A 141,269-nucleotide genomic window follows, 5' to 3' on the forward strand; every position below is an offset into this window, starting at 1 on the left:
ACTTTCCTAGCAAAACATAAAGAAATGAGAGTTGACTCAATACTTTTGCACAGTATTGTAGCTCCAGATTTGGATCTAAGACGCAGTTGTTCATTTCAAGAGGAATGAATCTCTAACAGCGGTCCCCAACCTTTTTTGTGCCACGGACTGCTTTATGTCCGACAATATTTTCACGGACCAGCCTTTAAGGTGTCGCAGATAAATACAACAAAATAAAACCAGTACTGGTACCAAAAAACGAAGATTTATTCATAGCACACGGGAAAAGACCCAGGGAAACCGAGCTAACAACAAAAAACATAACGTTAAAAACAGATAAAAACCCTGAGAACCATCAGTTTCACTCTCGAGCCTCCACTCTCGCAGCCCGGTACCAGACGACTAACGGAGCAGTACCGGTCCATGGCCCGGGGGTTGGGGACCGCTGCACTATATGGACAACATGCTACGAATTGTGCAAACCAAGCAGGGCACTTCACAGCAATCAGCATCATTTAAAGTAAAGATTGACCTAATTTCGTTGTTTGTTTAAAATCACTGAACAAAAAAAAAACTCTAGGCGTCAACATATTCCAGAAATTATATTAAAGCGTCCGACTAATCTTAATTTACTGCAACTGTCAAGGGTATCTGAACCCCCCACCCACCCACCCAAAGAAAAAAGAAGACATCTATCTGTGTGATTTGGGTGAACTCGGTTTTAAACAAGCTCCTGGGGAGAGTGAGTCATTGTTGCATTTTAAACAGGCTGTGCCACGGCAGATACAAAGTAGAAAATAAATGCTGAACCTGAAAGCAAGCATGGAAATCCTAGGTGACAATGTGACAAGTAGCATGGGAAGCACAAGAGAATACATTACAGGATTATTAGGGTGTGCAAAATAACAGCAGCTGAGCCCTACCAGGCGACCAAAAAGGAAATACTATACATAATTAACTGCCAGTACTGTGGACACCAATAATTAAACTCAGTGCTGTTTATTAGAAAATTATGCAAGTCAACTGAAACACATTTTATAGTTCACACAGGTAAAATATAAAAGAGAGAGTGAGATATTTAAGATCACAGAGGACGTAGGAAAAATCCCTTTGTACCTCTTTCACATGCACTCGTTATGAGTGGCTGCTGTGTTAACCCAAGACACATAAACAAGGTCAGTGTTTGTCAAAGAGGATAATTGACACCAACAGAGAGTGTACCCAAATATGGAGCAGTGAGCTGTTGTGGGCAACCAGCCACAAGCTCAGCAGCATAATGAAATGGAAAACTGTTGGCAAAAACGCAAGAAATGAGCTGAATTTTTAATTAACTAATAAGGTGAAGTTAGCAAAACAACTCCAGCTCCATCATTTCCTGGAAGAGGATTTTGTCCCCCCCAAAAAAAAAAAAAAAAAAAAAATCATCATCCAATGGTTAAAATTTCAGATCCCAATTTAAGTATAAAATTATGCTCTAAATCTCATTATTAGCAACTACATAAAGAAAACACCTCAGATTAAATAGCAATAAACTATGCATACAACGTCTGTGTAGTCACAGGTTATTTTACATTGGAGAAACTCGCATGTAGTTGACTTTTGCATCGAGGTCAGCCCTCTAACCACGCAAATAAAAAATGCATTAAGCTAAATACGTGAGCGACTCTGCAATGCATTCGCAGAAAGGTTTCAGGAGGTGAATCATTAGAAAAGAACGTCTCTGCATTTAGATGAAAATAAGCCAATAACAGCTCATCTGTTTTATCTAAGCAAAGAATCCACTGTTACTGTTCTGATGTTTACTCTAAGCCAACTGCCTTCACCCTCTGCATTCTCCTTCCGATGCACACTTTAAGTAGTGCCAATGTTCCCCTCTTTTGTATGTATATGAATTTCTGTAATGTGCACTTGCGGCGCCACAAGCATGAACAGAGAGTAGACTTCTGAAATAATTCCGATCCTTGGAAGGAGCTGTGTCTGTGGCCATTTACCTCGGGATAGATTGACTCTGCTGACTGAATTCAGATGAGCCTGACGTCTGCGAGGCCTGAATCTCTCTCACATCTATCCCTTCAGTGGGAGTGGGAAAAACTGGCTCCTTGGCTACCTCCCCAGATTTCTCAAGCAGCTGCATCAGACTGTCAAAGGTGACAACACTGGATTTTTTCTTCTTCTTTTTTCCCAGAGAAACACACGAATAGTCTCAGATGCAAGACTGAGGGCTTAAGGTGCCTCACTGTGTCTACAGTTACCGGGACTGGAAATACGGAGCGCGCTGTGTGATTTCCAGTTACGAGGCACTGAACACCGTGCGTCTAATCAAGCGCGCTGACCTTTTCACCAGCTTCATAAAATATTCATTACTGCTGAAAGTATTCCAGAATGCATACCATACCTGCATTGCTTTTTTATGAGGAATAATCAGGTTCCTCTGTAGAACCATGACAAATGCGACACTGTATATTACCCGATGTGACTCGAGTTTAAATCCACCTCTGACCATCTCTCGCAAGAAAAAAGAAAACAACAAACAGAAGAAACGTAGGTGAGATGACAGCGAGCCGATTCCTCACCTCGTCTTTAAATGCACACGAGCTGTTAGCACTGAATTTCTTTTGTGTTAATCAGAAGTAGCCGACTACTGAGCACTATCCCAGAAGGCTGTATACAGACTATTTGCGAAAACAGCATGAGGACGTATGTCATACTTCATTCACAATATGGGTGTGCCAAGTCCTGCTGCGTCTGTGTGCGCTGACAGCTTGAGTCACGCAGTTTAGGCAAAGACAAAAACATAGCATTGCAGTTGGGGAGAAGCTTGAGCACTTTTGCTGCAACTAAGCGGCAGATGATCAACTAAAGTGTGTAACTCCCGGGAATGGCATGGTTGCTTTAACGTTTAGCCTGAAAGAAACTTTAAAAGATGACCTTTGACAGTACAGAAATAATAAACATGTATTTTCTGCAGTTAAGGCTGAGCTTGTAAAAAAAGAAAGTAAATTGTTGAGGGTGGTTGAAAAAACACTCGTGATACAGCCAGAAGCCGGATAGTTTATCAAACCCTTACAATGCTAAAGACGCTCTGCTGTACTCCAGAGAATGGAGCGCTAATTATGCACTGCCTCTTCCAGTCGGCCAGCGGTGACTTCCAGTCCTCTCTTCTGCAGCGGCCTTCCCACCAGCATGTTGTTCTTTGGTGAGCAGCTTTCAGGCTCCATAGTCATTACTTGAACCGAATACCCATGAGTCTCTGCTGCCCATGACCGATCCAAGTCCACCAAGCCCATACACTGTTTACCTGCAGAAGAAGAAAAAAAAGGATCGAAATATTATTATTATTGTTCTATAATCAGACAGTAAAAAATACTTTTACCTAAAGTGACTAATGTGTAAAAAACAATATTTAAAATCTTTTTATTTATGCTATACTAGATCTTAACGCTGCCCCCTCAGTCCACGCACTGACTGAAACATGTCATTTTATCTCATCTCCCAGATGGATCAGTCACAGAGGAAAACCAGGCTGGCAACCTCCCTGCAACTGGGTGGGAAAAAAGAATCAGTCGTTGCACTGAATCTTTCACATTTGGTGACCAATTGCTGTCTAATTTATAAATGTATAGAGACTGCCTACATGCTGCAATCAATGTGATAAGCACAGCTCATCTGTGACATCTCTTTGCAATACAGGACTCGACTCACCTGGTTGCAGAATGACTGTATTTTGTATTGCTCTAATAAAAGCAAGGTTGCTGAGCACCTGTGACATTTCTGAATTTCCTGTTTCACACCTCTGAGGTTCTGAATGTAAGAGACTAATATGAATTTATGTCTATATAGACTGCAGATTTTCAGGAGTATATCACAGTGCCAATTTGACCCGATTCTAATGCAAACTAATAGTAAGACTGTCTTCGTCTTATTGCCGCCTCTATGCACCGAAAGATGGCAATTGACTGCAAGTGGTGGCAGGTCCGGTTCCTGTCTTAGGAGCAACCTTTTCAAAGGCAGTAAGGTTGTAAGTTCATTGCACACTGCAGCAAGAACTTTGGCAACTTTGTTCCAACTTGCTGCTCCTAACAGGACAGAAACTTTTCTGTGGGCACAGTCAGAGTTTTGTGTGTGAGCGACGACCCCACACAGTTTCACAACAGTTTGTCAAAAGCAACACTTAATCTATTAGTTTGATTTTTTTTCACACAGATGTTCCTCCCTTAATGTTATTTATATGAACATAAACACACACAGAAAAAAATTAAGTACACAAAGTGAAGATTTCCCATTTTAAATGGTAAAAGTCTGCATTTAAACATTAATGGTGGTGGCATGAATCATTTCACCGCTCACACAGACTGGATTCTACTGGACTCTAAACAGACTTTTACACTCCATTTGTGTTATTATGACTGTGTTGCTAATTAGGCAACTACTCACTTAAAATTTAGGCAATAAAAACCACTTGCTTAGAAAAACATAACAGATTGGCTCTTTTACTTTGACACAAGAGTCTCTTTATGTTTTTGAGGAAACATTTGCATAAAGACATTTGATTCCTCCAGGATCAAATGTCTCCATCCAGGAAGCAGGAGGGATCACCAATGTGTCTGATGAGCATAAGGATGAAGTCAATCATATCCCACAGTCACCAGATCTCAACCTGATTAAACATCCATAGATGTGTGACACAGTGTTCTCCATTGCCACCATCCAACCACCACAAGACTTATTAGGGGACCAACAACGTTCAATGCCTCTAACTAGAGAATCAAACATCTTGTACTTCTGGCAACACATAGAGGCTCAACACTATATGAAGGCTGTATGTTGGTTCTTCTTATAACTTATTACAAGTCAGGCAAAAATCAGCAAATCGCCCATCATTAAGGTCTTTATTGCTCTAAAGCTGTACTGCTTTATATACCATTTCTGCATATTTTCAATATTGTGTGTCAGAAGACAGTAATTCATATACATGGATTATCCTGCCCCATCTGTTAGGATTTCCTTAAAGACACAAACTTCAAATGTAATTTAGCAGTGTGTGGAAGCAGGTGGCAGACACACTACATGTGAGCTTTGCGCCACCGTGTTGCCTTGACGGGCGAAGTCTTACCAGCAAGCTCAAGAGACGAGATCACACATAGTTAGAAAATGTTAGTGGGAGAGGTTGAGCCCTGTTAACTGATATAGAGAAGAAACTAGTGTGACAGGTGGTGTCAGGTACATATGAAAAGGCTTCACGCTGACGAGACTTTGGGGAGCCTTCTCGGAAGCTTTGATAAACTGGAGAGCTATCAGGGCGAAGAGAGTCCTCAACATAATGAAACCCTGTAGAGTGAAGCTTCAGCAGGGGCCTGGAGGTTTCTGACAAAACATTTCCCTCTGAATCTGACAACACTGATCTAGCAGCTGTTCGCCGCAGCTGTTTTGTCACTCTGTACAAACCTCTGCTCTAACATGTTTCTCACATCTTGAAAGTCTAGACTTTTTAAGGAACCCGCAGCAGTGCGGCTACCGAACAGTGTAAGTGTACGAAGAAAGTATGTCAAAGGATATTACAACGAAAAGGAACGTGTTGTTGTGCTTGTGTCCATCACACTGGACTTCATCAGTCAGTATCATCCTGGAGGTGTCAGACTGGTTCCAGCTAGTTTACATATTCATTCTGCAGCAGCGCAATGACAAAATAATTTGAACAAAGTAATGTAGAAAAAAATATTCAGGGACATTGGAGCTGTTTCAAAGGCAAAGTGTGGGCCCAGCAAATACTGATGATTTGATTTTAAATTAGTTTTGATAATGATACTTGATGTTGTGTCTCTATGTGCAGCAGTTACCAGATACTGCTAAGAATGTTTAGCCTAAAAAACTAATAAAGGACTGAACATAAATAATAGCTCAGGTCTAAAGAGAAGATTGCAAACAGCACCAATGAGTCTCCTGTCCGGTGGAAGCTGGACAGCAGTCTGGTCTGCGAAGCGACAGATGATCATGTGTTCCTGAAACAAAGACAAAAAACGAGTACAGTTACTGCTCACTTATTGTTACGTGGATGTGGTGCAAGTGATCTGTTCATCACTGCGTTAAGATCAAGTATATCTGAAAATGTCCACACACTGTATAAAAGTTTAACTAATACCATTGTAGCTTATTTGTATCGATTCATCCTTTTTCTGCATCTTTGTAAGCCTGTATGTAAGCCTTGCTTACATACAGGCTTACAATATACTATAAATTACACAATGGAGGTGATTTGTTTGGGATTTCCAAAGCTGGATAATGATCAGAGTAATATAACATTAAAGTATCTTTGTAAATATACAAATGTGCTTTAAGAAAAATCCAATTATTCTCAAACTGGCCGCAGTTAAGAAGCGGTACAAACTTTACGCTTTGTGAAAGATTTCCCTTGGATGAATTTAAAAAATGTCTTCAAATTGAGCACTTATGTTCATTTGTTCAGATGAATTGATAATATTTTGGCAGTCAACGGTTAAGGTTACTGTGACCTCAAAAAGCTTCGACTATAACTCAAACAATCATACACGGCATTTATGATGAAAATGATACATTATTATGTATGTATGTACCACAGGATAACAGTCAGAACTGATGAAATCTAATATGTAAAAGTTCAAAGGTCAAGTCTGCAATCGCAGCTAACCACCCTGACTGGTTTTCAGAACCATATACCGCAGCCGTGAGGCAGTAATTCTAGTTTCTACCTTATGGTTCATGGAACAAGTGATTCATGAGAGCGTTAAGTCAGCTGAAACTTGCCTCCACTTTAATTGGTTCTATTCTTCACTCTGCGGGGTCGGCGCTGAATGCAAGGCCATGGAACAGGTGCTTAAAGCTCGCGTGAGCACCAATATCTCACACCATTAGCCCTTTATTCCAGTGATACACTATTTGTCATTGTGCTGTCATTCTGTTTAACTACTGTAGTTTGGAAAGAACAACTCTGGTTCTGCTGTAAAACGAGCGAACGCAGCTTTTATTTCTGTGACTCTTGTCTGGGACATTGCCTGGGATGTCTGGTGCGGAGGGGGCAAAGAAACAGAAAGCAGTGGGGTTCCCTACCTTGAGCCCAAATAAATAACAAATGCCAAACATGTTTGTTGAAAGGAAAACCAAGGAGGGAGGCCGAGGAGATTTGGAGCTCAGGTTTAAAGTGGAGGATAATATGCCTGCTGGTATAAACAGAATATAGATTTCTCCTGCTGGGTGGCTGCATGCTTAGTGTCTTCCTTATTGTGTGTTTTTTTTCCTCTCACTCAGCTTTTTGGAAAAATCTGAACTCAGTATCACGTAACACTGTAATTGCTCAGTGTCTTCTAAGTATAATACTATGTTTTGTGCCTCTTGGGCCATGTAAAAAAAGAAAATCTGATTCTTGTAGTGCACAAAGAAGTTAAAGGTGGTCCAATGTTGTGACATGTCAACTCCTGAGGTTGCTATGGTTAGGACCTGCAGCTTCTTCTGCACAGATTTTCCCCAGGGGCCCTGACAGGTCCCATATATCATTGCGGGATAGGCCCTCCCGGAGCACAGTGGCGTGTCTGTGCTGAGTGATAAGGGAAGTGACTTGGGAATCTTTGTTTGCGAGACACTGATAAGCGCAGAGATCTCATCAGTTCTTCTAAGTTTCTAATAAAATAAAGATTTTCATCCAGTTTTATGAATGAATTGGAAGAGTTGTTAGATTTTTGTTGCCTTTAGACTAGATGGATAAAAGTCAAACCTTTTAAAGCTGTACACACAGCAAGTGTACATTAATGCATTATATGTAAACGAGCTATGACAAAAACTGAGCCAACTCACACTAAATTTGGCTTGCTCCTAAAGTATGAACCATTCACAAATAATATAGGAAATTATTTGTTAAATTCTACCCTAACCTACTGAGTCGTGTCCTCAAAGACTTTTCCCATATTTAATACTGCAACACCTTAAAATTAGTAATTTGAAAGTTGCTAGTAGTTTCTAGTGTTGCTCCTAAATGTAATCTCAATCATGAATATACAAATAGATTTTATTTAAAAATATTTTTTATTAATGCCACTTCCCAGGAGCAGATGTCCCTGCAAATTCCCTCTAAAGGCTAGACCGTATAATGTTTCTTTTTTCCCCCACAAAGCTTGTAAAGATAGCCAAGAGCTAGATCTCAGACTCTGCAGATCTCGGTTAGCGTGTTACGTTAAGGCTCATGACAGATTTAGAAAGACTACAAACAGTATGGCTGTTTGTAGTCTTATAGTCAGGAGAAAGCCTCTTATCTCTGAAGGAAAACATGGCAGCATGGCTTAGCTTTGCCACAGGACCTTGGCACCTTGCGGTCATTGAGTCAAACACGAACTCCTCTGTTTACCAAAGTATTTCAGAGTCAAACGTGAGGCCATCTGTCCAACAGCTAACGCTTGGCCGAAAATGGGTCAAGTAACAGGACAATGATCCCAAACACAGCAGCAAATGTGCAACAGAATGACTGCAAAAGGAAAGAATCACAAGTTTAGTTCAGATTTGAACTTGATTCAAACTCTGTGATTGATGAAACGATCTTAAGAGAGCTGTGCACTGCAAAACCCAATGAACCAAAGCAACGCTCTAAAGAAGCTACTTAATTTTTCAAATACTGCTTCTTTCATTTTGGGTTTGTTTTTTCTTATATAAATAAAGACACGGTGTAATACGTGCACAGAGTCCTGTGAAAACATTGTTTTTCACATGTATTGACCTTCATGTGACACTTTCCTTGTAAAAAGTTGCTGTAAACCTGTAATCTGTATTAAACACAATAAAGAGAATTAATCATATTTAAAAGCATACCTTAGATGTCAGAGTCTCCTGGAACCTTTTGCTGTAAAAAGAAAACAAAAAGAAGAAAAACAAAGAAAACACAAATAAGTTTGCTGAGAGAAAAAAAATAATGGAAAAGTTCTATACAAACAAGATGAATATGCAACAAAATCAAAGTAAACCAAACAAAAACCATGTGCATAATCTCCAAAGCAGGGAAAGAAGGACTTTCATTACTTTTGTTTTGACATGGGAGTAAAGTTTGTTTGAGATGGTTAAACATGGTTTGGTTTGCTTCATGCTAATTAAAAATCAACATGAAATAGTTCAAGGGTTAGGGGCCAGTGCGGTCACATGGAGAAAAGTTTAGCACAAACTTTCATGGCCTTAATGAAACGGGCAGTTTAGAGCTTCACAGCTCATAAACCCACAGACTGCTTGGAATGTCTTCACCTGCAAAATATCCACGAGTACCTGGAACACGACCTGAGGGCAAAACTCTAAAAGTCGCAAGACGAAGATTGACAGAGTCAGGTGGGCTAGTCCTCCTCACATTTATACCCCGCAGAAACAAAGCTTCTTGTTATCTATCACAGCTGCAAAGTCATTTTTAGTGTCATTCTTTAATATTTTATGAGGACTTGGGAGGGTTGAAATGTCACGGGAAATGTGAAAAATGTAAAATATTTATGTCGTACACTGAAAATCACATAGCAGGAGTCAACCGTTTAATCGTTGATCTACATCAGTGCAAATTCCTTAAACCCCAACAACAGCAACGTCGTGCATATATCTTCATTTGGTTAGTGACGATTAAAAACATATAAAATATTGGACTTTCCACATTGTTATGTGCATATCCCAACTTACATTGGGGAGGAAGTGGAGAACAAAAACAGTCAATTTAAAGACTGACATGTAGAGTCAGTTTTACAAAATGAAGCATCTTTCTTGGCAGGAGAGCGTGGGAAGAGCATGTAATTGTGCTGTTAAACAGTGCGTAAGAGAGCAACCTAAAAACTTTAACGAGTGGTCTAAAATCAAAGTTTACTGCAAAATAATCATGATAGCAATATTTACAAAATAATTAGCAATATCCAACAGATTATTTAAAAGGAGGAACTGTGCTTTCTAAGTACTTATATTTACATCTGATAAAAATCAAAACACTTAGAGTGCTTATTAAGATTTAATGAGTTTTCTTCCCCATAAATCAAGTGTAAAATGTTTTGTAAATATTTTCAAAACCACGCTGATTGTATTTTGCTTGCAGACTTGTTCTACCTTGCCTTATGATCCATTGCTACATTTCCTTTCATATCACTAATGGTGATACCATCTACAAGTATGTGCATCGCATCTCCTGCCTACTCCTGTCTGTGCATCTTTGTGCGTGAGATAAAAGCAAAATGGAAAACCTGCGTATTTACAGTCTTCTGTGGCATTATCAGTTGGCATTCCTGGATACAAGAGGTTATGTTAATGAAAACCTACATGAGAATATGCTGCTCATCTCTCACATGAAAGCTATTTTAAGAAAGAGTGTTATAATGAATTGAGAGACTTGAAGAAGCTTCGTGTGAATCACAGTAAACACAGAGACAACACTCGGTTGGCAGCCTGTGATTCTTGTACGATTCTCTTCAAAATATAAAGTGACACAACAACACACAGGACGAAATGCTATGTTGCTATGGAACACGGCCGTGCCGTCATCAGACAAAACACTGGAATACAATTTTACATGATATATTTTTTTTAAAAAAGAGCGAGAACAGCTTGTCAGACGCCCAATAAAGAACTGCTGCGCCCGCTAAAAGTGGAAACAACAAACTCGTTTCACCACTTCAGTCATAAATACAATGTCAAGCACAAGCAGGGTACAAAAACACAGAAGGAGGAGATGCTAGCAGCTGACGATGTGCAAACTAAATGTTAAAAAAAATGACTCAAGAAGAGCAAACAGTGGATGGAAGTCCTTGATGCAGTTACATGAAGGTACAGGATTAGGCAGGTTTAGGAAACTCAACTTAATAAAATATGTCTCTATTTAAATTTTATCATGTAACAATATTTTGCAGGTTTCAGAAGATTTCAAAGGTTATATTACATTATATTATTATTTCATGGCAAAGCTCAATAGTAATGCACTTATCTTACACTTTAACTTAAAACTTCCAACAAAAACACATTACTATTATGCTGTAATGCTCCGTCTTGTAGCCCCTTATATCAATCGACTGACACAGTGTGTCATCAATGAAAGCAGCTCACTGGAAAAGAAGGACAGCAAATGCCCTTCATTTTGTTTTCGTCAATAAATGCTGCCTGCAAGCTACAATCACCAATAAAACACTGTTCAGTATTTAATTAATATCATCAGAAATATCATTATTGCACATTTCCTTGAAACATCACACATGGTTTTGAGGCTGTATCAAGGAAGCCTTACTCACTATAGAACACTGAAGAGTGCATTAAGGGCAAGAAAGACTTTGCATATAGAGCAGGAGGTAACTGAGCTCCAGCTGAGCACCTGAAAATCTGATATCCTGATAGCTGTATTATAACTCTAGGTCAAGGCATTATTTTTTCTTGTTTGCTTGCCATTTTAGAGTAGCTGCAAACAAATCTGATGATTTATCATGCAACGTTTAGACAAGATTTAAAGCGGATGGACACTGGACAACGAATAAAGCGGAAGAGCAAATGATAGGATCTGTAAACACTCTACACTATAATTTCGCCAACCTGAAGACTTGAACAGACTTGGCCTAACAACAAAACAAATATAATCTCAAGCTTCACTTGCTGGTGACCAGACTTGTTGCTACAACAGCAACTCTGCGTAACAGCCTTGTTTTGCAGCAATCAGTCACCAAAAGTTGTTTTAGTAGCAAACTGCTGCATCTTATGTACCATTAGTGAGCATAGCAACAGAATCAACAGCTTCTCCCTCCACCCTGTTTTCCATCTGTATTTAAACAGCACCGTGTCACGGCTTGCATGATCACCAGACGTTTGGATTAAATGGTTAATTTCCTCGTACGCCACATAATAAAGTCGTCGCTGACATTTCGTCCTAAATTTTCCAGCCAGCCTATCTGTCTGGCACATTCCTTCCAGTGTCTAAATTAAGAACCAAATTCTCAGTTCACATAACAACACAACGTGACTGGCGGACCATCTCGAGAAGGTGATGCGATGCTGCTGCCCCGAATTGGCAAATGGTTAGGAGCAGTCAAAGGAGGCAAACAGAATGTAGTTAAGAGATATAGACTGTGTGTTTGTGAGTGACGACGAGAAGAGAAACTAATGGAGAAAGTGACTCATAAAGACTGAAAGGCGAGGGAACAGGAACGAAGGGAAGCAGCATTTATCTAACAAGAAAACATCATGCTTAGAACGACATTTTTAAAAGCAGTAACCCACAGACGTGACACTCGATCACACACCTCTTGGGGAAGCTGAACTTCACAGCATTCTGGATGAAGCCGTAGCAGCAAGGACTAATAACAAAGGCGGCTCCGGCCTGGATGCAATGCTCCATTACCATATCTGTTGCAACCCCACATGCATGAAGGGCGACCTGCATTAAAACAGAAAAAGAAAGAAAAACACAAAAAAGTGTTACTTTTACCAACAAAATGATCTTGAAACCCTCAGATTTCCACAAGCAAAAACCAAAACTGAGAGCATGCACTCAATTCCATTGATTACTTCATAATGGCCACTGCTATTAAATAAATCTATGCTCTCAAAGGCACAGACGCCGGGAGTAGCAGCAAACAAAATATATCAGTGCTTTTAGAGTGCAGGCACGGATGCATCAGGATTCCTATTGACAGGGTAAACTGTGCGTGGTGATGAACACCTAGCTATGCATTAGTAATGGTGTGGTTATATATTGGATTGCAGAATGGTACTAAGAGACCCAATATCCATCATTCCTGGCCCTGTCCATCTGCAAAAATACATTATGATTTCTCAAGGACAACGAGTTTAATATCCAGAGGTGACATAACTTCCTCTCATATGTACAGTGACAAACCACATGCCATGTTAATGGCCCAAATAAAATCCTTTTTAAACAGCCTGATGTTCCAATAGCTCCTGAACTCTCTGGAATGAACCCCATTCGACTCAAGCAGCGAGCTCCAAAGTCTATTTGTGTTTTCCAAGAAGTTGTCACTTGGCGTCTGTGAGTCTGAATTAACTGCATGTTGCCTTGACAGCAGTGCCACAAAGCAGAAGGTCAGAGCTGATCAGGACAGAATTGAGCCAGAACTGTTAGCACCACCACACACAAAGAGCAGAACATACAGACACTCTGAGCCAAACCTCCAGCCACCCATAAGGTCAGTGAAGGTTTTGAACAGAGGGTATATTTCTTACAGCGGCTTTAAGTTTTTCTAGAAACTGAACTTTTGCGTGTTTGATTAAAAAAAGATTCACGCTCATAAAGCTCTGTATCGATTTAAACATGAACCTATTAAATGAGACTGCGATTTAAAAGAATAACTTCAATTACGTCCATTACCTTGTATCCATTTGACAGCAAATCTCCCATTTTATTCATGCCGTCAGGGAAAAAGCTTTATGCTTTTCTTAACAGCATGTTTTAGACTGATGATTAGGAGGAAGGGTTGCTATCAGAAATTACACGATGTTACACCTCCTCACATCTAAGGCAAAAATAATTACCAAAATAACACTATCACTCATTCCTAGCTTCTTAATGCTGTACATTAGTCATGCTGTAGTAAATCCTAATTACATTTTATAACCTTTAGCCTCCATTTACCGCAAACACAAAGCCAATCAATTAAATAAAAAACACGCAACTGAAAAGACACACATTGTGATATGTCTTCATAGCTAATGCTTATTTACAAGTTCTGATGACACAGTCATCTCTGCTTTATAACTGTGGTATTGACAAAGCACGGACCCAACTTAACATGTTCACATTCTGAGTGCAGCTGATTAGAAATGCATAATGAAAGGTGAAAATGAACACGAGGCCAATTTAAATCTCACAGTCCTACCGAATTACATGCATATCCTGCTGAGCTTTGCCTCAAGACACAGTCTGGAAGAAGAAACCCTAAATTAATGCGCACAAGTAAAACTATGTTCACACTGAGCTATCATTTCTGGAGAGAGAAAGCTCTTTCTGGCTGCATTATTCTCTCAACAATCGCATCACAGAAATAACGAGGTTTCATTATTCACTCTTATTCCAGTAATTGTATCCCTCTCCAGATCTATCTGGGCCTGAGACAGAACAAGTTCCTGCAATATAGCTAATTAATACTTAATCAACATCATACGCATTTGCAAAATTGTGCTGCAAGCCTGTGCAATAGTTTTGGGAACTTTTTTTCAATACGGTGCAGTTTTAAATATTCAGGTTTGTCTGTTTCACTAATTTTATTACATGTGGACAAATGAATGCTTAGATGTGTCGACCGACCTATATTAAGTATGATTGCACCGAACCAAAGAGTTGTTTTCCTCTCAAAGGTGGATGTAATGATGCCTTTTACCTGAGGTGATCAAACTCAATCTTAACTCACTCTTTTGAAAACAACCAAGATTATAAGGAGAGTAGGAAATAGTCCTAAAACACCATTAGTATTAGAGCTGCACCAGATAAAGACACTTGGCACTTAATCAATACCGATTTTTTACATGAAGCTCAAAGTAAGACCAGCTATTGCATTTTTCTACATGCAAACATAGAGGCAAATGAAAGAATCAACTGCAAACAATCAGACTCTTTAGCAGAACCAATAACGGACTTGCATCCAATAAAATTAAAACCTGCTTCAAGCTCCACAACTTTTCATGCCTCTATAGTCTGTAGACTGAAGAACGCCTGATAAGACACGTCATACAGAGGTTGGTTTAAGTTTAACACCGAGGCCATAAAATGAGCAGACACTGACTAACATCAGGGGCACCTCAACTTAATTAGCCTGATTAAGTGAATGTGCCTAAAAATGGGACCATGTATTATACATAGCAGGATTAAAACTGATGTGATATGTGGCTCCAACAGGTAGTAATTGCTTTGTCATACAGGAAGAAGCTTAGCCACGGTAAGAAACTCAAGCGGGGCAGAAAATTACAAGCATAAAAATTGTTCTATACATAAATATATTGTAAATTAATGCATCAGGTGAAATGAATCTGTGCGTGTGTGTGAGGAAAGATTCAGGTTACCCTGCAAAAGACACTCAGATATCGAGCAGATGAATAATCTGTGCTGTTTGTTTCTTGCCAAGTGGAACGAGTCTCAGTGGAGTGAGGATGCTGGAACAAAAGCTACTTCTAATTACAGGAGGTACGTATATTTTTCTATTTGTCTCGGTGGAAGTTAACGTGAGGCTACAAGAACAGCTGGTTTTTCTGACAGCTGTGACCACAGAGCTTTAACACAGAAGAGTAAGACAGATCACTGATCTAGCTCAGACTGCTCAGAGAGCCTAAATAAGGCAGGAAGAAGAAAAGTTTTAACTTGTGTGCTTTTGTTTCGCTTGTTTGAAAAATTCAAACATCCAGTGCACGTCCACAGCTAAGTACCTATTTGCGCTAAATTGATAATTATCGCATCGAGAAATGAAGAGCTCTGCAGATGGAGGTGGGTGTTAAACAGGACTGACAAGGGTTTTGGTGGAGAGTCCTCCTCAGTAATGCTTTTGTTTGTTTTAACCCCATTTAGCATAAAGTTTGACAGCCAGTTAAATATTTCGTTTTACTTAAAACATTTACTGTGTTTAATCTTTAGGCTTAAACACAAGTTGGAGAAACGCAGTGTCCATTAGGAATTCAAAAGGAGATATTGCCAGTCAAGATTCTTGTACAAGAAACATAAATTAAATTGAATTGGCAGAAAACACTTTCCAATGATTATACTTTCCCTTCCAAATACGATTCCTTCGGTGAAACTCAGAGTATAAAGCAAATGAAAAGCATTGTTGGATACAGAAAATGAGAACAAAGAAAGAAAAGCAAGAAATTACCAGTTCTCACCGAAGAGATCTCTAAACTCAAAGTCCTAAATTTCCTGGATGAAACTACCTTTTGGCTTCCTGATAATCAGACAGGGAGCACCGACGTACCCTGTTCTGATTAAAAGCTCCACTTCAGGAAATAAACAGTTATTTTGGTTGCTCTAACAAAAATAACTTCAAGTTGACATTTTCAAGCTCAGTGAAGAGATGAATGACACATTTCTCAATGTGATGCGATAAAAATACAGCGATCAGACACCTTAAAGCGAAGATGTGATTGTGGCAAAGTGGAAAATCACACTTTGTTTATGCAGCGTTAATCCTTCTTATGTTTCAATTTCAGTCCATCAGTAGAGAACTAATACACTCTCTTCCAAAGAAAAGGTCAGGTCGTACCCCTGTCAGTGTACAGTACTGTGCAAAAGTCTTGAGCTACCCCTCATTTCTCTATATTTAGATAGGAAAACAGGAAGTGAGTGCAGTACATGTAAACATACAGTGGGGCAAAAAAGTATTTAGTCAGCCACCGATTGTGCAAGTTCCCCCACTTAAAATGATGACAGAGGTCAGTAATTTGCACCAGAGGTACACTTCAACTGTGAGAGACAGAATGTGAAAAAAAAATCCATGAATTCACATGGTAGGATTTGTAAAGAATTTATTCGTAAATCAGGGTGGAAAATAAGTATTTGGTCACCTCAAACAAGGAAAATCCCTGGCTCTCACAGACCTGTAACGTCTTCTGTAAGAAGCTTTTCTGTCCCCCACTCGTTACCTGTATGAATGGCACCTGTTTGACCTCATCATCTGTATAAAAGACACCTGTCCACAGCCTCAACCAGTCAGACTCCAAACTCCGCCATGGCCAAGACCAAAGAGCTTTCGAAGGACACCAGGAAAAGAATTGTAGACCTGCACCAGACTGGGAAGAGTGAATCTACAATAGGCAAGCAGCTTGGTGTGGAAAAATCAACTGTGGGAGCAATCATCAGAAAATGGAAGACATACAAGACCACTGATAATCTCCCTCGATCTGGGGCTCCACGCAAGATCTCATCCCGTGGGGTCAAAATGATCATGAGAACGGTGAGCAAAGATCCCAGAACCACACGGGGGGACCTGGTGAATGACCTGCAGAGAGCTGGGACCAAAGTAACAAAGGTCACCATCAGTAACACACTACAACGGCAGGGAATCAAATCCCGCAGTGCCAGACGTGTTCCGCTGCTGAAGCCAGTGCATGTCCAGGCCCGTCTGAAGTTTGCCAGAGAGCACATGGATGATACAGCAGAGGATTGGGAGAATGTCATGTGGTCAGATGAAACCAAAGTAGAACTTTTTGGTATAAACTCAACTCGTCGTGTTTGGAGGAAGAAGAATACTGAGTTGCATCCCAAGAACACCATACCTACTGTGAAGCATGGGGGTGGAAACATCATGCTATGGGGCTGTTTTTCTGCCAAGGGGACAGGACGACTGATCCGTGTTAAGGACAGAATGAATGGGGCCAAGTATCGTGAGATTTTGAGCCAAAACCTCCTTCCATCAGTGAGAACTTTGAAGATGAAACGAGGCTGGGTCTTCCAACATGACAATGATCCAAAACACACCGCCCGGGCAACAAAGGAGTGGCTCCGTAAGAAGCATTTGAAAGTCCTGGAGTGGCCTAGCCAGTCTCCAGACCTCAACCCCATAGAAAATCTGTGGCGGGAGTTGAAAGTCCGTGTTGCTCGGCGACAGCCCCAAAACATCACTGCTCTTGAGAAGATCTGCATGGAGGAATGGGCCAAAATACCAGCTACTGTGTGTGCAAACCTGGTAAAGACCTATAGTAAACGTTTGACCTCTGTTATTGCCAACAAAGGTTATGTTACAAAGTATTGAGTTGTATTTTTGTTATTGACCAAATACTTATTTTCCACCCTGATTTACGAATAAATTCTTTACAAATCCTACCATGTGAATTCATGGATTTTTTTTTCACATTCTGTCTCTCACAGTTGAAGTGTACCTCTGGTGCAAATTACTGACCTCTGTCATCATTTTAAGTGGGGGAACTTGCACAATCGGTGGCTGACTAAATACTTTTTTGCCCCACTGTACATGGAAATACAGTAAAATAAGACAAAAAAGAGTGTGCACAATTCATAAAAAGAACGTCAGTATTTGGTATTACCATTTTAATTCTTCAACACAGTCTGAACTGTCTTAGTACGCAGGTTTCTTTTAATTTCTTTAAATAATCTCTAATCGGGAATAGTTCTCCAGGCTGAAGGACATTCAAAGCTCTTCTATGGATGCTGGCTCCCTTTTGTTCCATACCTCAGCCTTTCCTCCCTGTTTCCCTTCCTTGACCTCCACCCTTCCACTGAGACCATTTCTGATGAGTCTTTAGTCAATAGTAAATGAATGAACCTACAGGTCAGATGCATCTTTAAGGTCTTGTATCAGGTCAATGCTGCATTTTTGTTCACCTCATTTTTTAAGGACATTGCTTTTAGATACTGCTCATCTGCTGCAGAGAGTTGTTTTTTGGCCTTCCAGAAAAAATACATTTCTCTGAAAATGATCAGATACAAAGAGTGGACTAAAATGAGTGAACAGCAGCCAGTGTCACCAAAAAAAAAGTTTGAAAGACCTTCAAATATCCTGGGGAGTTATAGCTCAAGACCACTAAAAAAATGACAAAAACGTCAGGCTCAGTGGAAGGAAAACATATTAACGTGAGGACTGGCTCAAAACTTTTGCACAGCACTGTACGCATGCACATTTTGTCAAAAAGCCAGATAACAACAATTGTTTTGATGCTACAGTTCTGTCAGTTATTGCATAATTAAAATGTTTGAATTTTTAATTCAGTCAAAGACAGAATATCCCATTTCCTGATAGTGCAACAAGAGAAGCAGTGGGACAATTATCTGTGCACTGATTATTTATATTTCTATAAGAGAAGAGTTTCTATCCCAAATGTTATTATTGATTCAATTTTCCCCATTTTTAAGATTCTCTTAGAAAGCTAAGCTGTGAGAAAAACAATTAGCTTTAAGAGGTATTTTGAAAAACCCCATTATGATTCATGATACCGTGATTGCAATATTACAGTAATTATAATTTACAATACCATAAAATTGCAGAACAGATAATATAATAATTGCTCTTAATGGGTTTAATTTCATGGCTCTGGTGTAATTTAGTGACTTTTACCATGACAAATAGATTTGACATCACATGCGCTTGCTGCATTTTTGGTGTCTGTTTTTCACACACTGGGAATCTGAAGTGTTAACCACACTGTCTACAGTACTGTACTCTTTGGATCATCATGAAAATAAATTAAATAAATTGTGCAAAAACTATTTTTGTAACTTCCTATGCTCACCCCAATGTGAAAAGGTCCAGCGAAGTAATCCAGATTGGCCTGAATGAAGCCGATATTTTTCAGACCGAGCTCAGCACTGCGACTCTGAGCCCTGACCAAGGACTCTTCTTTGTTCTCTATGAGGATGACCTTAAACAATGACAGAAAAATCCCCACTGTAAGTAGCTGCTTCTTTTTTAAAAAGCCTGAAACAAGCACAGATGCATTTAAACTTATCCGTCTACATATCCTTAACAATATTAAAACACATCACAAATATTAAAAATTCTTAAACAAACCATTTGCTTTGTGAAAAACTAAAGCATTTTCATGGAGATGCATTTAATTATTAGGAATAATAACACATAATAAAAGAGAGGGATGGGAATCGAGAAGCGGGAGGGGGTTCTTGTAAAGTACCCGCTTCCGCTTCTTTCAGTAGTTCAATTCCTTGGAATTGCTATTCTGCTTGTCTCAGAGGCTGGATCAGAGTCTCGCAGATGTTTAGCTAGCCTTTTCATTAAGGCAGGGAAGTGGTCCACTCAGGACCGGGTCTTTCCCTGCTGCATGTGCTGGTCGACTTCTTCTGGAATTTCTGGAAAGCTTTGCACATTACTCGTCAGGCCCATATGGGCTCCAAAGGCTCAGTAGCCCCCAGTGCACACATCCAGCCCAGCGGTTTCCCAGCTGGGCAGCTGCCTGAGGGGTTAGCTGGTTGATCTTGTGTCTTTTGACGTGTCTTCCTCCCCTCCCCCCCAACCGGTCATGGTGGATGGCTGCTCCTCCCTGAGCCTGGTCCTGCTGGAGTTTTTCCTTCACACTGTCATAAAGTGCTTGCTCATAAGGCGTTGTCTGATTGTTCGGGTTTTCTCTACTACTGTAGGATCTTTACCTTACAATATAAAGTGCCTTGAGGCAACTGTTGTTATGATTTGGCACTATATCATTAAAAATATCATTAAATTGAAATTAATATTAACAGGAGAGTAAAATGACTGAGGCGAAATTAAATGAATGTCATCAAGCAGCGACTCGAGTGTGTCCTGTATTTCGATAGGATCATTTGCTGCATGTGATAAAATTAGCACCATGAAAACTGCACGTTGTTGTTGTTTTAATTATAATCCTAACGAGATCCTAATGAGAATCGATAACAGAGAATCGATAAGGAGTCAAATTGATAAGTGAAATTTATAATGGAATCGATTCCCATCCCTAACATTTTTAAAAACGCCTGCCAAAAGTCACCACATTCCACGCATGAACTCTACTTAACACGCAGCTAACAAACAGAGACACACACACACACACACACACACAACATCTCCATACATGTTACCTGGCAGTCTGGAAGTGTGTGAGCAAGAACAATCCCTACGTGGCCCTGAGAAAGAGCACAAAGAATAAAAATATGAAAACGCATGAAAAGAAAACAGCACACATCAAAAAGGGCATCGACAGAGTTATGATTAGTGTCTCCCTTTCCAGCCCTGACCCATGCTGCGCGACTGCTCCGAGCCTGCATTTTCATTAGCACAATTACCAGTCTGCTTGTGCGCACAGGCCAGCAACAAAAGGCGTTTAAAAAGGGAAGAAAAACGCGAGGGAGTGAGGGCTGGTTCCTTTCAGCTGGTCCCTAATGGAGCATCTATCGAATGCAGCCGTGGTCAGGTATAGTGATAAATATGCATGCTGAGCCGGACTGATGGATGAATACTCGTACCGTTCCGCTGCAGAAATCCACGATGGTGTATCCTGGCCTGGCGAGCTCTGTAACCATGGCAACCAAGTTATTCAGCTGTTGCATCTTCCTGACTGCACGGATATTTGACATTTTCCCTGCAAAAAACCAAAACACTCATTTCATTTGAGCATAAAGTGGGAAAAAATAGACTTTAACAGCAAATTCATCCAAACCCCCTCAAAAAACAATTAAGGGATTTTTTTGTTTTTACACTCCCGGAGACGACAGCTATCAAACATGAATTACATTTTGTGAGGATTACAAAAGCCTTCTTTATAGCTTAGTTCATCTGAGTCAACATTAGACGTTTACAATAAACACAAGACTTTCGAATAAAGCACATTTTTCATTATTGTAATACCGTCTTTCTTTCTGCTGTCAGGGAACAAACAGGCTTTTCCCGCAACTGCTCAAATTATGATTTACAGGCAGCTATTTCAGGTAATGGTTATAGCACACAGATGAAAAGGCCTCCACTCTCTCATCAGCATGCTTCTGGCCAACAGGGACCGCGAACAATCTTTCAACATCATAAAAAGCGGACCTTCCAGCCAAATTCAAATGTCCCCTCGTTGGTGGCAGAGTTTTCTGCTGCTGTGCGAGCAGTATGTACCTCATTAACTCAAAGCGCACTGCAGCCTCCTGCATCTTCCGTTTTCCAGCACGTCACGTCGGCAGTGAGCCGTTGACACGCTGTGAGGATACCATCTCTGGTCCATAAATCTAGAGTGATGAGTGTTTCATTTACCCCTGAGTCACACCCTCATAATCAGACGACTGGTATAGCAAAATAAAAATACTCCTATACTCATATCTAGCTCACGTTGCTTCATATACAATAACAGGAGAGGAGAAAAAATTCATTCTGCCACAAATGGGAAATTTCACAAAGGAACCATTCAGCCTCTCGCACTGGCTGTTACTGAGCTGATCACAGTTATAGGGAGAGCACAATACATTAAGTGAATACAGAGAAACATCGGCAGGATACTGAGAAGACTGCTCTTCGTTTGGATGGGTAATTTACACAGCTACAGATATTTCTATATATGCACAGCTCAACTCCAAAAAGGCCTTAAAATAGAAGGTTTCTGAAGGCTGTGAACAGAACTAGATTTTAATTTTAAATTAACATGCAAAGCATGATAAGATTTGACGGTGCAGGAATGGATGTCTGGGACGTCACTAGGTATGCCAGGGATGCAAAAATGCAGTGCAGATTAGCTGTGTGTAATGTTTGATGTGAAAGATGCAGGACACAGGAGCTTTAAAACATCACTAGCTTATCTTTACTGATAAAGCTGATAAGACAAGCTTGGCCCATTTTGACAGACCTTTCCATTAATCCGACAGCCCGTGTGCTTCAAGTCTGAAGACGCACTTCACTTAGCACTTCACTTTCCCACAAAAGTCTTGATGGAAATCTCACCAGGTCAGACCGAGTACTGGTTTCAACATGATACGAGTGTGACTGCATACAGTCACGTTAACTCTCAGGCTCTCACCAGTTTACGACTGCGCATGCCTCTTGTGCATGTTTGTGAGGTGCTCAGCTCACTAGAGAATCCCCTTAACAGCAATAACATGAACACATTGGCATTTTATCTTATCGACTCCGTTTCTAATTCGCGATAAGATTAAGGCATTAACCTATGATGCCTCTCTCACTACCTCTCTGAGCCTGTGAGGGACGTGCAAGGTGGCGTTTAGCACAGACACAGACAGACTTTTACCATGACCATGGCACGCCAAAGGTTTGGTTACAAAAACAACAACAACAACAACAATATTTCAATATATTGGACAATTTCTTTTACAGACACACAAAATATGCTATATGTAGTTAAAGGCTTGTTTACAGTATGCCTGACTCTGCTTGCACTGGTTGTTACTTTCCAAACATGTGTTTCCAGCAGGGATGCTGCAGAGTGGTGGCCAAACTATAAACTATGCAACAAAAACACCCATAACACGTCGACTCAAGGAGTTTATTGAACTCCTCTATATATACCAAAGTATTCTAGAGTCAAATGTGAGGACTGGCAGTCCTGAAATGCATCAATAATCCCACTCACAGCGGCAAATGGCTGAAAAAGAAAACAATCAATGTCAAAAGTCAAAGTTTAGACCCCAATCTGACTGAAATGCTGTGGTGGGACCTTAAGAGAGCTGCACATAAACAAATGCCCACAAATCTCAATGTGCTGAAGCAACACTTTTAGACTCTCACACTCTGTGAGTCTGATAAAGTCTAAAAACCATTACTTCAAGTTATTCCTGCTAAAGATGGTTCTACAAGCCACTAAATCAAGGGGTCTACTTAAATTTTTACACACTGCTTCTGCTTTTTTTGCTTTGGTTTGTGTTTTATAAATAATCACAATATATCTCGGGGTGTATTTACCACATTTTAAGGCAATTTTTTTATTATATCCTTATATGTAACCCTGTAGAATAGAATAAACAGTGTATTTTTCATTTGACCTTTCATCTACATATACATTTATTAATACATACATTCTAATTTAATCAAACATCTGATGTTTAATGACAACAAAAGGTTTCAGATTCTGATTTAAAGCTCTACCTCTGCTCTGTAACAACCATCTTATATTGAATACAGAGGCTTATTTATCAAACAGGAGGGTTGAGGTTGGGCCCTCTGCTTGAATGAATAGTTTCACAAGTACATCACGACATCATTCCTTAGCTAGGGTTGCTAGCTAAGGAATAATAACATAAAGGGTAGTGAATACAACCACTGTGCCCGAATGAAGCTTGGTCAAATAAAATATAGCAATTGTGACACAGAAGCCTCAAAGGTTTTATCCAAGCCCTAACTTACAAAAGAAAACCAATCACAAACCATGTAATTCACACAAAGCTCACTCTGAGAAGGACCCATCTACAGAGATTTTTTTTCTTCTCCACTTTCCCCCCCCTCATGCATCCCAACTAGATGTTCTATCCCTCAGTCACTTTACTTATAAAGTGAAACCAGCTGGAGCAATCACAAGTATGACAGAAACTGCCTGCAACTACCACCTAGCTCAGCCCAAATGATCCACTAGCAAGCAGAGCTGTTTGACAGGTACACATTAACTCAACTCTCCTCTATCATTACTAACCCAACATTTCAGCCATTAGTTAGGCACTGTCCTTTACAGCATTATGCCAAGTAATTAGAAAACCATGCATAAATTATCTTTTATGGGTAGACGACTGACAGCAAGGACGGAATCTATTCACCTGAAGCCATATTACTGGAAATTAGAGTTTAAAAAAAGGAAGCTTGGCGAAAACGCTGAGACATGGATTCATTCATCCTTGGCTTGTTGTAGACAAACAATTGTCACATTTACAGATATTCATTAAGAATGTCATGTTTTCTTAAAACAAGAAGAAAAACACATCACTGATTGTGCATAACTTTACGGCCTGATATTGTGTTGGTCTCCCTTTTGCTGCCAAAACAGTCCTGACCCATTGAGGCATGGACTCCACTAGACCGCTGAAGGCGTGCTGTAGTATCTGGCACAAAGATTTCAGACACAGCTTCCTTAAGTTCCCATGGATCAGACTTTTTGGTCCAGCGCATCCCACAGATGCTCAATTGGACTGAGATCTGGGGAAAAAGTCAACACCTCAAACTTGTCAAACCATTCCTGAAACAAGAGGCCACAGCCTTCAAGGAATACTGGTCCCATGAAAGGGTGTACATGGTCCGCAACAATGCTGAGGTAGGTCCGTGTTAAAGTATCATCCACATGGATGGTAGGACCTAAGGTTTCCCAGCAGTACATTGCAAGCATCAAAACGGCCTCCGCTGGTTTGCCTTCTTCCTATAGTTCATTATGGTACGGTCTTCCCTTGGTAAGCAATGCACACACACTCGGCCATCAACGTGAAATAAAAGAAAACATGATTCATTTGACCAGGCCACCTCCTTCCATTGCTCTGTGGTTCAGTTCTGATGCTCGCCTACTCATTGTTGGTGCGACAAAGTGTGATGCGCTGTGTATTTTGACACTTTTCTATCAGAACCAGCATGAACCTTTTTGGCAGTTTGAGCTATGGCAGCTCGTCTTGACCACACAGGCCAGCGTTTGCTTTACTAACAGATGTCAAGGTGAAGTCATAAACAGTGTCATAATGCCTGATTGATGTCTAAAATCAGTATAATCTGGCAAAACATAAATGCAAGTTTAATTGATGGATTTATAATCACGCTGCTATCCATACTTACACATTGTATATATGCTTAAATACAATGTAAGACCAAAACAATAATTTTGGATTTTCTGCTTTACCTGCCTACATGGGAGAAAATATTTATTCATTGGTTATACTACACAACCACAATCCCAGTCTCCGGTTGAGAAACGTAATTACTTCTTTGTTCCGGATTATGTTTCCTTGACCTCTCAGTATATTCTGCTGACATGTTCCTTTGGTTGAAATCTGATGGGGTTCAGGTGTTTTCTTTTGTGTTTAACCTCCTTCCGCAGGCAAATGTGAGCTGAAAGCAAGCACACTGATGTTGGCGGAGGTTATGAACAGGTGCACGGACGCCATCCCACCCAGATAACTCCAGGCACAAAGCCAGAGATGACAAACCCAGTAAGAGGCTTGGTATCACAGAAACAAGTTTTCTGTTTTCGTAGGAGGCTGACTCTGCTTTGACATCTCCCAAAGCTCAGAGAGGAGAAAACATGTTGTGGCAGCATCACTGAAGGGAGACACAGGATCCATTAATGTGTGTGTCCTCTGCTGCTAAAAGGTGCCTAGCACTTCTGCTGCTGGCACTGAGCCCCGATCTACCGCCTTTTTCCCCTGATGCTGCAGAACTGCCTTCCTTATCAGGGAGGTCCATCACACAGATTAGAATGTAAACACATTTCTGTGGCACACGGGACCTCTGTATTCTGCAGGATCCAACTACCGTCTCTAAGAGGACATGCTGGTTTAAAAAGCAAATATAAGAAGGGGCTGGTTTGAGATTTAAAGTTGAGATTATTTAATGTTTGACTTCAATATTTTACATTTTTGGATTCCATGTTTGTTTGGAGAAATTGCTAACTCTATTTACTGCCAGAGTGGCAAAAATGTAGGAGAATGTTCTCTTTGGAAAACAAAAAAAATTCTCCAACTCTTTTTTATTTTCCAGAGTCTGATTTGCATTTTAATTTAGGACAGCACATTTGTGTGCCCAGAAATACCCATGCATGCTATCAACTGTTAAAAGTACCACCTTTTACATCGAGATCCGGCTCCATTTAATCCCTAACAGCATTAGGATAGAAAGTTTCCATATGTTCATGTAACGTGCACATGCCAGAGTAACTCAGCCTCAGACGTGTACCAAAACCTACAGGAGCTATCTGCTGGATGATGCTATTGGTTCTGCTGCTATAGAGGAAATGAATTTCCGAGAGTGGAGCATGTCTGCAACCGTGTTTTCCACTGAAATGTCCCTGACAGAGTAATCCATTTACAACCACGAAATATGAAGTCACAGGATGTTATGTGAAAAGATGGCGAGCCAGAAAAGTGACAACTTCCAGAGAAACTCATTATGCGAATCACATATGGACAGCTTTCCATGGCATGCAAGCATATGGCTAAAAAGAACCATAAAGAATAGAATACAGTATTTTGTATGTCTTTAATATTGTGGCAGTGAATGTACATTTAGATATTGTTGCAATAAATATAAATATTTACCTAAGCATACTAAATTATGTAAATATAAATCTCTGTGTGGGTTCAGTGTTTTCCATTTTTAAATAGTCTTTATCTGACAGAGGTGCTGCAAAGTGCACGGGCAATTTTAGAGTCATTATCTCCATTTAGGGTTATGTACAATAATGCTTTGACAATATGATTTGGGGCAGCTGTATGTAATAATAGGATGAGATTATTTTTAAAATATATAGGAACAAATGTTATAATATTGACTGTAAATGGTGTTTAATGGTCTGAGACGAGTAATTTATGTGTCAGTATACATATAAAGTAAATAAAACACTGGTTTACTCTTTGACATGGTAACTATGGAAGGAAACTTAAATACTGCATTCAGTTAAAATATATGTTGTATATTTTTCATACCATACAGTCTACTGGAAGGAAACAAACACAGACAAGTACAGACAAACAAAGGAGAGACTTTATGGTCACCAGGTTGAAAAGAGAAATGCACATATTGATTTTGAAATAAGAATGGCTGGAGTATGAAGAGGGAACTGTTGCATTCAACTGAATACATCTTTGCATAACTATAAATCGAATAATGAAGTCATATCCAAGTACCGATATAGTTATATATCTGTTGATATAAGCACAGGGAGACCTAATGTGCTCAAGTGTTTCGGAAAATGAAATGGCAACAGTGTGGATCATCTTCACAACCCGACTTCAGCAGTTCTTCTGAACGCGCTGTGAACGCCTGGATCCGGTTTAAGTAGCCATGAGTACGGCAGAGTGTCAATTGATAAGTTTGATTGCGGAAGTTGTGCAAAGAAACAATAGCAATGTTTTCTTGCCTTGGCAGCTGCTCACAACAGTGTGTGTGTGTGTGTGTGTGTGTGTGTGTGTGTGTGTGTGTGTGTGTGTGTGTGTGTCATAAAAACAAGTGAACAGATCTTGTGGGAGTTGGAAGTGCCAAAAAAAAAAAACTAATATGAAACCTTAACCTGTAAACACCAAGTCCTGCAGCTCAGCCTGTCATAACAGTTGAATAAAATATTCAATTATTTCACTGTCTAGGCCAAAAATGCTCTATAAATAATAATAACAATAAAAAGGTCTGTGCACCTCATACCAGTGAAAGACTGGCTGATGTAACCACAGCTCCTGTTTCATTGCTGGGTGACAGAAAACAAGCTATATTGCAGGCACGATATGGGACTAGAAGAGTGTGACTTGCACACATAGATCCAAATAAAGAGTGCTTCTGACCACTTAATAAATGAACTGCCTGGAGCTCAGTCACTAAAGTAAAAATGGATTAGAAAGACTCTGACAAATGCCTGCCAGGATATGAAAGGCATAAAAACACACGGGGTAAGAAAAACATGTCCTGTATGTACTTGTACTGTATGACTTTATGATCATAGTAATTAAAATTCAATGTCTACTTTAAATGGCCATGCCACTGCAACTAATGAAAATACGCCAAATATTTTGTTCATGTAAGGCATTTGTCACTTAGCTAATTAAAACTCTAATTTCACAAAGCTAATTACACATTTGCTATTTGCCTGTCAGCAAACACCCTCCCTTTAAAAGGGAAATATTTCATCATGGTGTAATGTCTTAACAACGCCGAGGCACCAGGCAGGTCTCCCTTAAAGCACAAGCTAAGTCTTTGTTAACTTGTTCTTTTTTCGTGCAGTTTGCTGACACGTGCACTTGTAGCTGCCGTTCATTGCGATCTATAATTATGACATCAGAAGGAGACTGGTGAGGAAGGTGGAAAACCTTTGCACAAATACGGCTTCTCTCTCCAGTGTTAGATTTGCATCCCTAATATTAATTTTTGTGGAGTTAAAGGGACATTCAATATATGTTTATTCTGTCAGGAACCCAATGTTTCTGTATATGGCACGTAGAATTGTTAGCTTGTCAACTTCTTTTCCCTAATTCAAAAGCTGAACATATTGTTGGCATTTATAAGTTTACGCACTGGTGCATTTGGCCATATGTTCATCATTATGGAAATCTGCAAGCTAATGAATGAGGAAATGAGCTCTGGCATGTCTTTGCAGCGAGTTGAATGTTGGTTATTAATGACAGGCAAGAAATCCAAATTCAGCCAACAGTGTAATTATCACGCCATATATTCACACGTATCCTTTAGAAGGGCAAGGAGACTGGAGCCTATAATGGGAAGGTAAAGGTGGAGGTGGACAGGTTTGCCAGTCATTGTGTAAATAATATGGGGGAAATCCTGAAAGCTTTAGCAACACATGCCAAGAGGTTTGAAGCTATGAGGAGAAACGCTGAGCAGTAAAGATATAAAATCTTACTGACGATCACGACACTGAAAGCTTCAATTGTTGTCAAGCTGTCAGAGAAAAAATATCCTGGCATCACTCAAAGATTTTTCAGCGCATCTGTGTAAGACTGTAGTGACAAGAAAAACAAAAGGTAATCAAAATAAACAGGAGGAAAAAACGTCTCATTGTGCATCCTTAAGCAGTGCTGGAATGTCTATCAAAACACGACCTAGCTGTACGCGTAGCTGTAGGCGAGAGGTTGGGAAAATTATGGAACTCCTTTTGTCCCTCCAACAGGTCGTGACACATTCCCAGTCTGTGTGCAATGCATTGCTTCAATATGAGCGTTCAACCAGAGATAACAAACGTGTTTCCTGAAATACACCAGTTATCATCTGAAATTATGTTGGAACCATTTATTAATAAATAAGATAAGATAAGATAACCTTTATTAGTCCCACACGTGGGAAATTTGTTTTGTCACAGCAGGAAGTGGACAGTGCAAAAGTTATGAAGCAAAAATTAGAATACAATAAAAATAAATACAGTACACAACTGTACAGAATAGAATAAAATAAAATACTATATACAGTAGAATAAAATAGAATAAAATATACAATAAGATAAAAATAGAATACAAATGCTATATACAACTGAGTAAAAATACAACGATGCCAGAAAAGATTATTGGAAATTGAAATTAGAACTGAAAAATTAGTAATTGGCAAAAATGTATCAATTCCAATCTATTGTTTTCCTTTTTCCTTAGCAATAAAAAAATCACTGTCTCTGTAGACACAATTTAGATCTAATGTCGGATTTCCAATAGAGTGTTTATGTAAGACTCATTAAAAATGCAGAGCATAAAAACACTGCTCAAACCCATTTTAACTCAGACACCTGTCATTATCAAATTACAAACTCACCTGGCAACACCTGTTTTGTGATGTCTTGTTCTATGATATCAACACAAGTGAGGTTATATTCAGGAATATTCAAGGACCAAAAGAGAAACGTAAACGATCTTAAAAAATGGCCATCGGGCATGTGAACTCTGCAGTCCTGTAAATAACTAAGTAAATCCTTGCTGCTTCCATACAAGTTAAAAGGGTAACAGCCGAAAAGTGTCTTCTCTCCACAATGAACTCGGCAGCACAGCTTAAGCTTACAAAGTTGCATCTTAACAATCCACGAGACTTCTAGACAGATGAGACCAAGTGGGACTGTTTGGCCATAATGCACAGCACTACATGAAGCACAAATCAAACACAGCACCAGAGCACAAACACTTCATACCACCAGTCATGTGTCTAGACTTTGCTTTGCTACAGTTACTTCCACATCAAGACTTTTTTAATTACACATACTGTTCTTTTTATGCCATAACTGGGATAAAAACTGACCTAAGTCTGCTTTATAAATGAGCTGCCTGTAAAATTAGGTGATCTGATCTCCTCCCATGAGACTCAGAGTAACCCGTACTACTGCAGCCGGTATCATCCATTTGTTATAGTGGTGCTATCCACCCTCCGTAACCAATGCTGTGTGTTAAATAATGTTATGACATTTTCCTGGTGTTTTTTGACTTTTTGTATCCCCACAGTTTTACTAACTTGCTCAATCAGCTTTTGTATATATAAAAAAGCTTATCTTCACCATGTTCAGCCCACACACAACGCAATAACAAAAATGAGTGGAGATAAACTAGTATCTCTACAAATGATTATTCCAATTTAAAATCAAAGCCTCAGATAAAAAAAATAGCCTTCTTCTGTTTTCTTTAACTTCTAAAAAGGGAAAGGTGCATCAGGGACGCAGAACTGAAACTACAGTGAGGCAGATTAAATTGACAGAATTACATTTATCCAATAGTAAAATATTGATTTCATAAAACAGGAAAACACGAAAAGTTTGCCTTTATTGGCAAACTGTCAGCAATCACTCGGACCATCTCTGACACCACTCCAGCTGCAATAAGAAACTAAACTATCCTGTAGTGATTTGTAGGTAATTTCAGCCTTCTGACATTGTTCGTTGGGTTTGACATCACTTCCATTCACATCAAAGAAAGTGTGTTTTGAATATTGATATTTTGAAAGTATACATAGTGCTTATTCTCAAAGATTTCTGGATGGTTAAAGAGAGACAAAAGCAACACCGTGACAAGCTTAGCTACTGTATCATTTCAACTTACCGAGATAGCATTGAATATCTTAGCCATCATTATAACAATGTGACATTTTAATAATGGCACGTCAAAGAACACAGATCAATAACTCTCCTTTCGGCTCCCATTGATTGCATAGTCTAAATGTTGGCTTGCAGTCGGTCTCCTGGGCACCGTTCGCTGCCCTGTTTAAAGTGGATGTGGCAGGGGGAAAAAGCTCCTACATTCTTTTGCTTTAAAACTCGGATCGTTTGTAATCGATCCATCCTGTAATAGCCACAAGCACATTGTTGCAGAAGATTCAATGACCACAGAGCTGTAATCTGGACCAGCACATTCACAGCTCAGAGAAACAAATAACCCGAGGCCATCCAAAGGCTGACACGCTGGTAAACTATCTTCACAAGGAACACACCGTTTGTGTACTTGAAATGTGTTTTTTATATGTATTTTTACCACAGCAAATCAATCTGTCCTGGAACCCAAAGAAGGTCACATGTTATGAGTTTTTCAAGGAAAGAAAGCACTACAATAAACTTCTATAGATTAAAGAATTTTGAGAGCTGTGTAAATGAGAACAGAACAATGTAATTAAGGGAAGATGATTCAAATGCTTGTATTTAATTGAAAACTTTAGTAAACAGAATGGTTAAAAAACGATTATGGGAATTTTGACTAAAAGATAGCTTAGTATCAGTAACAGCATCTAACACTATACATCATTACAATATTGAAAACAATATAGAAACACATTTAATTGAAATGTAATAAAATGATTGCATTCTTCAAAACTGCAATTTCAAGACGTGAGGAAAATAGATTAAATAAAAAACACTTTTTTAACATTTCTTCAGGCTACAAAGAGCTACAAGTATGTTAAGTCTAGAAAATGCTTAATTTCACCTGTTCTTTCTGTTACGGCTCCTCAAAGTCTTCCTCCACAGTTGTACGTTTAAACTAAGTAGTTTGTTTTTATTCAGCGCACACTCTCAGCACTCTACACTCTGCCAGAGCTGTCAAAGTCAGGGAGTATATGGCATAAAGCTGGCATCGTTGGGGGGCTGTGTCAATGTCTTTTGGCCTGCAACCTTTGTAAAATCTTCCAGCCAGAATGGCTTTTAGCCCTAGTTTTGCAGTGCTAACTCAAGTATAAATAAAGGCTAGTTGGACACCAGCCAGCTGGTGTCCCTTTTGCTCTCTGTGTCCTTACAGAAATATTGGGTTGTCAAAGGCAGGGCCCCTCTGAATAGAGAAATAGAGAAATGTAACCTTATTATTGTCACTGCAGAAACACACTCCTGGAGCTTAAAAGCAAGATTTTAACAACAAATACTCTGTTTTGATGGAATAAAAATCATTGCTCCTTTAGCTTTCTTTGGCTCTCCAGCTCACATTTTAATTAAGTGATAGAAAGCAGACACTTTGTCTCAATATTTATCTGTGTCCTCGTTATATCCACAAATGTGTTGGCGCTACACAGACATTCCTATTTAGGAATGTGGGACAAGAATCAAGGGATTACAGACTGGCCACAAACACCACACGTGCCCTTTGGATAATTAGAGGAGGATTTACGAGTCATTGTTCTGTCTTACGGAGCTGTCTGCATACTAAAGGCACAAATCGTGCGAACACTGATGTTAAACTCAGTCTCAAACCTCTTCTCACAAATTCCAAACCAAAAATAGCCTGATACACATTAGTGTAGATAAAAGAATCTACAGTTGTCAAAATATCAAGGTAGGTCGCTCCTGCAGCCTAGGTGATATATGTTTATTGTAAAAAGATCTGCAGACACAGAAACAGACAAAACACGTGCATAAAAGACGATTCTCGCCTTTATCAGTGTAATCCTACACCATGAGGGTCTAAAATACACAAGGGAAAACACAACTAACAACAAGGTGTTGAACAAAAGCAACTGAGACATGCATGCCAAAGTCTATACACAACCTTGCTTTGAGCCAAATTAGATGTGGGCAATGGGGGAGGTCCCTCCTATATAAAGAGCACATTTTATGGTACTCACTAAAACCAAATATGACACATCATCTATTATAGTTCAATCGATACAGAACTGAATAAAAAGGTTTGAGCTTTTCTTTGAGTCCGTGCTTACAAAGACAGAAATTCCAGTGAGGTGACACATAATGATGGGAACAGCAAAATACTTTAATTTTGCTTTCAGGAGTTTGTGAAAATAAAGTTGAAAACAGCGATGCTTATGACCTGAAATTATAGAGGCTCTGAACAGAAACAAAAGGAAGCTAGGAAGCGAAAACAGAGAAACATGGAAAAAGAAAAACAGACAGAAGGAGAGAGCGTGCATACTGCAAAATATGCCAGCTTACATAGTATATCAACAAGACAGATGCATGCCATATTTAAGAATGAAGTATCAAGCTGCAGATTTCAGCTCTCCATTGCTAATTTAAGTTACTCAATTAGTTCAAGACTGCTATGGAAAATATTAGTAATCCATTAATTATGTGACATTCATTCATTTTTGGAGGCTCTGCTTTCCACAGATAACCCACAATAAAGGTAACCGGATTAGCATCTCCTCGTTTCCACTTGTAATTATAAATTAACACAGTGGAATGCAACATTTTATAATAACATGTGAAATGTTTGTAGTGGACGTACATGTTGAGTCATAGGAAACCATCAAAACATCCCCATAAGGTGGTAAAGTATTTAAGCGTTGCTGATTTTGTTATGTTCAGTGTTTTAATGTGGAATCAATTCTTTCTCACCCCTTATTAATCAATACACAACACTTAATCAAGACAAATCAAATAATGACTGTAAGGAGTGTTTAGCTAATTTGTTAAAAATAAAAAAGACTGAAAACATCCCATGCCATGAAGAAGAAAAGAACATTTTTACTGAACTGAACGTGCACATGAACATGTTGACCTCCATTATCGTTCAAGAGAAAAAGCTCTCCTAGATCTGCACCACCTGCCAAGCTGACTAATTTGGGACGAAAGACTTTGGTCACGCAGGTAACCAGATGGTCGATTGGCCAAACAGAAGCCATTTCTCCCAAAAAAAAAGATCATGACAGTCGACTGGGAGGTTGCCAAAAAATAGCTTCCAGACTACGAGAAACTAAATCTTTTTCTCACAGCAATGCTACAGTTTAAAATAAATGGCTGTCACATCATGCTGTGGGAATGTTTTTCTTTGACAGCGTCTGGGACAAGGAAAAAAGGAAATATGGATGCAGGAAAATATCGAGCAATCCTTTGACAAAACCTTTTCTAAAGTACAAAGGATCTCAAAAGTCACAAAGGAAACCGTTGCTTCAGGAAACCGCTGGACCTAAATTGACAGAATTACATGTGGCTGTGGACCAACACCAATGGTAAAAACTTCCAAACTGATATGTAACAGTTTTGACTTTGTCTTTGTGTACACTGGACGAGCTCTTCACCTTATCTACATCTTGTCTGTCTTACTCTAGCTACATATAGACCAGTTGGGCACAGGGTTTGCCCAACGGGTCTATATGAGTTTTATGGATTTAGAGAATTCATATGACTGTATAACTTCATGCTGTCCTGTGAGGAGTTCTTCAAGATTATGGATTATTGTTACAGACTATTCTGGTTTTTGGCTTTATTGCCTTTTTTTTTCTTGGTTATGTCTTAACCAGCTTGAACATGGTCGGTCTTGCAATCAACAGCTAGAATAAAAATTAGCACCTCCAAATCTACAGTGATGATAGTCATCTTGAAAAGGATGAATTGGCCAATAGGGCTGGAGACAAGGTGCGGTCTCAGAGGAGTTCCAGTAGCTTGGGGTCTTGTTTGCAAGTGGGGGAAGAGTAGAGGGGGAGACTGACAGGAATGTCCAACCATAGGGGTAAAAAAAATAAAATAGATGGACTGTTAAAATTTGAAATAAAAACAAAAAAAGGGGGAAATTGTAGTCAAACCATTTCCAAACTGTTAACAAAAATGATAAAAAATATCCACATAAGAATGGATGAACATGACTGCAGTCTCTAGAAAAGAATATGAACAATAAAAGAATATAATTACTTAACAAATAAATTGAATATATGGCTTCTGATTATTTTGTATGATAACAAATATGACTTCTAAATATTGGAGAAAAACAACTACTAAAGTAAAAAGTCCAAATATTTTAGACTACATAAAAATGATTTAATCATTTAATTACACTATAATGTCTACAATGGAAAAATATAGTGGTAACTAAAGGAAAAAATAGTTTTTCCCATATACAATAGTCTAAACTATGCTCCACAGGAAAGGCCTGCAGAGACAAGATTGCGCAGGCTGAACACACTAATCACTAATTAATTACGAGTGCAATGAAACTGCGTTAGAAACATGTAATCCAAAACTCATTGAAAACTAGCTGAGGGTAAGGCAAATTGTCTTCCTCCTCAATACCCACACTGCAATCCGTCACCAGAGATTATTGAACAAAACAAAACTGGGGAGACAAATGAATATTCATGATATGACATTTGCAAGGAGCTCATCGTGGAAGCAGTCAGTGGCTCTGCATTTAAATGGGCACAATTCAAACATCACTGCAAATAGTGAAACTCTGTAGTAACCCTCCAGGGAGTCTAGATGTGTTTGAACCTGAATTGTAGAAATAAAGTGCCAATTATCCCTCTAATTACGAATAAAAAAGCTAGCTGCCTGTTGTGCTGGCTCCCATGTTTACGGCATATCTTTAAATCTGCAATTTAAAGACTCTAATGAGTTCAATTAATTGAGAATGAGAGGAGTGATTTGGGAGTCACAGCCTGGTGTTTGGAGTTGTAAGCCCACGGGGATGCATGTTAACCAAATGTAGGGATACAGTTCAAATATATATCCTCACTTAAAATAATAAGATCATTTTAAAAACACATGCATACTGTATATTTATATTTGTATCAAAATATTCTCTACAAAGAAACTACAATCTCTCATTTTAACGACATAGGGGTCATATGATCATTGGGTTTTTCTCTGTATGTATCATTGTAGGGTCTACCTTACAGTATAAAGTGCCTTGAGGTGACTGTTGTTGTGATTTGGCGCTTTATAAATAAAATTGAATTGAACTGAATTGAATTCCAGGTCTGAAAGGCGACACTAGTGAGAAACGGTTTTAAACTTGCCCTCTAACACCAGCAGTGGTGACTCCTGTGGTTTGAAAAAGAAAAAAAAAAAAAGAGTCTGAGAGAAGTCTATGGAAAAGTGACCATACTACTCATATAGTTACCTGATCTTAAAAACTAAAATATGTTCATTTCCTATAACATTTAGTAACATCTCGTATACTCCTGCTTCTTGTCCTAGAAGAGCTGGGATAGGCTTCTGCCTCCCTGCAACCTTAAACTGGACAAGATGAATGGATACACGATATAGCATGGGATGCTTTAGGGTGGACATAACTTACGACTGGTAAGCGCTAGAATATCAACACCGTATGAGTGTGTAGTGCGAGTGTCGTTTGTTTCTCAATCACATCCAGCCCTCACTCTTTGTGCACGTTTAAAAACACCATGACCCCAAGGACCGAAGGGGTCAGCTCAAAGTTTTGGTTTTACATAGTAATGGTATCCCAGTGTCCATTTTTGTTGTGTTTTGTCTTTTGTGGTAATTAGCAAATCTTAGCATGCTAAACTAAGAAGGTGAACTGGGTAAACATCGGGATGTTCGCATTATCATGCATGCATTTAGCTTAAAGCACCAGTGTGGCACTGATTTCTTATGGCTCAGTCAAATGAAAGTGAAAACAGGACAGCAACCTTATGACTAGGATGAGCAAGTAGTTGCAGCGATCAACTGGTTGCCACAGGTTGAGGGTGCTACGTGCTTAACCTTTGTTGATACAATGGTCTCCAACTACTGTTTTTCTTAGTATGACTGCATCAGTTATCCGCCTGTTTTAAATAGGCACGTTGAAGAGACGGGTTCGTTCAAGGTTCGTCTGGCACATTTGCACTTAAAGAAATGTTGCAGTTCCTATTAATCTTTCTTAATAACTTTGAGATTCTTAGATTAAACACTTTGGACTCAGGAGGAATATTTAATTTATTACAAGCATTTGGAGAGTTGAAGTTCTGAATGGTGTCAAGATCAGTAAGTTACATTTAGTGCTGGGAAACTGGATGGAGATTTTAATTTGTCTGGTATCCAGGGTTAGTTGAAAGAGAAATCTGTATACATGGCAAGTGTCTGAAGGATACATCAACTCACTAAACTTCCAAATAGATTACCCTTGACATTTGTCTGTCAAAAGCCTAAGGATGCTAAGCACCTTTTGACAACTATTTGACAGCCAGGCAGAAAAAAAACACATTTAGCCCCATTCCTTAACTTTCCCTCGTTACTATTACTGAACTTTCCAGAAAAAACAAACTAAACACGGGCAGAGAGTCAACAATGTGATCTCCAGAATAAGCTGATATGTTAATGCACAAATCAACGGTTAAATACATTTGTGTCTGAACCTGATGTAAATCTCTTTGAGTTTGAGCTTTGAACAAGTTTTTTCAACTGTTCTTTTTCCAGGATGGAATGATTTTGAAAACAAAAAAATATTTTCTCTAATGTTAAGAGGAAGTTCTGCTTGTAGCGTCAAAATTATGCATAAAGGCTCAAACATATATGCATGCATCCCCACTAATTTACTAGCCAACAACAAGCTTCTGGCAAAATTCTGGCCAATTTTAACCATTCATCTTGGCCAGAATTAGTAACCTGGTTTGCATGGACCCAGCACATATTGACAATGATAATTATTTTAAATAACTTACACTGAATATAAGAAGATTCACTTTTCTGTAACCTAAAGGAAGAAAAACTGAACTTTCACAGAAATGCAAGATTTCATTTGGAAGATGAAATCATTGTCATACAGTATTTTTTTAATAGATTATGATAATCCAAAAGAGTGAAGTTCTACTTTAAGAATTAGTATTATGCCCTCCGGGTATCCAGCCAATATCTGTTGTTTTTTTTTAATGAGAAAAAGTCAAGTTCATGAATCTAGACTTCAATCAAATACAGCTAATTATCTTCTAGTAAGTTCATTAATAGTAAAATGACATGCCTGAGGGAAAACGCCACCCATGAAAGGCAGCCAAACTGATTTAACAGTGGAACAAATCTGGTATGTGCACATATTACAACCTTAATCCAAGTCACTGGAAAAGCAGAGCAGGAAACAAAAAGAAATTAATCCACCCACATAATAAAATAAATGAAACTTGTAATTTGGATATTCCATCTCACATCTTACAGGCAAGTCTTCCAGCTCACAAACACATGTTAAACATCTGAATTTTACCTGGAAGCTAAACATGACAGATGTTTAAAAGCTCAGTGTGGAGAAAACAAGCAAAGCACTGAAAATTGTGCAAGGGTCACAACTTCTGATGAAGCTAATATTTCCAGTGGGATTTAAATTAAAAAGAAGAGGATGATGCAGGAAGATGTCAGTTATGGGAATAGGAAGTTCCAGCTCAGCTGCAAACACCATTTCAAATCGTTTAATGTGTTTAATGTTGCCTCAGAATATTGTGAACTACTTAACACTGCATGGATATTATAATACTGAAAAGCCATTATAGATCGGCCCTGACAACTCTGCATCAGCAGCCCCGCGGGCTGAGAAGTATCACAAGTTCACCACATTAACAAAACTGTTTTTTTCCCCAGTATATCTAAACTAATGGGCAGATTTAGAAGCAAATCAAAACTTTTACATCAAAAAATGAATCAAGTGGCGTATTCGTGACAGAGGCCATTGGTAATCATGAACCTACAGAGAATTAATACAAAGCCTGCAGCTTTCCTTCGAGCTTTAATGACTACTTAGCATTTTTAGCTCACCGATTTGGTTTAACAACCTCAGGTTTACTGTTTTGCTTCAGTCTCTGTGCTCTTTCTGATTCAGCAGCAAAGAGCAACTAGTCAAAAATGAGCAACTAGGTGGTAATGGAGTATTTATATAAAAAAAAAACAATTTTAGATTAAAACCTGGGGTAAAATAAGAGAACCCAGCAGGAAAAAGTGCTACTGTACCACAATGACTGGATTTTTCTTCTTACTTTTTAAAATTTATTTTAGCTATTGCATACACAGCCCTTCAATGGAGAAAGGTCATGAGGCACGTTGTGAGGTTATTGTGTTCTAGTGCAGCACTCAGTTGTTCAAAATATCTGAAACAGCACCTTTAAGTACACACAAGCTAAGTTATTAATGTACAAAACAAAATATTCTACATGATCTGCATCCAGTTAAATTACCCACACAACCAAGTTCCTAATTCCAGTAAAAGCAAATCTCTTCCTCATTTTTTCTATTAATCTATGCGTACTTTTCAAGAAATATACACAGTCAGCTGCGGAGTTTGTGGAATCTCAATCACATCTCTCTTGCAGTAGAAGCAGGGAGCCGGAGACAAATGGAGCCAGCTTTCATTCAAGCAGTTCAACTTCTGCCATGCTGTTGTAACCTACGACAAAAAACAAAGGAACTCGTCTCATCTGCGTGTACCAAAACAACCCCGAAGGATCTAATAGCGCCATGTCTCAAGCATGACAACTTTGCAGTTCTTCACCAGCTCTCCCCTTTAATGCCTCGTTGTCTTGTTCACCCCCTCGTTCCTGCCTTGTTTTCTACTGATAACCCTTGTCTCTCCTCATGCTGTCTCACCCCTATCTCAATCTCCCACTGTCACCCACTCCATCATTCTACCATGCTTTATTTGCACCTCCTCTCCTCCATCTATTAAGTGAAGTGCTGGAGACAAGCCACTGGCTGTTCTAATACAATGGCCCCACTATTCACATTGCTGTTTATCTGTTTGCAGACAAACCCTGACTAAACTTAGTGAATCAGCGCCTCCATACAAGCAGGACAACTTTGTTGTTCTACATATTATGCACAACTGGGAGCCTGTGTGTACATTTTTTTAATCAATGAATGCAAATAGGTCAGTATATAAAGCAAAACAGTTTATGGAGATGTGCTAGCATGATTATTATTTGACAATTGTTTGTTTTTTAGCAGTCGGACGCTCGGAGGTTTTTCCATGTATACTGTAAGACCTAAATTGTACCCCACCTTGGCAATGGATAAAAATAGAAAAAAAATGGATGAAGGCAAACTCTCATTTATTAATTTCAAATCCATTGCTCTAGAGTACAGAGCAGAAATAACCCCATTTCAAAATTTCATGTTTCCAAAGCTTGTGGGTGTTATATATTAGTTTTGCACACATGGAAATATTTATGCACACGTAAGGGGAAAACACTGAAATTTTCCCTGTAGTACTGTACGTGTGTACATGTGTGGAGCCATTTGTGTGCACAAAAGGAATAGATAGATGGGGAGGCCCATGCGCTGGAGTTCTGTACAAATTGTGTGCCTTTCGTCTCTGCTCCTCTTTAATTACACAGTACAGAATCACAGGGGCTACCTGCATGCAAGCATGATTCTGCAGGAGCAGACATCAAGAGCACCGTTTAACATGCAGAGTGCTGACAAAAGTGGAACAGCTGAAATTTAGTATCTCTACATGATTTTCACTCTTGGTATAGACACCCCGCCTACATCACATAGAGTACTTCAGTTCAGCTATCAGTGGAGTTTTAGGGAAGAACATTTTAGATGTCACTGAGGTTTAGGCTAGAAATAGATGCTAAAGTTTCACTGTGGAACCACATTAATGAGCTAAAAATCAGTGAGACCCAATATAACTAGTACAGTGCAGTCAAATGTAAAAGGATAATGACATGAGCTCAGTTTTTTTTGGCTCTAATTCAGCACAACAGACCAACAATGAAACGTTGACTGTGCAGTTAAAGTGCTTCGATAGTCTTCTAATGACGTTTCGTGTGGGTTCAAAAAGGTTTCCTGCTTTTTGTGCCTGCACTTCTGAGTATTGGGACTGTTCCTGCTGCTCTATTCGTTTTGTTGTTTTTTGCTTTCCCACGCTGCCAAACTCTCCTCACTCTCAGCTTTGTCATTACTCCTCTGATGCAATCATCTTCTTGGCCGTCTTCGCCGAGTCAATTGGTCTCATATCCCCTCTTTAAGACTCAACGCTATTATGTTAGTTTGCCTTCCAAGTCCATCTTTCCTCTTCTGCATCTCCACCTAATCCAGGATGTTCGGAAAACATTGTCCAAAGTTACAATCAGCCATCTGCTAACTCTGCTCCACCCTCAGACATTTTGGCAACTTTGTTTGAGACGTCGTTCTGGTTTTTTACTTTACTGGAGTCAAATTGCCAAAAATGAGTTCAGTGTGGAACTTCTTTTTATACAATCCCCCAATTTTAGGACAATGGAGCTGAACAAACATATAGACAAGATATCCAAGTTTCCAGGATGACTTTAGTGATGGTGAGATCCCTATAATGTTTTTTTGGTTAATCTGTGCCATGAAAAGAAATTTTGTAAAGATTTATTTAACATACAATGAACTCTTCTAATTTAGGAGATGCCTTGACTTTCCTATACCTCAACCTTGTTTTCTTTAAATAAATATCTCAACACATTTTGAATTATTTGTCATGAAACTTCTAAAAACATTTCTGACTTTCTATCCAGAACCAGTCATCAAACTTAACAAATTTCTTAACAAACACGAGTAAAACTGTATTTACATTTTTTGCCCATGTGAAGAACATGACAGACTATCTGTGCACTTCAGTCTTAAATCAATCATCAAACTTGATACAAAAGGACCCAAGTAAATGAAGTCCCATACAATGAGAGCACCGAATACAAAAAGCTGACCCGCTAACAGAAGCCGGATATTTCCTAAGTCAGGTCTAACCTCCCCTCCCCACTACTCTTCCAACCTTATCTTGATACTACCAAACAGCAACAGATCAATGGACGACACTCGTGTCTACACCTAGATGAAAGCAAAGGTAGTGTGGTGTCTAAATGTGGTAACTAAGCATCAATCATGTAAATTGCATTAAGGAGGGCAAACATCTTCTTGGATTCTAAAACAACAGATAGCCTGCATCAGGAACTCAGTGATCTTAAATCAGGTTTTTAGTAGCAAGGATCCAGGGCTGTTCGATATAACAATATATATCGGATGACGATATAAAAACGTCTATCGTTTCATTTTACGCTATCGTTTGTTTCGTGGTGTTGCAAAATAAACTGTTTACGGCAATATTTTTTCATTGTTCTGATGGTCACTGTAGTGGCTATATTAATTTCTTAAACTTCTCTCTTTCTCTTATATTTTATATATCCACACTACGGACGGACAAGCGCCTGTTTTTATGCGTTGTCGTTAGCAACAACGACAGTAACACCATTGCGTGTCCGCTTGTTTATGTTCCACATAAACCTTTCACAATAAAGCTCAAGGTCCTGTTGAGACTTTTCAAAATAAACTGAATCACATGAAAGAGCAAATTATTTACGGATGAGAATTAAAGAAGAGCCGCCAGGTGCTAAAAAATAAACCTTAGACTCAAACGTTAGAACAGGCTTTTCTCTGCAGCACGCCGTGTAATAAATACTCACAAAGAAAACGACGGCCATTACAACTTATGTCTAAAAATGTATCGTTTCATGCATCGGTTAAAACACTCGACTCCAGCTACATGACGCGCTGCTGGAAACACTTCCCGCAAGTCGAGATTCACAGAATTTACAGAAAATGTTACATTTTTGTGATTTATATCGTTATCGGGACGATAGATGTCTTATATCGGGATATGAGATTTTGGTCATATCGCACAGCCCTACAAGGATCCATTGGTTTTAATGCTTGTTGTTTTAATGGCAAGAGCCTCAAACCAACTAAGCCAAGTAAGTAAGTGTCAATAAACAATAATTAGCATCATGACTTTACTTCAATGTTACAATATTTAAAGTACGTAATGAGGAGTTGAGAGACTTTTAAAGTTACATATTCATAATTAAGTATTTATTTCGCTGGCATAATGAGAGAAATAAATGAAGAAAAAAAAAAAAACATACTACAGTTATTGAAATATGCTACTGCCCAGCTGCCAGAATTGTGAATATCTGTACAGGTCCAGATTGGGTGCTTTTTTATTTTGCTCATTTTTAACCTTTATGTTTCTATAAATCCTGCACTGCACATTTGTATATAGCTTCAAATGAAAACAAAATGAAAGTAAAGACTAAATATTAAAACACATTTTTTTTTATTTTTATCTCAAAATTATGACAGATAATAGAAATATGTCAATGTGCTAACAGGCCCTTATTTGGGCAACACATTAATTTAGATGAGCGCCATACTGACTGCCTGGAATATTCACACAAACAGAAAATAACAATGAGCAAATCAAAACACCGTTTGTTATCAAAGTTTCTGTTGAATCAGTAAAAGTAGGAATAAATACGTCGGGAAATTAAGTCGGGGAAAATCCGCTTCAAAGTAGCACAAGTTAAAAGATGGATCACAGAGCAAAGGCTTCAGTACGCAAAATAAACAAAATCACTCAACAGCTCGTTTATCTGTTTATTTAGCGTGTTTGCTCATTCTCTGCAGGTTTTTTGTTGTATTGTATGGTAATGTATCATTTTGTAAACCTGTTTTAAAAGTGCTATGGATAAAATCAATTTACTATTCAAGTTGCTTGGAGTGAAAAAAAAGCTTAATATCATGGTAATGAAGTGGAAATTTGACCTACACAAAACAAAAGCTGAAAAGAGGTAGAGATCTTAAATTAAGGTGTTTTTTTAAGGAAATATTCTTTCTGGTTTCCTTTTCTCATTTTCTTTGATGGAGGAAATAGGCACTGAATGAACTCCTGCTTGTAACAATTTCCCAAATAAGCAAAAATGAAAGGAAGAAAGAAACGAGTGCGCTACACAATATTAAAGAAAATTGAAATATTTAAACAATCACATGCATGAAGCATGTGCCTTCATCTACCTTCCCCAATTTCTTGTGTCAATAACACTGAAGCGGCAACGTGACCGTATGGCAGCAAGTGCCCTCACCTCACAGCAAGAAGGTCCCACCAAACCCAGATTGTGGAGTTTACATGTTCTCCCTGTGTCTGTGGGGGTTTCCAGCTATAAACATGCACGTCTATTACAAAAATGGCCAAAGATGGGAATGTGAATGGTTGTCTATCTCTCTATGGATGGATGGATTAAAATTAACGTATGTTTGAATGGATGGACAGATGAATGGACGGATGGATGGTTGGATGGATGGATGGAATAACACTTATATGTTGGGAGTGATGCATGTGCATCATTTAGCGTTGCTAACAACAAAGACATCTCACTAAAAAGAGAAACAATGCAGGTGAGGAAAAGAGGCAAAGAAACAGATTTTTTCCCTCTCTCTGTTGCTCCAATGCCACCTGGGGCAGCAATCAACAAACCTCCCCCATTGTCTATCAGAAACTACTCTCACAGCAAGAAGTATCCACTAAGACAAGTGGGACGCTGTACAAGTTGTCTTTGAACCTTTTTAGGTGTTTTTATTGTTTTGACTCTTGTTCTACCACAGACCTATTTCACACTTTCACCCTACAACATCAGCAGGATAGCACATGTAGATTAAAAATCATTAGGGGACCCTCAAGGGGAACCGCATCCACCTGCAGATTAACATAAAATGTGTTAGCATTAGGTGCAGCTATAAATCACCAACAGCCACAGTAGTACCGAAAGGTATAATGCAAATATTTATTCATGTTCCTCGCTCCATATATAGTAACATTTGTGTTTTTTGAAGTCAACCCAGAAATAAGGTGGAACAAAGAGGCTGTGGAGTGTTGCAGAGGCATACAGGCTTACAAAACATGAAGGAAGTAAAAATAGTGAAAGGAGGACAAAGAGAGATGAAGACATCAAATAAATACAAGAAAATAAAACTAAAACAAACCAAAGGGGCAATGATAAAAGTGCAAGGGCAGGAGGGCAAAAATAAAATGGAGCCAGCAAAGAGCACAGCCTCGAGGCAAGATTAGAGTTTACCTTCAGTAGGGTTGATCGCTCCTGGTAAGCTTTCCCATGGGAGGGTCCAGGAAGGGCAAGGATGAGGAGTGAAGACTGCCTCGATGCCATTTTCCTTAGGGAAGAACACACACATGCAAACACACACATACACACACAAATATACAAATGCAAGTTACTATAGAAACCTACAGCCTTTGTTGTAATCGAGTGACTTATTTTGTACAAGCCCTCTGCTACCTTGCACACAATACAACTCTTATTAAATTTTCAAGACAGAACAATGCTTCACCAGTACAGAACATACTCCAGCACATCTAGTACAATTAACTACAATAGCAAGAGAACCAGGGAAACCATGGTAAAGTTTTTTTAGTTCTCTCCATGATGACAGCAGGGCTAACTATGTATTTAACTAGCTTTGCTATGCAAAACAGCTAAAGTTTGTCTAGATAGATGCAATATTTGTTGCTAGAAGGCAGCGCTATTTAGAAGCTGCTGATGAGGCTGTGTTCTCAGTTCTCCTTTCCTGCCGTGTTTCTCCCCACAGTGTCTGGGGTAGCAACAGCTCATTTGCTACAGACTCTGAAATTGACTGAAACCGCAGGTATACAGGCATGGTAGAATGAGCAATCTGAATGGTGTTTTAAAATGAAACTTGAAAGGCACATTCTCAATCATGCAATAGCCTCTATTGGTAAAGCTTTAATTTTTCAGCAAGACAATGATCCTGAACTCACTGTCAATGCAGTAAAAGCACACGTGGATACAAAAAAAATAAACCAAACACACACACACACACACACACACACACAAAATGAAACTCTATCAATCATGGATTGGCTTCCTCAGAACTGTGTTAGATCATTTTGACAGAGAAAAGAACAAAAGGAAGCCAAGATCCAAAGGAATTTGGGTCATATTAAATAAAAAATCATTTTTATGCAACCAGGACAGCGTAGATGGAAACACTCATGCAGAGGTTTCACCAAATTTAGAAATCAGTGGACGACATCACGGTACCTATGTCCATCTTTTGTACTGTCTGTATTTACATAGACGTTTGCACTTGTTTCAGTAAATCCCTGGAGCTGTTTCCTATATAAAGAGGAAAAAAGCTCATCTTACTATAATATGACACCCTTTTAATAGAAGGTCTAACATGGAACATTAAATATGTGCAACACTTTGGTCACCGTCTGTTACATTTAAATGTGTTTTATGAATAAAGACTTGACTATCATGTACAATGACATCAGAAAAATAAATACACTGTGAGGTGCATCACTATGATGCAATAAAAGCACTGCAATTAAGACTATATTACTAAAAACCCTTAGTTCTGTTGACACTAACTGATTTGTGTGTTATACACTGGGGTTGAACAATGTCTGGCTGCCATATTAAAATATTCTAATATTTTGTTTTATTCATCTTTATATAAACACATACTGCTATATAATACAAACCAATCAAAGTCTACAATACTGCAAACCTCAAGCTCAAAAACCTATAGTCTGTGCCAAACCAATTATATTCACTCTCCACAGTAACACAAACTTGTTGCTGATAAGGTCATTTTTGGTCACTGGGTAAATATGTTTGAGGTACCTCAAAGTACACTAAGGAAACATGCACCTTAAAGCTTTAATAATTTTGAATATGAAAAGGTGATTCTGTTTAAAGCTCTATTTCTTCTATTGAATCATATTCTTAAGTTTGTTTGTTCACCTGCAACAAGGAATCCTGGCTGTCTGGTCAAACTTTAAACCCAAATGACAAATAATAGGTAATAATACAAGACTGTGTTATTATCCTGCCATAATGCTCATTGATTTCAGAGAGGAGTTTTTCACGGGAACACACACAGACTGTCTTCAATCGCTGTTTCTGGAACAACAACTCCCCTATGAACCCAATTCATCAGACATGAAATCAAAGACTTAACTTCCTTCTTGCAAACCCAGTAATTCTCCTTTTAAAAAACCTCTATTTTTGATATGTAAGTTGTGTTAGTTTTTGTTAGGCAGTGATAATACCGGGTCTTAATTTCTGGTGTCGGGATGCCTGTTTGTTTACCATAGATACAGATCACAGGCTGGGGCTCCACAGATCACTGCACGGGGAGCTTGAACAGTATGCATGAGTGTGTATTAACTGGAGTGATAAAGGGGCAGAGTTTATGAGCCATTTGTAATGTGAATGGTTTTGCGAGATGAGCCCACTGCCTCTGGTTAGCCGCCGTGAAAGATCGACTGTCACCATGTGAGGCGGCAGACTGTGTGTTTATACCTTGGTGGGACACACACAGAGGACATATATGCACACACAGACGCAAACAGACAGGCACATTACCCAGCGCAACAGCTGCACTGCAGACATGATGATGGCGACATGTAGCCATCCTTGTAATCCCTCTAGGCAGAGAATGGTGGCCATTGTGTGTTTGTCTGTGTGTGTTCACGCATTCCTCTCGGTTTTAATGTCGGATTTTAACCTGCCAGCAAAACTGTCATTTACACACATGTGGGCCTGACTAAATTTCATCCGGCAACACGGCATATCTAAAAGACACATCCCATCCTGACCACCCAGCTCACTCACCCTCATCAGAATTTTCCAAACCGCTTGTTTTTTTTTCTCCTCGCCTCGCTCACATTGTTATAGAAATGTAGCCAGCAGGAAATCACAGAAATATCTTTCCTAAGAGAGCGGAGCAAAAAAAGCCAAGAAAACAGTCTGAGGGCTCAGTGGCGAGAGGTTAGTCAGGGTTGAGGAGACAGTCTCCTTTAAAACAGCTGGGCCTGCTTATCTCCTGCTGTTGCAGAGGTAATATATGGAGCAAAGAAATCTATAAACGTGTGCGAATGAGCAGGTCTCTCGACAATCCTTCCTAAGGGACCTGCATTGGGTCGTGTATCTTGCCTGTGCACATGTAGATTTTTAACCATAACTATAAACTAAGTAAAGCTATAACATTTTTGTTTTGTTTTGGACCAGATTCACTGTTTTTATTGCACCTGAAATGAAGATAAGCTGAATGTGCACTGTCTGCACTCCTGCAAAAGTGGTAACAGGATCCACTGAGAATACTGAAATGTGCATTTAAAAAAAGCACCCCAGGCAAATACAGTGTTTTTTCTCGTAAACAGATTGTTAGTCTTAAAAAAAAAGGTTGTTTTTTTGTAATGTCTACAAGAGCAAAATAATATGCATCGATAACAGCTTTGAATTTCTTTTTTTTTTTGCTTAAAGACCACTTAAAATGTTAATTTTATGAGTGAAAGCAATCACTGATAAATATCTGGCAGAAAAACTAAATATCCAACAATTACAAAAGTCTGCCAGAAACCGAAACATTAACTCAGAGCTACACTCTTGAAGGCGCAATCAACAGAAAATGGAGGCATGAAATTACAGGAATAATACTTAACAACCACTCTGGAGGCTGCGAATCTGTGCTGTTAGGGGACAATGGGAGGCAGATCCCTTGATATTAGGTCAGGATGGAAGTGTTGGAACAAAACATGTTTGGTTAACATATAGCTGCAAAGCATGCTGGGGATTAAGTAAAGGAAAGTAATCATTTACTTTGAGTTTAGTCATTGTGGGCCTTGGGCCGCCGACAAAAGGAACCTCTGGGGCCATCTCCCGGCCTTCTTCCTCTTCCACCGGTAGACTGGTTGGGTTTTCCTCTGCTGAGAGAATTGGGAGTCCAGACGTGGGAGCCTGGGGTATGGACAGAAGTAGCCCACAAGCCTTGGCTGCCCGAAGCACCCCCGGTACCTCCTGGACACGGCCGTACCAGCGCAGTAAGTGGGGGAGATGATGTAGAGTGGCGGCAGCGCGGGCTTGGAGGGAACACTATTAAAGACCAAGAACAGGATGAAAGGATGAAAGAGAAAGAGGAAAACAACAAGGAAATATTGATTAAGTGACTCGACTGACATGTTACTGCCAGTGGAGCGAGATGCCACGTTCCACCAGAATTCACACATCACACTGGTGAACACTTGTGCGACAGACTGGCAAAAAAAAAAAAATCAAAACAGAGCTGGCAGGAGGAGAGGGTGAAGAAACAAACAGAGTCATGATCTGAGACGAAGCATCAGGGCACAGAGTGTGTGTGTGTGTGTGTGTTTGGACACAGAGTGGTGCACGGAGGCAGAAGGGGCACTCCGCAGCACGACAAGAGGGTGGAGTGGAAAGGATTCACTGTGGCTGCATGTGTTGTGGACAGTGATGGCCGTTAAGAGGAGACACGCTAAGCTGAGTGTGAAACTGGAAACCACTGGGGCACAGCTGACTACTAAAAGCCTCATTGTGAGAACTTCAGTTCCTTCCCACAGTCGAGGAATAGCTGGAGACAGCTGAAAGGTGAAATGAGACCCACTCCACTGCCAGACAATGCAGCATTCCTGATCAATAACAGCATAAGCCTGAACTTTACAGCTCTCGGTTCACCGCTGCAGTTGCTACCAAATTCATCACAAACAATGAGGCGTAATGAATATTCAGTGAGCACTTGAGCTTCTAAATTCTTCAAAGATTTTCAAGTTAGGAGTTTGTTTTTTAGGTCAACATAACAACCTGCCAACTCTGTCAGCTGTTCCCAAAGTAAAGTCAGTAAAATGTATTTCAACCTGCTGCATTTGAATAAAAACCCTCCCCGTACAGTGTTATCAGCCTTTGCCAGGTGGCTCCAGACCACCTTTGAGAGCAAAAACTGTGCCAAGTCTGATGCAGCGACTCTTCTTAACCCAAGTTTCTGCCTGGCTGGATTTAAAAAAAGGAACTGGGTGTACTACCTGTTCACCCTGACCAGAGTGTCAAAACCACACATCATGCATAATTTGACAAGTCATCATAATAAAGGTATTAAAGAGCCAGCAAATTCATGTAACTGCACGCTCCGGTCTGCATGAAAGCATTCAGTCTGACATCAGCGCCACTTTTGTATGCACTGAGACAAAGCCTTTCCTATCTGCACTTGACTGTTTGTGTAACAGGTGTATTATTGAAAGAGCATTTGAAAAGAAAGTGTGTCAGTGAAATAAAAGCGACAGGCTTAAACTGACAAGAAAAGGGCTAATAAAATTTATTGTGCTTTGATGTGTATGTGCCATTCTTAATTAGACAGTAACAATCAGAATGAGGTTGTTGACACCACTCAAAAACTCATTACATGTCAAAAAGCCCTTACCAGATACTGATAGATGCACGGGAGCAGCACCACATCAGTCAGAGTGAAGTACAGTCCCTCAGCAAACACATGCTCCAACGGAGGCAAATCTGCTGTCTTCACTTTCCTAATCTCAGAGTTCTCTCTGGTGGTTAAAGCTGGTACTGAATCCACAGACAGTTTGGCCAAAGCTGCTCTAAGCTCAAGTCCATCACAGGCCTGAGACGACTGTCCAATCCCGGACTCGGAGTCCAGGTTCTCTTGGCTTTCAGCAGACTCTTCGCGTCTCTGCTCCTGGAGTTTCCGCCTTCGTATTTTGTCATCGTTGTGGACTCTGACAGGCTCCGCGAGCCTTCGCTCAAGAGTGAGAATGGAGAGGGGCACCTGCTGATCATCATTTGCGGGATTCTGGAGATGTTCTTCAACAGCAGAGGGGATTTCAATTTCACACAATCTAGTCCACCGGCTCACCTAAGAGTGAGGAAAACATGGTGTTTGAGGTCTGTCCGTAAATGCACTCAAAATAAAAAGGCATTCCAAAAAAGGCTGAAATACAAGTCCTTATCATAGCACTGTGCACAACTAGTGCAGTTGTCAGATATTTATTTGTAATGTAAAACAAAAAACATAACTCTGCTACATATTTCCAAAACAAAAAAAGGGGAAAAAAAATTTTGGTGTCAGAATTTTTTTTCCAGTTTTTGACTTTTTGGCAGTTCCTTTTGTCGTTGTTCCCTTTTGGATTGAAGAGTGAAAGGATCACAAGTGGAATATGTGTATATGTAAAATACATCTAGTTTACCACAGAGTGCTTTAAATTTCATTAGCCAACTGGGAACCACCATTTGCTCAAATCTATTATCAATAACCTTCTGGGACCCTGATGGAGAACAATAGACGGTGAAAGTTGTGAGGTATAAGAGCTTTCCTAGATCTGAAACCATGCAAACTTTACAGCAAACTAAGAATTAGTTCATTATTTACTTATAATACTTTTTAAAAAGTTGTTAATTGCGTGATTTCTAATGGTGATCTCTAAGATTTTGCATTTATTTGGTTTACTTGATTTTGTAGATTTCTTTATTTTTTGTTACCCGTCACTTTTTGTAATGACTGAGTTTTGGGGTTTTGTTCGCATTAAGTTGGTTCTGTTTTCCTTTCATTCAAAGATTTAATGGTTCTTTTTGATTTCAGCAAATCATTACTTATGGAGAGAGCATTACACCGCTTCACAACAGCTTTAAGTTTGTTCCTGAAGTCACTAAATGGTAAATGGACTCAAATGCACTCAAAGCACTTTAAACAGCATGCCTCATTCAGTCATTCACACAAGATCTTTTTTCAATGCTTTCTCTACCAAAGTGCTTTCTATCTAACATTGACACACCTTCATATTCCAATTACTGCATCGGGAGAGTAACTTGGGGTTCAATTTCTTGCCTAAGGATACTTTGGCATGAACTTTAGTTTCAGCTAACTATAACTGGTTTGTAACTGTGTGCTTACTTTTAGACACCACCATGCTGTTGGAAATTGTTGGAAATTTGTGTAAATTTGTGTGTACAGTGTTTACACACTGGATGTTGACATGATGTTAATCCCAAAGATCACCTATAGCCTACTACAGACCGTCAGTTTAAGTGTAAAAACACTCAGTATTGCCTATGACCTTGCAGAGAGATCCCATAGTCACTTGTTTATTTTCTTTTGTGTATTTTTGTCGTTTGCTTCCCTTTTTTCCACTAACCTCAGCGCAGGCTTTCAGACAAGTCTTCTTGAAACCCAGCAGAGCCAGTACATCATTTCTGGAGGGGTCAGCCTCGATGGTTTTGTTGATAATATGTCTAAGGACCACTGCCAGTCCTGCCCTGCAGAGCTGCCCAGTCTCATCCAAAACAGCAGGGAGGCGACAGTCCCTCACCAGCTGAGGCAGAGCCTCTGACTGAACATCAGAGGAGTCCAGATGCTCTGGCAGCTGACTTCTCAGAGACTCGGAGCTGCTGGGTTTCTTGAAGACCAGGTAAACTTTAAAAAACTTGCACTCGCAGTAAGAAAGGAGGAACAGGACGATGGAGGTGTGCAGGGGAAGGCGCGGCTCCTCGTTTTGAAAGCAAACTTCTAAATAGAGAGAGGGCTGCTGCTGGTTTTCGGGCTGTTGCTTCATTGTAAATAAAGTCAGCACTGCGGGGTGAAACACATGTGAGGGTTTAAAAAGTAGCCTCGGTAAGGTGTTCCGAGGTGGGGTTTGTAAATGGAAAAACAGCTGTATCTAACACGTTAAATGTCACTATGAGTGATACTTACAGCAGCAGTAGCTTTTATAAAACCACGTTGTTGTTATGGTGTGGGCTGCTTCTTCTTCTTCCCCTGTGCTAAAGCTACCACAGCTTCACCTGTTTTCTACTTACGAATAAACAACACACGATGTGTCCCCGAAAAATACATGTAAAACTGTATAATATGTTAAGAGTGCCCGCTCCATAAATTGTTCTTTAAACAAAATTAACTATTAAACGAAGAAGCCATAATGTGAAATATTCTGGAGTAACACAAGTTGCTTCATAAGGTTCCGCGCTTATATCTTGCGGACATATTTGAGTGTTGCACATGTTAGAGGAAAAACGGCTTCTTTGTAGGAAGTGTTGTTCTGCCATCAGTTTTCCCATGAAATCCAAAAGACCGGATTGAGGAGAGACAAGCTTACGAGAAGCAGAGTGTGAGGTAAGGTATTCCAGTTTAACGATTTTACTTGTAAATCCTAATTTCTACCTGACAGCTTCGAGTAACGAGAACTTTTACCGTTGTTGTGCTATTATGGCCCCTTGTGTTGCTGCTAGTCCGGACTGAATACGTTACGCAGCAGCCGAAGTTACTCTTTTTTTTAATTTGTGTGAACTTTTAAATATTACACCCAACAGACGGAATTGAGACATTTGGGACTCAATCTACAAACGTGAGAAGGAAGATAATAATAAATATTTGTTTTAACCCACAGAAAAAATAAAAACAGGACAGCACATGACGTATCACAAAACACATCCACATGTCAATTACCTTGGAAGTCGGTGCTAACAAAAATGGTAAAAAAGCGCGAAAAAAAATATGATTTATTTTTGTTCTTAGCAAGGTAGAGCCGTTTAGCTATTACTAGCAGTACAGCATCGTATTTGTTTTTTAATCTTAAAATGACCGTCGCAGCACATTCATGGGTAGAATCTGACCAGTGCTCTCTGCATGGCTTATTTAGCGAATCATAAATACACAAAAGTGACAGTACAGATTATACATTTTGCAGTTTTACTGCTGTTTACGTTCACTGCCGCCATCTTGGATAGTTAACTCGGGGTTGATGGGTCTGTTCCGAGTGGGGAACCTGAGTTGAGGGGATGTTCCAGATTAACTGGAATCAACAGATTGACTGGGAACAAGGAAATTCAGATTTTCGACTTAATCTGGAACGCACCATTAATCCTAGTTTTAACGGAGATCTATCGTCTCCCCTTCAAGTGCCCTTCGTTTAGTAATAAAGATGTTTATTGTGATTGTGACAGAGCTTTTACTCATGGGAAACAGTTTTCACTAAATATTTAAGTCTTACTAAAATATTGACTTATGCATAATTAATGTTAAGAGCACCAGAAATAGATGCATGATGTTTCAAGAAATCTAAACAACATGTTACTTAAAGTGTTGTGAAAAGGTATTTGCCCCCTTCCGGAATTATTCACATTTTTAGCACTTAAGTTTCTGTTCAAGAAACAAATTTTAACGATAACACAAGTAAATACATTCTGTATTTCTTCATTTATTAATGGGGAAAAAAAACTATCCAAACCTACCTGCGCCTCTGTGAAAAAGTAGTCTCCCCCCCCAACACAATAACTGGTTGTGCCACCCTTGGCAGCTAGACCTGCAATCAAGCATTTTTAATAACTGTCTTTGCAGAGTTGTTTCAATTCAGCCACATTCAAGGGTTTTTGTACATGATCAGCCTTTTTAACGTCAGTCAGATTTAATTCCGGACTTTGACTAGGCCACTCTCTCCCAAGGATGGCATTTTTGATCAGTCTCTATCTTATTGTTGAATCATTAACTCTGACCTTAACTGAGGCAAGTGAGACCTGCTGTTCTTTAAATGTTGTTTTGGGTTCTTTTGTGACCTGGATGATTTTGGTAGGTCGGTCACTCCTGGGAGTGGCTCTCGCAATGGTTCACTAGAGTCCCATAGCCTTAGAATTGGCTTTGTGACCCTTTCCAGACTGATAAATGTCTTTGACTTTGTTTCTCTGCTTTTCGTCACTTTCTTTAGATTGCAGTCTGGGGCTGATTGTTTTAGCCTGCTTCACTTTGTTAAACAGGTTTTATTTAAGGGATTTCTTGATTTAACGTGTCTGACAGTAATCTGGTGGCAACTGCTTTTTCACATGGGGCCAGGTCGATTTGGATAGCCTTTTTCCCTAATAAATGTGGGGAAAAAAACAACTATTTTTTTACTCTTACTATCCTTTGTTGTCCTTAGTTTAACTAAACTTGTTTAACTACACATGATTTACTCAGTAGAGTGATGTTATTTGTTCCCTGAAGCCTGAAAAACTGTATTTTCTGATCCTCAGTTTCCATCATGGCTGGACCTGTCAGTTTGGAGTTGGATCCCATTTTTCTAAAGGCACTGAGTTATTTACACTCCAAAAGTAAAGACTCAGCTGAGAAACTGAAAGCTCTCCTTGATGAATCCCTTGCAAGAGGAAGTGACTCATCATACCGTTCATTACAAAAAGTAAGAAACTGGAGATGTACATGTTTATACAGTGTCTTTATTCTATATCTCATTGTTGTTAAACCTTAATTTCCCTTTCTCAAACTAAAAGTTATTATTAATATTATTATTATTATCATTATTATTATTGTCATGTGTACTCAGGACATAGAGGTATCAAAGGGGACTGTGCCAAAACTGACTTTAAGTAAGCAAGACTCCAAGTCTTCAAGTTCTTCATCTTCAAGTAGCAGCAGTGGGAGTAGTAAACCTGAGAAGAGCAAGAAAGACAGTGAGAAGAGACCATCTGAGAAGGTACTGTGTGAATTTTGCGTCATCAACTTAGTGCAAAAATACTAGAAAATCTCAACAACCTGGTAGTCCAACGCAAAAGGTGTTGCGTTGGACCATACAATCCTTCTTGTAAGGTGAAGTAGTGAAAAAAGAAGGGAAAACATAGGTAGGTCAAGAACACTCTGTGATTTAAGCAGTCTTTTCTTCATATTTAACATTATTTAATTATTTTGCAGACACTTTTAATATTCTCTGATGATCGTAAACGTGCAGCTAAACGGCTAAAGAGCTTTTCAGGATGGAGAGGTCAATGAGTCGTGACAGGCCAAGTCAAATAGCTGCTCTCACTCCAGCTTAGCAGCATGCCAGATGCCTAACACGAATCTTTCTTTAGTCGGCTGTTTCCTGGTCCTGTTTGGCTCCTGTGAATAAGTATTTTTTTGGACCTTAAGCACATGTACTCTCAGGCCAGACAGGCTACCAGGTCTTTTTAAAATTATTTTTAGTTCAGTGCATGGCTGTTGCGGGTATATCAAAGGGAGTTTCTCTCCTTATACTGAGGGGAAAAAAGGAATGAATAGATATTTTAGTAAAACAATAAACCTTTTTTTATGGTGAAAAGTGGAGGAGTAATCAATCAATCAAGGTAGAGAACCAGCTCAGAGTAGGTCAGAGCTGCTTACATGTTAAATAAATTTGAGTTCAGAAATTTCCTGCAAATTTGAGAAGCGTACGTATGTACTATTACATAGAAGAGTACTAGTGTTACAGTGAAGTAGATGCAGTTTGAAAATGTTTGTTAGTGATGCCAACATGCCATGTCTAAAATGTGCTCTTTCTGTCTTACTGAAAAAAATAGATCAGGGTTGACTTGGGTGAGGTGGACCCCCCGAAAAAGCCTCGTTTGGAGAAACAGGAGAATCGCTCTTCTCCGATCACTGTGCAGACGAGCAAAGACCTGCTGCCAAACATAAATGATGATGAGACCAGTGCCGATGACTTCGCCATGGAAATGGGCCTGGCTTGTGTGGTTTGCAGGTACATGTTGAATATTTGTAGATGGTAAATTTTTGAGTTGCCGTCCCAAGTTTTTTTTTTTTTTTTTTTTTTTTTTTTTAAAACCTTTTATTATCATATGCCGAGTAAAGAAACATGTTTTTTCTGTCCCAAAGTGAGCCAATGAAATTCTTGCTTTTCCTGTCCACAACAGATACCAACCTAAAAAAATCCACATACAAAATAGAGAAATAGAATAAATGCTAATTATAACAACAGCATATCAGAAATCCAGTAGAATTATAGCATATGAAAAAAAAATTGTACTTGGAACTTTTTCCACTTTTAATTATTGAGATTCATTTTACTCCATCGTCAACAGGTAAACGTGTTAGCAAATTAATTATGTGTCCCTGCCATATGTCTTTACTTTCCTGCTGTTTTTATTCCTTAAGACAAATGACCGTGACCATGGGGAACCAGTTGGTCGAGTGCCAAGAATGCCATAACCTGTACCACCAGGACTGCCACAAGCCCCAGGTGACCGACAAAGAAGTCAATGACCCACGGCTTGTGTGGTACTGCGCCCGATGTACCAGACAAATGAAGCGTATGGTGAGGAAAATAAATTATCTTCCAGCGTTAGATTTGTATTTGGATTCAGCGAGCTTGGTTTGTTTTTAAGTAAAAGGTTGTTTGTTTGTTTGTTTTTGTCCACAAGGCCCAGAAACCTCCACAGAAGCCGTCCCCTGCGTCTGCATCTTCAGCACCTGTTGTAAAAGACACACTAGTGAAAAAGACGGAGCTTAAACCCAAAACTGACACAGCCAGCACCTTCCAAGCATTCAAAAGAACAGAAGTGAAGGTATGTGTTAACTCGTTATGGCGTCCATCGACGTGCATTGTTAATGTGAATGTTTATACACAGCCCTTGTGTCGTCTCACGTTCTCCTTCTTCTCAGACAAGAAAAAGTTATGATTTCACATCCGTAAATTACTTGGGACTGCAAGGGAGAGAACAGCAGTTGCAGTCAGAGTGCAAAGCTGCTGTGAAAGGCAGTCTGCATAAATCCCCGCAGAGGAAAATGAGCAGAAAGTGTAAACTTATTTTCAAGGATCAGTGTTCCAGCACGGTGCCATTTCTCCAGAGGGAATGGGTTTAAAACTTTTCAGAGTGCTTTCACTTAATGGAGTTCACCAAAAAGTTATTTTGATAGCAAACATGATACCCTGTAGTCACAGATTTGATTATGTTAATACTTCTACCGTGAGGTGTAAGAGTTTTCATAGTTTGCAGCAAAAGTATTGCTCAGGCAAGCAGGACGCAGCGTGAGTAGCTGAGGAATCACATTTTTACTTGATATTTAAGAAACTGCAGCTGTGCTGTATGTTGTTGTTGTTTTTTTTCCCTGCTTATAGGCTTTTATTTTTAATCAGATGCCGTAACAAAGCAGAGGCTGGTAATTTGATGCTTCTGCTTTGCAGTTCACAGACTGATGCAAAGAACCTTTTCTTGCATTTATAGGTCATTTTCATTTTTGTAATCATCTGTTCACCTCCAGCAAACTTCTTTAATATATGTACATTCACATTATAATTGAGTACAAGAAGGTTGAAAACCACATAAAGTGCCTGCAGAGATTATTGGTAATATATTTACTAACGCACCAGTGACAATGACAATTTTATTTATATAGTACATTTCATTATATTAAAACTCAGTGTGTTTAATACAGAAAAAGAAGACATAACACCATAAATCAGTGAAAAATGCTTAAGAGAACAAAAAATAATAATAACACATATTAACTGTAGGCCCGTGTGCAGAGAAAGGTTTTGAGTCCGTTTTTGAATCTGCACACAGATGTAATTGAACTTGAGTCAGCAGGCTGCTTGTTCCCAAGATTAGGACCACAATAATTGAAAGCACCTCAAGCGTACTTGGATCAGATTTTGGGAACTGTTAAAAAATCACCCAGGAAGTTGATTCTGTTCATCTAGACGTAGCGTTTTCAGTAGGAGAAACGTTTCTGTCGCCCATCCAAGTGACTTCTTCAGTCTAAAGAAGTGACCTCTCTGTCACTCAACTCCCAGTGTTTTCGTTGAGTTGCAATCAGGGTTCATTGCTCTGCCAACTTGTCTGGTGGTCAGCTCTGCCGCCAGCAGTCAAATAGCACAAGCTCCAGTCATGTCATTGTTACCAAACTGTTGGTCCCTTTTTAAAGCCTTGGATGTCCTAGATAGATGAATGGTCTTTTGGAGTTAGTTAGATAAAGGTGACTTCTTCCCCAAAATTGTATTTTGAGGCACAGGACTATTCACAATAATCAGTCAGCTCTGACTGTTGGGAATCATAAACACAACCCTGCATGCATTTGGACAACTAGTTTTCTTAACAGAGAAGCTCTTCCTGAATTGGGCCAAAAGTGCATTGATGTGACAAGAATAGGAGTGACCCAAGCACATCATCGATTAGACAATGAAGCTTTCAAGTCCTGTACAAAAGTGTCAGTTAAAAATGTAGGGCGTCAGACTTAAAGGTACATTATGTAAATTCTCACCACTAGATGTCAGTGGATTGTATTCAGCTGAATACTGTTTTCCTAACCCTTCTAATTCAAGTGCACATTCTTAGCTATGGTGGCCACTGAAGGACAAATGTTTTTTTTGAAAACTAAAGCTCCAAACTAGGTTCTTCAGGCCCAAGTGGGAGCAACAGGGACTTGTTCTCAAATAATAAAACATAAATGATAATAAAACAAAGGGACGATCCTTCATATCTTGAGAGATATGAAAGAGATGAAAAGAAAATCCAAGTAGTTAGTTAGTAGTTTGTTATTAGTCAGTATTACACTCTAATAATGACAGTAACCTTTTCCCATGCAGCCACCAGCCACTTCAGCCAATCCCACCAGCAGCAGCTCCTCCTCCTCGGGCAGCGGTCTTACCGGCTGGGCTGCATTTGGCGCCAAAACGAGCCCATCTCTTCCTGCTAGCTCCAAACTAGGTTCCTCAGGCCCAAGTGGGAGCAGCAAGACCTTGACAACTCCTTCTGGACAAAAGCCTGTTGGGTTATCTGGGCTAGCTGGAGGAAAGTCGGGGCTTGGGAGTGCAAAGATATCTGGGAACGGCAATGGAAACGGCTCCAGTCAGGCAAACCTGAAACCGCCTCCACCTCTGACTCTGGGTAAGCAGCCGTTGAATAGGTCATCGAGCGGTGAAGGCCAAAGCAAAGCCAGCTCTTCATCAGGAGCCGGCTCTCCTAACAGCTCCCAGACTGGAGGCAATGGAGGCAGTAACGGAGGAGTTAATGGAAACAATGGGAATGGGTCAAAGGCCGCACCTGGGGACAAACTACCTACAACCCAAGAGTCCCAGCTTAACGCCATGAAGCGGTTACAAATGGTGAAGAAGAAAGCAGCGCAGAAGAAACTGAAGAAGTGAGTGAGGACTGAGTGAAAGGAGGAAGAGTTGTGAGGAAAGGGGAAAATAAATGTTCAAAGAGGGCCGATTGAGTGCCAGAGCATTACGTTTCTATTTCAAGAGCAGTTGTACATCAAGTAACACCATTGAGTTAAATACTTGAATTTCACTTTGTGTAAATGCTGCTAGACTCGTGTGCCTCGTCCTGTCCTTACAAATCTAACCAGTGAAAAAAGTGTCATGTCACTTTTTATCAATTAGTGTCATTAAATATCCCGTTCTTACATACTCGCAGTAGCTTTGACTTTATTGTGACTGCGTTTTCTCAATTCAGTCATTCAGTTTTATTGGGAGAAACAGAGACTGGAGAATAAACCAGAACAGCAATAACCACAGAGGCCGTTTTTATTCATAACGTTATCAACGACTTTGAACGTATTTCTTCATTTCAGGGCAAACGGTGAATAAAACTTCATATAAATCATTTCACATAAAACATATACTCTATCTATAAATCACTTCATATATTTTTATATATAAAAATTTACTTCGTTAATAAATCACTTCATTATTCATATGAACTCGACAACACTGAAGTATAAAAAGTGCTCAGCACAGTGCCCTGTGCTTTTATAATTATCCACATTCATCACAGATCACTGGTCAAGCTCCATTAGTGAGCTCTCTTGTTATCTTCTGAAGGCCAAGCAGGTTCAACATCAACACTATGGTATGATAATAACATCTGTTGGGATGCTCGCCAAGCAGAAATGTAGCTTGGTTCAATTACATTTTGTTAAAACGGTAAACTGATGCTCAGAATTGGGTTTTTTAGGCGTAGGACATCCTGCCGAGGTAGTTGGCCGGGACGTATCCTTTTTGTCCGTTAGCCTCAGCCAACCACCACTCCTTGTTACCTCCCAGGTCACAGAATTGAAGGATGCGAACGTGCTGGTGCTCCTGCAGGGTCAGTTCCTGTTCGCATCGGGCTTGAAATGCATACACGGCGTAATACTGTGGAAACAGACCCAGTTTAGGTGTGAGCAAAGGCAGACGCAATTATTGCTTTTAAAATGTGTTAAAAGCAAAAAGTTAAGATTCACTCCAAAAACCTAAAACAAAAGGCATCATGAAGGAATTTGTATGCACTCCTGTTAATCCAAAAGGTGGCAGTGTTAAGCTTCCTGGCAAAACACAGCAGTAACACCAATACTGATTCTCACTCGCTGCGATCCATTAACCTATGTCAGTTTTTATTTATAATATTTTATGTATTTCAAGACCTTTAACTCGATGAGGATCAGAGATGTATTTCAGTCAAAGGCCCCAAGGATGAACCCTACGAGTGCTGCTGAGTGACAGCAATCTTACCATGTAATGCTATTAAAAACAATTAAATTTAATGTCAGCAGACAGGGTGAAGCCATTAAACGTGGTTTTAGAGTGACTCATCTTCTGCTGATTGAGTCTATATACCTGCGGTCCTCGTTTACCTACGCGCTGCAATAACCCATAATTCACAGCTGTGGCTCGGGTAAACCATTAAAGTTATTATGGGCTGAGCCTTTGTGGGGTTTTTTTTTTATTATGTTTTTTTTTTAATCAGTTTTTTAAGGTCTATGTGATGTGTGTGTGTGTGTGTGTGTGTGTGTTGTTTTTTTTTTTGTTTGTTGTTGTTGTTTCATTTCTGACCTTGAATTTCAGTCTCTTTTTTTTTTTCTCTAACCTCAGTGTATACAGCTACTCTGACCTTAACTGTTAGGTTATCCTCTATGGAGCTAAGTAGTGCGATATGTTAATATGACACTGTGAGAGCAGTACTGATCAGCTGGCAGACCACCACACACACCTGCTGAGCCTCTGAGTCCACTGTGTCCTCCGTGTCCTCAGTGCTCTCCAGCTCCCCCTGCAGGCCCGAGAGAATTGAGCAACTGTCAGTGGTGCTGAGCTTGAAGCTGCGCAGGCTGCTGCTGCCGCTTCCTGACACGAACAGACTCAGGTCATCAAAGTCCTCATCCACCGTGGCAGGTGGCTGCTGCTGGGGCTGCTCTTTGGCCATCTGGCCTGCCCGCTGCGAGTCCCTCAGAGGGTTGTACTGCTTCAGGAAGGTGGAGTAGACATAGCCTTGCATACCTGACAAGGGACACAGAGATAGTTTGTCAGGCGTCCTGACCTTTGAGTACATTTTAAAGGGTTTATTCACTAAAATTAAGCTTCTTTTTTTTTTTTTTTAATTAAGCTTTATAAAAAAAAAAAAAAAAAAGCTTAATCTCTCTTTATATGTAGCCCTGCAGATTATTATGGATGTCATTCATTCATATTTTTTTAAATGGCACAAGAAAATAATCCATTCAAATCACAATGGGATGAAAGCAGCAATCTTAGAGCTGTATGACAGTGAGTGCCTGTCTAATGTTAAGGGGCTTCATCCAGAGGCCACAGAGCACTTGCTTACACAAGTCTCGAATCCAGTTCCAGTGAGTTACTGAAGAGTGTGTAAATATGAGGCCCGCATATTCATAGTGTTGATATCAACAGAAGGAAGAACAACAACTTCCTGGGAATGCTTGTTATCCCAGAGGAAAAGACAAGCCTGTGAAGAATGTACTTTACGCCAAGAAACATACACACTATTTTTTTCTAGTGTTCTTAAAAAAGAACTTGTTATTTCAGAGTACAAAGATGAGCACCAGTGATATCTCTTCATCCTTGTCTGTGAATCCCCGGGGGAAAAGTCTTTGTACTCTAAGTAACACTGCATACAACTGCGTACAGCAGTTTGTTCCAAGCAAGATGCTGGGATCTCAGGTGCCTCTATGAGACGCAAAGCAGAGATAGAGACAAGCTATGGAGCCGGCATTGTTGTGAGGCAACAATCTCCAGAGGCAACCAGCAACCATGACATCACAGGAGCTCCTGGGACAACTTCTCATCTGCTGACTTATCAAGGCCAGAAAGTAAAGTTTGGTGTGAGTGTTTTCACAAAGAAAAATGCATTAGATAAAACCTGTGGCACCCATACTTGCAGATGATCCAGTGTGATAACTTAATCCACGGTGTGTGTCTTACTAACAGTACTACACGCGCGCACACACTTGCCTCCAGTGTGTACCAGCCAGCGGCTGCTGCTGCCCATCGGATCTGTGTCCTCAATCAGAGCTACCAGCTCTCCCTCCAGCAGGCTCAGGTCCTGCTCCTGGCAGCCATTGCACTTCCTCTTCAGCTGGTACAGTCGGTTCACTGGGTATTCTGCCAGCAGCCAGGCACGCTGTTCCTCGGTCTGATGCTGCACCTCCGGCACCTGAAGGACAGCACAACACAAAGAAGTGTTGCCGTAAATATTTGAAGCGGGTATGTGGTGTGCAGGTTTACGTAGGAGTGTTAGGTAACAGTACACAAGGGTAATCTAGGGAGGGTGAATGGTAATATGATCCTGGAGCTCGGACTTTCAAACACATCTATTCACGTGCTCAAGAAAAAGAGCCTTCTAATATAGGTGCAGATGTTTTAGTGTATATGCGTATGCAGACCAATGAGCATGCCAATATACAGTACTGTGCAAAAGTCTTGAGCCTCCACAGTGACCTCCTCTGTACGTATTGACGCTTTGAACCAAAAATGTAAAATTTGGATGCTTCCCCCAATAAGACTAATTGTTACTGATTTTCAGCCCAATTCTTATGTAATTCAGCATACCTCAGCCTTTTTCCCTGTTTCCCTTCTGTAAGAATGGCTTCCTGGCATCCATTTCTTAAGGACATGACCTTCACTGACTTAGTTTTTTAGTCCTGTCACTTCTTCTATTGTATTCTATTTGTTTAATTTTCCTCAAGTTTTTGGGGATACAGTGCACACCATCCCAAGATATGCCAAGTTTTGGGCTAATAGTTTTTGGAAATCACCTTGTTGGTGCAAAGATACCATTTTATGCCTGTAAAACTGTGATACATTTGACAATTTCATAGAGTTAGCTCAAGAAATGGGAACTAATGATGTGTTTTTGTGAAAGGCTTCTAATAAAAAAGTGCCAAAACATAACATTTAAATCTGGTAACAGACAAAACGCTGGTGCATCCTTTTACTAGTTTTGTTTTTTATGCTTGAATGACACAAAGTTCAGTCTTTGCTGAGTAAACATGCAAAGAATAAAAGATCAGGTACAAGAGCTACACTGAAATTGAAATAGCAGGGAAAAGGGAAAAAGCAGCCAATATGCAAAGAAAAACTTTGAAAGACCGTAAGAAGCCTGGAGAACTTTTGCTCAAGAGCACTTTAAAAAGAAGAAAGTCTGGTCCACTGAAGCAAATTATAGAGAAATAATGGTTGGCTCAACACTTTTGCACAATCCTGCAAATGAGACTGATGCCTGTCTCCTGAATCAAGTACTTAACTTTATCATAGCCTGGGATCTGTGATGCGTACAACTGAGCATTTATGCCTTGCGACTGATTTTGTCAGAGTTTGGAAAAACAACGGTCTTTTTGAATTTTCTCAAAACTGAAGACTATGTGGCACATTTGTTTTAACCTGTGATCAGTGACGAATGGAAAAATCCTCAGACCAGAGGTTTTAAAATCACACACTTGAGGCTTTACGTAAAGGTGAGATTAGTCTGTTCAGCTTTCTTACCGCAGTTTTCCTGTCTCGTTTTTCAAAGCTGACTTTTCGCTCCATTAACTTCTGTGCATTGTCCTTGACAAAAGTCAGATTATTCAGCTCATCCATGATGCTGTTCTGGACCTCAGCAATGTTTGACAGCGGAGGCTGAAAAGGCAAACATAACACAAGTTAGCTTTATTGTTTTTTTTTCTTAATTAAAAAAAAACCTTTAAAGTCTTCCAAATGGGATATTTGTAGATGTATCCTTACTGGTAGCTGGTGCACTGATGGAGCACCCATCAGTGCATTATTCATCAGCCCTCTAAGTAGCGCCACTAGAAACACCACACTGTTAGTCAGGATAGTGTATGCAGCTGTGTTGAACCTCTGCAGTTCTTCCACTAGCAAAGCATTGAGAGCTTCGTAGTCCCTCTTGGCTGGACCTGGTGGGTCTTCTGATGCCGGTGAAAGAGAGGAAGAAGTGGTGGAAGAAGAGGATGAAAAAGAGGAAGAGCGCTCCAGGCGACTGCAGTAATCTAGCAATTTGTCATAGCGTTTTTGGATGAGCTTCTGAGGGGCTGTGAACATGCCGTGCAGAGAGGAGAGGGGGGTGAGCACCAAGTGCTCCAAATTGTCTCTCTGGAAGGAAAAAACATGGCAAAAGGAAAGAAATGAAGATTAGTTTGTGTAGCTCATAGCATACTTATTTAATTTGTACATATAAACAGTTTTGTTTTGTGAGCATCTCCTTAAAAATAAAAAGAGATCTTTTTGCAAAATCTTTTTCTATGATGCATCTTTGAGGCCCAGCAGTTTTCTCAAAGTGGAGATGAAGAGTGTACTTTGACACCGGCACAGAATATCATGCAGTGATACAAATATAAAAGCAAACTGGAAACATTTTTGCACTGAAGGACACTTACAAAGACCTTATAGGGATCATAGCCATTGTCGTGGACCAAACCATTGCCATCATTTTTGTTTGAATCCTTGACTATGTTCTTCACATCCTGCACACTCTGAACAGCTACAGACACCATCTCCTGCAGGAAACATGGAAAAACAAACCTTAAAATAAGCCAAATTATATATTATGCATATTTTGTAAAAGAAAATGGTCAAACATGTACTTACCTGAGTGTACTGCAGGTAACATTGAACGTTTTTGACCAGTTGCCTCGCAGCTTTCTCTAGACTCCTGAAAAGCTTCTCCTCTCTGTCAAACACTTCATCTCTCACCTACGGAAATAACACATCTTTTACACATAAACATACTAATAGCCAATTATTCCTCTGTATAGCTCATATTAGCTATAAAGAGTGGAGAATGAACTGGAAAAAGTTTGCCGTCACTTTGTTTTACCTGTGTATCAGCACCCGCGAGGATTTTGAGATAACCGGCAAACCTGTCTCCCTTCTTCCTGATGGAGTGGATGTTAAACTTGTTTAATTTTCCCCTCAGTGTGCCGTCATCCTCCAACCTTTTGTACTTCATAACTGAGAATCAACAAAAAGCCGGGGAACAGGTCTGATCAGATTTGGCATGGATCGCGTATAAAACACACACATACACAAAATAAATTTGCAATTTTGCTAAAGCCGTTCATATAGATGCATTTTTACAAATAGACATTATGAATAAAAATTGCCTCACGTATGTCAGTGTAAATGAAATCTCACCTATGTCCTTGCGTCTTTTAAATTCATTGATGTTAATATTGATGATCTTGGCAGCTGTGAATGCCTCCTGCGTCGGCTGATGGTCAGTGTGGTCTTCAGGCGTGGCGTGCCACAGCTCCCCAAGAAGCAATGGGTACTTCATGATCCTCTGAACGGGTTTGATGAGCAGTGAACCCATATCCAACAAATTAGGTTTCCCTCTGTGCAAATGAGCATAATAGCCAATATTCAGCTATCAAAGCTAAAGTAATGACAAAAAAATACATAGTACAAAAATGTTGCCAGTAACTACACTTACTCTTTATCATAGATTTTCCTGAAAGGAAAAGAAAGAAGATTACAAACAGAAAAAGATAATTTTTGAATACATAATAATAAACATAAAAAAATAATAAAGGTTAAAATCATTTAGAGAAAGTGGCTCAACTTACTTCAGTGCTAATACACATGTGGTAAAATGTTGCTTGATTTCTTCATCTTTCTCATAGGATTTGAGGGACGCGTTAGCCTCATCATGATGGTAACAGTAAATCTTATATACATCTTCTAAAGCTGCCTTTGCCTGGATAAATACGTCTCCTTTAAATTAAAATGGGAGACAACATGTTTCATTTACTACTGATGTGACCAGCAACAATCACCAAAGACAAAACTGCTTCAGTCAGACAGCTTGTCAGTCACTCAGGAACTAGACTAGCGTTACCTATGACAACGGCTTCTGGATCAGGGTCAGCCATGGCCTCGTGCAGTCTGTGCAGGAGTGCTGCAGAGACCTCACACACCGTCTCCATGTTGGTGAACAGTCGATCCACATCCACAACCTGCAACCCAGCAGACTCAAAATGTACAAGTGCATTTTCTACCCACATGTCAGTTAAACTGAGTATTGTTAAACCAAAGGTTGATGGTATTTAAATGACCAGGCTTTGCTTTGTTTCAACATTTAACCAGAGATTCATGACCTTCTATCAAATGCTCAGCGTATAGTTTAAGAATTTGAACTGAGGTTTACGTTGGCACTGATTTTCATTGTTGTTGTTGCATACACTCACCAGACGGGGTTTTTGGTGTACCTTGCTAATATCCCCTTTAGCCTTAATAATGTGTTTTATTCTTTTTGGCGTAGATTCTACAAGGTGCTGGAAACATTCATAATGACATGATCATAAGATGGGTGCACTGTTGTCATAAATTGGTAGACACTGAGGTAGGTTGTGGTGTTTAAATAATGCTCAATTGGTAGTAAGGAGCCCAAAGTGAGCCAAAGTATTTCCCCCACACTGATATTACAACCACCAACCTGAACCACTGAAACAATGCAGGATATATCCATGCTTTCATGTTATTTACACCTAATTCTTACTCTATCATCCGAATATCGCAGCAGAAATTGACACTCATTTCGTCTATTGAAAATTGTTTTAGTTGACACCCAGTGTGGTCTTCTGATGCTGCAGCCCATTTGCTCTAAGGTTGAATACGCTGTGCATTCAGAGATGCTCTTCTTGGTTGTAATGAGTGGTTATGTGAGTTATCGACGCGTTCCAGTCAGCTGAGAGCAGACTGGCCATTCTCTGGCCATGTTATTTACTCAAAACTGCTGTTCACTGAAAATATTTTGTTTTGGGGACAAGTCTAAGTTAACCCTAGAGATGGTTATGTGGGGAAATCCCAATAGATCAGCAGTTTTTGAATTACTCAGACCAGGCCTGCTACTGGCACCAACAACCATGCCACAATCAAAGTCTCTTAAATCACTTTTCTTCTCTATTCTGATTCTCCATATCTCATGTCTAAACACACTGAATTCCTGCCATTTGATTGGCTGATTAGCTATATGCCTGAGCAAGGACTTAAACAGGTGTACCTAACAAAACGGCCAATGAGCGTATATGGATATCTGTCAGCGGTAAGGTTACAAGAGATTTCTGTGAGGATCGTGAAAAGCACCTACCATGAGATTTCGCAGAGGCTGCACCACTTCTCTGATGCACAGCTCCAGGTCAGTGAGGAAGTCCTTTTCAGTCTGAACAAGTTCCTGAATGACTTTTGCCCTGCGCTTCATCTTCCTCGCACGCAACTCCTCTGGGTCAATGGCCGGAGATGGGATTGGGGACAGACCACGTGGCGTCATTTTCTCTAAAAGTAAAAGACAGTCAAACGTTAAAATTTCGAAAGATTTTTATTTGACATCACAATCGTAACATCTGTCCTAATGAGTCACACAGATTATACAACATTAATTAGCTAATTTTATATGTTTTCTACCATTTTAAGCCATCTATGTGACATTTTCTAAAATCTGGGTAAATACCCTGGCGCCATAAGCTGAGCGATGCTTTGAAAAAACTGTAACACATCCTCTTGATGCCTAAGCAGCATTCTTTATTTCACAGTGATCTAATTATTTTGACTTGAATGCCAAGAGACTTCACTTAACATGCCAGTCAGGCTGACTTCTCCTTTTTTTTAACTGCTCTGCTGCCTAATCAGTCTGTGGCTGCTCTGTGCTTTGCATGGCAGGCAGGAGTGTCTGCTCAGGGAAGAGGGATGCTTCCTTGCTGCCTAATCGACACCACACACTGCTTCTTCCTCTGCTGCGAGAGCACGATGAAAAGGGGGGGGGGGAGACAGAAGGCTGCAAGACCTGTGTCAGGTTGCAAAACTAATCGTGCCACTGATGTAATCCTACAGCGTGCTCAGGCATTCCATCTGCTGCGTGCGTGCGTGCGTGTGTGTGTGTGTGTGGGGGGGTGGGGGGGGGGGGTGGGGGGGGGGGGGATGGTTATGAGTACACACCTACAAATACACCAAGACACACATCAGCACTGATTCACATGTTTTGACGAACAAACACACACACACTCACGCATGCACATTTAAACAAATGTATTCAGTCAGCCTCAGGTTACGCATTATACACACAAGAGTAAACACTGCAAACTCTAAAAAGTTGAAGTTCATCTTAGTGTACAAATATTACCAAGAGCTTCTTGTATTTTGGGGGGGGGGGGGCATCCAAGGAACCATTTGCAAAAGATGACTACATCTATATATCAGCAGCTTGAGTGACATGGCCATTGCCTGCTGGTGCAGACTGAAGATGACGAAACAGATGCCCTTTATTGAAGCTACGCAGAATGCATCTTGTGTTTCTGGTCGGTACTTGCTCTCTTATGAATGGGAGCAGTGTTTAGCATCGGTGAGTGACTCCAGAGATCTGCTTGCATCGCCGCGTACAGTTTCACCTTGCTTCCCAGCCTTGTGAAACTGTAAAACGAATCTGCAGTGGTTAGTCATGATTTATTTGACTGATTTTTTTTTTGCCAATTCAACAAGAGCTTCACACAATTCCTTCAGTTATATTCCTTTAGTGACATAAGAGTCACTGAAGGAATATAATTAATTGGAATACAATGTTCTTCCTTCCTAAAATACTTTAAGTATTTTATAGTATTTTACTATATTTTAACATGTGGTTGAAATGTGGTTGTCTTTGTGAAGGCTCTACTTGCACAGTAACTATACTGAAGCCACCTCACCTGGTTATTACATGGTATAGCATATACAATATAGCATTTATATATATTATAGTCATAAATAGATATTTTCCTGTCACTGTAAAAAGTTTTAATGAGTTAAAATGGATGAGTAATCCCGGTTCCTTTCCAGTGCTTTGAACTGAACACATCGTCTGTCTCATTCAAACTTGACCTTGAAAGGTTCCCTCCACAGAGTTTAAAAAAAAAAAACATGGATCAAGAATAGGCGGGACATTTCAACTTATCCTTCTGCCGGCATTATGTTTGGTGAGGTATGGTTACTAGGATCGGAGTTCTCATGAAAGCAAATACAGGGTGTTTTTAACTGCTCAGTCCAGTGAAAGGGATCCAACAGAGTGGACAGGAAAGAATGAAGGCCACAGTGTATCACGTATCACCATCAAGAAAAATGACATGACAGACTTATCCGCATAGCACAGGCCCCTGTGGCAATCAGTGGGAAGGAGAAATACTTTGGACACAATAAATTAAATTGTTTTTTAAATGCCTGAAGCTATTTGAAAGTTAGAAAACAGGCGAGAATGACTTCAGAAACTACAAACAAATAGGTAGTTTTATCTGTTCCATTACTGTCCTGTGGCGTTTTTTGCTGGTAAATCATTGTTGGAAGTATTTTATTTAGTTGCGGTAAATAATTAGACATATTGATGTCATTGTTGCCATGGCTCTATGGCTTGACCAACCTGTCTGGCAAGCATATGAGAAGAGACTTTCTAGCAGCAACTCATATGTTTCCTCTTTCAGTGAAGTCATCGTTCTGTCAATATTTGCATTGGTGTAAATATGTAATGCTGCTGGTTTCCCTGAGGGTAAAGTCAAAAGGCGCGGGTAAATAGTTTACTCAAAACATCACAGTGTTTTTTGTACAACTCAGCCTGCCATGATGCAGGTTGATTCTGAAAGTAGAAAGTACAAAGGGATGAAGAGTGGTTATGTCCCATATAAACTTAGCATCTTCTGAAAAGACAAAAGTGTGTGTGTGTGAAAGGTGTTGTTATCCACAAAACACCAACAAGGTTAGACTGCACTATTAGACACAGTTATTTGAACCACGGTGCAGTCATGTTGTCATGTGATGAGCATTGTTCAATGAATAAGAAGACAAAGAACAAGTGGCACAGGAAAGCCTACATACTTACCTAATCTTTCATATCAACCCCCTGCTGATGATTGATGTCATCGGCAGGGAGCATTCCCAGGCACTGACTGCACTTTAAGGACAGGGGAATCCAGTTTTACTTACTACTATGTGTTAGAATGAAAAGACTGTGTCAGCAGTAGTAATGAGGCAACGCACAGCTGAATTGACAATTGTTTCTCACAGCTCATTTCCTATTTCAGCTGGCTTATGCCTCCCATGGTTTTTGGTTTAAATGCTACGGCCACTGTGATCAAAACTAAGACCCAACATTTTAAATTAAAAAAAAAGAAGATCCAAAGTCCCCCCATCGCACAACACTGGCCTTGTTTACAAGCTGGCCTGGAACAATTTTAAGCCACTCCTCTGTGCCTGAGTTTGGAGCACACTTTGCATATGTGGCTTCATCCCTGTGGGAGTATCGCCTGCTCAACACATATTACCACAACAGGTTCAGGGTGCAGAGCGGCCCACACTTTTGTGTGTGCGTATGTGTGTGTGTGTGTGTGATCACTGTTTGCCCGAAAGCCATCAATGCTGCTCCTACAGCCCGTCTACATTCAGATCTATTTGTCTGAACTTCTCCCACACAGCATTTTATCACCATGTTTGAAATGCAGAGACTTTTCAGAAGGACAGTTGCGCGTATAAGTTGTTGCCATAGTTTTGATCCCTGAGGGACATCATTAGTTGCTGTACCTTTAAGTTTGGCGCTGTACTCTGTCTTGTCAGACTGACTCCTCCTCACCAGCGTCCCCAGGTTGATGTCACCTTTGTCCGTGTCATCAGCTACGATTGTGTCCGTCTTTCTCCTCTCCAGGTAACGCAGGAACACAGGCCGGTTCCTCCTTTTAATCACTTTCTCCTTTTCCTTTTCCTTCTCACTTCCGCCGCCCTCCTTGGGATCCATCATGAGGCTTTGCTATTAGACTAAAATCAAAAAAAGGCGAGGAAAGAAAGAGACACAAGGAAACAGAGCGAAAAAAATAAACAAACAAAAAAAAAAGCTAGAGCCTGGAAAGTACAACAGGTGTACTGTTCCCTGTGCACTGGCCGCCAGCTCTGCACAGGTAATGTAGCTCCTCCTTGTGTCTACCTGTCATTGGAGCTGTGTGGCCACACCTCTTTGCTGCTGTTCTGTGTTTCTGCCCTTTAGGCATTCAAATCCATCCCGGAAGAGAAAGTGATAAACTAGAATCTGTCTCTCCTTAAGGGTAAAGACAGAAAAGTAATGGCTAGCTGAGGTCTTTTTAATGAGTTATCCTCGTCTAAGAGCCTTAGGGGTAGGTGTCATATGTTGATAAGGAATAATTCATACATGTGACCCCCGCCCCACACACACACTATAAATCACAAATTGAGTTGTATATTTTTGCAATAATGTGATACAGGTCCTAATACAACATTTTAAGGATTTTACATCTGTGTGCCCTTTAACCACAGCAAATAGGAAAGGTATTGACAAGTCAAGTTATACATTAACTAACTACTGTTACAAGCAGGACGTGGATCAGTAGATAAATTTCACGTGGGTTTTAGAAACATACGTCAGCAACACATGCTGATTAGATGATCAGTGTTCCTTGCGAAAACAGTGAGTGTGTTTCCTCCTCACTGAAGGAGAGACAATAGGCTCCCATTGTCTGTTTGTTTAAAACACCTATTCATCTTTTATTGACACAGACCTGTTTGACATCTTCTAAAGCATGCGTTCATAATCCTGATGAGAAATTGATAACAGTGTTTTTTTACGTGTCTGATATTATTCATCAGCAGAAAAATCTATTTGAATGTTTGGAGGGGGAAAGAGAGTCTGAGCGTGTTTAACCATTTTAATATGTAGCAAAAGAGGGTTTTCAGCCTGAGACTCTCTGATCTTCACTCCTCCACCAATCAGACAACTAGCTTCTGGCAGACATACTGGATTGTCAGCCTGGGACGACCATTCATTAATTCTTTGCCCCATTAACCCCAACATATCTCCTGATGTTAGAAGGAAGGCAGGGATTTCTTCTTGTCAACAACCTGTTGGTTCTCTGGGTGTGCCTTCTACCTAGAAGTTAACCCTTTCTTCTTCCACAGCTGATGCTTGAGTGGACTTTTTAATTGCCCTGACATCAGATCTCCATGTTTCTGTCAGCCTCTGGCTAGCTTCCCTGCCAGGGGGAATACTTTGTTTGTTTCTAGTCATAGAGCCTACAACTACTTTTCCATATTTCTCTTACTAATATGTTGCTTAATTCCACTAGACCAGGGGTTGGCAACCTGCGGCTCTGGAGCCTCATGTGGCTCTTTTGTCTTTATACTGCGGCTCTGGGTGGTTTGGGAAAATAAATGACAAGTATTTAGCTGAAGTGTATTTTATTTGTGTTTAGTTCTTTTTTTTAACTTGTAATTCTAAATTGGAAGATTATTGTGATTTTGAAATATAAAAATAAAATTATATTATATTATTTTTTCACCGCTCAAAATAAGCGTCACACTCGCGGAAGCCGGTGTACCCGCCGAAACGCCGTGCATTTATCGAGACTTTCGACCCCAGGTAGGCCAGTTATGGATCTTCGGATCCACATTATGTCAGCAGCTCCACCATGAACTATGTTAAAAACAAACACCGCTCACGCCCCACAGATGACAGCTTACAGTCCTGCGTGAAGATGAAAGTGACTTCGTACAGCCCCGATTTGTAAACGCTGTGCACAGAGGTTCGGGACCATAAGTCTTATTGTAAACATATCACGGCAGACCCGACGATGTTTGCATGAACATGCTTTTCAGCATCTCTTTACTGACCACTTTTCACACACGGTTGCTGACGCATACAGCCGGCTGTAGCGTTTCAGCTCACAGCCCGACAACACAACAGCAGAGAGAGCAGACTTTAAGGTGGCGAGGCGTGATTGCGGGTGCCGCTCAGACTCAGATCCTACAATATTCTGGAGAAAATCCCAACCATAAAGCGACACCCTGTGAGCGTACACTTTGGAATTTCCCATACATATTTTCCTTACTTGAATACACCCATGCATATGCATGCACACACACAGTTTTTTCTAGGAAGGTTGGGCGGTGCTTTGGTGAGACATCACATCCAAATAAGATACCCTACCACGAACTGATATAATGTGAGTGAACTCAGATAATTCAGTCAAATTCCTGAACTATTTCCATAATCCTGGGTTGCAGACAGCAAAAAAATGTGATCTGCTTGGGCCTACAAAACACAGAAAGACTCACTGTACTCATTTAGGTACAGTTATTTTTTTCTTATTATTTTTTTCTTTTTTTTTAACGCTCTGGTATTTTGTTGGGATCTTTCTCTTGAAAGGTGATATATAAATAACATATTCCTTACTTACTACAACATTGCAAATACGAGATTGGACCCACTTTTTCCCTCATACCTGACTTTATTGTGGCACAGATTTGACAAGGTACTGAAAACATTCCTCAGAGATTTTGCTCCATACTGACGCGATAGTATCACATAGTTTATGCAGATGAGCCAGCTGGTCTTCCATGATGACAATATCCCGTTCCACCACATTCCAAAAGTGTGCTAATGAATTGAGATCTTGTGACTATAGAAGCCTTTTGAGTACGGTGAACTCAGTAACATGTTCAACTAGTCTGAGTTGATTTGATCTTTGTGACACTGCATCTTATCATGCTCGAAGCAGCCTTCAGAAGATGGGTACACTGTGGACATAACAGTAAAGAAATGGCAAGCAGCAGTACTCAAGTAAGCTGTGGCTTTAAACGACACTCAGTTGGTGGCAAATGCTAGGCCCAAAGTGTGTCTTGAAAATATCCCCCACACCATTACACCGCCAACAAAAACCTGAACCACTCATACAAGCAAAGATGGGCTATTTGGCATTTATGTTGTCTACACTAAATTCTGACCCTACCAAATGTTACAGCAGAAATCGAGACTCATCAGACCAGGAAACTTTTTTTTCCAATCATCTGTTTTCCGATTTTGGTGAGCTTGTTCAATTCTGCCATCACTCCTGTTCTTAGTTGACAGGAATGGAACCCAGTGTAGTTCTGCTGTTGTAGCACATTTGCCACGAGGTTCAACGTCTTGTGCATACACTGGCTGTAACAAGTGGTGACTGATTATTTGTTTAACTAAACCTTGTTTCACTGATATCAGTTCCAGATACATCTGTCTTGTGCACCCTGCCTTACAAATATGACCTAGCAAATGATCCAATGAAATGATCTAGCAAAGTCAAATGTCAAGTGTTAAACACAAATGATTTCCCAGTGGTTTTCATTGGGATAAAGGCAAACCCCGTTCAGTGTTTTTCATAACCCCTTATACTTAGACCTGTGAACATTGGGTGACTCACAAAAATTATTTCCTTCTCTGTCAAACAGAGAAAGAAACACAGAGCTGAACGTAGTCAAACACACATCAGAGCACAGAGTCTTATGTAACCAAGCGGACTTGATAAAGTAAACCATATCAAACACTGTAAACAAATGTCCAAGTGTGTAAACAAAGTTATCGCCTGTAAGCTGAACTGCTTCGCTCTAAGGAGCTGGTGTGACATTTTGTCATTTAAAGGTGTGGCTTTGTTTGATTTCATTAAGAGAGTTTACATTTGCAAGGGAATTTAGACTTATGGGAAAATCTGTGGCCTTAAAACACAGCTGTTATTTTTATCATCCATCCATCCATCTTTCCACTTGTTCAGGGTCCGATTGGGGTGGCGACAATATCAAAGACATGAACCAGCTTTTATGGCTCCTCATAAGCTATGCTTGTTGTTTGTTTGAACAGAGGCCGACCTATAGAGCCATAAAAGAAACACATCAAGGGGAATGGGATCATTGTTTGTTCAAGGCACAATGGATACATACAGACTTTGATCTCATGATGTTGAAAATTACCAACATGAAATCCACAATATCCCTGACAGCTATAGTATTTTTTTTTAATTCGCTGGGAAAAACATGTGCAATCACACATGGACATAGAGTGTCCATGACCAGACTGCTTCGAGCTCAAGGCAACAGTAACTCAAATAATCACCACTTGTTACACCTAGTGTATGCACAAGACGTTGAACCTCGTGACAAATGTGCTACAGCAGCAGAACTACACTGGGTTCCCATCCTGTCAACTAAGAACAGGAGTGATGGTAGAATTGAACAAGCTCACCAAAATCGGAAAACAGATGATTGGAAAAAAATGTTTCCTGGTCTGATGAGTCTCGATGTCAGGGACCAAGCAGTAAAGCATAAAGGACACAGGTGTTTAATTAAAAAAAAAAAAAAGAAGGGGGGGGGGGGGGTTATTAGTGATGTGACGTTCTGTATCGAGGCTTCAAAGCTTGTGTCGAGTAATGGAGGGGGCGTTTCTGCGATGCGCGTAACGAGGCTTGCTTCATTTATGGGAGGAGCTGAAAATGATGACGTCCGAAGCCTCGCTGCCCGGCTGTACCACGTGACTGGTTCAGGAAGTGGTTCGAACTTTGCCGCGAGCTATGACAGCGATATAAACCCCTCAGACTTCATTCAAAATGTAGGTGTTTGATGGAGAGTTGCGGTTAGTGAGAGTTTGGAGACAGTTTGGAGGTTTATGAGAGTGAGGAGAGAAAGTCAGGAGCGAATGGAGCCAGCTAAGAAGAGGAGGATGTCCTCCTCTGTATGGGAACATTTTGATCTTATTCCTCCCAACAAGGTATGTTAATTTCTACAGAAGATGTATTTTCATAATACTGATGGTGCAATATAATTTATGTTAAGCTGTCTGTACTTTTGTACAAGGTGAAGTGTTTGCTATGTGCCAGCGAGCTGGGATATAACAACAACACCTCATCCATGCTTAGGCACTACAGAGCTTTGAGAATAAAGGGAACACCGATTGTGGAGCAAGAGCAGGTGAGCCATCAAAAACCATGATAATATAGCATGCTGTAATGTTACTAAATGATATAACAATATTATACAAGTGTAATAAGTTATGTGTGTGATTTTTATATTTGTGCTTTGTTTTTGTTGTCTTTCCTCAGGAGAACAATCTCAAATAGATGAAGACCTGGTTAGCATGGTGATTGAGGACTCCCAGCGATTTAGCATTGTGGAGGACAAAGCATTTAAAAGATTTGTTAAATCATTAAATCCTAGCTATGTTCTCCCCACTAAAAAGGTCATAAAAACAGTGAAAATTTATTTTTTACACAATAAAATGTAAACAGGCAAGACTGAGGCTTCAGTCTGTAGCTGTCCATACCTCAACGTTACAAAAGCACAACCACTGTCCACACCCCAACCATACCTCACCTCACAGTAAATGATCATTTCCATTTTAAGCATTTCCAAATAATCATTTTCCATACTGCCAGTATAAATATACACAGTATACTGCCATCACTACAATATACATGTTTTACACACTCCTTTTGTTGTTGACATTTACAGGCCGTGTGCAAAATGCAACACTCTTCAAATTCATGCCAACTAATATTTTTACGTCCAGCAGATGTCCTACTAGAGCAAATGAAGCTTCATGACGCTTTGCGCTGGGGTGAACCAATTGGATGAAAAGCTTCAGTGCTTCATGAAGCTTCATCTGCCCATCACTAGGTTTTATTGACCCAAAAGTATAAAAAGATATTTAAGAAAGCCAAAACTTAAACAGGCAGACCAATAAGAGAGGTCAACTCAATAGCCTAAACTCAAGATAACAATTAACAAAATTTCAAACCAAACATAAGACAAACTAACCTGCTGAAATGACACACGGGGGAACTTAAATACTGGTTTAGCTAAACCAAATGACACACACAGGGGAAAACAAAATGGCTGCCATATAACCAACTAATACAAAACAATTAAACAAACATGAAACACCCCCCAGGCAATGAAGCATGTGGTTCTATCCAATTAAGCTGTCAGTGGTACTTCAGCTCTCCCAGCCCTTTGCCACACCTTTTGCCAGACAGGAGGAGAAGCCAAACCCCAGGTAACTCAAAGAAAGATGTATTAATATAACATAAAACAGAACTTTGACCTTGCAGTGTTAATATGTGGGCACCCCATATAAACATTGGAAGGTGACATAGAAAAATAAATTTAATAAAGAAACAATATTGAACAATAAGGAGAATATATTAAAGTAGTGACTGTAAATTAAACTTACCATGTGTGGCATGCCATCACACTCGATTTCTGCTGTAACATTTGGTAGGGTCAGAATTCAGTGTAGACAATATAAATGCTAAATAGCCCATCTTTGCTTGTATGAGTGGTTCAGGTTTTTGTTGGTGGTGTAATGGTGTGGGGGATATTTTCTAGACACACTTTGGGCCTAGCATTTGCCACCAACTGAGTGTCGTTTAAAACCACAGCTTACTTGAGTACTGCTGCTTGCCATTTCTGTACTTTTATGTCCACAGTGTACCCATCTTCTGAAGGCTGCTTCCAGCCCGATAACACGCAGTGTCACAAAGATCAAATCAGCTCAGGCTGGTTGGACATGTTACTGAGTTCACTGTACTCAAATGGCCTCTATAGCAGTGTTGGGACTAATGCGTTACAGTAACTACGTTATTATTGTGGTAATGAGCACGGTAACTAGTTATTATTCCAAAATCAGGAACGCGTTAATCGTTACTGGGATTTAGATAGGGTCGTTATTCGTTACTTCGTGTGGTGGCTATCGCGGAGCTTCCACAGATTCAGTAACATTAGCAAGTGGTGGAGGCCAGCAGGTGGATGAGAGAAAGGGGACGCAGAAGGAAGAGAGACCCGAGGCGGCCGCCGGTCCGACTGTGAACTGAACTTCAGGTAAGAAGTTATAACCTGCAGTCTATCTGGGTCAGATATAAACCAAGTTTAGGTGGAGTTTATTTTCGTTGTGCTGACTTTTTCCGTACTGCGTACCAGCTAGCATGATGGAGTTTCTATACAGCTGGGTGGGTGCTATGATGTTAATGATGAACTGTTGAACTTTATTTTGTTCATAAGGTTAATTATTAGAGTTGCCAACCGTCCGGTAAAAAAAGAATCGTCTGGTATTCAGAGAAAATATCACGCGTTTCGTATTGAGGTGAAAAGGAACAGTTTGTCCGGTACTTCAGCTACAATGAAAAAGACACAGCTCGAGTTATTCTGTGTTTGCTGCACAGCTGCCTCTTCTTCTCTCATTCTCTCCCCCTCCCTCTCCTGTTTCTGCTTCAATCATGAAAACTGATCAATGATCAGCTGATCGGCTTTTCTCTCTTGTTTGTTTATCGCCTACTTTGCACCAGAAAGAGGAAACCAGCAGATGTCGCGTTAAACAACAGCAGCACATTTAAGCTTGATCAGCTGTTGTTAGAATTTATTTAATATTAATTTCTAGTATTAGCTGATGTTTGCTGGAGCCACAGCCGTAAAAGCTGCTGGTCATAATATCGGTTTGGTTATCTGGTGAGAGGAAAACATGAAGATGAAACCAGGAGATGTCCTTACTGAGTCATCAGAGCTGAGCAGGTGATGGAGAAACAGGTTTACCTTTTACGTGACATGAATGAGTTGAAGGACTCACTGGAGAACTGTTTCTGAGAGAAAAATAACACCAGGATCCTTTTTTTAGCTGACAGCTGGTAACTGTGCAGGGGCGGGTCTAGCAAAGTTTTGCCAGGGCGGCCAGGTGGGGCATTAACAGAGAAAGGGGGGCACAAAGAAATACTTTTCTTTCTTATTGTCATTTAAAATGTCTAGCTTTTTTAAAATAATTATCTGAATCTTACAACAAACGATTGATAGATTGATACATATATACCATCAAAACAGTGTACATCACTGTCACAACAGCGTTTGTTTTCATTCAAAGGCTTTATGATTTTTCCTATAATGGCGGGCCGGTCTCTAGTCAAAATGTCCGGGCCGATTTTTTGTCCCCAACCAGCCCTGTCTCAACTCATCTGCAGTCTGGTGTTACCTACATCTTCCTATTCGGAAGGCAGAATTTCCGAGTTCTGAGTACAATCGAAAGCACCATGACTGCAGTTTTTCTGTTGGATGTAAAAAGCGCACATGATGCTGTGACGTAGGCTAGAATCATGGCAGCGGTCAATGACGGTCCAGGCGTGGGATTTCTCTCATGGAAATATGCACATTATTTTTTTTTCTATTGGTAGGTGGCACAGTGCACTTGTGGCAAGTAAGCAAGCTAGAAGACTGGCAAAGTTATGGAAGCAACACATTTACAAGAGAATTCTGAGTAAAACCAAATTTACTTCCCCTAGTAACTTGAAGTAACTGAGTTACTTTTGATAGAAGTAACTAGTAATGTAACTAAGTTACTAATTTAAAGTAACTTACCCAACACTGCTCTATAGTCACAAGATCTCAATTTGCGTAAGGCAAAATCAGAGTTTGGAAAATTCCAGTGGCCTTGTAAGTCAATATTTGGTATGGCCACCTTAACTCTTCAACAGAGCCTGAAGTCTCTTAGGCAGCTTCCTTGTCATTTCTTAAAGTTGTTTTGGGGAATTGTTCTTCAGGTTTCTTGAAGGTAATTCAAAGCTCTTCTCTGGATGTTAGCTGACTTTTCTTCTGTTCTTGGTTGAGTTGTACATCTCTTGACATCCTCATATTGGTGATGATTTGAACCAAATCAGGGCTCGCAAAATCGCTAGCCCGACGTCCTGGGGCTAGCGATTTTTCCAGTCGGGCTACCAGAATCTATCTCTGCCCTGCCCGTCAGGCTATTGTAGGAAGGAAAAATATATGTCAATGCTTTTGCATTCTTTCGGAAATGTAGCTGGGTAATTATGTCATTGGCATCGGTGAGCCACTGTCAATATGTGACATATTGAAATCGCGTTTGAATTTGCGCTTGTTTTTTGCTTTCACTTTGCAATCACGCGAACTGTGTATAGAGAGCGACAGTACTGATTGGTGAGTGACGATAATTTGTGCACCAATTCCTCTGACATCGTCTTATCAATAAGTGTTAGCTTACTATGCAAACATGACAAGTGAAATCTCCCGCAGCTTAAACATGTGAGAGGTTGATCGTGCAGAGAATCGCTGAGCGTTATGTGAATGCCTGTGTAAAAGCAGTAGGATATATATTTTAGTTCTGCTGAGCCAAATAAGACAGGTCAGGGTGAAGACGTGACAGCCAAAGAAAAGCTTACCACAAAACGGAAAAGTTATGACAAATCAGACTATAAGGCAAAAAGGCAAAAAGTGCAGCTTTATGGTTTCATGGACAAAAGAATCTCTGTGGCTGCAATATGACAAGCTATATAACCAGGGTTGCACATAAGTGGTCCGCAGGTGCGCATTCGCTGTCAAAATAAAAAACGCGCACAAGATAAGAAGTTGCAACGCGTGTTTGCGTACATAAGATTTTCTGGAGGAGGACAGACATTTGTTTAGAACTCTTGAAGATGTCGAAGAAGCTCCTTTAAGCAATTACTTTGGTTTTCCTCCACCTCCAAAGAAATGTCAGAAGGAGTCTGAACCGCAAAAGAAGCCCGTATTCTCGGAAAAGTGGTTGCAGGAGGTGAGCTGGCTTCAAACAAATGATGAACGCACAGAGATGTGGTGCGGAATGTGCCGTGAAAATCCCACTCTAGCGGACAAAAACAGTGCCTTTTACGTGGACGCAAACGAGCGTTGCAACTTCTTATCTGGTGCGCGTCTTTTATTTTGACAGCGAATGTGCACATGCGGACCACTTATGTGCACCCGTGTAAATAACATAATGTTCTGCCGGGTGTGTTGTTGGTTTTCCCTCGATTTCTGAGTCGACAAGCGCCTTTGTTACTGGGACCAGTAATTTTAAGAAAGGCCCCCACTAGAACCCATGAGAAATGCAAGAAATGCATTATTGCTCAGTCTGCAATATCTTTCCCAGAACAAACACCAATTGCAAATAACATACTAAAAATAAACCTGAAAATCAGTTTAAAACAGCGTACTATGTTGCCAAGAGTGAACTACCACTGGCAAAATTTAGCAGTCTTTGCAAACTTCAAAAAGCAAATGGCCTCGATCTTGGTTCCACTTGCCTCTTACCCTTGACTTCAGTGGAAATTTCAAATTCAGGATCTGACACAGACTGATTCATGTCCTACACAGTTCTTACAAGTTCATAGAAATTTCTGTTCAATTAGAACCAAGTATTTGAGTTGATGATTGTAATTTTTTATACAATGTTGTAATTTGTTTTTCAACAATTTTTTGATTAATGTTTTGTTTCCTTTACAATATTATACTTTAATATATAATATTGTAAAGGAAACAAAACAGGAAACAAAACATCAATCAAAAAATTGCTTTCTTTTTTATTCGGGCTACTTACATTTATTTTGGGCTACCAAAAACTGAAGAGTCCCTGCCCGAAGGGCTACCAGGGATTTTGAAATTTTGCGAGCCCTGCAAATATTTCACATTTGGATTCATCCCTCCATAAGACCCATTGCCACTGACTTTCCATTCAGTTTTGTGTAATTTCAAATATCTCAGCCTTTTCTCCCAGTTTCCCTTCCTTAAGAATGCTTATCCAAGATGAGCTCTATAAATTCTCTATAGGCACATCTAGTTGGTATTTTCCTTTTAATTTGATCTGTTTAATTTGCTTATTTCCATGATTATTATTTCTATTAATACTCAGTACGTGTGTAATATAACAATTAAAAGCTGACAGGCAGGAAGGTGGAGAAAAGGGACAGAAAGAACAAAGAAAAAAGTAGAAAGACCTGAACGACAGCTAGGGGGCAGTAAAAATTACAATCCTTTCTGTGGCTGCTACACTAATTGTAAAATTAAGTTAGAAATAATTACTTCCGGTTAAAATATGATTTATTAATAAAATAAAACCAATGTGTTGGTAACAGACGAATGACTGAACAGATTTGAGGCATGAGACCAGGCTACTTATACGTGACACTACACTATTATACCAAATAAAAAACAAAACAAACAAACAAACAAACAAACAAGAAGATCGTGTTAAAGAAAAAAACGCTTCTACACTTTGGAGATTGTTTGAATAAAACAGACTAAACGCAGGTCAAATATGGGCCACTGCCTATATATGTTTAAGAGTGCTGGTCTGAATATGGGAAAAATAAATAAAATATACAGTACATTCGCACCTTCATGTAGAAACTGCGTCACACAAAACTACGTCTGGGGTGTTTTATTTTGAAACGCGCTGACCGGAAGCCCGTGGTTTCACGCCGAGGCTGTTGAAACAGAAGCTGGAGGACGGGAAGCAGGAACTAAGACGAGGGAAGTAAGAAGTGTATAATGAGAGCACTGATGTTACGCTCATCGGTCCGGTGTTTGGTGACAGTTTTCGGCACATTTTCCGCCTCTAGCCGCAAAGTTATTGCACAAGCAGCAGCTGTTTCGCACCAGTATTATTTCAGAAAAACGATGCACTATCAAACGGAGCAGAGAGGACACCAGAACTCTCCCGACTACCGGCTTTATTTTAGTAAGTTAATTTCCGCCATTGTGAAAGGAACCATGCCTGTTTTTTGCATTGAATGCTGCAGCTGGTTAGCACAGTCACAAAGGTTGGTGTCTGACCGTGTTGTGGTCGACATGCAGGTCAAGGTAAACGCTTGACCTTTGAGTTATGTTTCCTGGCCAAGCGGCTCTTTTACGGCTTTGCTTTTAGTGCCAAAATCCCGCTAACGCTAGCCGTCGTTGTCACGTGTTTTGAAAGTACGCATAAGGAGAAACGAGGAAGAGGTGCGTGTTCCTCGTGGGTTGTACTTCCTGTTTGTTAGCCACGTGGATGCCAGTCATGCAAAACCTCAAGCAAAACCAAAATTGGATGCATTTCTATCATCAAGACACATCATATCAAGTCAAACCGTGTTGTAGATCATGAATTTTCTTTATCAAAACGTAACAACAGGGATGAAACCAGATGTAAAGCTTTATTCAGGCACAGCAAAGGTCCATGCTTGACCCCAAAACCGCACTGGGGTTGAACTCGGATGTGGTGCTGTGTGATCACAGTCTACACTTGAGCAGGGAACTCCAGTGCTTCCTCAGTGACAAAAGCCTAACTTAATTAAACAAATACATTTAGCTTACCACAGTATCTGTAAAATCGTGAACATTATTGTGATAAGATGGAGAGAAGCTGAGAAACTAAAATAAACTATTCTGGTCCAGATTGTGAATGGTACTAAGCCCAAGCCAGGAGAGTGTGAGGATTTGGGACAGTCCCGTTTGTTCACAGTACAAGACACTGTTTTCTTGGAGTATTAAAATGTGTTGTATGACCTCACTGTTAGCGCTTTACTGCTGCATCAGTAAATTACCAGAAAATGTAAAAGTGCCACTTTTTAAATGAAAATGCAAGTATCAATAAACATGAATATTCAAGTTATAGTGTGCACATGGTAGTAATGAGGAAACTGGACTGGAAATGAATGCATTTTTGCTTTTCACAATAATAATTGCTTTAAAAAAAGGGAACTTTTAAATTTTAAAGCAAATGCTGTAATATTTGATTCATCTTGTTTCAAGCAGAAGGCTGCAGACATGCAGCAACAACATGCACACTGCAGTGCACTAACGTGTGGGCTGCATGCATGGAAATGCACTGCAAAACGTACACCTGAGAGTGTGTTTGGGATTGAACATCGCTTTGGTATTGTGCATTAGAAAGGCAATTGTTCTTTTCCTGTTACTGTCAGTAATACAGGAACTTCTTAAAGCTTTAGCCACAATAGAAGGGCTGTACTGATGCCTGTGATTTATGTAGATAATTTATTATTGTTTAGTCAAATAATAAGACTCATGATGAAACTTTGTCAGAAGACTGAGCAGTTTCAATTAATTTCTTTTCCACCTGCATAATAATAATAATAACAATAATAATAATAATAATGATAATAATGATCAATGAATAGATTAACATCAAAAGTATTTGCACATTTATTGAACCCTGCAAAACTATCTGAAACTGAAAAGCTTTTAATTTTACCTCACTTTCTAGTTTCCTCCATTGGCATTGAGAAAGTATAGTAATAGTATACCTATGACTGGGCAGTATATCAATTAAAATATGTTTTCAAAAGATATTAGCCGACAGTGTCATTAATACTGTTATAGTTTGATGCTGTGTTTTGTAAAGCTGTTCTTCTGTAAAGCAGTGTTTGCAGGGTTTGTGTCTGTCCTCGGTGCACTGTCTGAGTGTAACCTCGTCCCTTGAAGCTTTGTTTTCCTGCACCAGTAATAGCTTAAAGGCTTGACCGTATATATATTTGTCTTCTGTTCTGTTGCATGTGACAACATACACCAAAGTCTGTTGATTTGTGGACACAAGGACAAAACAGGGGTTGCTAGTCTACTTGGTGTGACTGTTTGCGGCAGTTAATTAAGACCTTATGTTTTTGGGAGGTAACATAACTGTTTTTGGTCAATGGAATCTGGTGGGACGTTAAAGTTTCACTTCCTTGTGGTGAAGAGCTTCCTAATGGGAGCTAAAGCAGTGGCAATTTCTGTGCCAGTCAGTTCTCCTTTTTGCTTGAGGTTGTGCTTATTGCCGTCAACTGCAGGTAACACTGACTCATCAAAACCTCATACAACCCCCACTTCAAAAGCTCAAGTAAACAGTCCCTGCCTGAGTGATATGAGTAATACTTATGATTTTAAACACCAGGAACAAGTAGCACCCCAGTTTCTTTGAAATATGAACTATGACATCATTGTCATTATTATGATTTTTTTTCTTTGTATTTTATGCCGATTAGTCTTTTTAAGAAAAACTGTTGTGACATCTCTTATGATGTTTGTGTGGAAAGTGTCAAGATATAGATATCCATTCACCTCAAAAATAACAAGATTTAAGTTTTTGTTCCCTACCCTAAACAGACATCTGGAATTCAATTGTAAAATATGTGTTAAGAGTAAAATGTTTATGCACAGAAGTACTTTGCTAAAGTTTTAATTTATGTTTTTTCTTTTTGTTGTTTTTTAGAAACCTCAGATGGGAAATACATTTCGCCATTCCACGATATTCCACTAATAGCAGAGACAGAACAGGTAAGGGTTAGATAGCAAAGGTTTGTTTTCACTCGAATCTAATATTCTAACCATTTTTATTTATTTTATTTTCTTAAGGAAAATGATGTACCTGCTAAAAAGTCCAAGAAGAGTGAGAGTGAGGTAAAGTTTGATTAAGTGTTTCAGGTCACTTCTACCATCTAAAACAATCAGGATAATGTATTTGGCTTTCTTGGTTTCTCTCAGGTGCTCTACAACATGGTAGTGGAGGTACCAAGATGGTCAAATGCTAAAATGGAGGTAAGAATAGATAAAGTACAGTCATGTACATACATGCTACAGGTAAGGTATCACACATTACACTCTACTATACCCTATGACAACTGCTGTTGCACTGGAAAAAAGGTTATGATGCACAGTCATCTGTTTTTAAGAAATTGTAGTCGTGGTTTTGTTTTTAAGTCAGATAGCATAACGACAACTGGAAGATACTTTATTTATCTTTAGATAAGCATTTGATGTGGCTTTTTGAGTTGTAGCTGACTTACAAAACTAAATGTAACTCACCACAAGGAACTTTATACCGCATTTTAAATGGAATGAGTTGCCTCCCACTTCTGAAGTTAGAATAGCAGTGCCCTGAAGCTGTTTTCATTTAGCTAGCTAGCTAAGCATGAAAGTGAAGTTTGGGGAGTTCCTGACATTTAAGAAGTGAAAGTTATTTACCTCATTTCTTCAGCTGCGCTTCAACAGTGGAAAAACAACAAACACGCACATAAAAACACACACCTTCATAATTGCTTCAATTCCCAGATTGCGATAAAGGAACCGCTGAATCCGATCAAGCAAGATGAAAAGAAAGGAAAGCTCCGATATGTTGCCAACATATTTCCCCATAAAGGTTACATTTGGAATTATGGGGCACTTCCACAGGTGAGGAAAAGCACAGTATGAGATGCATTAAGCCGCCTTCTTCTTCATTTTCATCATATCTGTTTCAAAATAACAGTACTGCAGTTCATTTTGTTGTATTTAAATATATTTCAATAATTATGTTTTACAAATACCTGCATGATTGTTTTCTTACATGCTTGAACTGAAGACGTGGGAAGACCCGGGCCAGAAAGACAAAGAAACTAATTGTTGTGGTGACAATGACCCCATTGATGTTTGTGACATAGGCACCCAGGTAATACAGCTTAAAACTGTACATTGATTTTATTAGAGACATTCTATTAGGTACCCCTTTATAGGATTACTATCAAGTCATATCTAATGAATCATGAGTCTTAGATATTTGTGTTAACAGTTAGGTGAACAGGTGCACCTAATGATTAGGTCAGTGAGTGTATATACATGTGCAATTTATGTAGTATTGCTTTTTATTAATTGATGATTTATTATGTGTTGTTTGGTTCTTCAGGTGTGCTCTACTGGTCAGGTTATCCAAGTAAAAGTGCTTGGCATCTTGGCCATGATTGATGAAGGAGAAATGGACTGGAAGGTCATAGCTATCAATGCTGAAGACCCTGATGCCAAAAATCTAAATAGTGAGTGTTTTAAACTAACGAAAGTCAAGAACTGGTAACATGTAATTAATTTAACATACGTTAGTGATTATTAGTAATTATTTTACTGTTTCATGGCAGGAGAAAGATTAAGGCAGTTTCAAAATGATTGTTAAAGTGATCTGCTCTCTACCCTGATTCAAAAATACCATTTCATTTTCATCTACTTATTCTATACAAGAAGATTAAGCACATGTAGAGCTGTTTAAGGTTAGCTATGCAGCCAGTATGCATTACTTGTCAGATTTGCATTTGCCCACGTACCAGGAGTGAGATACTAATGTACCTGCCCATTTCAGATTCAGTTGATTGTTTATCCAACACAGACATCATGGGAGAAATGCAGACTTGCACTCTGTAGTTAAAACACTTGGCAAAGTCTGTACCCTGTGGAGATTTTGCTGTAAACATTGTTGTTTATATTCAACGTGTCTTTCCAAAACACACTGTACCCTATCTAACATGTTTAATGCATTTCTTAACCTCATACAGCATGTTCTAAATATTTTTAACCCTGCATTCATTTTAACTTGAATCCTGTTGTTGTATTAGTGTTGTATAGCTACATTCTGTCATAAATTATAATCTTAGAAACTGCTAACTGTAAAATTTCTCACTGAATATTTGCTGCACAATTTAGTTCCCAAATTCATGTTATTGAATGCGTTTTCTGCAGATATAGAGGATGTCCGCAAGAACCGACCCGGTCATTTAGAGGCCACTGTTGAGTGGTTTAGGAAATATAAGGTGCCGGATGGAAAGCCTGAAAACAAATTTGGATTCAATGGGGAGTTCAAAGACAAGGTACTTACTACCTTTGTAACAATGATATGACATGACAGTCTGCTACTAGTTGCAGTCCATGCAGTTAGCGAAAGAGGCAGCAAAAAACAAACTAGTCTCTATCTCTGTTGATAGGACTTTGCAGTTGAGATCATTAAGTCCACCCACGAGCACTGGAGGGCACTAGTACAGAAGCAAAAAAATACTGGAGGAATTGACTGGTAAATTAGTTGAAGACAAAACTCCTGCTTTATGTGTTTGCATATGATGTAAAGGTGTAACTGGCTATGAAAGTATAATGAGCTCTACTCTTTGCTTTTTTCTTCAGCAAAAACACGTTATGTTGTGATAGCCCTTGGAGATGTACCACTGATAAGGCCAGAGAAGTAGTTCAGTCGGTAAGAACTTTACTAGCTCTTGTTTCACACTATTGGTAGCCACTTTAGCAGTAATATATAAAGCTACACGATGAGTTAGTGTGGTAGGTTTATTTTTATATTTCCATTCTCCAGGCTCCTGCATTTGGCAGCGCACATCCTGTGTCTCCAGAGGGTAAGTTTAAAAAAAAAAAAGACTTATTAATATATTTATTAAGTACATAAATTAATCGATAAATAAATAAAAGTGAGAGAGAAGAACGTATTCCAAGAATCATACTTGGATTTCCACACAGGGAAATTGCTTTGCAACAATTGTTCAATTACAAAAATAAAAGAGATACATTTTAATACATTTAAAATAATTCTTTGCCATTCTAAACCTCTTCTTGCACAGTGGAAAAGTGGCATTTTGTCTGACTCTCCCAAAACAGCATGGATACAGTCAAAACGTCTGAACACCTTATGAGGGATTCTTCTGCATTCTTATTTTGTATGGAGCCATTTTAAAGAGAGCCATCGACACTCTGTTATTTGTTGAATAAAAGAAACACACCAAGTGAAGAATTGTGCTAAAGTACCAGACTTGAAGTCGGGTCTGATTTATGGTGCCACAATTGACACGTGTTTGAATTTTTTGCTAGTATGCCAATTATCATTTGTCACGGGGGAAAAAGGACTCATTTTTTATGATTGTGAATCATGCTGTATTTGTATTCCAGGACTGTTGTGGCCATGTCTAGTTTATATTTATATAGTCCTCTAATTTCCTGTACAAATGTAATTGTTCTTTCAGATACAGAACCACACACTTTATATGTAACAAGTAAACGTTTGGATAAATTAAAAGGAAAATCTTAAACATTATGTGTGTTTTATAAGTTCACATCGTACATTTCAACTTGTGGATAAAACACAGAATTTAGATATTGTGATTAACTTGGAAGTAACAAATAAAAGTGCTTTAAATAAATATAATTTTTATTTAAAAAAACACCCACATATCAGCAACATCAGGAATGATATAATAAACAGCTTTCAAATAAACTGCATTCAGTACATTACAATACTTACAGTATTAATACCCATCCTCAATTTGATTTTCTTTTTTCTTTTGTAGCATACCAAACTTCAAGAGAACTAGGGAAGCTTTAAAAAAGTAAAATTACAGGCAAAAAGTTGCACTTTTTTTTTTATACCTTTTAGTGTCTAACTGCAAAAAGACCAAGTGTGTATGAACTGCTGGCTTAACCTTTGAGATGAGCATACTAGCTAAGCCCAGACAATCATTCAAGTAATGTTGACTCACTCAGAATCACTCTGAAGCATCTTCAAGTATGGCTATGCTTTTTAACCCGCTATTTCTTACTACACCTTGGCTCTCTCAACAACGACCTGCTACTGTAGCTGGGTACTGTACAATGAAATTTAACATTTCTATATGATTATTTTTACAGAACAGATTTAAAAAAAAAACTAGAACTACTGACTGAACTATGGTGATACTATAACTGTAACCATTGCAGCGACAGTGAGTGTAATATTTACAAAAAACTTTCTGGATTATCTAACCAAAATCATTTTAACTTGGGAAAGGGTCTCAAAGGACGAGCTATGGTAGAATTGACAAACAAAAAGAACCAACATGAACATTGAAGAATGAGTTATACTCCTGAAATACAAATTCTTGGTATGTACATTGTGACATAATTTATTTTTTTTTTAACACATAAACAATATGTTTAAATAAAACGTTTTGAAATTCTGCATTACATTTTTTTTCCTGAAAAAGAAATGAAGTGCTTTAAGAAAATGAATATTGAAAAGTGGGGTGAGTTGTTGCTTTAGCATGACTGTCATTAATTTAATTACATTAATTAAATCAAATAGATTGGGAAGAAGTCATTGTACAGTTGCTTAGTGGTTATAAATAAATGTATACACAGGCACAAAGATGTGCAACTATTTTAATCACTGCTCTGGTCTTGCTTCGTAACATAAGCAAAAATTGCTTTTAGTTTTTTTGTTTTCTTTTAAAGTCAATATCGTTCCCTTTAGTCAGCTCAGTGCATATATGTTCAGATTACTATTACCTCCATTCTCCTTGCTAAAATATACGTACAAAACTGCAGGAAAGTATATTTTTCCACACAAAATAATTTTGTGTGAAATATAACAAACAAGAACCATATTGGGATTCAGGATGCAATGGCAAGTCCCTGAATATGAAAAAAACAACCACATTAATACAGGCAATGCAGATGTACACAAAATTAGTTGAAAATGTCCCTGATTTTTGCAGTAATATTAAAGATTCAAGTTCAAGTAATACTTTCTTGCAGATTCATAAGAAAGTAAGAAATGAACTTTTATGCCTTTTGGTGGCCTGAATTTTAAGTGTGATCAACATTTTGAAAATAATAAACGAATAAAGAAAGAAAAAGACGTTATAATCCTATTGCCAAATGTTTGAGGTATATGACAGGTTTGTACTGTACACTATTTAAAAGCCTTCTCACTTCCCAAAGAGTCTCACATTTTATGTTTCTAGTAGGTTGAGTAGCACCTTATGAATAGATTCATTTGAAACCCAAAGAAATACAGTGAAACAGGCTGTTAGCATTCTTTGCAACAAAAAATCTCTAACAGGAATTCCAAAAGGAATATTAATTTACTGTACAAATCTCACCTGTTTATCTTACAGTTAGATTACAATAAGTAAAGACCACACAGCAAGCCAGCTGCCCTCTGAAACTGACACTGAGCTTACCCAGTATCATGTTTCTCAGTGTTTAAAAAGCACATTTACTAAGCACCACAGAAAAATCTACATGTAATATTCACAATCACCAGGTGTGTTCAATTAACCTGTTGTAAGGAACGTTTAAAAAAAATAATTGATAAACAAAGGAACCCTGGAAAAAGAACCAGAACAACTGAGATCTTTCTCTCTGTTTTTTTTTTTCTTTCGAAAATGCACCATAAAAGAATGGCTCAATTTACAGTAAAAATGACATAGGAAAGTGAAAGAAGCACCAGCAATTGATAAAACTTGTTAAAACTGTTAAAACTTTTGCATGGACACCTTTATGGATTGTTCATACAACCCCCAAGTCCTTACAAATTCATGAATGTCACAATGTGTTGCTTAGAAATGACATGCTGTCAATGCAGACATATGCTTTTACCAGATCTTATAATTTAAAGGTACTACCAAAACATTTTTCAGCTTCAACTATCATTACCAAATGTGTTTTTAAAAAACACTGGCTTTTCGAAAAGCATTTTGTATATTGGCATGATATTTCCGGTGTCCCGCTGACATTTATCTGTGCAGTTAGTGTAAAGGCATTTGAATTCAAATAAAAGGTAATAAGCATAATTTTTTAGCACCGTGAATGTTGTCATTTACAAAAAGTCAGTGTTTTATGCCAAGATTACATCTCCAAAAAACTTTGAAAGAAAAATAAAAACCACCAAAAATCACTCTTTACAGCTAAAATAGATCCGTGTGTATCAGAGTAAAAGCACCAGAGAGTTTGTATCTTGCAAAAGTTACCAAAGAAGAATAAATACAACCTTTGTAGGGTAAACGGGTAAAGCTTGATTGTTAAAGAGGTGAAAGGTGATTTGTAGCTCATCTAATCACAGGTTCCTTTTACAACAAAAGGGTGATGGGAGGGCATTGGTGCCTGTGGTCTTGTTTGTCGTAGCACCTTCAAGGGTCTTCTTAATGAGTGTTTTCTACGCAAGCTGGCTGTAAGGCCCTGTAACCTTGGTGAAGGCGTATGGAGATGTACTGACATACGTGTTTGTTGTGCATGACAAAGATCCCTCCATGAGTGCCTTGATATAACGTTTGTAAGGAGGCTCCCCTGTGGTCTCTGATGACTCTAGATGCTCACGTTTAGGCCCCTTTTTGCTGGTCTTGCTAGGAGTCCCCTCACCGCCATTCCTCTCTGCTTCTTCTTCTTTCTCTCTAGCCTTTTCTGCCATCTTTGCTTCCCACAGTGCCAAACCATGCTTGGCTTCATTCAAATTTTTGTGCTGGTAGAACACTAAGGAAATACGGGTTGGGTGGGTGCGATCTGGATTTTTAAGGGGCGTTGTCGCATGGAGCTCCCGTTTTGCACACTCAATAAGGACAGAGCCATGGCTAGGTGCCACAGCCACTCCACCAATATCAGGGTCTAAGAAATTGTGCTCGTTGTCTGACCACAGCTCTGGCTTTTGCGGCGTGGTGGGTGTCTGTGGTGTTCCCGGTTCCAGCTTGATACTGGAACCCATTAGGCTTCCATTTGGCAACCTTAACCCTGACTGTATTTCAGGGTTTAAACACATACTGCCAGACTGAGCAGAAAGCATTTGTGGGCCAGGCATACCCATCTCTGCTTTGATTTGCAAATGGAAAGGATCTTGGCCTGGGGACAGCATTTGAGGGTTCTGGGGCAGATATGGATTTGGGCATTCTCCAAACCGATTGCCTTTGCTCATAGCAGTTTTGTAATCTACGCCTGCATGGGCTGAGGATGCTCTTGAGAGGGGGTCCATAAACCGGGGATCTGAGACGCTGTTAGGAGTATAAGGTCCATAAGGTCGCATGGGAGGAACTGGTCTAATGCTGCTGGCATTATAACCATTGACCTGTAAGCCTGGCTCACCATATCTTGGTGGGTAATTGACCTCATAACGCCGTATACCATACTGCTGCTCTGAGTAAAGTGTCGGCCGTTGTTGTCGATACATTTCTAAGTGCTTTGGGTTTGGGGGATAATATGGATTGTAGTTGTCAAAGGGAATTCCTCCATTACATTGATAACCTAGGTATGGACGATTGGATGCATTCATGTATGAGTTTGATGCATGGAGTGGGGAAGGATAAGGGGTGGAAGATGATGGCTGATGGGGATATATACTGCCTGGCTTTGAAGTGCTTGGAAAAGACCCATTATGGTTGGGAAACCTGGAGAAAGCAGCATTTGTTGTGCCAGGATAAGGAGGGAGAATGCTCTGGTGGTGTTGCTGCTGCTGATGGACCCCTAGGGGGTGTTGTGGCTGACATGACTGACGGGTTGCTCCTACAGCACCTGGAATAAGTCCTGGAAAACAAAATCCATTGCGTCACCTTTTGTAAAATCATTATTTGTGGGTCTTTTGGTGTTCAATTTAGTGTTCCAACAATATGTTGCTACAAAGAAAAAAACATATTTAACGCTTTCCCCCACAAAGACACATTTGACAACCTACACTGTACCATTAATGAAAAGTTATATATCTACATAAATCAATAAAGATGCAATATTTTATTTATTTTTTTAGAATACATTTCATGTTTTTCTAATGGTAAAACCTGTCCAACCTATACAGCCCTGGTAAGCTGTATAGGCATAGAGCACCCTCACTAACTTCTGATGCACACCTCATTTTGTTCTGGAAGCAAGCCTGAAATATGACAGAAACTGCTCAGTTCAGAGAAATCAAGGGATACCTATGAAGTGAAAATAATTTGTTACCCTACCTGCCATTGGATTGCTCTGAGTAGAATTCTCAAAAGTGCCAGCTTTTAATTTGGCCTTCTCTCCTTTATCATTGGAGCTTTCCAGCATGGCATTCTTGTTGGCAGCTGCTTTCTTAGCATCCAGCTTTTTTTGTCTGCAAGATTTAGCAGGCTCTGCAAGCATGCGCACCTGGCGGCGGAAAACACTGAGAACTTGGATAGCCCCTGACTTTATTTTTTCTTGTTGACCTTCCTCACTTCCAAATTCATCAGTGTTGGAAGCTTTATAAAGAGGTAAGACATGAAGCTGCTCATCCTCTGGAATCTTTCCAATCCCTCTGTTATCCTCCCTCGTTAATGTACACACCTGAAAAAAAAATAAAAGAATTACTATCTGAATTAAATGGCTTTTGTTGGGGGTGTAACAGTGATAACATAACATAAATAACTTGTTATTTATATATCCGCCATATCTGAAGTTTTGCTTTGCTGAGGTGTTGTGGCAGAGTAGCTTGACGCGCAGGTTGAATTTATGCAAATATATTCAACCTGCATTTTTCTAAAGTACTTAGAAAAATGTGTTTCCCTTTTTTTATCCTTACCACAGTGCTGCCACCCTGCATGTTGTGGAGGTCTCTATGAGCATGGGCACAGAAATCCATACAAGCAGTAACCCCAGAGAAAGGACGGCCATCCTTGAGCCCAAGACGGCAATCCAAAGCCCTATGTTCATGTTCCACCTGTGTTCAGGGACAAAAATATGTTAATTTAAATAAGCTGCCTAAAAGTTTGTGAAGGTCACTACAAAAAACAACAAAATGATAAGCCAACATATGGTGTTCTACCAGGGTAGCATAAATCACTTATGACAATTCTTCAAAACTGTTTACACGAAGACAATTTTTACAGTTCCTTTATTTTATGTTTTTTAATATAGACCACATGATTCCCCTCGGATTTTCCATGGGTGTTCAACTAGGGTGAGATCAGCTGACTATAAAAGTATAATTTATGGTTCACATCATTTTACAGTGATTTCTCTTACCCTAAAAATGAGGACATTTTCATTATAGAAGAAATGACACCATCGAGATAGAAATGTTCCATCATAGGATAAAGATCTTCACTCGTATTGCCTCTTGGGTTTTAGTAACCCACTCACTTTACAATGACTGTTTACAGTGATAAACAGGCCTAAGTTATGCACTTGCAGCATAGCAGAGCCACTGGATACCCTACGTCTGTAGCTCAAGTATTTAGTGCACTAATATGCACTAATATGCAGATGGATAACTTCTCTAAGTTGATCACTTTTTTTCACATACCATAAATATATATCAGTGTTTGCAATGAATGGTTTTATGCTACTATATTTCTGTCTGCGTAACTGACTGTTTATATTTAAAGAGTCTACGTCCTACTTTGCCATTCTCCATTCACTGAGGAAGAGTTGCTTTTCTTTTTTTTCGTATCTTTTACAAAAGAAGTTGCATCCCAGTCAGTATTGTTTTAATTAAGCAGCCAGTCATTTTTTTTAGTAATTTTAGTTTTTTGATGATTTTAGCAATTAGTGATTTCTTTTATGATTTAGGCTTCTTTCATCTGTGCATCAACAGAGAATGCACTGACTTAGATTTTTTTTCCTTTGTTCCATTGATCTAGCATTTTCATACATGCCAGAGAACAAGATTGAATCTAGGCTGCTTAACAGTAATATACAGCTTTCTTGTAAGAAAGGTCCATAAAAATTTGGACAAGGACACAGGTTTTCTTTGCCTCTGTACACCACAAATACTGATCTTAAATCAAAAAATCTAGATGTGATAAAAGAGTTGACTTTAGGCTGTCATTGAAAGCAATAGTTTTTATTTAAAAAAAAATATGTAGTTGGGCTTTTTTTTCGTACTTTTGAGCTTTAGAGAATAAAGCACTGTACCAAAATGGCTGTAATTTTGAAAAAGTTGGAGTTTAATTTTTAAGAAACTCCCAGGATTAAAGTGGAAAGCCTTCACATCTTGATTCTTTGATTTAAAATCCCCTCCGGTGGATAAAATTCTCCAAATACTTCCCTGTTTGCAATTTGCATTAGCCACATATAAATATATGTGCAGTATGTAAATGTTAATTGGTTTAGGTTTTACCAGGTAATAAGAAACTGTATTTAAATTTTTTATTTTAGTTTAAGAAAGAAAGAAAAATATGTCCAGATATTCACCTGGTTTCCATAAGCTTCAGGTGCCATAGTTTTATACAAGGGAGCCAGTAAAGTTGCCAGATTTTGAAAGTTGCTCTCCACTCTCTCTTCCTAAATGGAAAAATGTAAGCCATTAAGATGAATAGCATGTCAGCTTAATCAAGGTAAACACAATGTGAATAATATTTTAAACTTCAAAAAGTACCTCCTTCACATCATCTCCAAGTAACTTGAATTTTCTTGGGACTTTGCTCCGGGCAAACTTGCAGCCATTGTAGTACATGCTCCAGGAACAGCCAAAGGAGAATGATGCTCCACAGGCTTCAGGATCTAATCCCTGGCATGCACATGTCCTCCTGCAAGGGCACAGCAAAAATTAGGACTGTGATAGTTAGAATGATAATCTCATGATCAAAGGGGAACTGGACTTGAAGCAAAAAACCAAAAAGTAATGAACAGAAATGCATAAAAGCAAAGGCATTAACTATATTTTCCATGGATGCAAAAAAACAAACAAACTGAAAACTGTTTGGTTTAGAGAATGGTGGAATTTTTTAGCACTGGCAAGAAAATCCTTAAGATACAGTTTCAGTTTTTATATTATATAAATATGTGATGGCAAATATTAGATAAAGTCTGAGTGGCTAAATGTGATTTACACAGTGGTGTCACTTACTCCTCATTGAGAGCACAGCGTCTCTGGGTGAGGGTTCCATGTTTTGTTAGAGTTTCACTTAGCTCGAGGTAGAGGCGGTCAGCTAGACTTGGCAGAATCCCTTCCCAAACTAGAATTACAACAATGATGCAGGTTGTTGCACATCTGTGGCCAGGGCGTTCCCGCACCAAAACCAATAGCTTTTCTTCTACACCGGATCGACGAATCACCTGAAATGATGAAAAGTATGGGAATATATGCACACAAAGATATTTAAGGGAAGTCTCAGGGGGAGTATAGAAAAATTATTTGTACCCATTTGGCTATGGGGCATCCTTGTGTACTTTTTCCTTCCTTCCCGGTGTATATTACTTTCTCAATTCTGATGGCGCGCCCTGTTAGGCCAGACCTTTAAAGCAGAATAAAAGCAATTGAATTAACACAGGTAAAACTGTAACAGTCATATTATTCCACTTCAGATTTTTTGTTAACCTTTTTTCCATCATTTCCCGTATGCCAGCAATGCTTGGTGCTGCCCCCAAGTGAGTGTAGTATGGGCCTTCATCCTTCTCACTGATTTGTTCTAGGCATAAAGCAAAACATATTAATATATACAATACAACTGGTCCATCCTGTTTTAGGCTGAACTTAAGAGACTTACCAACACAGTGGCAGGATGCAATATCATACTGTGTTTTCATTGGGGTGTCTAAAAGATTCTTTATAGGGGTATTCAATAGCTTCAAAGGAGAATCCACAAAACTTTGTAGAAGTTGTTCCTTCTTAGGGGTGGAATCAGGTGTTTTTTTAAGAACTTCAGTGGATGAGGCAAGTGCTGATGATTCTACTCCATTCACATCAGTTTTGGTTGACAGGATTGTGACAGGCCCAGAAGATTCTACTTTGACTTTATTCAATGCATTGATGACAATGGATTTTTTCTCAAACACAGGTGAAAGCTGGTATTGTCTCAGGCTTTGTTCCATAGAGGCTATGATACTTGCCTGCTTCTTACTTTGCTCACACAGAGATTGTTGGTTTTCCTGCTTAATTTGTATTCTACCTGCCTCTCGCATGTGTATCTGATGGTCATGGTTCTGTAACCCAGATATTTCAAATCTGGGTCCATTTTCCATTTTCACAGCTCTCGGGATATGTTTAGGGTCACTAGAGTTCTGAGGGGTTTGAGGAGAGCCCTGGCGTTCTTGCTTTTGTAACAGGTGCATACGTAGGGCTGCATGCCTCTGAAAGTCTACGTGGGGACCTGCCGGTCCCAGAGGTAGTTGAGGTCCCCTTTGGAACTGAGTGCAAGATGTCTTCAGCTGCTGTTCAGCTTTGGGATACATTTGTTTTGTGACCTGTTGGCTTAAAGCACCTTGTGGTAAATGAGGTTGTGACTGTGTGGAGTTTGGGGGAAAGTCCACATGGTTCGGCTGGTGGCAGTGGCTTTTAGGCTGCTGTGGTTGAAATTGCTTGAGGTTAGTGCTGCCTGAGTTTGGTGGATACCGCCTTTGATGTTGTGACATCTCTACTGTGTTAATATTACTAAATGTTGCATGGTCATTTTGCTGGACATGTTGGTTGCTGGATTGAGCAGGACCATTTCCAAAAGGCTGATTGGATTGAAGCAGCTGCTGACCTGGCTGAGGCTGACTGTGAGGTCTGTAACTGGGAGACTTTAGTTGCTGCGCTTCGAATTGTGGTGGCTGGGACATTGGCCGTTGGAGCTGACAGTGCTGTTGTTGCTGTGTTGCCAAAAACCCAGGTGACAATATTTCCTGGAGGTCATTGTCCTCACATAAGCGCTCTGACTGCATCTGGGAGTGGCAGCGACTGTCAACTTGTTGATTTTGAGTGAAGTTTTGCTGCTCTGACGTTTTCTGGGCTAAAGACTGCTGCATTTGAGCTCCTTCAGAATTTGATTGCTGCCACTCAGAGGCAGTGTTGTGCTGAGCTGAAGCACATTGAGTTTGCATTGGCAGATAATCCTGCTGTTTCTTCTGGAAGTTAGACCCCTGGCTGCCATCAGAGAAAACCCTCTGTGTCTGAAATCTTTGCGTTGGGTTTGGCTCAAACATCTGACCATGATCCGGGGGGTTAGCTGTCTGCTGTTCTGACATAGACTTAGTAGAGAAGTTCCTCCACAGATCCTGCTCTTGTGCCTGAGATGATGGGCCACTTGTTGGTGGCTGTTGGGAATGTGAAGAATTCAGTTCTCTCCAGCCTCTCTGGTTAGGGGTAGAACAAGATAAATTGGTTCTCTGCTGAGACATGTTTTCCATCCCGTTTTCTATACCAGTGTGGTGTAACTGTTGGAGTCTGGATCCCATGGGTCCCTGACTCTCAGCTCTAAGTGGGTTTACAGCATTTTCTTGAAAGTTCTGGGTTTGAATCCCATAGTGGCGATCCCTATCAGTGCCATGCTGCAGATGCTGACTAGATGTGTTTTCCTCACCTTGCCCCAGTTTCTGTGTCCCAGAACTGGGAAAGGACTCGTATTCTGCCTCTGCTGGCTGTAGGGAACTATTGCAGTTTGGAAAGGAACTGCCGTTAAACTCCTGGTGGGCTTTTACATATATGCCTTGATGACATGTGTCATCCTGATAACAATGCGCACCATTTGGATGCTGTTGTGGGATTTTGGCATTATTTGTAGACAGGATCATGCCTGACAGCTGTCCCAGAGCCAGTTCCTCACCAGAATAAGATGGTGTTGACTGCTGATGTTGTTGTGTCTGCTGGTCGTCTGCTCCAAAATTATTGGAGTATCCATTTAGTACATAGTTGACAGAATTATAATTGTTGCCTCCTTCAGTATTTCCAGATGCCTGAGCCTGCTGTTGCTGTGAGCCAGGCATCTGTGCTGAATTGGGCAATCCTGAGGTCATAGGGGGAAGTTGAGCACCTTCACTGGACAGTTTATCAGGCAGTGAATTATTGACAGCATCTAATTGTGACCCAGATGTTTGTGGTGCAATTGAGACTTGCTCAGGATAATACTGAGACAAAGTTTTCTCTAACAAATCACCTGGGGTGCTTTCTATGGTTGAGGGAGATGATACAGCACCATTTGGAACTTGTTTATTTCGTGGCACACAGAAAATATCTCTGTTACGAAAATTGCAGTTCCTGCTATCGAACTTAATATCTGACGTTTGGGAATTGCATCCAAATTCATTTGTTGTTGTCAGTTCAGGAAACTTTTCCAATAAATCTGAACTTATGTCATCCTTTCCTTTAATCTCAGAATCTATTTTTGTTTTCTTGGACTGATGGACCAATAAGGACTGTTCAGTAAGTGCATGCTTTAACTCTCCATTCATCAGTTCTCCATTCATGATGTAGGATCCTTGATCCAGCAACCCTTGTTCTGAAGCAGGGTTGTTGCAGTTCTCCCTGTGCCTTTTTAAATTGTTGGCATCAGTGCTGGGTTTATAATGGTTCCAGTTTTTATCCCCAGTGATCTGCAGAGAATTTCCCTCTGAAAACTGGCCTCCATTCTGGAGTTTATGAGGGATGTTGTGAGATGTGCCAAATTGCTCTAATATCAAACTTTCTTCCTTCTCATGTCTCTTCTCTTCTGTTTCCATCTGGCCTGCTCAGAGTCCATACACAAGGCTGCCCTCTGTCCGTCCTGAAAGACAGGAAGGAAATTGCTATTGAATTGATTTAAATATAAACATTTTTTTTTTTTAAATAAGATTTTTTGCTTTTTGCAAACGGTCATAAAACTATTGTGTTAAAATGATTAGTCCTCAGCAAAATTTGATTGTGCACCTATCCATTAGAAATACAGGCCAAGGTTAGGTCAGGGATGTGTCAACAGTTGTAATGCATTGTGAAAGCAAATGCGTCCATGCTAATACTAAAAGGACAAAAATGGCTGGGTGGTGTAGAGCAGCGTTCCTCTTTTTTGCTCCACGGACTGGTTTAATTTCAGACAATATTTTCATGGACCGGCCTTTAAGGTGTTGTGGATAAATACAACAAAATAAAATGATACGACCAAGACAAAAACTTTGGTATTTTGTAAATATAATAATAAACGCAAATTCATTGTGTCATTGTGTAAATTTATTAGCAGCATCCTCTTGAAATGTGCCAACAACTTTGAGAGTAACGTCCTCCTCTCTACCCCTTAATGTTCTCTGGTCTCTATGGTAACGCATAAATATTTCTTTCAAAATAACACAACTACAACATGGGAAAAGAGTTAACGATGAAAACCCTGAAAACCATAAATTTCACACCCGAGCCTCAACTCTCGCGGCCTGGGACCAAACGACTCACGGACCGGTACTGGTCCATGGCCCGGGGGTTGGGGACTGCTGGTGTAGAGATAGTGTAATATGCATTTGCCCTATATATAGTTCGATACCTTTTATTTCTGCATCCTAAACAAATGAGGGAAAATTGATTTACCCAAGAGCACCAGATTGATTTTTAAGTGTAGCCTTATTATTAGCCTTATTATTATGTTTTTGTGTAAACCTCTTCATCATTATACTGTAAAAATATAAAATATAAGTCTTTTCATTTCAGTCCTTTAACACCAACCATATTTATTTAAATATTTTTATGACTCACATTTACACTGCTAACAAACTCTTAGTGTTACTAAGTACTCTTAAATTAGAGGCCTATTTTTGAATATAGCACATAGTGTAATGTATTTAATCTGGGTACTGAATGTTTATCAGATGACAGCAGGACCTTTCATAGACTTCACCCCCCTCTGTTAGACTGTGAGTTACATTTTTGAACTGATCATGTCAACGAAAAGTGTCTTGAAAGTACTTGATCAGTTGTTCTGTGACATTTTAAGTGCAGGCTTGCCTATTAATGCGCACCTATCAGCCTATAAGCTCTCTTTCTAGTCATTGTTTGTACTTTTGATGCCATGTCTTGGATCAACTGCAGGCTTTTCATGGTGCTTTAACAGCTTGTTAAATTACAATAGTCCAGTCTACAAGTAACAAATGCATTAACTAATTTTTCAGTATCACTTTCAGTATGTCTCCCATTTCAGTTTCTAGTTATGAAAATGAGAGATATTTGTTTAGTTTAAGCAGTAAAGGATAAACCCTGGTCAAGATTCCTGTCAGTGTTGGTGAAAACCAGGATGATGCCCTCCAGTCTATGTATCCCTTTAGACACCATGTTTGTAAAATGTTTATGTTAAATACAATCACAGTTCAGTTCCAATAGACAGGCAGTCAGAGTTTTGTACTTTTCTAGTTTAATTTAAATTCTAGAGAATTATACCTATGTATAAAACTATGTTAATATTAATATATCAAGAGTATGAAGTAGAGGGTTTAGCAGCAAGCAAAAGTGATTCGAGCTGAACATTGATTTTTGTCTGCTGCTCTTAGTTATTAATGCATGTCACATCAACAGCATCTGCAAAACCACTGCAGTGCACAGGTACAATGAACTGCAGTCTAATCCATCATAATTATTAGAAACTCTTTTGCAGATGCCAATGGAATTTTTTTGAGAACCAAGAGGGGCCCTAATTCAGTATTAAAGTAAAATTGGATAAAGGAGAATAACTGAAGTAATCGATGACTGACACTGAGTTGTCTTGTTACCCAGTTGTCTTTTTCTGAATATCTACAATCAGGGTGAAGAATGCTAGTTGCCAATGCCGGGTGTGAGACAATATCTTCAACAGGACAGCACCGATCTAATGAAGTTAAAATTGTTTTAGATTTCCAAGACTTAGAAATGTAAACTATTTACTTACAACATATAAACACATAATACACTTAAAATAAGTAAATGTCGCAACAGATGCCAGTTGCTATGGCTATCTTAAAATGTTATAATAATACCATACTAACATAATTGTATCCAGCTTTAGATTCACACAAAAGCAGTCTTGTTATTGTAAACCAACTATGAGGTTCACTATAGGTATTGACTGAAGTCTGGGGAAGCAGGAAAGGGAAAAAATGCTAAATAGGAGAGGTACTATAATTATACTCCATCACTGGGCACAATTATAACATCTGGAACCTGTTAGAGCTACAGAACAGCTGTTGTCATTCAAAGAACTTATGTCCACAGCTTTATAAACTTTGAAGCTCATTAAATGTAGAAGGAAAACCTCTGTCGTTCACATAAACACATGCAAGGCTCAGTAATTTAGGCAAATATCTTAAATTTGTGTCATTTTAGTCAAATATTTAATATATCCAATCATACATAATGACACTCTGTCTGGTGTATATTCTTTTAAGGCTTTAAAATCAAGTTCCTGTGGTAACAGCTTAAGAAAGTTTTGGGTGAAAAACTTTTTCATGTTTCAAGAAAAAAAATGTGACTAGCTTTTTTAAAAAGTTCCTCAATTCATAAATAGTTAAAAACTAAATAGATCAAGAATGAAGAAAAAAAATTACATGTGACCCACTCATTTGGACCAAGATGATAGGAAACTGCCAGGCCAAGCTTAGTCTGGAGAAGCTGGTTATCATAATGATCTTCTATCACTCTTCCAAGACATTAGCAGCCCTCCAGACTGCCAAATTTAGAGCGTTAAACCTCCTACTAACAAGCAAGGCTATTACAAGGTTCCTAAAAGATTCCACTGTTGTCACAACAGAGCTGCCAGTGGCTGGTTAGCAGGTGGAAAGGGGAAGCAACACACTAGAGAGATGAACCTCAAAGGTGTCTTTTTGACAACTTTGATTATTTTATGTATAATTTTTTGAAGATTTTTTAGAACTTCATTGAAATTTATATTTGCCATTTTGCAAGTTTTCAACACCCAGTCGACAGTTTAAAAAAAAAAAAAAAAAGGAAACGAAACAACTGAAATCACAAGCTTTTGCCACTTATGTACCACTAGTGGAAACAATAAGTGATTTCAATTGCAGACCTTTACGAGCAATCAATATCATAACCTTTATAATGGCTATACTGAAATACGCAACTCCAAAGTAGAAACTTCCGTGTGATATATTGAGATGAATCTGTGGTCAGTGAGATAAATCTTACAAAACCTTTGACACTTAAATTTGTGATCTCCAGTTAACTCACTTGGATGAATGTGGTCATGAATTGATCTGTTAACGTCACATTGATGTTAACAGGGAAATTTACAAGCAGAGTAGAGAACAGGCAAAAATCTTTGGCAACACAATTACAGCAGTTCTTGTGAGGTATAGAACAAGCTACAGTAACACCAGCCAGAGGTGCAGTGGCATGACCATAGACAGGTAAGTGCTCCAGGCTCAGCACAGGGGTTATCAGTGTAATTCAGAGGTACTGTGAAAACCCCTGCAGACTTTGTACACACAAAAAAGAAAAAGGGGTGTTGAAAAGATGACATTTTAAGTGACACTATGAAATAAAAATACTGACTGACAAGATGGCTCACTGCTAGCAAAACGGTGGACTGTTCTAGCATGCTAACATGTCACAGAAGAATATTTAGAAGAAAACTGTTTGGCCAACTGAGTTTATTGAGAAATGTTTGTCCAACTGGCAGTTTTAATACTGTGGTTGACAGAGTTTATCATCATAAATAAACAGAAGTACTGAGATAAAAATTAGTCATGAAAGATGCACTGACTCTTCTTGTATTAAGTTTCTACTGTGGCATTTTTTGTTTTGTTTTTTTTCCTACTGGTCTATGACTAAGGCAGAATGCTTTCTATAAAAATAACTCTGATCAGAAATGACACTGAACCCATTTAGGATTATGTCATAGGTATTAAAACCAAGGTATTGTTATTTTGACAAATGAGGACAGTAAGATCAATAAGCTTGGCTGTTTATGATGAATGGCAGTAGGTCTCTGCATCTGGAAGGCATTCTCATTTATGCAGCATTTCGATTTTGTCATCCATAGCAGCTTATCTGCTAATCTTACAAATTCTTGTTTGGATCTGTTTTTTACTGTGCAGTTTGCTACAAAAAACAAAACAAGACTCAAAACGTGAGAGATGATAATAATCTCTGAAAAGTACGGAGAGTACTGCCTAAAGTTACTGCCTACTTAACAATCTCTGTTTGAATGAGTAACAATGTAACACTTCCTTTAAAAAAAAAAAAAACAGAAGTATTTCTCTCTGGATTTGTACTTGAATTACTATTGCACCGGTATTTTTAACTCTTTTAAATAAAAATCATATTTTAAAACTTGATTTTTAAAAGATGTCTCTGTGAGGCAGACAAATGACGGGAACCCCCTGACCCCTTGTGACTACTACTTTGTTTTTCTGGGTCTCACAACAGTCTGTAAATCAGTAACAAAGTCAAGAGTTGAACACTGGCTCAAAGCCGCTTACAGTGCGGCTCTATTCCTGCGGGACACTCCAGGGTTTACAACCGACCAAGTTGAGCCAAGCAGCTTGTCACAGTAGGATACACCCACACTGGTAACAAAAAAATCTTTGCAAACCCAGAACAAAGCCAGAGATCCCAGCTGTGTGTGCGTCTATCTTTCGTACAAACATAAAAAACACACATAACATCCATGCAAAGTTGTAGATCCTGCTTCTCCTGAGTGCTTTAGCAGATTTGAAGTGTTGGCTTCATCCTGTTAACTATTTGTTAGATGTGATTTATGGAAAGATCTATTTTTGGTCCGGACGTAGAGCACTAAACTAAGCTGAGGCATAGCTTTGCGGTGACTTTAGTGTGGATGCCTGCTGGGAGTTATAATGCTTTGATCTATTTTGGTTTTCTTTCTTATAGCTAATGTCCACCAGGGAATGAGCACTCTGTTTCAGTTTATGATATGACTCAGCTTACATGACTGGAACTGAATACCCAACAGACCTTTGTTGTCATTTTCTTTGTTCCTATTTACTGTCGTTTGGTTTCTTTTTGTCTGCCACAGCCTTACCTCTGCCCTGTAATTACGCTTCAGGTTCATCTTTACTTATGTCTCCCATTCATCTGCTCCCTGCCATCGAACTAGTACAGTTAAGAACAGCCGTTGTACATAGTTATTACCTATGCAACTATGCATTTGCTGCCATTAATAGATGGCAAGTTGTAAAGTGCTTTGAAGCCCATAGACAAGAGTGGACTTATGGACACAGTGGGACTAGTGTTGCAAAACAATGGAGGCAGTTTACACAAGAGGGTGGCTGTTAATGCACAGTTGGAGTGGAGCCTTATCAGTAGCCTGAACAATCAATATTTTTCTTTAAAAATAAAGGATTTTGGTTTGCTAAGGAGAGTGTAATTTTAGCCTATCAGTCAACATGACAAATGATCTCTCTTTTTTGCATTAAATTATGTGTGTAGGGAATATGCAGTCTGTAACACATTGCTTTGTCTTCATAGCACAAGTGCAACAGTGTTAAATACACTCAACTTCCACTGTGTTTTTGTTATTCCCAGAGTGAGCGAGTGAAATATGAGAACTGCCATAGTAGATGGGGTTTGTTTGGCGTGACTTGGCAGCCATATGTGACATTCACCTCCAACGACAGCTGCTGGAAGACTCAGGTCTCTGCGCTTTAAGCTTTAGACCTAGGCAGCAATGCTAAGGAGCCTTGCTGTTAAAGAAAGCAAGATGTGTAGCAGACCTGTAAATCAAATACATGCTTGCCAAGCCACACCGCACTTTTGTAGAATAGTCCCAAGAATAAGCCATAATCTCAAGTGCACATTTCCTTTTCTTTGTTGAAAAGAGTGCATTTGTAATTTCCTGCTTTAAAAGATAAGAACCTTGAGCATGCACCCAGGCTAAAGACTATACATTTTCTGACTGTGTAATAAAGAGAAACCCTACATGCTCTGTGAACTATCTTGTAAAAAGGAAAGATATATATATATATTTTTAAATTCTATCTAATATCTTCTAACTGAACCATTGCTTCACTATTGCAATGTTGCTTCCTCTTCTTTTAGCCACAAGTATTGATACTGAGTAGATTTTAAAACATTTGAAAGCAATGATAGCATGCAAATTGAAATCCATTTCTTTCATTGTGTGTATAAGATGACTTTGCCTAACTGGACTCGACTTCAGTTTTGCTGCATATGAGAATGTGTGACAACATATTTTGAAGAATGTCTGAAGTATTTTTGAAACTTCTAACAGCTGTATATAATAATGACTCTGAAATATTGTATATGGTATAGCTATAGCAATTTATGCCTATATCATTGCACAGGACAGCCAGCCATTTCCTCTTATGCATATCTTTTAGGTGGATGGTTTAACTCAAATTATTTCCACATAATTGCAGAAACATGAGATTTCCCTGCAAAAAAACTGCATGGTAGCGTGATGATAAATGTTACTTACATTTAATGTTATTTGATCAGAGAGTGCTGCCAGTTAGATGGGTCAGACTATAGGCAGCTCAACCGTGAGTGAAATCTCATCCTTAGCAACGCTTTACCGGGGTAATTAGGTCAGATGACTTGCATTCTACAGCGATCAAATCCCTGATGTAAATATAGAGCCGAACTTGCTGTTCTACAAACCCAACAACCTCTAGCAACTCAGCATTCCAGCTTACAATGTAAACAAGCAGTTATTTTCCTCTAATATGCAAACAATCTTCTTTTTTTTAAACTCCAAGCTTGAAATTCATCTAAGGTTACTAAAGTTTTTGCAGAAATATCATACTCTCAATCTTATTATTATTTGTTATGGGTTATTTTGGGTCTACTTTTTAATACCTCATCAATAAATGGGCAAACACAAGGAAACTCTTATCAACAGAAGGAGTTGTCTCCCTCAGAGAAAATATTTTTACAGATAAACTGTGATGGACTGAAAAGTGTAGAAAACCAGAAGAGACACATCAATTCATAAGGCACAATGTGAGGTATTGTCCCTCAAGCATGTGTTGTTAACGATGGTCAAATGTTCATCAGGCGCAATAGGACAGATGTTATGTTATGTTCTTGTATTGCACCCCAGAGTCTCTTTATCCGGCATCTCACACTTGTGATTTATGTCACATGGCTTGCTCACTCAGCGTGTACAATGCACATCCCACGGTGATTTATGCTTTGTCCCTCTCATTCTTTCTATCAGTCTGAACAACATATGACACTTTTTTTTAATAAGAAACAAAGGGCCCCCCTGTGTCTGCAGTCAGAAGGCATTTTAATGTTTTCAGTGCTTCTATCTTGTTGCTACACATGAAGGGAGCTTAACGAAACTGGCATCTACACTCAGATAGGACACAAACCTATCTAAACATTTTAAACAGGAAAGTAAAATTAGGGTCGAAAACCTAGATAAAAGTAAACCTCGTGTACTTGTCGGACCTTTGTTGCCATATTTCAGTTTCCTGATTTCGACACAGCTGAAACCAATACCTAAAACCACCTTTTGTTACACACTTCGGTCTCTTTATAGAGTGTGAGGTACTGGCCTGTTACTTAGCCTGTTACGATAACGCTGTTTCTGTTCACATACAAATAAGCACATTTACATCACACTACACACTAAGTACATTTGAGTTGTTAGAATGTAGCACTGTTATAGGTTGGTGTAGAGAATGAACCTTTAGAAAGTCTTTTCTGCTAATGCATCTGTCTAATGTTTGGCAGATAGAAAGTTTCTGTTAAGGGTGATCTTTTGAGCTGGTTATAGAGCAGATGCAGATACATGTGAAGGTTATTACCAGGAATGCAGAGGCTTGAGGCTGTGAGTTGCTGATGGGACACATATTGGTTCCATTAATGACAACAAAGGTTGCTGCAAGGCTTTGCTGCATGGGGGTAGCAACTGACTTTGAATGGTACAACTTCAGGTCTATTTTCTTTTTTCCTCAGCACAGCATTTACCTGTTGATACTGTATATGACAAAATTGTGATGTACAGATGACTGTATCACATGGCATCCTGGAGTGAGAGATCTGGGTTTTTTTTGTTTTTGTTTTTTTTTAAATTCTCGGTTTCTCATTCCTGAGTAATTAACCACAACCAGGGCAACAGTGGAGGTAGAATCCGGTTATCGAGAGGATCAATCATGATGAATAAATTACTCATGCTCACATATGACACGCTTACCTTTAAATATGACACAAAACTGTCTCTACGTTACACTTTTCTAAAGTTCACTTTGATGGGGAATTTACATCGATGCATAAATGCAAAGACATGTAAATAAAAGCATAATCCTTTTGTTTTTTTTAACGGAATCTTAAGCCAAGATTATTAGAAATCAGACACATAGATGGCATAAACTTTTGTTCGTAATTTCTTGGCCAGAGAGCCTCCTCCCCATCCATATGAAGAAGGGATCTGTACGATCTACATTGTTCTTGATGTCTAATGCAAGGCAGATGTGGCATACTTGTGGAGATTCCTAATGCAGTCTTTGTGCTCTTACAGCTTATTGTCTCGTTGCCTTTTTTGGTTATATTTAAACATAACTACCTAACTATAGTTTTATTTGTGAGAGGAAAATTTAAACTAATCAAACTTAGTGTAATTCTTTTGAATGGTAAGATGTTGTTTCCTACATTCAGTTCATGTAGCAAACCAGCCCCCTAATCTAATGTATGCTATATAGTACAGATATACACAGGACAAATCAGGTTATATGTGTTCTGCAGAAATGCCATAGACATATGCAAAAACCAGCAAACAAAAACAAATGAAAAGTAAGTCTGTAGCATGCAGCATTCATGAGATGGTATATCATGCTGAAACTGATGACTGTAATTGATGCAAGATAGTAGACTTCCAGTGAATGATAATTGAACAGCAAAGCCATAAATGCTATTTCTTAATATCTAAATATTTAAAAACCTGAACACACACTCGAAGGTCAGTCAGTTTTTAAATTCACTGTTTTTGGCAAAGGGCAAACATTATGTATTATTTATTTAAATATGTACACCACCTGACACTACTTAGGCACATCATTTACTTTAGATGAGCCCGAAATCATCTAGCTGGAATATATGCAAATGGTTAGACAAGTAAAACTGGAACGATGTACAATACCTATTCAGTTAACTTCTCCCCAAGGGAAAAATACAAACCTAGGGAGGGAAAAGATTAATGGATATCACCTGCATGGCCATTCATAATTATAATCACTCTCACTGCTAATTCAAGACTAATTCAAACACTCATTTTTTTAAACTTTTTTTTTTTTTTTTGCTGATGGGTGAGGTTTTATGTCTTGACTCTTTTTTCCAGAGAAACTGTGTTCCCCCTTATATTAGACCCAAAGCATTTAATAGATATTATTATTTGTAATTCTTTTACTGGGTCTAATTGTGGGTTAAATCTGAGGAGTAGCTGATGATTTGTTTCTTGTGGTTGACAGTGTCATGAGTAACTCAAGTTGTTTTTTGAAGGTGTTAAACCCCATCTTTGAACATTTCTGATACAACTAGTTTAGCTGGTATTCTGGGAATATGACAAACACATGCAAAACATTGTGTGGGCATGTTTTACTTTTGTCTTCCATTTGACTCACATTGGGCCTGAGTAAACTATTTTTACTGTTATTAATTTTGCTTCAAATGTAATTGTATTTTTAATATGTGTATGTATTTGAGTTAGATTTAATTTAGACCCTTTTCTAAACACTTTGTTAAGGTGTGATTGGCAGCAATTACAGTCTTGAGTGTTTTTGAGTAAGATGCAACAAACTTTGCACCATTTGGGGAATTCTTTCTTTTCAGATCTGTGAAGGTCATGAAGGTTTAATGGGTACTGTCAGTAGAGAGAGATTCTAGTTCTCTACAGGTATACTTAATTTGATTCAAGTGAGGTGTCTGACTGAGCTGGAAAAACTTGAATCTGTTCATCAGGCCATACAATCTTGCTTCTCAAGTCTCAAGTTTCTCAAGTCTCAAGTTTGAGAGCGACATCAACTGAAATTTCAAGTTGGATTTAATGAGAATTTTGTCACCAATGACTCAGCAATAAAGCGCAGATATTCAATATTCATGCTCACAGAGTCAGTTGGATTGCTATAAGTTTTTTCCATTTTCACACAGTGGCGCTCAGTCAGAGTAACAATGAGATTCTTGGTCATCCTTCACTGTTCTTGCTCTGAATATTTTCAAAGTGCACTGTATTAATTTTTAGCTACTGGGTTGATTCAGTATTAACCAAATGGTCAACTGCCCATGATAATAGACAATAAGGTCACAGATCATGTAAATTATCTCTCACACCTCAAGAATGAATTAACAAGTATAGCCATTGCAAACACTGTATTGTTTTATGGCAGCCATTCAGGAATCAGCAGTCATGTACTCTGCCTTGTGTTATTTGTGGCCACCAATAGCAAGTGTCACAATATTTTCCTTAAAAGCTGCATGCTTTTTTATACAAGAGTCTGTATTCATTCAGACCAAATCTGTTCACCCACAGCCTTCCCTCCAACAACGTTTCACTAAGTCTTTGATGTTGTTTACCTTGACCTCAGCATTGAATATTTCTCCCAGACGAGTCAATCCTGAAAGTTGCAGTTGAACTTGATGCCAGATGTCACTCCAAAAACTTTTTTAGCCTTTATTTTTCCAGTTTAGTCAGCACGTGTGCTACAAAGAATCCTTGCTGGGCTCTGAGGCTGACACATAGTGTCTAAATCTTTTTTGCCATCAAGCTGGATCACATGGACACTGAAGACATTGGCTTCTGAGCGTACAAAGCCACTGACCTGCGCCCAACCCCTCACAGTGCTACACTCTTCCTTCCAGAGGGCTTGTCTCTATTTTCTCTCTCCAGCCCTTTGTCTATGCAACAGTCAATATATCTGACTAACTTGATGAACTGCACAGAGAGCAAAAGTTAATTTCTGAGTGCATGGTAGCCACGGCAACGTCCTATGAGCGCTTCAAAGCCCATCTGGGCTAACCATTACCCTAGCATGGCTGACTGCAGAATAGGTTGCATTGCCGTGGTGCACACGTGTTCTTTATGGGTTGATCCTGCCAGTAATTCAACTGTGCCACATATTCAGAGGCCTACATTTGTATCTGTGTCAATCAGCACATTTAAAGGTCAAGTTTAGATATGTTGTTTAAAATGGAAATACCAAATTATGTTAAAGTGAAATTATTCATGATTGAAGTTTAGAATAATCTAATCTTAGAATTGAGAAATTCTATTGTTTTTCAAAAATAAATGCTTACTTTAAATGATGAAATGACAAAAAAGTAGAAATACTATAAGTGTTTAGAAACTAGGGAGAACAACTGTTCACATTTGACCAGTGATTACTCTGGACTTGCAAGCTGGTCAGTTTAGCTCCTAGACACGTTTACTCTTTTAACCATGCTGGTTTAATATGTGCAGAACATGGTTTAGCATTTTCTTGTTAAAACAACAAAAGCCAGATTTTGGATCATGCAATGCGCTTCTCTGGAACCTATCTACCATTTAGCATTCATGGTTTCTTTTCTCTATGAAGTCATTTGCTTCCCCTATCCCAACATTTCTGAAAATTTTCTTTAAACCCATTCATCAGTTTTGCTATCTATTATGGCATCTTACCACTATTTCTAGTTTCATAGATTTAAATGATATAAAAATCATTAAATTTTGATTTTATTAATATATAGCAATTTTTTGTAAAAAGTTGCAAATGTTAACTACTAAGTGATTTTCCCGCTTAATTTTTTAAAATTCATATCCAATATAATTTAGCATGATCCATAAAGCCTAGAAGGCTTCTAGACTGTTTGCAGTATTCAAATCCAGACCAGCTTGCGGTTGAACAGGAAGGTGGACAGTAAACAGAGCAAAATGCAGAATTATTATTTGAGGGAAAGTACACAAACATGGGGGTAAAGGGATCGTAAGTGGATATCAGTGCAAAATTCGGTTTCATTGAAGTTTGTGTTTTCTTTTCTTTTCTTTGTCATGACAAACTAAGGCAAGTTTGGCAACAGGTTCTTTCGTTTTACTTTAATAAATGTGTTGCCAAAAATATATCACAGGAGGGTTAACAGTCATTTTGCCTGAGAAACATTTCTACATGCTCTCTAGTTTTCTGGAAAGCTTTTGAGATGATCCCTCATTGGTTTCTAAGCAGCCTGACCTAAGCCGCTGTTTTCTAAGCTCCTTCTTTACCTTCACTCAGTAGGAGGCACGTGACTCATTGAATGGGAATCACAAATCCTTTTGAGAGGAATATTTTTGTGTATGGAGTATGGGTTATATTGCTAAGTATAGCCCCTGTAAACAGTGTATTGTTTCAGTGTTTTCATAAACATTTCATTAAATTATGGCAGTCCATTACTTAAATACTGCATTTTTTTGTAGGCAAGAGTTTGTATTCTTTCAGGACAAGAGTTGAAGTCATACTTTCAACCTTTCCTATCATAAACAAGTGGATGAAGCCCAGTTCAGTTATCACTGGGCACTATGGCTCAGAAAGACTGCTGCAATTGTACATTCCACTTAGGAAACCTAATATTAAGCCACAGCCACTCTAACTCCCCAGAACTGGTTAGTGATGTCACTCAAAGCCTCTGGTAGGCTTACACTTTTAATAGCAGTCTTCGCCAGCTGTCTACTTTTATGCTTCTTGTGTAGACCACAGGGGGTCTTTATAGTGACAGCTCGCAGCAGTAAAATGGTTCATATCTAACATCCATTTTGGAAGAGGGCAAGTAGTAATCAAAAGCAACTGTTTTAACCATTTTGGACCTCCTTTAAATTGTGCTATAATGACAAAGCTTTGCAGATTTTGATAGTTTCAGCACTTTTTAGATATTATTACTAACCTTTGAAAAATAAAATTATAAAAAAAACAAAAGATGCAATTTGACAGGCAAATTCTTTTCCAATAAATAATTCTGAATTAAACCTCCACTTTTTGGTTGATTTCATTTAACTGGAAGTGAGCAATGATGGGGAATCTGAGTGGTGGTATAGTGGTTACAGCGGTGGTGTGTTGGTTTTCCCAATTTCACACAGGCCAAAGACCTGGATTTTACGTTAATTGGTGATTATAAATTGGCCACTAGTGTGGATGATTAAAGTATGTATGCATATGGTTTATCCAGTTTTCACCATCATTTTCAGGAGTTATTGTTTCCTGGTTTTGCTTTTATCTGCAAAGATTTTCATGTCAAGCATTAAGAGATGCCATGTGCATGTTTAAAGGGAATTGCTAGGCTTCTCTTGCTAATAATAGTAACAAAAATGCTAAGTACTACATTGCAACTTGGTGCTCTAAATTGATTAATGAATGTATCCAGGAAATATTTAATGAATAATCCAATTAAGCATGCAGGACTGTGCAATGGAGACATTACTGTGGACTACACTGTGTCCTCAACGGTATCTGCGCCCATGTGATGGTTTTGTAAGCTGCAATCACAAAAAAAGCTTACGGCACGTTTAAGGCCTCTTTAGTCTCCGGACTTGATGCTATTAGAATTGCACGAGAGCAATGTAGAATGGCACAAAGAAAAAGACCTGCTCACAGTCTCGCCACAGTCTCAGGCAAAGACGCCAACAGTGACTGAAGTGACTTTTGAATTTCTTTTTCTATTCTTAACTTCTGTCAGCGCAACCAGCGACAACAGTATTTAAGAAGATCATCCAAGCGTAGGAGGAGCGGCCTGGCGAGAAGCGGGAAGAGATGCTATTCGCTTAGGGGTGGTTACATAACATCTCACTTGCCTTCCTCGCTGCGGAATGCCGGGATAGTGTTTGTAAACAGAACGGCCATGTGCGTGTTCACGTGGAGGAAGCTTTTGAGTCCCTGCCCTCTCTGTCTCACCCCTGAGGTAAACCCTGACATCGATATACGCTCACAGGGCCAGCAACCCTCTCTCCGGCCCTGTGCCACTCAAACGCAGTCTTATCTCTCTCAATCGATAATTAAACGTCAACTTGGCTAACGGCGCACCGCTTCGTAGTAGGAGGCTATGAGTCATATTCATAGCATATGTTGGTTATGAATATCTTTTTTTTTTCTTTTTTATCTCAGACCAGATCATAGTTACTTTAACAAGTTAGGGCCATCTGGTTTGGTGGTCTTATTAGTGACATATTTTTTTGATCTGGCTTCAGTTAATAGACATTGTCTTACATAATGCAGTTTATGTTCAATCAATAGTAAAAGTAAAACAAACACCATACTAAAAAAATGGCAAAGCTCTACAGGTTTCACTGATGCTAAAACAATGTGAACATTTTTGCAGCAGTAAGTCAAAACACACTTCATGATAAATTGCGTCCAACTGTAAATGCACTGTCACTCATTTGAACATTAAGATATGTTCAAATGAGTGACAGTGTTCTCACAGAGTGATCCCACTGTTGAAGCATCTGATAGTGGCTTGCTGCTACTCCCTTGCTCTCTATAGGAAAACAAAACCCCAGCAGCAGACAAAAGGGAAAATCAATATTGCAGAAATCAATACAACACTCAGTATCTCGCCATTTTGTCTTAGGAAAGCAGCTGAGCTATGGCCAGCCAGGTGTAGTGCAATCTAAAATGTCTAGCCTGCCACTGGACCTGTTCTGTGTCATTTGTGAAATGGCTCCTGGTTGGAAAAATAATACATGGGTTGGATAGGGCAGGGTCAGAGGTGAGGGCTTGGGTAAAGGCTTGAGTATTTTAAGTAGACAGCATTGTTGTGGAATGCTATGGCAACTGGACATTCTTCCCAAAGGTGATATTGTGTTTGCCCCAGGAGTGACATAAAGGGAACTTAAGACCATGACGAACTAGCAGTCCATCCGTGAGGCTTTATCTGTAGGTGTGGATAGATGAGAGAAACTATGTGCATGTGATTGATCTATATGGCCCTTCCCCCACTCAGCCCCCTGTAGCCCTATTAATGCTTTCATGCCTTTTCAGCTGCTGATGTAACAGCAGCAATGCAGAGAAATATAAAACTGCAAAACTATTAGATGGTGGTTGTTTTTCATTCCTTTTATTATGTAGCATTAGTTGTGCAGGTCAGGATTAGCACATATAAATCCTTTGCACAGTCCAGCTGAACAGAAAGACAAACATGGGATAGATCCACATTGTTTTTGTTATACTTAGCATCCACACTAGTGCACATTCTTGGATGTTGTGAAAGCTTGCTGACCCAGTTTTAGTTTGAAAACTTGAAGGGTCAGTTGCATAAAGCTGACACAACCCCTGTATATCCACAAAGGTGGTATTTTATACATTTCAATAGCGGCTTATGCATTTTACATTTGCATATATAAACACTCCATTGCAAGTTATTGAACATGGCAATAGCTTGAAATTCAGTCACACACAGCAGATGACTAGAAAAGATATACACACCAGACATAAATAATATTTTTGTATAGTGGTCTGAGCGCCGGAATTGCAAACAGAATAAAAACAAAATAGAGAGCGAACTAAGTGCAGATATAGCCACAAGTTATAACATCAGACAACTGAGATTAATAGTGCGCTCTCATAGCAAGAAATGAACTGGGTTCATTTCTGTTCATCAAAGTACAATGTCTGGTATTTCAAATGACACACTAAGCATTATCTGCAGTCTGTTAGTTTATGTGGGGCAATGGGATCACCGTACACACTTACACACACAAAGGCTTGGCTCACCTGATCTCATGCAGTCACAACATTCTTTATGAATGCTACAGAGAGCACTCTTGCTTAAGAACTTTTGTTGATGCTACAAAGCCAGTGGCCGTGCTCATCGTGTCAAAACACAGGCATGGTATTGCGCAAGAGGTGTATACCACTACTGCTGGTTTTAAACTTTAGCAACGACTCTGTGACTTAAATAGTATCCTCTTCTACTAACACCAGATATGTTTTTAAAAGTTGTACCACAGTGCAGGAGCTGCATGGCCTGCATCGACAATCAAAGGAAAAAAACTACTACTTTGTAACCAAAACATAGAAAATGTCTTTAGTAATTTGACAAGGAGCTCCACTGGCCCTTTACCATCTATTTAACCTCTTTTAATCTTGCCCTTATGGAATAGTCAGTGTCTGAAAACTTTCGTGTTGATTTAACGATAAAAACCGAAGCACAAGTTCTTCAGATAGCCTTGTTAAAGTGTGGTGCCAAATTAAATGTCAGTCATTAGTCTCCATCTTGCTTTTGTTTAATTTGTACCCTGAGGCCACATGGCTATCTGACGACTGCAGTTAGCGCAATACACAAGCCTAGCATGGAAGCCTCCGAAATATTTTTGTTATACTAATGAGCCATTCAGATGTTAATCTTAGGTGAATTCACATACACAAGCAGAAACAACAAATAATTATGCATTCGATAATTAATAGGAGACTTGGCGTCCTATAATAGAGCTCAATTTACATGTATTTAAAACTATGAGGATTTATACATGATCGTGTTACTGCTATCATTCTGTTATTGTACTTACTTACTGTTAATTTGCGATTCATACAAGGCAACATAGCTGTTTTTTTATTTCAATTCCTTTAAAATAATGACATTTCATACACCCTGAAAGTCACAGGCACAATCTGCATTGTGTTGTCAATAATCTTTGTCAGCAGCTATATCCAAAACCTACAACACCCTGTTAGCTGTGACAGCTTACTCCTTGTAATGCATTAAAATAGACATAATAGTCTTGCAAAGTCACCAAGTTGGTCAGTTTTTTTAGAATTAATGTTTGTTGTTGCTCCCTGATAACAACCTTGTGTTTAGTGTCAACTTCAAAAGGAAGTAAGGGAAATCTCCAGAATTACCAGTCTTGTTCGCCCACTTAATGGTGCAGTTGGATTGAATTTCATTTCCTTCATAGCTTTCTGACCTTGTCCACCTACACTACGCTCTGCCACCACAATTCTAATTTCCTTTGCTTCTCCTTGGGATTTGCCTTTGTGTCTGCTCGTCATTCAGTGGTGAAGGCAATGAAAGCTGATTCATATACACAAAGCCAGAAGCTATTTCAGCTCTGCTGCCGTGCAGACTCTGTGCACTTACTACTGGACATGCTTAGGTTGGACTTTTACTCTCCTACTGAAGGCTGAACAGAATAAAAATGCACATATACATCAGTGAGTAAGGATTGGGGAAACCAAAGTGGATAACTACCTAAATCAGATTTAATTAAAAAAAAAAAAGACAATATAATCATAATTATGATTTTGTAATAGTTGTCAATAACACATATATGCTGCAAATGTGTTTTGACAAATAGGAAGTCACTTATACAAAAATGTTTGTGTTATATTACATATTGAATACATTTTTAATGTGTTTAGGAAAAAGCCAGGGTTGAATAAAGGTAGTGTCACACAGGCATTTAAATTATGCTTTTAAAAAAACTAACTCCTGAACAAGTCCACTGTTTTCTATAATGTATTCAAATGCAGCAAGAAGCACACACAGGAAAACACAACTGCTGTCTTTCAGTTTTAGCTGGCACAAAAAAAGAAAGAATTTGTCAGCCATGTTGGAGTAGCTTTATCTCATATCGCCCCCTTATTATGTTGGCTCTTGCTTTTTACGATGTGGGGCATCTGCTGTACTTCATCTGACTAAATACCACCAAAAACACACACAAGGTTACAGGGGGGAAAGGGCTAAACGGATTATTAAGGTGCCAAGCCAGTTCTCACCTGCCTTTCACGTCCCTCCACTTTGTAGAAATTCCAACAAACCGTCTGGATCTCCTCTTTAACAAATCCTAAAGGCAGCCATCTTGCCTCCTTCTGTTCTTCTATGAAACAGACTATCCTCCACATCAATATTCATGGAAACCAGTCTGACGTCGGCTCTCATCATCAGGAGAAGCCCGGGTGTCGCTGTTTGGCAGCCTCAGAAGCACACTCATATGTGACTCCCGTAAGGCAGCAGAGGTACAGAAATTGGACACGATGCTGTTTGGAGGTCAGGAGGAAAAGCCTTGCTTTGGTGTCTACCTCAAATAATTACAAAATCGCCTTCTTGCTGAGACCTTCCCACACAAAGAGGCAGATTTCCTTCCCCCCTATGCTCCCTCCTTTTTCTTCTTTCCTCAGCCGTACACAATAGTGAACACTAGGATTGCCCCGAAGAACTGGAGTGGATCCGGATTCTGGATTTGAGACAGAGTATACTTTTCTGTTGAATATTGCACTGGTTTCAGCTATCTGACTGTGGCAGTGTAGAAAATGTCTCCACCCACTTCCTTTTTTTTTCAGACAGGAAGCCAAGTGACTAAGGGGTTTTTTCCCTCCCTTTTTCAGTTTATCTCTTTCTTTTTCTGTCATAGCTTGCAGAAATTTCCCTCAAATGTAAGAGCACTCCCTTTTTGAGAACACTGCAGAAACAACAACATGTGGCCAGTTATGGAGTCCAACCGGTTGAGCAATGAATTTCCAACTGCTGTTGGAAATTCATTCTAGCCAGCCCACTGGTTCATTTTTAGAGTGACTTGTAAGACAAGTCTGCGGGCAGCATACTTTGCTTCATGTGTCTGCCAAGACCCACCTCCTGTTGACACACACCACGTGGGCCTGAAAAAAGAGTGTGCAGTGTGAGAGGGAAAGGGGATCGGGGTGATTTAAAAGAGAAATTCAGCCCTGGAATGTTGCTGAGTTAACACAAGTTAGAAGTGTTAGGAAGGTGGCAAATATTAATACTTCAACTGCTGTTTTTGTCATAGGATTCTGAAAGGTAGTCGCAACTTGCATGTGTGTATGTTTGTCTGTTTGGTGTTAAACTGCTAAAGGTAATCTCATAAATCTCACTAATGATGATAGGGTTAGGAAGGATTATAGGTTGTCAGGGAAAAGTGTGTTAGTGTTTCTCTTTTTCTTCGAGGAACAAAGCAAATCCAAATGAATGAAGGCCTTATCACCTCAACCTTACTTTTTTAACATAAGCCGATTTGGCCACATAAGAAAGGCCAACTAACTAGTTACCAGGTGGATCTTGTCTTAAAATAATCTGCTATTATCTGTACTGCAGGCTTAAGACCCCACCTCTTTCCTCACAGTCCCTGCCTAGCTGCAATGACATTTGTTGACTCAATACTTTCAGGCTCAGCAGAGAAAAGGAGATTTGTTTTTACACACACTGGGGGGAGGGGAAAGCGCAGAGTGAGAAGGAGAAGTCACTGTAGACTGCAGCACAGATCCAAACGGACCTTGTTCTCAACGTTCGCACTGAAGCACAAAGCTGTCACTCAGATAGACACCAGGCTGTCTTTAAAGCACATTATTCAGTTGCCAAACAATTCTAAGGCTTTCTAAATCTGTTCTGCTGGCACATGGTGGCCAGGCTTCATCTTATTAAGATATTATGTGTTGCTTTTCCTTTTCCTTTAATTTGGGACAAACCTGTAGATTAAGTGTTGCACCGCAACACTGCAACTTGTCTTTCTCATCCCTTTTCATGATCTGCCATCAAAATGCCTCCGAGCTTGGTAGTAAAACTGCCACCAGTGAATGAGGTCTTCAAGCAGTCAGTGCTGCGGGACTTTCAGGGGTTGTTTGGACTGGACAGCTTCCTTCCTTCTCCCTTTTCCTTCAGGCTGGTCCTATAAACAAGGAAATGCTCTCACTCCTCAATACGTGGTTAAATAATATTCAAGATTCATACCAATGTTTTACAAATTTCTGCATTATGGAGTAACACTTACTCTGTAATGCTCGTACAGCTTCACTTGTACAGCTTCAATCACTATTTAAAAAAAATAGAAGCAACATAATAAAGTTGGGGATGATTGTTTAATCGTCCTGTCCTAAAAATGTATGATTTTTGTTTACTCTGCACTGGTTGCCATTTTTGGCTTCCATAACAAACAAATCACTGTCTGCTATGTTCCCAGCAACTGAGCACAGACCGGAACAGTTAGCAACAAGCTGGTGAACACAGTGGATCATTTAACAGCCAAAGGCCCAGATCGTTCTCCCACGAGCTATTGGACAGTGAACATTGGGCTTGTGTTTGCCAAGTGGCCAGAAACTTGACTGCAAAAGCATGATAATGTTAAACACTGATTTGTTAGTAACTAAGTGTTTCCTAACAACATCACTATATGAAGTCAAACGATGATGAAACGCTGTTTGCAGCGCTCCAGCAGTGCAGTCATTGCTTTTTGCTGTGTGTATTGCCAGCATTCCAGCAGAGGAGCTCCTTGCTGGGCTGCTTCCCATTACAGCTACTGTAACTCGTAAACCAGAGATTATCTCATTATTCCTCTCACCTTGCAGGATTTCAAAGGAATAGTGGCGTGTGCCATCACCTCTTCCGTAAACACAGAGCTGTGGCCTCATGCTGACACAGGGTCATCACAATTCAGGCACACTTGTCACTTGACTGATTTCACACTCATGCAAACGTGCTGATGACCATTAGTGGGGGATTTAAATAGCTTTTCTTGCTGCCGCAGTAGCCTTGTTTATTTATGTGCTGCAAACAAAGAATATAGGTCTTCTTGAGTTATATCATTTACATGTAAACTTAGAAAACCCAAGTTCATTTAGGGGGCTTTAAGAGCGCACATTAAAACATGAAGCTCTTTGCAGAGTTAAATGTGTCATCTTCTTTTACTCATTTACATGCCACGTAAAATGTTTGCCCTGACCCAAGTCGCAATGATAAACTCTTATAACAACAAAAAGCATTTTCAGCGCCCTAAAACTGCAAATGTGAAAATTCAGAGAAAATTTTAATTTTGTACTATTGATTTTTACAGATCAAACAGGGTTTCAGATACTAAAGACTAACGAAATAATTTGAAGGGTGACTCTTAAAGCTTTTCACGTCTGTGAAACATTTAACTAGTTAGCATCTTCTACACTTTTGGAGATGTAAAACTGTGTAACAGAGTTTTTATGACATCTGAATTAATGGGCTCACACATTTTTATCAATGAAGCCACATGAGGGCATGACCTCATTTGCAAAAGCTTTTTTTTCGGTGTTAGTCATTTGTTGCTAATCAGGTGGAGTCATTTGAAAGGACTTGTGATGTAAGCACAGATTTATGGCTTTCCTTACATTAGTCTCAAAGTAGGAGAAAAGGGCAACCGTTTAAGGAATGAATGAGAACTGCTGGGGATCATCGTGAGGCTGGGACAAGCAGCACTTCCCACAATCGCCAGTGGAATTTTACACATCTTACCTGAGGCAATCTAAACACACAAGTCTTTATGTAGGGTAAAAGATACACACAGACTGGGCCAATACACAAAATGAGGACACAGGATTCCCCCCCTAACAAGATGTCATCCTTCTGCCCCTCCTCCTGTAGTTATCTTAAAAGACTAGGGGGAGTTGTTACTGTGGATCTCGCATAGCCTAATTGTTTAAGTCCCAGCAGGGGCCTGGTGCACAGTGGTTTATAGAAAAAGAAGGGAGTATAAAATTTTTAATTCTTTGTGTTGTTGTACCTTATTTCACATTCCAAACACACATTTTAGACTGTGCTAACCATATGCCGTGTGTCTGTCTGTGTGTGTGTGTGTGTGTGTGCACATTCACGCCATACAAAGATTGACAGTGCACCTCTCTGGGCACAGCAGGGTTGGACCAGGCCAATCATGGTCTACTGCTGTTCCCGTGGAGACCAACTGCTTCTGAGAGGTTCAAGAAGTGGTTCTTGCATTCATGCTGCAGGTGTTTCCATCCACACCTTACACCACCCCCAACTGAAGCCTCAGTAGGCATGGACAGCTATTAAGACCTTTTTTTTTCTTAAACCAGCCCTGAAATGTAAGTATTTTAAACACCTTTTCAACCCTTAATTAAAGAGGGGAGAGAATTCGCAGCCCTCTTAGAGTTTCCAGGTCACCCAGAAGAGGTTAAGTTGACTTGCTATTACATAGTTGCTTCTGAAACATTCTTACTTATACCTTTTATTACCACTGACTGCTTAAATCCAGCACTGTTTGGTATGGAGCGGAGGATGACCCCTGCTGGTGAAGCATGATGACCTGCCTTACGTCTGATCCTTCACTTAAGATTTTGTAATTGAGTTAAAACAAACAAAACAAAGTTTCAGCTTCATTCATTTAGTTTCCTGTAAATGCATATCCAGATATTCCCACAGACATGACTGTAGTTTCCACAGAATTATTGTCCATGTTGGACAAAAGCCTGTGTAGGTCCACGGACGCCTATGTCTGCCTGAATTATTTTTTCTTAGTAACTGCACCAGAAAAACTACAGTCATGTTTGATGCTTGAATGGTGTTGAAATGAATGCCATTTTGGTTCAGTCTCTGCATGTGAATTTTATGACCTGAAAAAAAGATGGTGGTGTCATCACAGTGGTAACAAAGAAAAATGTAAAATATTGTATCTAAAAAAACAAAGTTTTTCCTACTAGAATTGGTATTACTTTAATAGAAATTAGATGATAAAAGTAAGTCAGTCCCACATTATTTATGTCTACACACACAAAGCTACACATTCACGTGCTGTCAGTGTTGCTGAACCAATGTCTAAAAGTTGCCAAGTGCCACTTTTTGAACGCCTTACAGAGTTTAGTATATATTAGCACCGTGACACCATACTCTTGTCATTCCTTAGAAAGTTCCACCTGTCATTCACTGTAAAGGTTTTCATGAGCAACATATAATTCTTATAAAACTTGCATCAACTTTATAAATTTCAATGCAAGATGAATATAAGGGTATATCTATTTGTTTTTTCATGTGTGTAATTAAGAAAAAGAAAAAAGTCCAGCAAAGACCTTACACAGGTGGTGCAGTCTCAGTGGAAGGGTTGCTGTCTAGAAGCCATTATTAAGGAAGGGAAACAGGGAGAAAAGACTGAGGTATGCCAAATTACACAAGAAGTGGACTGAAAGTCAGTTGCAACATGTCTAATGGAGTGATGAATCCATCCATACATTCTCTTCTGCTTATCCTTATCAGGGTCATGGAGGGGCTGGAACCAGCTGGCATAGTGCGAGAGGCGGGGTTCACCCTGGATGGGTCACCAGTACAGAGTTTATGTGTTAGCAGGGTGTTGATAGGCCACATAAAACCAGAGTTATGATTAAAAAAAATATATGCAGTGTTTTTCCTGAATAAAATTGTCATGTTTACTGCCGGAATAAATGGTAAAAACTGCGTTTTTTTAAGGACAGCTTTAGCAAACACTGTCTGCTTGCGAGAAAACACCCCTTTCCTGTTGGTGGAAAAATGTACCATGTTGACCGATCAAAAAATTATAGGCAGTATGTGATATTTGGTTGTTTAGGAAGAGGGAGAAGTTTTGTGAGTGTCAGCGGCAAGAGAGAGCAAGTTTTGAGTTGCGAGAAATTTGTGACTTTTGGTTTGGAGTGTATAGTTATTGTGTTGTCTTGTGTAGCTGATGTGTAGTGCATTCGATTGTTTCTTTGTGTTTGTCAAAACAATGAGGCAACTGCTGAGTGTCACAGTTGCTGCCAAAAAGCCACCAAAGGCAGTTTACAATGTAAACGCTGCCTATAGATGAAAAACAGGAGATGTGATACACCTGGTACACCTGGAGGTGTGAGGCTTGTGATGTGATTAACTGTCTTATAGTGGACAGAAACTATTTTTGAGGTGGCACAAATAATCTGAGTGGCATCTTATGTGATGCAGAACACCTGATTCTTCTGTAAATAGTTTTAAATGGTTATAAAAAGTGCTTAAGACATTTGGCTGCATTTTTAGGTAAATAGTTGCATATAACTTTGTAGTTTGCAAAACTTGTGCATAGGTTTTTAAAACTTACATTATCTATTTGTATTTCAAGTTATGAAACTGATTTTTACAGTAAAAGATATAACTTTTCTACTTAGATTTTATGTTTTTTGTCAGATTTTAGATCAATTATGCTAATACAGTATGTCAATATGAAAACATAACTGTAAATTCAGACATGTGAGGTTGTGCTTAAAGGAATGATACCAAACAAGGCAAGGTAAACAGTTTTAAAAGGTGAAATATACAGGTAAAATCAAAAGTACAAAACAAAACAGCCAATCCGGTCGTTAAGTGATGACATGACGAATCCTACTTCCGGGCCTAAAGTAGTCTGGCTTTAATATGGCTTTTGTGTTGTTAACAATTTTAATGTTTTGTATTTTCTTCTATTTAATCTCAAAAAGCTCCTAAAACAGTCAGTGATCACTGTTGACCTCCCTCGGCTTTTATTACCGCTAATTATTTATTTAAGCTCAGTTTTTAAAACCTTAGGATGTAACTACAGCCCAGCCCATGCAGCAGTATATGAATGACTAACCTCGTATTGTGGATGGATTATCTCAGTTGTTCTCCTGGCTGAAGTTTGGTCCTTTTACAGCATCCTGCCATGCGATTACATTTGTTCCTGACCACCGAGAACACTCACGTTAACTTTTATCGAGTGGAAAGAAAGTTAGCTTGTTTATATTATGCTAACATAGCTGTGTCGCTAGCGGTCACGTAGCACATCATTATATACCAGCTAGCCAAACTTCAGTAACCCTACAAACATCACTGCTGTTTAGTTTTCTGTCTTCATTTATGTTGGAAGTGATAACAGAGCTGTACGTTTTAATTAGTTTCCAAAACCAAGTCAGGACATGCTATATTGTATTTAGATAGAAGCTCGCGAGCTAACTTCCTGCTAACTTCTAACTCCGTTAAATGTCATAAATTCCATTTTCATGGATGCCTGGATGTTAAACTCAATTGTTACACCTGGTAGAGCAGAACACTGATTATTTTATTAAAGATGAAAGACTTTAGACAGTTTTTCAACTCTCAGTAATGACATAGTGATCGTTTGATATATGGACCTGCAGCTGAGTTTAGGCCCAGACAAGGCTAGTGACGTCAGACTTAACGACCGGAATATACCCTGGACTCCAGAGGCTTAACCTAACCCTACTAACTCCATGTCTTTGAACTGTGGGAGGAAGTTGGAGTACTTGGAGAGAACCCATGCAAACACATAACATGCGAACTCCACACAGAAAGTTGGCCAGTTGGTGGAGTTGAACTGAGGACCTTCTTGCTGCAAGGCAACAGTGCTAACCACTGCACAGCACAGTGATAAATCCAAATGTTAGATTTATTGGCTCAAACTGTCATCAGTAATGGACAGAGGAGGTCAGTAGAGAAGTACAACAGTGAATGGCTACAGCTATACATAAAACACAGTGGAGGCTCTGTCATGGTTTGGGGCTGCATTTCATCCAGTGGTGTTGGGGGTCTTTGATGGACACAGAACAGTACCATCAGATTGTGATCCACCATGTGAATGCTATCTAAAAAAGTATCTGATTGGCAAGTGCTTCATTTATTAGCATGACAATGATCCCAAACACACTGCCAATGTAGTAGAATCATACCTGGATAGAAAAACACACAATGCAGCACTGTCAGTCATGGACTGGCCTCACCAGAGCCCAGAACTCAACATTACTGAAGCAGTGTGAGATCATCTTGACAGAGGACAGAACTAAAGAGAGTTCAGGCAGTGTTGAAGAATAAAGGTGACCATGCCAAATATTGATTCTCAAGCTCATTAGAAATGTACAAATGTGTTTGTATTCTATTCTGTATGTCCATTTATTTTTTACACATTTCATTAAATTATTACGCCTACCTTACCGTTATTATTAGACATTGTTTCAGAGAGGACAAATGTTTGCCTGTCCAAAGTACATATTACTTTTTTTAATGATTTGTGTCAGTCTAGTTCTAAAATGTAATACAAGAGCTTATTTGCTATCAGAAAAAATACTGTTTTTTTTTTAACAGGCACAGAATTGTGCTTCAAGTAAAGATATTATTTCTTTAAAAGAAGATACATTAAATGCAGGAACTCCATGTGCAAATAATTTGCACTTAACAGTTGTTGCTGTTAATGTCACATCACACAGGAGCAGTTTTGAATAGTCCCCACACTCTCTAAACAGGCTACCAATTCACCATCCACCCACAGGTGTCTCGTAGTTCTGCCTGCCAACTGTCCCTGCAGCAACACTGTAGAAGCCAGAGCACATCCCACTCAGCTGACATGTTGTCAAAGGAAAACAGTATCATTTCTATTAATATTATCTTTTCTTCTTTTTATAAGTGTTCACTTAGGGTTGAGGCCATAGTTTTGCTCTTCTCTAACTGACTAACTGACCGGGGTATCTGGAAGGAGAAACAGGGGATATAGGAAAACCTGGTGGATGGATAAACTTAATTACTTAGTGACTGTATTGGTCTGTTAATCAGCTTTGTCCTGGTACCAAGATGCCAAGCTAGACTAAGAGGTTTACTTCCATCCCAGTACTGTAGTCAGTAAATCAGATTCAAGCTTGTTGCCAGGTGCAATAAATTAACGACACATCTATGCACGATGTGCATTAAGTCCTTCTCACATTTAGAAAATTTCACTGACCCATTAAATGGACCAGAACGTCAAAAAAAGTTTGATCCTGGTGTATCTGTGTGTTCCATCCCAATACAGGTGCATGGACACGTAACATTAAGATGACAAGTCTTGTTTCTGCTATCGCTTAGCTGGAAAGCTGGAAAGTACTTTACTTTCTGAAAGTACAGAATTCCAAGAAAAAAAGAATAAATAAAATGAAGCTTTTGGAGGGGACCAGTCAAAGTCCGGACTTAGGTTAAGATGCTTTGAGCATGAACAGTCTGTTTAAGATGCCTCCCCAACCAACCAACCAACCACCACCAATGTGACTAAATAAAACAATTCTGCAAATAACTTTTTTGGATAACTTTTTTATGTTAATAAATGAAATCATCACTTCAGGAAACTGCATTTTGTGTATATATAGCTTTCTCCATTTAGTAATTACCTATAATTTTTGTCTATGTCACTAAAACAATAGGTGATTATAGGTGATACATTAACTGTTGTTGTGTGGCACCCAACATAAAACAGCTCTCAAATGACAGAATTTAGCCGGCCAGCTTTAATACGTGTGGTTCCAACCCTGGCTTGGAGCTGTTGTGTTAAAATGCTGTTATTGTTTTGTATCCACAGGTGCACCAGATAAAAAGCAGATAACATGTAGACCTGAGAACTGATGACAGTTTTGGGAGGGGTGGGGTTGCTTTTTTTTTTTTTTTTTTTTTTTTTTGCCAGTTTTACTTTGTCTTTGAAACATCTCCTTTACTTTCTTTTTCTTGCTTTATCATCTCTTCCAGTGCATTTTTACACGCTTTCTTTGCCAGTTAGTGTCTACCAGCTCTGTCTGAAACCCCATCACATCAATTTTCTCTTCTTCACATTCTTTCTGGACTTTCAGTAACTGTTTCTTTATATTTTAACTTTGCCTTTTTGCTTCCCATTTTCCATTGTTTTCCTCTTCTAATGCTTCCTGGACTTCCAGCAATTTGTTCTTTATATTTTCAGCATAATCCATTGTGTTTTCCATTTCATTTTGCTTTTCTCTTCTTCCAACACTTTCTGAGCTTCTGACAATTCCTTCTTTACTCTTTCCATCTCATTACTTGCCGCCCGTTTCTCCTTTTGCTCCTTTTTACATGCTTTTTGTACATCCAGTAATTCCTTCTTGAGATTTTTAGCTTCTGTCCTTGCATTTTCAGGGTTTTTTTGGTTGTCTCCTGCATTTTTCTTCTCTCCTCCTTGAGTGCTTTCTGCACTTCCAGTAATTCCTTCTTGGAATTTCCTGCTTTTTTCTTTGCATTTTGAATTTCCTCTTAGCTGCTTGCATTACACTTTTTTCATCTTCATCTTTCACCACTTTTTGCACTTTGAACAGTTGTGTTCTATTTTCTGTTTCCTTCTTTGCTTGCTGTTTTCTCTTTTTCTTCCCTTTAGGTTCTTTCTGGGCTTCCAACATTTCTTGCTTTGCATTTATAGCATTATTGTCTTCATCTTTCTCTTTTGACTCCTGTGATCCACTTTTCTCATTTTTAAGGGCTTTTGGATGTTGTGCTTCATTATTTGCACTCAGCTTATCTGGTACCTCTTTATAGAATGCTACAATCTTGTTCAGTTTGTCAATTGCCTTGTTTTCATTCAGATATCTGCACGTAATTGCTTATTCAGCAAGCTCATTTTCCATGGTCAGCATGAATCTTTGTATGTCTTCTTTTAATTTGGGAGCCCATCCACCGTTCAGAGAAAGCTTGTTTTCACTTATTGTATCCACAATCTCATTCTTTCGCCTTTAAAAGAACTAAAAATAATTGTGTTAACAAAAAGATGAGGTCTGGGTTAACAGATTATGATGTTTCTCGACAACAGTGCTCCATCTGGTGGCAGATAGCTGCATAACATTTAGGACATAACAATTTACCGCCACTGGGCGGTTAAATAGGTTAAACAACTAGTGTGCATCTGGTGGCAACTAGTGATAATAGTGACAATTAGTAATCTAGTCAACTACTTGGAAACATCCCTAGTATATAGTGTATATTACCAGAGGTTTCTTCTTGTTAAAAATAAGTTTATATATCACCACGTGCTTGCTTAAATGGGCTCATTTTATTCGAATTTTTTTTCAATGTTATTATAGTGTTTTTACCATACAGTGTAAAACACCTTGAGTCAACTGATGTTGTGATTTCGTGTTATATGAATAAAATTGAATTGAATTTAGCCCTTCACTTGAGTGTATTTGGTGTTATTTCCCTGTTTTTTAATATTGTATGTCTTCCTCAACTATAAATAAACAAGCTGCTGTTTCACTGTTATTCAAACACAAAAATGCATTTGTTTCTGTAGCAAGCTAACATTAAAATTTAGCACATCTCTTGGGGACCACAAGGCTTCTGTATGTATTAATGGTAAACACTGCACTTGCTCAAGATTGTTGCTCAACTTGTCAGGATGGAATGATTCACAGCCAGTCTGTTGAGCTGCCTGCAGCTCGCGGTTCAGAACCACACCACAGCTGCCCAGAAGCAGCTGCTTTCTCCTTGCGTATCTGTGCACTGGCAGCTGGGATGGTCCTTCCAGATAGCGCAGACATGAAATCATCCCCCTCACCTGCTCCGGGCTTGGTTCAGCATGACGAGCACCCTGTGCAACAATTGCCCCTGGCCATGTTGTCCATCACAAGGCAAACCTCCTTCCCTCTGAACTGTTCAACCATAAAACACTTAAACCTGAGAGGAAATAAAAAACAGATAAGAAGGGCAAACCTCTGATTTTACCCGTCTAACAGTATAAGAAGAGATTGAAGATTGAGCTGAGATTAAGGCATCCACAGCAGAATTCTTCCAGACACGGGGATACAGTGTGGCATTAAGGTAATTAAGGTGATGTTTTGCAGCAGCAAAGACGTGCTTGTGACTCAGAATGTAGAACGGCAGCTGTGCAGTGAGACATAAGCCCCCCTTCACAGCTTATCACTGATTGTGGCAAGTCCTTGGTTGTGACCTTGCTGTCTCTCTTCCTGCCCACACTGTTGTGAGCTGAAGATGGTTGACAATCAATTCTAGCCATGTGCACTGCAGAGGAAGGCAGCATATGGCAAGACATGATTTACACACAGACACAAGCTCTCCCTGATCTGCCCCCCTTCAACTCACAAACAAGCACTTACATAAATTATCATGTTCTGCGCTGCTGCAGATATTTCTGGAGAATGTTGGATCCAGCTCTGGTTCACCGCAATGATGAAAGCTGCAGTTAATAAAGCATTAGCATTAATAGGTTAACATTTTTTAATCAAGTGTGTCTTCAAGGAATATACATGTAGTTTACAATAAAACAGTTTCTATTTTTTGTAATTGTTCCATTGATTATTATTTATTATTTATATCTTATCAGTAAATATTATTTTAAATATTATTATATAATTATATTATTATTTTAAATGTATTATGTAGAATTATTCTGAATGTAAATGCTAGAGGCCAAAATCCAACTTTCTTGTATAAAAACAAAACAAAAAACAAAAAAAAGAGACGCAACCAAAAACTATATAATCGAGCATACACTATATATTCAAAAACCAAAACCAAATGCATAGTTTCCAAAGTTATAGAGTTTTTTGCACGTAATTCTTAGCATTTCCTGATTGTGCAGTAGCCCTCCACACATTATAAAGGAATTTTTTAATCAAATGGGGTACCAAACGCCTAGTGTACTCCTAGTGTTGGTCCCAAACCCAGATAAATGGGGATGGTTGCATCAGGAAGGGCTGCTGGCGTAAAATCTTGGCCAAATCGAACTTGCAGATTATAAAGAATGAGATTTTCCACATTGGTTAATGTGGAACAACAACTGCCTCTGGTGCTGTTGGTCAACTGGGTGCTTCTGGAAACTCTGCTGCTACTAGCCAAAGACTAAGAAAAAGGAGGCATGTTTGGAGGCAGAGAGATAGAAGGAAAAGTAGGAGACTGGAAGTGAGAATGAGCACTTTAAATGTAGGGATTATGACTGTGATGAGCAAGAACTGGCTGAGATGGGAAGGTAGATGTATTGTGTGTGTAGTAGACCAGGTGGAAGGAAAGCAAGGCTTCTGGCACCGAAGGTCGATTCAATCTTTTCTACTATGGTGTAGATACGAAAAGAAATGGAGTAGGGGTCATTTTCAAGGAAGAGTTTGTGAATAGTGTTGTGTACATGAAGACTGTCTGACAGGATCGCAAATTTGGAGCTGGGAATCAAAGAGGCGATGTTAAAAGCTGTCGATGTGTATGCCCCACAGGTTGGAAAGAGGACAGAAAGAGGAATTTCGGAGAAAGTTAGATAAAGTTGTAGAGAGTGTCCCTGGGGGGAGAGATTGACGATTGAAGCAGACTTCGATGGACATGTAGGTGAAGAAAGCAGAGGTGATGAGTTGTTGGTAAGTATGATGCTAAGGAAAGAAACCTGGAAGGACAGATAATGTTGGATGTTGTAAAAGGTGGTAAACCCTATGGTGAACATGCACTTTAAGGAGAGGGAGGAACATAGGATGACGTATAGGAGTGGAGGAAGGTGCATAAAAGTCGACTACTTTTTTATGCAGATAATGCATAAAATTGCAAGTTTGTGGCAGAGGAGATTGTAGCTAAGTAGCATCAGATGGTAGTCTGTAGGATGACTTTGGATGATGATTAAGGGGTGAACGTTGAAGAAGAAAGAATGTTGCTTAGAGTTCAGAAAGTTGAAACAGGCTCTGGGTGGTGGTGAAGATTTACCAGATCACTAGAAAAGTACAGCTGTAATGCTAAGGGAAACTTCCAAGAAGGTGTATCCTCATCCGATAGAGGAAAGAGGACAAGGACCAGGCCTTCTCATCCAACGTAAGTGTCTGACCTCACAAATGTACTTTTGGAAGAATGGTCTGACATTACCATAAACACACTCCTAAACCTTGTGGAAAGCCTGAAGAGTTGAAGCTGTTATAGCCGCAAATGGTGGGCTGAGATCATATTAAACCACATGGATTAAGAAGGGGATATTACTGAAGTTCTTATGCATGTCAGGGAAGACAAGCAAATACTTTTGGCAATATAGTACACCTGTGGAGATAGAAACATGTCTAGGAGAGAGTGCAGTGTTTTAAACCAGACTGTTTAATACAACCTGTTAGAGTGTGAGGAAGATTTTCAAGAACAGCAGTGATGTGCAAAACCGTAATAATATTGGGATATGGGAAAGAGTGTCTGAAGCTAGGTTAAGAAGAGAGTTGAAAATCAGTGAGCAGCAGTATGGCTTCTGAGAAAGACCACTACAGATGTGATGCTTTGAGAGCATTGATGGAAAAGTTTACTGAATATCAGAAGAAGCTGCAGTGTGTCTTTGTAGATCTAGAGCGATCGTTTGATAGAGTGTCAAAACAGGAGGTATGCACTGGAGAGAAGAGTCAGTCGAAACAAGACAGAATACAAGTGTGTGAATGAAAGGGAGACAAGTGTAACAGTGAAACTGCAAGGGGCAGAGGTAATGAAGGTGGATGAGTTTACATACCTGAGGTCAACCGTGGAGCGGGTGAAGACGAGTGTAAGGGGTGATTTGTGACAGAAGGATAGGATTTTTAAGACCTGTTATGATGTAGGATTTGGAGACAGAGGCAGCTCAGGTTGAGTGGATTGAAAACAAAGTTAGAGAGGCAAGGATGAGATGATTTGGACATGTGCCGTGGAGGGATAGTGGATATAGGCTCATTGGACAACAAATGTTGAAGATGGCAGGAGGGAGGGAAAGAGGAAGACCTCAGAGAAGATTCATGGATGTAGTGAAAGAGGACATACAAAGAGTTGTTGTGACTGAAGAAGATACAGGGGATAGGATGAGATTGAGGTAGATGATCTGCTGTGGTGACCCCTAAAGAGAGCAATCTAAAGAACCGGTTAACCGGTTTGAGACATTTAAAATAATATCTTTGAGACTTGAGTTAATAGATGGATGTACTGATGCAGGACTGCAGACTAGCTTGCAGACCATTTTAGGTCAAGAGACGGAAAAAATTCAGATTTAATGTTTTGTATGCTGATAATGTGATATATACACTATATATCAGGACCACATTTTCAGTGTGTTATTGATGCCTACATTGATACCGAATCACAAAATCACATTGCAGAAGCTCAACCCCCTTCAACATGTAGACGTGTGGCATGGTTGGTGCAAAGCAGGTCAAACCGAGCATCAAAATGATGAAGAATTGTGGTGTGGTTGTTGTGACAAAATGGGCTGGTCTGAATATTTCCGAAACTATTAATTTACTGGGATTTTCCTGCACAACCATCTCTAAAGTTTACAGGGAATAGTCAGAAAATGTATGTGTGGCAGTTCACTGGGTGAAAATACCAAATTGTTGATGTCAGAGGAGAAAGCTGATATCAAAGTATGCTGAACACATTGATCCTTGAAGGAGATGGGCTACAGCAGAAGACCACAGCAGGCGGCACACCTGTCACCTAAGAACAGGAAACGGAGGCTTTTATGAGCATAGGCTCACCAACAACAGAAGACTGGAAAATGTTGCCACGTCTATTGAGTCTCAATTTCTCATGGAAAATTTAGATGGTAGCATCAGAATGTGGGGTAATCGACAAGAAAGCTTCTATCATACCCACTCAAAACCATTTTATGTCTCTTTGGCTGTTTTTTTCCTCATCATATTGACTACAAAGGGGAAACAAAGGTTCACGGTCTTTTACAATACATAGTAACGCTTTTAAAGCATAACAAAGATAAAACTTCACAATTCTCCCACATTTTTAACCAACATTAACAAACTTAGTAAAGCTAAGGGTTTCACTACTTTTTTACCTTATTTAGTAATAAACACTGTATTTACTCATGATTACTACTGTGTAGGTTCCCTTCCTTAAATACAATTATAAAAAACAAACAAACATTGTTATTGATAAAATCCAACTAGAACAACTTAACAGAAATATTACCTACTACTAAAATGTAGAAACCTTAAATAATCAAATAATAATTAGTTATTGGTCATAACAATTAGTTGCTCACCGCAACAAAAGCCTTTTCAGGAAAATGATTAGATGCTTGTTTTCATGACCTACGCACTTAAACAAAGCCATGAGATGTTTTTTTTTTAAAACTTTTGGTTATATTCTTCTTCCACAATATTCCATAAAGTGTAGTTTTTTAATACCCACAGCAGACCAAGCAAGAGAGCAGTTTAGTTAGTTTCCCATCACCCTTTCCGGCCTCTTGGAGACATTTCGTCTTTAATTCGAACACTTGGAAATAGTGGACGTTCAGCTCACTTTTCACAGAAAGCTTCACCATAATGATATTTTTATTTCCAGAGACATGGCCTAAATGATTTCCTGTGCTAATGCAATGGGCTTGGCCATCCCTAAGGCAACAGCGCTGTGCTCATTAGCGTTTCTTGTCATGAAAGTTGTGAAAAAGGAAAAGCACTGAATAGGGTCGTTAAATACATCATCAAAGAGGTGTGTCTCTGCTCTCGTTATAAGTTAAGATAATGCAAAAAATAATAATAAAAAAAATCCTCGATTGTGGTGGAAAGGAGGGGTTATATGCAGGGAAAACGCTGCTAGTTTTTTGTGTATTTCTGTTTTTCTATCTAATTACCGAGTCGTAATGACTTCCATTTCTAAGGAGGGAATTAATTTTTTGCAGCTAATAACACCAGTTGCGTTTGTTCTGTGTGTACAAAATAGTCGTTAATCTCAGAGTTTAAAAGTTTTTTAGGTCATCTTTGCACTTTATTTACACTTTTTAAAAATTGATTTAATGAGAAAAATCCAAAAGAAAAAAAAGCCTTTACCTGGAAACACTTTATGACTCTGATTATTGAATACATGTATTTGTCACCATTAGTCACAGCCACATGGGACTAATGAGACACGTGTTCATTTATTACTATAAATGCATTTCTTTGTTGAAATAAATGCCGCAATAAATAAATGCTAATCAAAGGCAAGCTATAAATATTTAATGAATATTATTTCAGTATTCATGAGGGATAATAGCAGCATAAATTGCTGTACTGCATCACTTTTACTTATGGCTCAAGTTTTATATACAGACATACATTAAATATCCACTAGAGGGCAATGTGTCCAATGCATTCAATCTGATGTCACAGGTTTCATAAGGGTGACAAACCACACAAAGAGAAATGACAAAGAGTCAGTTATTACACCGCGTGCTGATTGGAAGAGTGAAGCACCAGCAAATCTGATCATTACCGTGATATAAATCCATCTTTCCCTCCACCCCTCACCTCTGTACTTTGACTTGGAGCTATGAAAAAAAAAACATTATTCTTTTGCGATTTCTCTTTGCGTCACATTTTTGTGCAATTTGTGTGTTTTTTGTTTTTTATATCCTTACTGTTTAACCCTTGCAATGTCGTTTTCCAAATTAAATCCAGCAATGATGCAGCTTGCTGTTAAATATTATAAATAATCAAAATGTAAGAGAAAATTAAATCTTATTCTTGTTAGATTTCACTCAGTTTTTAGCAATTACCACAGACAGAATTAATTCTACAGTACAGAAAATACAAAATAGCAATATTTTTTAATTGAGTAATAACTGATATAAAAATGTGTAATAGTGTTATGCTCAACATTAATGTTTTTGTTTGTTTCCAGTAAAAAGCAAGCTGCCTGCCACCTCTCCAACTATATTTTCTCCTCTCTCTCTCTCTGTCCCCTCCATTCCCCCTCCTGCTATCTGTTCCCCCTCCTGTGGGATCATGGGAATTGTGCAAGTAGCGTGGCGTTCCACGCTCTGCCCGCGGCGCTCCAGGAGGAGGCGTGCAGTAATGACCTGCTCCTCAGCTCGCTCGCCATCATCGCCCTCACAATTAATTCCCGCCTCGCGTTCCTCTGTGACGGTGGGGGGTGAGAGTGTGGGCTCCCTCATTAGAGCTCCTTGTAATGTGTCTGGCAGCAGTTCCCATCCTGCCACTTCTGCCCTTCCACTGCTGCTACCATGTTTGTTTTATGGATGCCTGCCTCTGTGCTTTCCTGCCTCACGGAATGACTGACACAGAGTGTAAAAGTGTGCCTGCTCTGTGTTTTTATCCGTCAGTGCTGCAGGAACGTGCAAAGGTATATTTTCAGCAGGTTATTCCAGGTCCATCTATCACCAGAGCCTCTTTACATCACAGTCATGATAATACCTAATGCGCTGCCATACTGTAAGACCCACAGAAACAAGTGGTGACGTTTTCAATGATTGGTGACGCCACGATGGTCTGTAAACTGAACTTTTAAACCGAGTGGAACAGAGTCTGACCGGAATTTCAACTCTTGACTATGACCAAGGATGTTTTACAGTTTCATCATGCTGTAGTCTGCTTCACATGGTTGGCCAACCGGGATATTTTCCAGGTGGTAATTGTGAAAGTGTGGCAAGCACATAAGGCATAATAAGATGTTTTCACCTCATTCTGTATAGAAATTCAACCTTCGTTGATGAGTGGTTTCTTAACCACTCATCCAGCTCAGGGCCACAGGATGGCTAGAGCCTATCTCAACTGTCATGGGGCAAAAGGTGAGGTACACCAGGGACAGGTCATCAAACTATCACCCTGACTAACGCAGACAGAACAAACATCTACACCCACGCAGACATACTCCTAAAAAAACTGGTCTGTGGATTCAAACCCAAGACCTTGCGTTTTGGCAAAAGTGCCAAACGTTCACTTCTGTGCTGCTTCTGTAATGCAGTGTAATGTATAACGTACGTGATTTGTTTTTATTCATGTGCAAGCCACATTTTGATGGCACTAATCTCATGAAAAGTGTTTTAACTGCTTTAACTGCATGAATGGTTTCACTGACAACTTGTCTCTGCCAGTTTAAAAGAAAAATGACAATGTAGAACACAGCCAAAATGTTTCCCTTTTTTAATCTAGAGAAGTACGAGTAAATTCAGAATTCAGAATTAATGAACCATCCATTTACAAAACAGATGAGGAAAAGTTTAAAATATCTTAGATTTGTTTCATGTCTTAGTTTTAGAAAATATTGTCATCAATCACAGAAAGGCACTGGCGCACTACTTAGCTTAGCCATCTTAAGAGGTGTGGCATGGCAAGTTATTGGTAACGTCTTCATAAGTAAGGAGGCTATAAAACTCTAACCCTAAACCACAATGTAAAACAATGAAAGACCTGTGCCCAATATCCTGAAAAAAAGTTATTTACTTCACTGTTTTAATGTTTAGATTTATACTATATACAACACAAAACATAAAAATTTCAAACATTTATGCATGAAAACTCACTGAATCTCCCCAAATCTGAGGAGTATATAGGATAGAAAACAGGTGTGCTCAGTCCTTCAGACTGATAAGCTCCATCCTGAGCTATTCTACATGTGCATTGTTTCTAACAAGACCTTCGGTGGCGTTTTAACTAGTAGAAACCATTTAAAAATGACTTTCTGTTACAATAGAGTTCATATTAAGAATGGATAGGCGATGGTTTGTACACACGCCCTTCTAAAGTAGCACAATCAAAGACGACTTCTCTACACTGTGTCAGGGATAGTTTGGTGAGTTGTGCTCCATGTTCCTTCAACACAGAGCCTATTCACTGTCACGGTTGTTCAAGACTGTTTTGCTGTATTACATTGATTTTTTTCACTGCTATTGTGCGGGAGACAGATTCAGCATCTGCCATTGTGGACTTTGTCAAAGCCAAGGCTGCGGCTCAGAGGTTGAGTCAACACGCAGATAAATAGTGGCTAGTTCTGGTTGACAGTGCTATGAAATATAAAGAATGAAAGTTGTATTCATTTCACCTCATATAGATGAAATGATCACTGTAATAAGTGGGTTTGTGTGTATGTGTGTGCATGTGTAAGTGTGTCATGTCTCCCAGCGGAGCAATTTTCCTGTCTCTTTTTGTTTGTTCATTTTTTATTTTAAGCAAAAACATTAACAGTTGTACTTACTGAACTGAGCACTGGGGGAAACTGTGTATGAAAATCTTATTATCCATCCAGATAGTTGATGCATGTTGGAGAACATTTAAATATTAACTTAGCAGATAGTAGAAAATCTTACTAGTGATCTATAAGACTGAGCGCACCTCAGTGTCACCCTTCTTATGTCTCCATGTGAACTCACACATCTAGAAAAACAAGGTAGTATTAAAGGTCTAGAAACTCAAAAATGTCAAACACAAAGTAAATTTATGTAATTTTGTGTTAATTTTGACAGCATTTTTTTTTAGTTTTCTAATTATGAGATTAAAAGAAAGGTGGTTTAGTTGACTGAAATTTAAAGCGTACAAAGTTTATCGGGTTTTCACCTGTGAGATTTTCTCCACACAGTTTCCAAAGTGTCCCAGTTTCCTTAACATCAAATGCGAAATGTAAAGCTGTAGCATTTCTTGTGGAAAAATCAGATGTGCGCATCTAACATCACTGCACTCTTTCCAGAATATATTCATCTCTTTTTCCCCCCACTTGTTGATAAAAGTGTCATAGTTTCATCATTGTTTTTCATTGTTTTTCTCCTAGTGAATTCATTTTTATTTACTTATGGTCTTGTTTTTGTCAAAAAAAAAAGGTGTTGACAAAAGCATTGGTCAACAAAATTAACACTGATATTCCCTTTTTCATATTCCCTCTCAGCAAGTTTGCCGCATCTGACTTTATGCACAAAACCATGACTACAGTGTTTACTTGCTTTTCAAATAATTTATTTATTTATTGCTTAATATGATGGATTTAGGAGACTCTGTTCTATAGATCTACTGCCATACTTTAGTTTAAAATGTTGTCATAGCATTTTGGCCAGCTTTTTCCACTGTAAAGTATCACCAGTGTAATGCTTTTCTCAGCATTGCAGTTCAGTTTCAGTCTGCCCAAGTTCACATTTAAAACATCTCTTTTCTCTGCTCATGGAAATCAGTAATCCAGTGTCTTAAATTATTAGAAAATATTTTGTAAGATATATAAAATCATTTTTTTCTATACATAAATGTCAACTTTTGAATAGTATGTTCATTCACACTCAGTACTTGGCTAGAGACTCGAATTACTGCATCAATGGCATGGAGATGATCAGCTTGAGGCATTGCTGAGGTCTTATCCAAGTCCAGATTGCTTTGGTAGAAACCTTCAGCTCATTTGTATTTTAGGGACGGATGTTTCTCATCTTCCTCTCGACAATATATCTGTGACGTTCAAGGTTCAGGTTAGGCAAGGTGGCTGACCAAGCTGATCAAGTACAGTAATAATATGGCCAGAAAACCATTTGGTATTACTTTTGGTTCTGTGGCCAGGTGCTAGGTCCTGCTGGAAAAGAAAATCAGCATCACCATAAAGCTTATCATTGGATGGTTGTGTTGACACTGAGCTTCATAAACACAGTGGACCAACTAACCAACACCAGCAAATGACATGGCACCCCAAATCATCACAGACTGCAGAAACTTGTACTGGACTTCAAACATGTTAAATTCTGGGCATCTGTACTCTTCCTCTCGACTATAGGACCCTGAATTTCCAGTTCTTGTTCTCATTACCCTAGATCTTGCATGGGCTTTTGATGTTTTCTCCAATATCAATGCACTGATATTAGGAATGTGACAGGAATTGTAGCCCCTTAGCTGGAGATGTGTGATGACGCTTGAGGCACTGATTCAGTCCGTTCCTTGTGAAACTCTCGTGAGTTCTTGAATAGACTTTTCTTGACAATCCTTCCAAGGTTGCAGTCATCCCTATTGCTGCTGTACCTCCTATAACTTTTTTCCCTTTCATTCAACTTTTCATTATTTGCTCTAATACAGCCATCTGTGATCAGGCAGCCTTTTCACCAGTGACCTTGTTCTCTAGCTTACGTTCCTTGCAGCGGATGTCAGTGATCATCATCTAAACACCTGTCAATTAGCAGTCTTCTCCATGATTGTGGTTATGTGTACTGAACTACATGAAGAGATAAATGGCGTTTGTACAGTTTGACTAATAATTTACTCACCCATAAAATGAAATATTGTTATAATATAAGATTCTATATTTCTAATTTTCATGAGCTGCCAGCTGTAATAATGAAAATGAAAACAAAAAAAGGATTCAGATGTTTCCACTTACCTGTGACGAATAAGTTGTTTCCATTTCATTAGAGATGCTGAAAAGCAATAAATAATTTTTTAAAAAGTTTATACTACAAAGACAACATCTTTTTTATATATATATCAAACTATGCTTATGCCTTTTCTTTGTAACAAATTTAAGCTCTAATAACAAATTAGTTACATTGGGTATTTACAAATGATATGTATGGAGATATCATATCTGGGTGTATGGTAATTCGGGTGCACTAATGTTACTAGCCACGTGTACCAGTTGTCTTCCAAATCGTGGATATAATTCACGAAATACATAAACCAACAATATGACTAACAATACATCTGGTTTTATGATCACTCTACTTGTCTGGCTGGATATGTGGACATAATTAAACGGACAACAGATATAGACTTTATGTTAATAGCTGATGTAAATGTGGTCTTCATATCTATTAATACTTATTTAGGAACAAATACAATGTCAAAGCATTATTATTATTTTTAGAAATATTGTCATTTAATGGTAAAATCACTGCAGCAGTGGCGTCTGTGATATGACAGTGTCAACCAGATGTAGACACTTTAAAAAAGCAAAAAATCTGACAAGTGTGAGTGCACACAAACTGAGTCACATCCAGAATGTGACCTACGGGTTTAACTAGGTGTTTCTAAAAGATATTTGTGTTTGCTAAAGTTGTTTGTTCACCCACGCTGACAGATGAGCAAGACAACAATGTTTACACACATTAACTCAAAAGTAAAGGCATCCTGACAATTCATTTTTATGAAAGGCAAAACTCCGAATTTGAATCACTTGTCAGTGAATGTATTTGTTAAATGTATGTAAGCATATGCAGATATGAAGTCGGTTTGTTAGGTAGACAAGAAATGTATACATGTTCAGGGTCTGAGAGGGTCAGTGAGTCCGCGGTACTGTGCAAAAGTCTTGACTAGCCCTTCATTTCATAAAATTTTCCTAGGGAAATTTGGAAATGGCTTCAGCAGTTTATTGAAAGATGCCAACATACATGGAAATATGGCATATAAAGCAAAAACATACATTGTACAGTTCTAAGGACCTGAAGGGCAATATTAGGTATGGCCAGCTTTACTGTTAAATGCTGTGTAGTCCCTCTTTCTTGTCTCTTTCAGGCTTTCTTGCATTTCTGCATTCATAATTCCATCGGTTTTGACAAGAACAACAACACTGACAACCTCAAACCATGACAGAGCCTCCACCGTG

General features: G+C 39.2%; 5 protein-coding genes across 10 annotated transcripts; 2 read left to right on the plus strand and 3 right to left on the minus strand.

Annotated features, from left to right (window-relative positions):
• Positions 1-962: 962 nt before the first annotated feature.
• gstcd (glutathione S-transferase, C-terminal domain containing) lies at positions 963-54,071 on the minus strand. 3 transcript variants are annotated; one of them, XM_035906223.2, is made up of 12 exons: positions 54,054-54,071; positions 51,962-52,395; positions 50,236-50,685; positions 48,624-48,896; positions 45,054-45,147; positions 20,879-20,994; positions 20,495-20,539; positions 19,177-19,305; positions 12,234-12,367; positions 8,809-8,839; positions 5,909-5,978; positions 963-3,277 (listed from the first exon to the last, which is right to left on the minus strand). In XM_035906223.2, exons 2-12 carry the CDS (start codon positions 52,376-52,378, stop codon positions 3,087-3,089), a joined length of 1,950 nt encoding a protein of 649 aa, XP_035762116.2. In that variant the 5' UTR covers positions 52,379-52,395; positions 54,054-54,071; the 3' UTR covers positions 963-3,086. The 3 variants fall into 3 exon arrangements, with proteins under 3 accessions (XP_035762116.2, XP_006787170.2, XP_035762117.2); XM_006787107.3 differs by lacking the exon at positions 54,054-54,071 and adding an exon at positions 52,519-53,078; XM_035906224.2 differs by lacking the exons at positions 963-3,277; positions 54,054-54,071 and adding an exon at positions 52,519-53,078 and having other exon boundaries at positions 5,533-5,978.
• On the plus strand, positions 52,147-59,971 carry ints12 (integrator complex subunit 12). Of its 2 annotated transcripts, none has more exons than XM_087841732.1 (7): positions 52,147-52,234; positions 54,828-54,991; positions 55,136-55,285; positions 56,124-56,302; positions 56,716-56,875; positions 56,982-57,125; positions 59,147-59,971. In XM_087841732.1, the coding sequence occupies exons 2-7, from the start codon at positions 54,836-54,838 to the stop codon at positions 59,702-59,704; spliced, it is 1,347 nt and encodes a 448-aa protein (XP_087697858.1). In that variant the 5' UTR covers positions 52,147-52,234; positions 54,828-54,835; the 3' UTR covers positions 59,705-59,971. The 2 variants fall into 2 exon arrangements, with proteins under 2 accessions (XP_087697858.1, XP_006787171.1); XM_006787108.3 differs by lacking the exon at positions 52,147-52,234 and adding an exon at positions 52,804-52,935.
• An 88-nt stretch (positions 59,972-60,059) lies between these two features.
• Positions 60,060-71,720, minus strand: arhgef38 (Rho guanine nucleotide exchange factor 38). Its single transcript, XM_035906221.2, has 14 exons — positions 71,363-71,720; positions 67,917-68,101; positions 66,666-66,783; positions 66,394-66,541; positions 66,261-66,278; positions 65,963-66,162; positions 65,646-65,779; positions 65,417-65,521; positions 65,206-65,325; positions 64,553-64,921; positions 64,313-64,447; positions 62,783-62,984; positions 61,533-61,816; positions 60,060-60,697 (listed from the first exon to the last, which is right to left on the minus strand). The coding sequence occupies exons 1-14, from the start codon at positions 71,574-71,576 to the stop codon at positions 60,515-60,517; spliced, it is 2,415 nt and encodes an 804-aa protein (XP_035762114.2). The 5' UTR covers positions 71,577-71,720; the 3' UTR covers positions 60,060-60,514.
• An 11,135-nt stretch (positions 71,721-82,855) lies between these two features.
• Positions 82,856-89,241, plus strand: ppa2 (inorganic pyrophosphatase 2). Of its 2 annotated transcripts, none has more exons than XM_035906337.2 (12): positions 82,856-83,120; positions 85,626-85,690; positions 85,769-85,813; positions 85,898-85,951; positions 86,465-86,584; positions 86,754-86,840; positions 87,075-87,201; positions 87,896-88,023; positions 88,138-88,223; positions 88,331-88,400; positions 88,515-88,554; positions 88,777-89,241. In XM_035906337.2, the coding sequence occupies exons 1-12, from the start codon at positions 82,931-82,933 to the stop codon at positions 88,797-88,799; spliced, it is 1,035 nt and encodes a 344-aa protein (XP_035762230.1). In that variant the 5' UTR covers positions 82,856-82,930; the 3' UTR covers positions 88,800-89,241. The 2 variants fall into 2 exon arrangements, with proteins under 2 accessions (XP_035762230.1, XP_006787173.1); XM_006787110.3 differs by having other exon boundaries at positions 88,814-89,241.
• A 98-nt stretch (positions 89,242-89,339) lies between these two features.
• tet2 (tet methylcytosine dioxygenase 2) lies at positions 89,340-118,733 on the minus strand. Of its 2 annotated transcripts, XM_035906336.2 has the most exons (10): positions 118,235-118,732; positions 97,387-100,359; positions 97,218-97,308; positions 97,041-97,134; positions 96,747-96,955; positions 96,276-96,426; positions 96,092-96,181; positions 94,479-94,616; positions 93,898-94,243; positions 89,340-93,478 (listed from the first exon to the last, which is right to left on the minus strand). In XM_035906336.2, the coding sequence occupies exons 2-10, from the start codon at positions 100,313-100,315 to the stop codon at positions 92,124-92,126; spliced, it is 5,403 nt and encodes a 1,800-aa protein (XP_035762229.2). In that variant the 5' UTR covers positions 100,316-100,359; positions 118,235-118,732; the 3' UTR covers positions 89,340-92,123. The 2 variants fall into 2 exon arrangements, with proteins under 2 accessions (XP_035762229.2, XP_087697859.1); XM_087841733.1 differs by having other exon boundaries at positions 97,218-100,359; positions 118,235-118,733.
• Between the last annotated feature and the right edge of the window lie 22,536 nt (positions 118,734-141,269).

This window comes from Neolamprologus brichardi, chromosome 6 (assembly GCF_056152115.1).
Source record: "Neolamprologus brichardi isolate AB-2024 chromosome 6, ASM5615211v1, whole genome shotgun sequence".
NCBI classification, from domain to species: Eukaryota; Metazoa; Chordata; class Actinopteri; order Cichliformes; family Cichlidae; genus Neolamprologus; species Neolamprologus brichardi.

Coding starts and splice junctions, on each gene's coding strand:
- gstcd (XM_035906223.2), bottom strand. CDS start 52,378: ATGAAGCAACAGCCCGAAAACCAGCAGCAGCCCTCTCTCTATTTAGAA. Junction 45,148..48,623: donor CCACAATGACTAAACTCAAA/GTAAATGATTAC, acceptor TTCTTCCCTAAG/GAAAATGGCATCGAGGCAGT. Junction 5,979..8,808: donor AGGAGACTCTGACATCTAAG/GTATGCTTTTAA, acceptor TCTTTGTTTCAG/GAACACATGATCATCTGTCG.
- ints12 (XM_087841732.1), top strand. CDS start 54,836: ATGGCTGGACCTGTCAGTTTGGAGTTGGATCCCATTTTTCTAAAGGCA. Junction 54,992..55,135: donor CATACCGTTCATTACAAAAA/GTAAGAAACTGG, acceptor ATGTGTACTCAG/GACATAGAGGTATCAAAGGG. Junction 56,303..56,715: donor CTGGCTTGTGTGGTTTGCAG/GTACATGTTGAA, acceptor TTATTCCTTAAG/ACAAATGACCGTGACCATGG.
- arhgef38 (XM_035906221.2), bottom strand. CDS start 71,576: ATGATGGATCCCAAGGAGGGCGGCGGAAGTGAGAAGGAAAAGGAAAAG. Junction 68,102..71,362: donor GTACAGCGCCAAACTTAAAG/GTACAGCAACTA, acceptor TTTTACTTTTAG/AGAAAATGACGCCACGTGGT. Junction 66,784..67,916: donor AGCCTCTGCGAAATCTCATG/GTAGGTGCTTTT, acceptor GCTGGGTTGCAG/GTTGTGGATGTGGATCGACT.
- ppa2 (XM_006787110.3), top strand. CDS start 82,931: ATGAGAGCACTGATGTTACGCTCATCGGTCCGGTGTTTGGTGACAGTT. Junction 87,202..87,895: donor TGATGCCAAAAATCTAAATA/GTGAGTGTTTTA, acceptor CGTTTTCTGCAG/ATATAGAGGATGTCCGCAAG. Junction 88,224..88,330: donor AATACTGGAGGAATTGACTG/GTAAATTAGTTG, acceptor TTTTTTCTTCAG/CAAAAACACGTTATGTTGTG.
- tet2 (XM_087841733.1), bottom strand. CDS start 100,315: ATGGAAACAGAAGAGAAGAGACATGAGAAGGAAGAAAGTTTGATATTA. Junction 96,956..97,040: donor GATGCCCCATAGCCAAATGG/GTACAAATAATT, acceptor TCATCATTTCAG/GTGATTCGTCGATCCGGTGT. Junction 93,479..93,897: donor TCAGAGCAATCCAATGGCAG/GTAGGGTAACAA, acceptor TTTGTTTTCCAG/GACTTATTCCAGGTGCTGTA.